This window comes from Solanum lycopersicum, chromosome 9, assembly GCF_036512215.1.
Source record: "Solanum lycopersicum chromosome 9, SLM_r2.1".
Taxonomy (NCBI): Eukaryota; Viridiplantae; Streptophyta; class Magnoliopsida; order Solanales; family Solanaceae; genus Solanum; species Solanum lycopersicum.
Window position 1 is genome coordinate 15,043,126 of NC_090808.1, and position 144,179 is coordinate 15,187,304.

General features: G+C 36.8%; 1 protein-coding gene across 5 annotated transcripts; it reads left to right on the top strand.

Moving 5' to 3' along the window:
* The first annotated feature begins 31,901 nt into the window (after positions 1–31,901).
* LOC101244609 (uncharacterized) lies at positions 31,902–93,987 on the top strand. 5 transcript variants are annotated; one of them, XM_019215658.3, is made up of 44 exons: positions 31,902–32,385; positions 32,458–32,643; positions 33,402–33,491; positions 34,206–34,279; positions 34,376–34,531; positions 35,103–35,223; positions 35,386–35,441; positions 36,068–36,122; positions 36,196–36,252; positions 36,379–36,480; positions 41,174–41,254; positions 42,068–42,120; positions 57,018–57,087; positions 64,597–64,660; positions 67,165–67,313; positions 67,421–67,548; positions 67,630–67,687; positions 68,015–68,112; positions 69,623–69,707; positions 69,844–69,909; positions 69,990–70,049; positions 76,896–76,982; positions 77,071–77,257; positions 78,820–78,863; positions 78,941–79,072; positions 79,156–79,287; positions 79,403–79,455; positions 79,546–79,594; positions 80,540–80,598; positions 80,889–81,028; positions 81,144–81,292; positions 85,926–86,054; positions 86,132–86,217; positions 86,314–86,429; positions 86,524–86,636; positions 86,777–86,903; positions 87,751–87,872; positions 90,231–90,405; positions 90,492–90,705; positions 91,386–91,695; positions 92,901–93,040; positions 93,112–93,230; positions 93,318–93,519; positions 93,697–93,987. In XM_019215658.3, exons 1-44 carry the CDS (start codon positions 32,281–32,283, stop codon positions 93,773–93,775), a joined length of 4,878 nt encoding a protein of 1,625 aa, XP_019071203.1. In that variant the 5' UTR covers positions 31,902–32,280; the 3' UTR covers positions 93,776–93,987. The 5 variants fall into 5 exon arrangements, with proteins under 5 accessions (XP_019071203.1, XP_019071204.1, XP_010325746.1 ...); XM_019215659.3 differs by having other exon boundaries at positions 90,231–90,399; XM_010327444.4 differs by having other exon boundaries at positions 86,780–86,903.
* Positions 93,988–144,179: the final 50,192 nt, after the last annotated feature.

A 144,179-nucleotide genomic window follows, 5' to 3' on the forward strand; every position in this document is an offset into this window, starting at 1 on the left:
AAAGGGGGTCCTCGGGACAAGGTCCGCCTCGTAGACATGTGTGGGGAGGGGAGGGGAGGTCCACGGGCGCCTCGAGGATGGGGGTGGGGTGGTCCTAGAAGAAAGAGGCATCTCGAGGACGGAGGGTGGGGGTAGGGTGGTTCTCAGGGAAAGAGGCAACTCGAGTATCTGGGGTGGCGGTCGGGTGGTCCTCGGGGCATGAGGCGCCTCAAGAATAGGGGGTAGGGGTGGGTGGTCCTCAGGACATGAGGTGACTCAAAGATGGGTGGGTGTGTGTGTGTGTTGGGGGGGTCCTCGGGGCATGGGGCACCTCGAGGATAGGGGTGCGGGTGGTCCTCAAGGTGCCCCAAGGACGGGGGATTGGGGGACGGGTGGTTCTCGAGGCATGATGCGCCTCGAGGATGGGGTGGTTCTCGGGGCACGAGGCACCTCGAGGACGGGGGGAGGGGAGGGGTGGTCCTCGGGGTAGGCGGCGCCTTGAGGTAAGGGGTGGGGGAGAGGTGGGGCGGGGGTCCTCGAGGCCTCGAGGATGGGGAGTTGGGGGATTTCTTGGGGCACATGGCACATTAAGGATGGGGAATGAGGGTATTTCAAGGCACGGGGCGCATCGAGGATGGGTGGTAGGGGGTTTCACGGGGCACAGGGCATATCGAGGATGGGGTGGGGGTGGGGTCATCCTCGGGGCATGAGGCACCTTGAGGACGGGGGTGGGACTGTGGTGGCCCTCGGGGAATGAGGGTGGGATGGTATTACGGGCACTAGTCGCCTTGAGGAAGAGGGGTGGAGGAGGGATGGTCCTCAGAATAGAGGCGCCTCGAGGTAGGGGTTGGGGGGTTCCTTGGGGCATCGTGGATAGGGGGTAGGGTGGGATGGCTCGGGGAACGAGGCTTCTCAAGGACAGGGGGGAGGGGTCCTCCTGGAAAAAAGCACCTCAAGGACACGGGTGGTGGAGGGGGTCCTCGGGGGGAGGGGGGAAGGGGAGGGGGGAGGGGAAGGGGGGTCTTCACGGCATGGTGTGCCTTAAGGACGAGGGATGAGAGTGGGAAGGGTTCCTTGGGGCATGGTGCGCCTCAGGGACAGAAGGTGAGGGTGGGGGTGGGGAAGGGCGGTCCTCGGGGCATGGTGTGCCTCAAGGACAATGGGTGAGGGTGGGGGTGGGTAAGGAGGGTTCTCAGGCCATGACGTGCCTCGAGGAAGGGGGTGAGGGTGAGCGGTGGGTTGGGGGTCCTCGAGATACGACGCGCCTCGAGGATAAAGGTGTTCCCAGGGCACGACGCCTCGAGGACAGGGGGAGAGTCCTTCGGGCACGATGCGCCTCGAGGACGAGGGGTGAAACTGGGCTGGTGGAGTCCTCGGGGCACAATATGCCTCAAGAATTGGGGTTGAGGGGTGTTCTCGTGGCACACGATGCCTCGAGGACGATGCTGTACTCAGGGCATGACACCTCGAGCAAAGGGGGTTGGGTTGGGGATCCACAAGGCACCTCGCAGATGAGGGTAGGGAGGGGGGTCCTCATGGCATCTCGAGGATACGAATGGGGGTGGGCGGGGGTTTCTTAGTGGGTCTCGATGACAGAGTTGCGGGTGGGTGGTTCTCAGGTCGCCTCGAGAATGGGGGTGAGGGTGTGTGTGTTTGTGGAGGGGGGGGTCCTAAGGGAGACTTTGAGGTACGACGTCTCTATGACTAGGAAAATGGGGAGTCCTTGAGGCACGTTGCCACAAGGACGGGAGGGGGAGGGGGGGTCCTAAGGGAGTCCTTTAGGCACGACGCCTCTAGGACTTGGAGAATGGGGGGTCCTTGAGGCACAGTGCCACAAGGACGGGGGAGGGGGGGTCCTCAAGGCACAACGCCTCGAGGATGGAGTAAGGGGGTTCTCAGGGCAGTGCACCTCATGGACGGGGATGACGAGCGGAGGGGGAAGGGGGGAAGAGGGGGGTCCTCGGAGCACGACGACTCGAGGATGGGGAGAGGGGGTTGAGGACGTAGATCCTCGATGCACGGTGTCTCAAGGATGGAGAAGACGAGGGAGTCCTCGGGGCACGACTTCTTGAGGATGGGGAGGATAAGGGTAGAGGGCGGAGGGGAGAGGGGTTCCATGGGGCAAGGTGCCTCGGGGACACTGAGAACGTAAGGGGGGGTCCTCGGGGCATATCACTTTGAGGACGGGAAGTAGGGTGGGTATGGTCCTCGGGGCACAACTCCTCGTGCATGTGGGTGTGTGTGGTCCTCGGGGCACGAAGCCTCAAGGACGTGAGTGGGTGGGGTCCTCAGGGCCAGCGCCTTGAGGACGTGTCTAGGTGGGATCCTTAAGGAATGACATCTAGAGTCCATTGGGCACGACACCTTTAAGATGTGGGTGGGTTTGTCGAGGCACGATGCCTCAATGACCCAGGTGAGTGCGGGGGGTGGGGTACTAAGAAGGGATTCTCAGGACACGCCGCCTCGTGCACGTGGGTGTGTAGGGTCCTCGGGGGCATGTTGCCTCGAGGATGAAGGGTGGGTAATAATCGGTATATGGCGCCTCGAGGACGCGGAGGGTGGGTGGTCCTCTAGACAAGGGGCGCCTCAAAGTCGGGGTGTATGTGTATGTAAGGGGTCCTCGGGGCACGGGGAACCTCAAGGATGAGGGTGGGGATAGAGTGGTCCTCGTGGCACAAGGCACTTCAAGGATCGGGGGGAGGGGTCCTTGGGGATTGAGGCGCCTCAAGAATAGGGGTAGGGGTGGGGTGGTCATCGGGGAACGAGAGGGCCACAGATGGGAGTGAGGGTGCGGTGGGGGTGGCTCGAGGATAGGGGTGTGGGGTGGGGTGGTCATCGGGGCACGAGGCGCCTCGAGGACGAGGGGTGGGAGAGGAGAGGTCCTCGAGGAAGGAGGCACCTCGACGTTGGGGGTGGGGGGTCCTCGGGGCCTTGCAGATGGGAGTGAGGGTGCGGTGGGGGTGCTCGGGGCATGAAACGCCTCAAGGACGGGGGTTAGGGTAAGGTGAGGGGTGCTTGGGGCACAGGAGCCTCGAGGATGGGGGTGGGGGTACTTGGGGCACGACATGCCTTGAGGACAGAGGGTGGGGCGGGGGTCCTCGGGGCATGGCATGCCTCGAGGATGTGCGGTGGGGTAGGGGAGGGTCCTCGGTGCACAACGCCTCGAGGACGAGGTTGAAGGGGAGGGGTCCTCGGGGCACGGCGCTTCGAGTACAGGGTTGGGAGCACGAAAACTCGAGGACGGGGAGGATGGGAGGCGGGAAGGAAGGGGGTCCTCGGGGAACGAGACCTTGTGGATGGGGGGGATGGGGGTGGAAAGAAAAGGGATCCTCGGGGAATGACACCTCGAAGAAGGGGGCTAAGGAGGGTCCTCGATGCACGACACCTCGAGGATGTAGGGCGGGGAGGGGGGTAGAGGATTAGGGAGTCCTCCAGGCTCATGTCACACTCGGATTTTGGAATCCGAACGCAACTGACATTATTAACCTCTATAGGTCGCAGACAAGCCTCTTCTTAGCTTTTCTCACAATCATATAGTTAAATTTACAAAAAAAATAGAACGTTTAAAACATAAAGAAGTATACATAGACTTCATATGATTACTATATAGAATATTATTCTAATGAGCTCAAACTAATGAACCATCTATAATCGATTAAACAATTCAAATGAAAGAATCAATATATCGTAATAGTTTGCCAAACAACCTTAATACAAAGCTTTGAGCAAAACGTCTATAATGAAATGCTAGGGACAACATCCATTAGCTATGTCTAAAGTTCTAAGCTAGAATGATAGATGTAGCATCCTCGAACTCAAGAGGACCTACGAAAGTCTGGAGATCTCTAGGCCAAACCGCTTCGATGTGTCTTCAATCTTCTCTCTGACTTGCGCCTATAAAATAGTAATAGTATAGGGTTAGTACAAACTTGTACTAAGTATGGGCATATGCACCTATACACGTAAGGACTACGCATGATCAAGGAAAGCTCTTCCTATAATGACATGCTATTTCTAGAAAGTTAAGTCACTAAACATTCTTAATTTGTTATTTGTGAATTATGGTATGAATATGACTTATTTTAATTTATTCAAAGCGAACAACTCATTTTCTATATGAACATAATACCTTGGAATCATGAACATAATTTTAGAACGCCTCGAACGAAAAATTATAAATTTGCTCCTCTCAAACCCGAGAGCTCTTCCCCCAGGACTTAGTTTATTTTTCAATCTTTTTCTTCTTGTTGTTGTGTAGTTCAATGATCTCCTTAATCCTATGTCTTACTTACAAGTGCAATGATTCATTATAGTCCCATACTTACAATTAATTGAGCAAGTAATCCAAAAGACTAGGAAATGATTTGGCAACCCTTACTACAAGTTATTCTTTCCATTCTTGTTAAATTGGGAATGAAATCTTAATAAGCCAATATTTATTGTCTAGGCCACTTATTTCATCATTTTCATATTATGAAGATTATGGGGAGTTGATTAGCCATTATGTTTTACTCCCCTTTATTGACATAATATAATAAGTCATTATAAGCCAATTTTTATTTGACTATGCCCATTATTTGATCATTTGCATAATCTGAAGATATTGGAGCATATATCTTGATATGGCACAAGCCAATAACTTGTTAAAACTTCATTCTTATCAACCACATATGATTTGACATACTTAAGCTCTTGTTTTCTTAGCTACCTTTGAACTTACATTTCTTCTTCTTTCTTTCTGACTTTCTTAAAGAAATCTTTAGCATTAAGATCATGTGATCTAACATGAAATCCAGTGTCTGTCCCACACCGAAAAGGGGTGGTTCACCGATCAAAGTGAACCTAGATCATGTGAGATAAACATGAAATTTAGTGTCTGCCCCACACCAAAAAGGGGTGGTTCACCGTCTAAAGTGAAACCAAGTCAGTGTCTTCCCCACATCGAAAAGAGGTGGTTCACGACTAAAATGAACCAATTTAGAATTAACCGACATAGATCATGTGATCTAAACATGAAATCAAGTGTTTGCCTACACCGAAAAGGGGTGGTTTCATCGGCCAAAGTGAAACCGCATCATGCCTAGCTCTTTTAAGTGGAATCCACTGGCTAGTTCTAATGCTGGCAACATAGTTCGAAGACTAGGAGATTTTTGGAGACTCTTATCCACCTTGGTGGTCCTCATCTCATGAGGCTTACAAGTGTTGTCACAAGCTCATTGCTAGTGTATCGGTGCTTTGCTCATCTCCTTTTTCTTTATAACTTTTAGAGTTGACTCAAACATTATGGAAGCTTTCTTCTAGTTATGAGGTTTACTTAACTCTTTGGATAACCAGTCATTCCTTTCTTCACTTGATGAAATGTGAATTTGACCTTACATTATCATATAAGTGTTAATGAGACTTGTCTCACGATTATTAACACCCTCTTATGTGAATATCTTTAACATAATTGTCTAGGTATGAGTGAGACTTGTCTCATTTCTTTTAACACCTCATTCTGGTCACTTTCATAGTTCTTAAACTTTTAATTATGTCATTACTCGCCTTATCTTGTTCAATGACATTTGGTAGCTTTATACCATTCTTTATGAACGTTATAAACTTTGTTCAATGTACTAACTTATATTCATAGTTCATTTGGAAAGGGTATGATGGGACTTGTCTCAATGATTGGCATACCCTTGGTTATGAATTCTAAGTTACATTGGTCATGCTTAATTTAGTTCAACTTAGTCATTAGCCAATTCTATATGACATTTTAGAAATAACATAGTAAGCCAATTCTAATCAACTTTTTGGACAATATATTGCTAGCCAATTTGTTGGCATAATTCAAACTATGATATCATCACTAGCCAAGTCAATTAAATTCATGAATTTACTATAGTGATTTCATCATTCTAAGCAAGTCGACATTTAACAGCGAACTAAACTTCATGAACGATTCATAACAACTTCATCTTCTCGAACACAATTAGGAATTACGACATTCTCTAACTCGTGTAACTAATACCTAATCATATAAATCAAATTCATAGGCCTCAATAGACATTAATAGATCAAGAACCCTACATATAATGATCAATTAGCACCACATACCAACAACATGTTCGAGATTACATCTACATACTATTAGAATCGAAGACAAGGATAACTAGGGAGGTGGACGTTCAACAATGTCATTGGGAACGACCCTAGTTTCAATATTCTTGAACTCATAAGAAGTTTCAAAAGCCTCTTGGAGAAAGTAATCCAAGAGATAAAACCCATACCTTATGTAGAATTGAATCTACAAAGATCACCTTGCACTTTTTCACGAAAACTTTGAAGATTTTCTTGAAATCGCTAAGGAGAACTTTTGTTTTTCTTACGCTTTTGCTTACTGTTTCCAGTCGTGAGTTTTCTAGTGTTTGAACATGAGTCTAAGTCTTAGGAACTGATATTGACTAATTCAACTTAGGATAATTAAGTTAATTAAATAAATAAATTAGTTAATTACTAAAATGTCCCTCCTAAGTTGACTAGACATAGGAGAACATTTGACTTAGCCAAAATCTGAAAATTGGCTAAGGGTCTCGGCCTAGATTGTGGATTTTCATTAATTAATTAAGTTGCTAATTTAATTAATTAAGGGACCTAAGATAATTACTAAAGTACCCCTAAGTCATTGGACTAACCCTTTTGAACCATCCTAGGTTAGGTACTAGGTTGTCTCTTGGTTAGTTACACGGTTTGGTGTCACCTGACTAGGTCTTAGGTTGTCGGGTACCTTAGTTAGTTATTTTTGGTTGATCATAGGTTTGTTAGTTAGTTAGGTCAGTCATTTAGATCTATATTTGGTTAGGGAATTAAGCCCCATATGGAGGGACCCGTCCACACGCGACTGCCCTTATCCACCCCTGACCTAATTTGGTTAGGTTGGTCACATGGTCCCCTTGGTCGGTTACACATGTGCTTGAACATGTGTTACTGCCCCTTTCCCAACTAACTATTTTGATAGGTTCATTTGGAATGTTTACTTATTGTCCAAAGGATCCTCATGATATCTAGGTGACACTTGGATGTCTAGTACCTCATGTGTTGGGTTGAGAATCAATATGTGTATTTTTAGCTTAGGGTTTTCATTGCAGGTATATTTCTTAGACAAGCTTGGACCTTATTATACACCCTTGTGTATATATAGAAATCGGCTAACACCCTTAAGTCAATATTTTCTAATATTTTCAATATTACTCAATTTTGGGCATTAGGATGTCTATGTACCCCCAATGCCTATTCTTAAAACTTAACATGATCTTAACTAGACGAGTACATTTTCTGGAATGTTACAGCTCAACACCTCGAAAAATGGAGAGGAAAAGGGGGTCCTCGGGGCACGACTCCTCAAGACCGCAGAGGAAGGGATTGGAGGAAGGGGAGGTCCATGGAACACGATGCCTCGAGGATGTGTGTGTGTGGGGTCCTCGGGGCACGGCACCTCAAGGACGTGGGTGGGTGGGGTGGCTAGGTGCAGTCCTCAAGGAACAACGCCTCAAGTCCATTGGGCACGGCGCCGCGAGTATGTAGGTGGGGTTGTTGGGGCAGGACGTATCGAGGACGGGGGCGAGTGGGGGTAGGGTCCTCAGGACATGAGGGGGGGTCACCGGGGCTCGGCGCCTCGAACACGTGGGTGTCTGGGGTCCTCAAGGCACGATGCCTCGAGGAAGGGGAGGTGTTCTAGGAACGGTGCCTCGAGGATAGGGGGTGGGGATCTTCAGGGCATGACGCCTCGAAGAAGGGTGGGGGTGGAGTTGTGGGGTGGGGTGATATTCGGGGTACGACGCCTCGAGGACAGGGGGTGGGTTGTGGTGGGGTAGGGGTGAGGGGTCTTCGGGGCACTGTGCCTCGAGGATGGGGGTTGGGTTGGGTGGGGTGGGGGGTCTTCGAGGCAGTTAACGGTCCATAATCAATGTGAACTTTTTAAATTTGTTCTTCATATAAAAATATAAGATTTGATCTTACTACTCAATTTCTCTATGTAAAATAAAATGAATGACAATAAAATTGGTCTATTTCAATTTTTCTTTTAAAAGTTGCAAATCTACCATTTTATAAATTTCTGTAAAATATTAAATAGTTTCTCTTCAATAACGTCACTGCAGTAGAAAATTCGAAATAAAAATCGATAAGCAAAGAACTCTTAGTTTAATTCACATTGCAAGAAATTAATTTCTATTAACTATAAATAAATCTCTCTACGCACCTAATTGTTAATAAGTTATTTTTTTCTTTTTATGATAGATTTTAGCATTTTCAACTCATTAACAACAATAATGTAATGACCATCCAGGTCATTTATTTGCTAATATCTTATGTTCATCATTTAGAGCGTTCCTAAAGAGACCCAAGTCACTAATGACTTATTAGGACTGGTAGTTCAGTCACATCATTGTTCATTTTGTTTTATGCAAATTTCTGTGTTTTGGAAGCTTTTGAACCTTAAACAGTTTATTTCAATCAAAAGTTCAGGTTGAAGACCTCAAAATCCAATTTTGATGGTTTCGTCATCTCCGAAAGGACCACTTAAGATAAGTGACATAGTCGGCTCGACTCTCAAGAATTTTGGTGTGAGTTTGTGCTATTAGGTGTTTTAGTTTTCAAGTTTTGGTCTAAATTTAACCTTGGTCAACTTTCTTAGTAAACGTACTCGCATAAGAATTTTGTTAGCATGGTTAGCTTCGGAATGTCAAGTTTGTTCTAAAAAGTTGTTATATTTAAGGTAGAATTGGACCAAAAAAGTAGATTAGAGGATATTTTTAGTCAATAGGTGAATGATGGATATACTTAAACCTTTTCAATAGTCAAAGATTTTTTACGTTCATTTGGGTAAACTACATAAACCCCACTACTTTAGATCTTAATTACTGGGAATCTTGTTAGTTTTCAATATTACTCCTTATACCATTTTTTGTTCATAAGATACATGGGTAGTAAAGCGTATGATACATGACTTTATCACGGGATACGTGTTTTAAAAGATGAGATGAGTGTTTTAATCAATTTGAATTAATTACATGAGTAAGTTATGGAAAATTAACAACCATGGCGTATTTAATGGATCCATAATAATATCAACTAATATCATCAAAATTATTAATCTGAAAAGTTGAACTTCATTTCTTCATCAAATCATTCTTTTTAATCTTAAAATTTTCGAGATCTCTTTAGCAAATGACGAATATCACAATATTATTGAGACATTTCGGTTCAGGGTCTCTGAAATTGAATATGAAAATTATAGAATTGATATAATACTTTTTGAGAGATAATGCAAACTACAACGATTTAGTGGATGGTATGTCAAAAAAATTAGGAATCGATTGTGCTAAAAAAATAAGAATGAGATACACGATGGGAGTCAATCTAACTCAAATGGAAATTCGAAATGATATGGACATAATCTTTTTTTTATGAAATTGAAAAGACGTCAAACAAATTGTTTGTATCCAATATGCATAACAACAAAAGCTCACAATTTTGAATGTAGCATTCATGGTGGAATTGTGTTTTGAGTCAGATACATGTATTGTATCTCGAACTAATAATATGTATTTCGGAGTAATAATTTGTGCCGCATTATTTAAAGTAACGATCATTTAAAAGTAATGAAGTGTTAATCATGTGTATCTGTATATCTAATATAAGAATATTGACCATATGAATGAAAATAAATGTGCCATAATTTTAATGTATCACGGACTACTAAATGACCTCATGTTTAAGGGTAATGAATTTTGTATATATTTTGTTAAACGGTTATCCCTGAAAATGATGTACTATATATGCATGACAAAAATATATAGAGATTATCTCGAATATTTACTATTCAAAACTAAATATACAATAGAAATAACTAAACAAAATCAAAATTTGTCACTTTAACTAATGCTGATTATGTAAGGATGGAATCTAGTACATGCAAAAGGTGTATTGAAATGGTTAAGGAAGAAAGTGTATTGGAGAGATACGTGGGGGAGTGTGAATGACATACAAAACTTGTTTTGTGAATTAGGAGGAAAACAAGTTAAGAAAGACATGGTAATGGTAAAATACGTGTGGTAGTGGGAATAAGATACAAATCCGTTTCGAGATTGGGGAGGAAACCACTTAATTGAAAAGAGAGAAATTAATTTGAATTATTAATGTCCCACTAATAAAAGGAGATATAATTTTAAGATAATTATTCACTACCATTTTAGAGGAATTATGTATCTGATTTTACTTTTAAAAATATATTGTATATTTATTAAAAATTAGTATATTATATAATATTTTTAAAGTACACGTAAAATATGTAATATATATATATATATATATATGACAGTGAAGTATGTCTAGATAGGCAGGCTTTCCATTAAAATCACATAAACTATAGGGCCCAAAACTATATATGTGTAAGAAATGCAATAAAGAAGTAAAAAGAACAACAACAAAAAAAAGTTTCACCACGCAAAAGAAATGACGGTTACAATAAAATAAAACAAAACAAAACAAAGAATAGATTTGAATTCATCCTTATCGATCCATTCCCATCATGATTCTTGGTAGTATGTGTAAAATTATTTGCAGTTGCATCTTTGTTTATTGTCATGGTAATGTATTATTGATATAGATTTAGAAATAACTTATCACCAATTTGTAATTGCTGCTGATTTGGTTGTACTTACTTCTGAAACTGTATATTGTATGCACTAAAATTCACAAAATCTATATTCGTGGGCCCCAAAAACTGAATGGGCCCTTATGATTGAACCGGGCCAGTTTGATTTCCGGTAAATTGTTGACGCATGTCCCGAAAATTTCCAATGTCTTATTGAATATAGTTGTTGGGGTTGAAAGCTTGTTTTCTACTCATTCTACAGTTACGGACAGAAAGGCCGTGATGATAAGGCAGAGGATTAGTGGAGGAGATAGTTGATATGGCGGACGTGGAATCAAATAGTCTGTCACTGCCACTAAAGGCAGTGGTTGACAGCGGTGGTTAAGGGGTGTTAATGGGCGGATTGAATTTCAATTGGAAATATTACAATGGGTTGAATAGAAATTGAGTTGGGTCTTAACCCGTTCAAGTTTGATTTGGGTTCAAATGAGTTGGAATTAAATGGGCTAAAAAATGAGTTGGGTCTTGACCTGTCCAATTTGACCCCATTTCAATAATTTAACATATTGATATTTAACTTTTATAATCACAATTTGAATTTTCACTCAAGAATTTTTTGTTAAGAAAGTAACAAATTGATAAATAAATCCTAAAAGATGTAAATAAATAATTATTTATATTTTCAATAAAAGAACATATCTTACAAAGTTTTAAAATGAGTTGAAATTGGAGATTGAATTGGGCTTAATTGAGAATTCTCTTCAAATGGGTTAAACTTGAATGTATTGAGATTGAACCCAAAATCAAATTATCTTGAGCGCAACCTTAAATTACAGGTGCGTTACCTATGTTTGGGTTCATTTTGACACCCCCTAGCGATGGTGGTCCGGAGAGGGTGTATACTAAGATTAATGGTATATGATATTTATTAATTGAAAAACATTATTTACGAGAAAAGGCCCATCGCAGCTATGTTATTTCCATTTGAAAAAAAGGCTCATCCACGTTATTATTTATCAACTGAAATGACAAAATTATAATCCATGATGTCTTGCTCACAAAAAAGATTTAGAAAATCCATAATACCTCTTTTATATGATTATAGATTAAAAAAAATGTAATTTTAATACGATCTTAATGATTATCATGATCAGTTAATTAATAAGTTAACCAAAATTTAACAATTAAAAATCAAACCGGTAGTTCAATAACAAAGTTTTCAAAAATATTTAAAAATCGCGAATCCAATAATCCGACATCGAAGAATCAATAGCATTTTTCTATTCGAGATTTATGAAATCGGTTTTTGTACACCCAATAATCGTGATGTTCATTTTTAACATATTTAAAAAAGAAATGATAGTTTTTTATAATTAAAAACAAATTTAATTTAAATTTTAATTAAAACCTTGATAAAATAATTTATAATTATATAAATATTTATAATTTATCCGAAATCATGAGTTTTAATAGTCTTCTTGAGAATTTGTTTACTCGTCGTTAATACTAAATTATTATTTTGTATGTTTTCCTTAATAATACTATTTTTTCTCCAAAAGAAAGCTATCAGGAAGCAACCTTGTTTGGCATGTTTATCTTGAATACATCAATAATAATAATAAGAAATTCAATATAATCTAATATTTAAAAGTTTTACTCCTTTTTTAAGTATACAAAAGGTTATTTCCGATTGACCATCAACAATTCTCTATCTATTCGAACTTGAGATTGACAATGTGAAGAAGCTCACACAAAAGTAAAAAATATTTCAAATTGTTCTCATTTTATTTCAAAACTATTAGTATGCATAAACTATTGTAAAAAATAATATAGATATACTACCACAGAATATTGCACAGTGATTGACATTGTCTGTCCCTTAATTAGAGATCTCATATTCGAGCTCGGAAGACGAGAAACTCCTTGATAGGGAGCAATGCAAATCCAAAATAATCAAGCATCAATAAAAAAATAAAATACTTCAAAGAAATCAGAGAGAAGAGGTAGAAGATTTTAATCAATTGCTTAAATACCCTTTTTTACTGTTTTTTTTAAACAAATGAAATAGAGCACCCTATCGATAATAGAACTAGAAAACTTGTTCTAATATAAATTAGGCAAATAAATTCTGATTAGATATGGGATTAAACAGATGTCAAATACCAAAATCTTAATTTGGCTTCTACTCCTAGTTTTATTTCTACATTATTAAATGTTTCTTTTAAAGGATTATGAAATTTTTTCAAAAGACATATATTATGAATGGAAGGAATAGTTTGATCAACTCTTAATGGTAGAAAATTATGAAATGGAAACATTGATTATAAATTTTTTTATGCTCACATTTTCTTGTCACGACTTAGGTCTAGAATACCTTGGGTTGACCCACGAGGTTCCAGGGGGATCACCTGAACAATTATGGCAAAAAGATATATTATATATATAAGGTAAATTTTTTATATTTATGTAGATATATTAATTTAAAACCCCCTCCTGAACAAGAAGTAGGTCGTAGTGTAGTGGTAGATCTCCTTTTTGCTTCAAAAAATCCAAACGTGAAAGAAAATTCGAACATGCTAAAAGGACTCTTGTAACGAAACTAACTTTTTTTTACCAATAACATACATGTTATTCTTACAATAAGTTGTGTTTATAAAGTTAATAAATAGAAACAGAAACAGAAATAAGATGAAGTAGAAAATAATATAGAATACAAGAATTAATCCGAGTCCACAGAAACTACTGTGTGTCCTTAAGAAATTTAATCCCCTCACTGTACCCAAGGTTATGGATTAATTTCTTCCAAGATAAAACGGATTAAACCTGTTAAAGAAATAGCGGTACCTCAAACTTCTTTAACTTCAATGAACTTAAGAACAGCAACAAGTCACACGCACTCAGTCGATTGACACTTTGATTTTATTTGAGAGAAAAATAAATGCAGAGAAAGAAAAAATTTTCAGTAATTAAAAAATCAAAAATTGACTTCCTTTTATAGGCATTTTCAGCAAGGGACATGTCAGTTAAGTGAAATCTGTTCAGACCCATTTTATCCAGAAAGTTGTGTCTTTTGGAAAAAATAACAACTTTTCAAAAAATTGTGTCTGTTAGGAAAATAACTACTTTTTTGGAAAGTAACGACTTTTCGGAAAAGTAACGACTTTCCAGAATGTTACCGTTACCCGCAAATTTATAAGAGATAATATTAACAGGATTTATTTCATTTAACAAAAATTGATTAAATAAATTTTGTCCAAAAAATTTATCAATCAATCACATCATATGCCAAATCCAAAGAAATGACTTTTCATTTGCACTTTGCAAATGACTTTTCATTTTTCCTCCAAAGTAGTTCCCTCACTTTTGATATTCTCTCTTTTTTTTTCTCATTCACACTTGCTAAAACCCAACAATATATACTTTTACTTCCTTGGAATTGTGTTTTGTTGACTTATTCATGCGCTTATATTTTTATTTTTCGAACCCTGAATGAAAATTCTGAATCCACCACCGTAGAAAATGTCGAAGTATGAAGCCACGTGTATGTAAGCCCTTTGGTGATTTTACAATTCCTCTCTACTATGCTATATAATCAAATTGAATAAAGGGCTCCAATGCATGCATATCTCCCACTACTCTTTTATTATATACTATTCGCACGATACGTGCATTATAAGGGCTTACAACTTTCAAGTAGTAAACAAGATTTGGTTAAACCTTGTCTAACTTAATACCGCTCTTTTCACATAAAAACATATTATGATCGTCTTGCCACAAAAAAATATATATGGAGAAATAGAAGATTATTCTTTCCAATAGTAATTCTTGCATTCCGGCAGTTCCATCCGAGCTCGTCTTTGAAATTCTAAAACGACTTTCTGCTAAGTTTCTGATGCGTTTTAGGTGTGTTGCAAAATCTTTTGGCACAATGGACCCCTTGTTCATTGAATCACATTAAAAAAAGTTGTGTAGGTCAATTCCTTGTGAGTTACATAGCTTTAAGTGACAAAAAGATGTCATATACAATTTATGCCAAGATCACTTAGCTTGTGTTACTAATTGTCCCCTCAAGTACTTGAATGAGCCATGTTTTCAAAATCATGATTATTTTATTTTGATAACTATGGCACGCACCTGGACTAATTCCGAATGTCTGTCACCTCCCACTAGCAACATACACTAACTAACTTTGCCACAAAGGCTAAAATGTCGGGTGACAAACCATGGAAATTCATACGTTTGAATTGAGTAACTGGATTTTCACTATAGGAATAGAAAAATCATGGAGGGAGGTAAATGTTCCCGAATTTTACCCTGCCTCTAAGAGAAACAATTGTGTATGTATCAATGGAGTTATTTATTGTTTAAATGTATCCGAACGAGGTTACTTAGACCCATTAAGTGTTGGAGATGAGAAGTTAATTCGATACATTTTGTTCCCCGATGAGGTAAGAATGTGGAGTTTTAATTTTAGAATACTCACCAAGAATAGTAGAAACAAAGGGACAAGTTGCACGTATGGATAGTTCTAGTTTTTTAGACGATGGCAATATATGTTTACATGTTTTTCAGTTCCAAATGAGAGTTATTATTAAACACAATCTTTTAGCCCTTTATTTACTGTGATACTAAGTGAGCCATTCTATCAGTTTCAACTTAGTGAGATTTTCAGCTATGTTCTTATATGACATTGGATTGAAAGAATGGAGAATAGTAGATATAGATGAAATTCGTGAACGAGAACATACCAATGAGAGTTATTACATTAGTTTTGCGTTAAATCTTGTAGAGAGTATTTAGTCCTTGAGATAACTTTTACTATATTGAGGAGCCTCAACCGGTTTGGATTTTCAATGCCTTGGAAAACTGGTCAAGATAGACGACAACACCTCTGGATTTCCATCTCTTTTCGTATGAAGAGTTTTTTATATGTCATTGTCTCTAAAGTTTTTGTTCTTATCAATTGTTAACGTTCTATGACTTAATACATGAATAATAGTTACACGATCATGTCATTTATGTTGAATCCATCCCATTTTTTGGTCAACTTTAGCTATTCAATTGGTACAAGCAATTGTTAAAAAGGAATAGTAATTGGAGTTGACAATAAAGATTTGGTAGTTGGCAAATTGGTAAGATTTGCAATCATTTTTGACTTTGCTATGTTTACATATGTCATTAGTGACATAGGTATGGTTTTATTCTTCTATAAATAGAGCATTCTTGCTCATTTGTAGAACACACCAAGTTAGAGAGAAAAACCATTTTGAGAGCAAAGTGAGGTATTCCATAGACTATATAAGAAAATAGTCTGTGAAGAAAAATAGAGTGTGAGCGATATTTTAGTAAGACGGAAACCAAAAGAGTGTTGTTCCTTTTGAGTGTGTAGTAGTCACATTGAGTGTTGTATTCGTGACTACACAGTGTAAAATTCCTTACTATAGTAATATCAGTTGCTCCTCTTGGCCCGTGGTTTTTTCCCTTATTCAGAAGGGTTTCCATGTAAAATTCTTGGTGTCGTTATTTTCCCATTTTATTTCCATTACATTTACCATATATACTTTTGTGCTTGTCCGCGTTTTCCCAACAATTTATGAGTGATCAGAGGTAATCATTATGATGAGATTAACAAATAATTTACGAATAATTAGAGGTAATTGCTGAAACCATTGCTCAGATGGAGTTACGTGGGCGAAATGGGAGCTTCCTAATTTTTGAAAACGGCGTTGTGGGAGAGCAGTAAAAGCACCGTGCAGATAGAATGTTGAAAAAAAGAGATAGAGAAAGAGGGACCTTTGGTCTTTTCTTTTGTTTACATTAAAAGGTAATAGAACATTTTTAGATCTGATAGTGACCTCAAATCTTTCTGCTTTGTGACTCTTCTAATACTACTCTCTAGAGCCGTGCGTTACACATGTGTCATGTGTTAATTAGCACACAAGAGGTGGCAGAAACATGCCTAAAGGAACTTGTAAATAGAAATTTAATTTCCATCAACGATTATAGTTTTGATGGAAAAATCGAGAAATGTGGAATGCATGATGTTACCCGTGAGCTCTGCTTGAGGGAAGCTCGAAACAAAAATTTTGTGAATATTCTCAGGGAAAAGAATGATAAAATTTCAAATGTGGAATCTATGCATTTTTCCTCTATGAATCGAGTTCGGATCAGTATCCAATATGTCATGTTCAAGCATATTGTTGAGAAAATATAGGATATGTCCCCTATTAATGAGTTCCTCTCTGTTATATGTTTTCTAGATCACTGGTTCATGCCAAAATTTCCTTTCAAGCTAGTAAGAGTACTCGATCTTACTTTAGTAAGATGAACATTAATACTTTCCCCTGTTTGATACTTGATTTAATTCACTTGAGGTACCTAGCTTTGACTCCATTTCCTATCTTAGTTAGATAAGAAGAGGTCTCCTCATCATTTCGTCTTAGTTATACAGTTGCTTCTTGCTTTCTAGAAAGCATAACACCTTCAGGTTCTCTGGAGGTTTCAGAGAGAAGAGCTACAAGAAGAAGAGGTCTCCTCATCAATAGACATTCCTCCATCAATATCTAACCAATGTTATCTGCTACTTTTATAATTTCGCATGACCGGGCTGTGAAATGTCCTCTCATATTACTATCAGAAATGTTGATAAATGTCGCAATTGAGGCAGCTGCGTTTGGACTGGAATCATGAGCCTACAGAGAAAAGTACTTTGGTTTTGAAAAATTTGGAATGGCTGTCTGGTTGGAATGCATTGTACTAGTTCTGACTTAAGACTATATCCCAAGTTAAAGAAGTTGCAAATATGTGGTGTCCAACAAGACTTTTGTAGTCACAAGGACCTGTATGATTTTCGATACTTATATCAGCTTGAGGAACTGCAATTTCGTCTTAGTTATACACTTGCTTCTTTCTTTCTAGAAAGCATAACATCTTCAGGTCCTCTGAGGTTATAGAGAGAAGCGCCACATTGTGGACATCCTGTTCCACCTTTGCTCCTATCTCCTCCAGATGCTTTTCCACAAAACCTTAAGAAATTAATTTTTAGTGGACATCTCTTCATCCCATGGAAGGATTTCAGCATTGTTGGTAAATTGCCCAAACTCCAGTCCCTTATAATATCATATACTTTCTTCATAGACGTGGAATGGGAAGTATCTGGGGAAGGATTTCCTTACTTGAAGATTGTGCTACTCCAATATTTAAATATTAGGTACTGGAGAGCCAGTAGGATCACTTTCCATGACTATTTCAGTGGTAAGAACTTGTGCAGTTATGGACAGCAGAAGGATTTTTGGAAGGTAGAAGAAGTGGCAGAAAAATGCTTGAAAGATCTTATGGATAGAAGTTTAATTTCCATCTACCATTTGAGTTTTGACGGAAAAATAGAGAGCTGTGGAATGCATGATCTGAACTCTGTTTGATGGAAGCTGCTGCAGATGTTAGTGAACCACACTTGAGAAACCTCCCTCGATTGGTACGAAGCTAACTCCGCATTCTCCCTAGTCACCCGCATGTCGCTAAACACCTTATACACACCATATTCCACCTTTCCTTCTTCCTCCTCCACATTCTTTTCCACAAATCCTTAAGAAACTGGTTTTACAAATTTCCTCTTTGAGATGGAACGACTTGAGTATTGTTGGTAAATTGCCCAAACTCGAGACCTTTGAACTAATAAATGATTCCTGCATAGAAGAGGAGTGGATAGTTGAGGAAGAGTTCCCTCAGTTGAAGTTCTTGCTACTGAAATTCGGCATTGGTCAGCCTGATCAATTTCCGCCCCTTGAACATCTATTTCTTGAAGGTTGCTTGTATATTGATTCAATCCCTCAAGATTTTTCAAATATAATGACACTCATTTGCTAATTGATATAGCCTACTGTTCAGAATCTGCTTGGAATTCCACCAACAATATTCAGCAGGACATGCAAAAACTATTGAGGTCCATATCCTCTGCTGACATGTATGTATTTTAACTTTGAGAGGGCACATCTAGATACCTCAACTTAGTCACAACTGGCAATTGAACACTCGAGCTTGTCTCTATTGTATCTACTGGACACCTGATGCTGATGGGACACATAAATTTTAAAGATGTCTAGATGATTATTTTGTTTGTTTTCACTCCATATACAAAATTGTCCTATATTGTTGTTTTCGCTCCATACACAAAATTGGACGGTTACTGATTCACAATTTAATTTATATAGAAAACTAAAATGATGTAACAATATATTTTATTTTTCTAACAACTTTCCACCATAATTGTGAAAAGTATACTTGTAAAAAAATATTGTCTAATTCATATTGAGTAACCTTTAAATGCCAAGAAAATATATGAATCAAGGGGAGGCTATATCTTGTAAACATTTTAAAAGAAGTGTGACCGAAAATCATATCACCAAAAAAAATGTAAATTATAGGAATCAAACTTTTCATATGAAATTAAAATTATCCATGGTAAATTTCTAATTGTAATAATCCCTTAAAAAAATTAAAAATACTGAAATCAATAATTGGCTCAAATACATTAGTATGCAGCTCGATACAGTAAATATTGTCTCGAATACATTAATATGTAGCTCACATATATTAAAACTAGTTTGAATACATAATATGTAGCTTGTGTACATATTATATGTAGCTCGTATACATTACATACTGGCTCGGATACATTAACATGTAGTTTGGATATATTAAAGACTACTTCGGATGCATAATATATAGCTTAGATATATTAAATACTGACTCGGATACATTAATATGTAGCTTGTATACATTACAGAAATAAGAGATTTTATAGGTTTTTATAAATAGAATGAAACATTAGAAATAAGGGAAACATAAGACCATGTATTTTAATAGTTTTTCCAAATTAATAAAAACTAGTAAACATATCCGTGCTTCGCGCGGACCTCATTAGATTTATGAATAATTTTTTTTGTTTAAATATTTTGAGTCAAATATTATTATCATTGAACTCAATAACTTATATTTTTCAACTTGTTGTTCACTATCTATAAGTATTTTAAATATAGTTGATTTCGTATATGTTATCTTTAGAAAGATGTAAAGAAAGACAATAATTTCATGGAAATTTTCTTTTTGTTTATGCGGCGAAAAATAATTTCATGGCAGTTTTCTTTTTATTTATACGGCTGAGGTAAATTCTAAATTATATTTTAGGAGGGAGTTAAATTATACAGTGTTCATAAAAAAATGTTAATAAAAAAAGTTACTATAAATAAATTGATAACCAATAATTTAATAAATTAGAAAACATATTATATATATATATGTATATATATATATATATATATATATATATATATATATATATATATATATATATATATATATATATATATATATATATACACGTATATATATAGGAAGAAGAGGAGCTTGAGGTTAAGTTTCTCAATTTACAAGAGGGACAAAGTTTTTTTTCATCACAAAGCTAACCTATCTATTTGAGTTTCTTTTTATCACGAAGTTGACCCATCTACTTATAAATGCATTATAAAATGTGTCTCCCTACTTCCCACTTATTATATCTAATAAGATTTTTAAAAAAAATTGATTTTTATCTTAATACTTTTGTTTTTAAATAGTAGTAAAAATAAACTAAAACAGCTTTGTCGGTAAAGCATTTTGGCCTTTGTTATCAAAAGATATAACTTTCATTCTTAAGTGTCATTCGAATCTGAAAAAAACATTCCCTTTGAGCTCTTCTAATTAAACAAACCAATCAATCAAGATGTATTTTTGCATGTACTTAGCTGTTTAATTACTTGACCAAAAGTTTGAATTTTATTATAGCATGTTTTTCAAGTATTTGTATATCAAAAATATTTATTTTTCGAGAGTAATAAAGATTGATTTTCAATATCTAAAAAAAAATTTATCTAGAAGTTTGGTCAATCGGCACTACTAATCCTAAATCTAAAATCCTAATGTTCAAAAATTAGTTGATCTTTTCTCTAATATATTATGTTAATAAGCGACAATTTGAGGAGCTTGGGGTTAAGCAGACTGCGTAATCATACCCCCAAGCTCCTCATATATTTCAATACTATCCAATTATTTTCATCATTTATATTTAGTAGTTTCATTTCTTACTTACATTTTAAATATATTATATATTTAAATTATCAAAATATAATTACTTTATAAATTATAATAATTATCAAATTAAAATATTTTAAGAGCATATTAACAAATTATTACTATGAAAATTTTACATGTGCCACTTAATTGAGATAGATGAAATAATATATTGTTCTAAATTAGATTTAAAAAAAATAGTAATTACAACAATTAACAACTTAATTTATTTAAAAATGAGAAGTTAGTCACATAAATTGAGACAAATAGATTAACATTTATCGTGCTACTTAGGATCGATTTGAAAATTCTCAAATTTGTCCTTCTACTTCAATTTCTTCTATTCATATTTAACACTTTCTTCATTTTAAAGTATTATCTTACTTTCTTTTTAAGTATGTTATGTTTAAAAATGTCGAAAATATAGTATTATAAATCACAATAGTTAACAACTTAAAATATTTAAAATCATACAAAAAACTTAGATATACTTTCAAAATTTCATACGTGTTCACATAAAAATTGGGACAAAAAGAAACATATATAATTCGAATTTACATAAAAGTAAAAAGTATAATAAATTACAATAATTAATAATTTAAAATATTAAATTAAAACAAATAAACTAATATATATTGGGCCGTGCTTGCACGACCTATTGTATCTACTCTTTGTGTGTGCGCGCATATATATATATATATATATATATATATATATTATTTTATGAATATTTAAAAATCATCTTAGAAAAGATTTTGTTTTTACTTAAATATTTAGTTAATTAGTTTAGTTAATTAATGATTTATATAGTTTGAATTTATTAGTTTAATTTATTTAAACTAAGAAGCTCGTTAATCAATTAATATTGTCCTAGTGAAATTAAATATTTAACTCAAGTTGGCTTAGATTTTAACTTAATTTGTCTAAATTTGCAATCCTTTGTGCCCTTTTCTTAATTACGAATCTAGCCATTCCTTACCATATCTTCTGGTCAGTCTACCTTTTTTTGTACCGAGCCTTCCCATCCCATCAGCAACTCAATAAACATAATTAGCTTTCTAAGACCCTTTCCAATTCCAACTTTTGAGAAGCACTCATTTTCAATGTTAACATCTAGCACACGAGGTTAACAGATCCAATGTTTCACTCTATAACAACTAAAGCAACATCTGAATTCATGATGTCAATCTCGTACAAATCAATACAGAGGATAATGCTATTTCAACGCTTCGCTCGTCCATGCTCCTCAAATCACTCGTTCACCTCCTCATTCCCATTCGATTCTTTTGTGAATGAGTATATTCTCGTCCTTGAATAAATGCTTGAATTTACGAAAAATGTCAAAATTTCCACTGAACTATGTGAAATAGATCACTTATACCCTCGATTATATTTTGGAATAAAAAATATCCCCGCTGTTATCCTAGGAGACCACAAGTACCCTCAAGAGTTAACACCCCAATCTTTTTAGTGATGTGGCATTGCCACATGAGACTATTCCCTCCATCTAAGCGTCACTGCAAAAGTACTTGATCTATAGTGGCAAAAAAGTTGCCACAGAATCTCAAAATATTGCCTTTAAGAGTGACTTTTAGTGACGACTAATAGTAAAACCTATTTTTTCAACAAAAAAAATGATAATTAAATTTCTATTGAAACCTAATTTGTAACGACCTGTTTAGTCGTTTTGAGCAGCAGATTTTATTTCTGGAAAAACTGGCTGAGACGACGGAACCCACGACAGACCGTCGAGGGTGTCTCGTTCCAAAATACTTAGAATCCTGAAAATTGGGTACTGAAATCGACACTTTGAACTTCGTAACGGAATGGCAGGACGGACCGTCGTGGGCACGAAGGACCGTCACAGACCCTTTAATGGAATGGAGTCTCTGAACTCTGTGACGGAGCAGCAGGACGGACCGTCGCAGGCACGACGGCCCGTCACAGGCTGCGTAATCCCAAGCGAGGTCGGATTTCTTTAAATGTTTTAAGGGACATTTTGGACTATTCCTGCTATAATAATAAATTTAGTGGGTTAGTGTTAATAATTTAACTACTTGAGGGTTAAAAGAGATAACCTTGAATTAACTAATGGGTTAATTCACCATCTTTTATACTTAATTATATGCTAATTAGAGTAAAAGAAAGAGGGTCTGAATAAGAAAAAGAAAAGAACATAAAGAGAGGGAGAAACGATCGAGAGAGAGAGGAGAAACGAAGAAGAAAGCAAGATTTTGAGGATTAGCTTGCTTGATCACAATTCTTCGGTGGAGGTAGATTATGATTTTTATACTATTCGTAGTTAACTCTTAATAGCGAATGATATGTGTTGGGTTGTATTGTAGAGTCTTCTATATGCCTAATTGTATGCTTGCATGAATGTGATTATATAATTGTGATGAAATAAGCATGATGAAGCTATTCAATTCCAAATCTTGAAAACCCCTTGTTAATGATGATGTCTTGGTATAAAAGAAGGTTTGATGAACTAAAGTAATGAGATTGATGATGTCTTGGTATAAAAGAAGGCTTGATGAACTAAAGTGATGAGATTGATGAGATTGATGATGCCTTGGTATAAAAGAAGGGTTGATGAATTAATAGAATGAGATTAGTGGATCGGGTGTCACGAACCGACACATAGAATTAGGGGATCGGGTGTCACGAACCGACACGTAGAATTAGGGGATCGGGTGTCACGAACCGACACGTAGAATTAGGAGATCGGGTGTCACGAATCGACACGTAGAATTAGGGGATCGGGTGTCACGAACCGAAACGTAGAATTAAGGGATCGGGTGTCACGAACCGACACGTAGAATTAGGGGATCGGGTGTCACGAACCGACACGTAGAGCTAGGGGATCGGAGTGTCACGTTCCGACACATAGTAGTAGGGGAGCGGAGTGTCACGTACCGACACAAGAATAAAGGTGATGAATCTTGAAAGATGTTAATATACTCAATCTAATGAACCTAATTCCCAAATGAGTATGGTATTGAGGCTTGAGTCCTCATGTGTGAACTTGGCGGTACTTAATTAACGATCATAGTACTTGTTGTTGCTACATGTTGAGTAATGTAGTTGATTTTATATTATTACTTGATATATATTGTTTTCTATTTTGAGTTGGCCGATGATATCTACTCAGTACCCGTGTTTTGTACTGACCCCTACTTGTATGTTTCTTTTTGTTAAATTGTGGAGTTCAGCAAACGTGCCGTCGTCTTCAACTCAACCGCAACTCTAGCCAGTCTTCATTACATCGGATTTCAGGGTGAGCTAATGCTTCTAGCTTGGACTGGATCTTCCTCTTCATGTCTTGATGCCTTGAACTTCCGGCATGGACTAGATTTTTACTTATTTTAGCTTCTTCGATACTCTTAGATTAGTAATTTGAGGATAGATGTTCTTGTGATGACGACTTCCAGATTTTGAGGATAATAATAGTTGTCAAGTTTTTAGAAGTTATTTAATTGATTTTCATTAATGAGTTTAAGTATTCCGCATTATATTGTGCTATTATATTCTAAATGTTGGGTTTTGTATTGATTGGTTCGCTCACATAGGAGGGTAAGTGTGGGTGCCAGTCGCGGCTCGATTTGGGTCGTGACAAACTTGGTATCAGAGCATTAGGTTCGTTGGTCTCATCACACAAGAACGAGTCTAGTAGAGTCTTAAGGAACAGTAGGGGGACGCCTTTACTTTTCTTTGAGAGGCTATAAGACTTTAGGAAAATTCCATTCTTTCTTTTTTTCTTTCGTGCTATTACTTGGATCCAATTGGTATCTAGGTGATACAAATTGGTATCTGACCATCTTCACTCTATTTCGCAGATGGTTAGAACTAGAGTAACAACCGCGCCAACATCAACATCGGCAAGACAAGATGCATCTGAACCAGCCACTGAGACTGTAGCTCAAAGAGAAGCAGTGGCAAGAGGCCGCGGTAGAGGTCGCGGGAGGACGTCCTCTAGAGGAAGAGGACGAACGCCTGGACCATCTGGTACTAGGGCGGTGACTCCTCCACCGACCGAGGAAGTAGTAAGAGAAGGGGAGGATGGGGAAAATGAACAAGTACAAAATGAGGAATTACCACCCCAACCTACCCCAGAGATGATCAATCAGGTTCTTGCTTATCTTAGCGGGTTATCTGATCAAGGCCAAGTGTCTCCAGTGTTTTCTACACTAGCACCTCAGGCTCCGGAGGTACAACATGCGTCTACTGTGGCTCCCCGCATGGATGCCTCATTGGAAATAGGCACGTTTCCTCGTCTAACTACAGGGCATATAATGACAAATGATCAGCATGAACTTTTCAGTAAGTTCTTGAAATTGAAACCTCCAGTCTTCAAGTGTGCTGAATCTGAGGATGCTTATGATTTTCTGGTTGACTGTCATGAGCTACTACACAAAATGGGTATAGTAGAACGGTTTGGTGTTGAGTTTGTGACTTATCAGTTTCAAGGGAACGCCAAAATGTGGTGGCGGTCACATGTTGAGTGTCAACCAACATAGGCACCACCTATGACTTAGGCATCATTCTCTAGCTTGTTTATGGAGAAGTATATCCCCCGGACTTTGAGGGATAGGAAAAGAGATGAGTTCTTGAGCCTAGAGCAAGGTAGGATGTCCGTTACTGCATATGAGGCTAAGTTTCGTGCATTATCCAGGTATGCCACCCAACTTTGTTTCAGTCCACAAGAGCGGATTCGCCGTTTCGTGAAGGGGTTGAGGTTAGAATTGCGGATTTCAGCCTTACAGGTAGCGACTACGGCAAAATCTTTTCAAGAAGTGGTAGACTTCGTGATAGAGGTAGAGGGAGTGAAGCCAGATGACTTCACTATGGCAACGACATCAAAGAGGTTTCGAAAGGGAGGTGAGTTTAATGGTTCTTACTCTAGAGGACAGGGTTCAGGAGGTTACTCAGTGCGACCAATTCAGTCTTCACTAAAGACTGTAGTTGGGGGTCCACCTCAGACCGGTCAACACTTCTCTGAGAGACCCATGCTTGACTCCAGAGAGTGTTATGGATGTGGGGAGACTGGACACATTAGGAGGAATTGTCCAAAACAGAGTTATAGACCCCCAATAGCTAGAGGTAGAGGTGGTCATGGTAGAGGCCGTTATTCTGGAGAACGTGGTGGCCGAGGTAATGGTGGTCATAAAAACGGGGGGTGACGGACAAATGGGAACTACTGCAGTGCAACCTGTTAGAGGCAACGGACAGACTGGTGATAGGGCCCATTAATACGCTTTCCCTGGGCGGTCTGAAGCGGAGACATCAGATGTCGTTATCACAGGTAATCTTTTGGTTTGTGATTGTATGGCTTCTGTATTATTTGACCCTGGCTCCACATTTTCATATGTATCTTCTTCATTTGCTACTGGTCTTAATTTACATTGTAAATTGCTTGACATGCCTATTCGTGTTTCTACTCCGGTGGGTGAGTATGTGATAGTTGAAAAGGTGTATAGGTCTTGTCTTGTGACTTTTGTGGGGAGCAATACTTATGTAGACTTGGTTATCTTAGAAATGGTTGATTTTGATGTAATTCTGGGTATGGCTTGGCTTTCTCCGAATTTTACGATCTTGGATTGTAATGCTAAAACTGTGACGTTAGTCAAGCCTGGGACAGATCCGTTAGTGTGGGAGGGTGACTACACTTCCAATCCGGTTCGTATCATCTCCTTTCTTCGTGCTAAGAAAATGGTTAGTAAGGGTTGTTTAGCATTCTTGGCACATCTCAGGGATGATACTACCCAAGTACCTCCAATTGAGTCGGTTTCGATAGTCCGCGAGTTTTTAGATGTGTTTCCTGCAGACCTTCTTGGTATGCCACCGGATAGAGATATTGACTTCTGCATTGACCTTGAACCGGGTACTCGCCCCATTTCTATACCCCCTTATAGAATGGCTCCCGCGGAATTAAGAGAGTTAAAGGCCCAACTTCAAGAGTTGTTGAGCAAAGGCTTCATTAGACCAAGTGCATCTCCTTGGGGTGCTCCAGTGTTATTTGTGAAGAAGAAGGATGGGATTTTTCGGATGTGCATAGACTACCGACAATTGAACAAGGTAACTATTAAGAACAAGTATCCCATTCCTCGCATTGATGACTTGTTCGATCAGTTACAAGGTGCTTGTGTCTTTTCTAAGATTGACTTGAGATCCGGTTATCATCAATTGAAAATACGGGCAACGGATGTGCCAAAGACTGCTTTTCGAACTAGGTATGGGCATTACGAATTTGTAGTAATGTCTTTTGGTCTTATGAATGCCCCTGCTGCTTTCATGAGCTTGATGAATGGGATTTTTAAGCCATATCTGGATCTCTTTGTGATCGTATTTATTGATGATATATTGGTATACTCAAAGAGCAAGAAGGAACATGAGGAGCACTTGAGAATGGTATTGGAAATGTTAAGGGAGAAAAAGCTTTATGCCAAATTCTCCAAGTGTGAGTTTTGGCTAGATGCAGTGTCCTTCTTGGGGCATGTGGTTTCTAAGGATGGGGTGATGGTGGATCCTTCTAAGATTGAGACAGTAAAGAATTGGGTAGGACCTACTAATGTGTCAGAGATAAGGAGCTTCGTTGGTTTAGCTAGCTATTACCGTCGATTTGTCAAGGGATTCTCTTCCATTGCTTCCCAATTGACGAACTTGACTAAGCAGAATGTTCCATTTGTATGGTCGTACGAGTGTGAAGAAAGCTTTCAGAAGCTCAAGACTTTGTTGACTACCGCACCAATCCTTACCTTGCCAGTGGAAGGTAAGAATTTCATTGTCTATTGTGATGCATCCTATTCGGGTTTGGGTGCACTGCTAATGCAAGAGAAGAGAGTAATTGCTTATGCTTCAAGGCAATTAAAGGTGCACGAACGTAATTATCCGACCCATGATTTGGAATTGGCTGCGGTAGTATTTGCCTTAAAGCAATGGAGACACTATCTGTATGGGGTTACGTGTGAAGTATACACGGATCATCGTAGCCTACAGTATGTCTTTACTCAAAAAGATTTGAATTTGAGACAAAGGAGATGGATGTAACTACTGAAGGACTACGATATCACTATCTTGTATCATCCGGGAAAGGCTAATGTTGTGGCAGACGCCTTAAGTAGAAAGGCAGGGAGCATGGGAAGTCTAGCTCACTTGCAAGTTTCTAGACGTCCATTGGCTAGAGAGGTTCACACTCTGGCTAACGACTTTATGAGGTTAGAAGTAAATGAGAAAGGAGGATTGTTGGCTTGTGTGGAGGCGAGATCTTCTTTTCTTGACAATATCAAGGGAAAACAGTTTGATGATGAGAAACTAAGCCGAATTCGGGATATGGTGTTGCGAGGAGAAGCTAAAGAAGCAATAATGGATGAGGAAGGTGTTTTGAGAATTAAGGGAAGGGTACGTGTGCCGTGTTGATGATTTGATCCACACTATTCTTATAGAGGCTCATAGCTCCGGATATTCTATACATCCTGGTGAAACAAAGATATATCGTGACCTAAAGCAACATTTTTGGTGGAGTAGGATGAAGCGTGACGTTGTGGAGTTTGTTGCCAAATGTCCAAATTGTCAGCAAGTAAAATATGAACACCAGAGGCCCGGAGGAACACTTTAGAGAATGCCCATTCCTGAATGGAAGTGGGAAAGGATTGCAATGGACTTCGTGGTTGGTCTTCCAAAGACATTGGGGAAGTTTGACTTTATTTGGGTAATTGTGAACAGATTAACTAAGTCTGCTCATTTCATTCTAGTCAAGGTGACTTACAATGCAGAGAAGTTAGCCAAACTTTACATCTCGGAAGTGGTGCGATTGCACGGAGTTCCACTCTCCATCATATCAGATAGAGGTACGCAGTTTACTTCTAAGTTTTGCAGAACATTGCATGCTGAATTAGGTACTAGGTTGGACCTTAGTACTGCATTTCACCCTCAGACCGATGGTCAGTCTGAGTGAACAATTCAAGTGTTGGAGGATATGCTTCGTGCATGTGTGATAGAATTTGGAGGCCATTGGGATAACTTCTTACCCTTAGCAGAGTTTTCATACAATAATAACTATCACTCAAGTATTGATATGGCTCCATTCGAAGCATTGTATGGGAGGAGATGTAGGTCTCCCATTGGTTGGTTTGAGGCATTTGAGGTTAGACCCTGGGGTACTGACCTTTTGAGGGATTCATTGGAGAAGGTGAAATCTATTCAAGAAAAGCTTTTGGCGGCGCAAAGTAGGCAAAAGGAATATGCAGATCGAAAGGTTAGAGACATGGAGTTTATGGAGGGTGAGCAAGTCTTGCTGAAGGTGTCGCCCATGAAAGGGGTGATGCGGTTTGGTAAGCGAGGTAAGCTAAGCCCAAGGTATATTGGTCCATTTGAAGTTCTGAAGCGCGTTTAACACCCCAATCTTTTTAGTGATGTGGCATTGCCACATGAGACTAATCCCTCCATCTAAGCGTCACTGCAAAAGTACTTGATCTTTAGTGGCAAAAAAGTTGCCACAGAATCTCAAAATATTGCCTTTAAGAGTGACTTTTAGCGACGACTAATAGTAAAACCTATTTTTTCAACAAAAAAATATGATAATTAACTTTCGATTGAAACCTAATTTGTAACGACCTGTTTAGTCGTTTTGAGCAGCAGATTTTATTTCTGGAAAAACTGGCTGAGACAACGGAACCCACGACGGACCGTCATGGGCACGACGGACCGTCGAGGGTGTCTCGTTCCAAAATACTTAGAATCCTGAAAATTGGGTACTGAAATCGACTCTTTGAACTTCGTAACGGAATGGCAGGACGGACCGTCGTGGGCACGACGGACCGTCACAGACCCTTTAATGGAATGGAGTCTCTGAACTCTGTGACGGAGCAGCAGGACGGACCGTCGCAGGAACGACGGCCCGTCACAAGCTGCGTAGTCCCAGGTGGGGTCGGATTTCTTTAAATGTTTTAAGGGACGTTTTGGACTATTCCTGCTATAATTATAAATTTAGTGGGTTAATGTTAATAATTTAACTACTTGAGGGTTAAAAGAGATAACCTTGAATTAATTAATGGGTTAATTCACCATCTTTTATACTTAATTATATGCTAATTAGGGTAAAAGAAAGAGGGTTTGAATAAGAAAAAGAAAAGAACATAAAGAGAGGGAGAAACGATCGAGAGAGAGAGGAGAAACGAAGAAGAAAGCAAGATTTTGAGGATTAGCTTGCTTGATCACAATTCTTCGGTGGAGGTAGATTATGATTTTTATACTATTCGTAGTTAACTCTTAATAGCGAATGATATGTGTTGGGTTGTATTGTAAAGTCTTCTATATGCCTAATTGTATGCTTGCATGAATGTGATTATATAATTGTGATGAAATAAGCATGATGAAGCTATTGAATTCCAAATCTTGAAAACCCCTTGTTAATGATGATGTCTTGGTATAAAAGAAGGTTTGATGAACTAAAGTAATGAGATTGATGATGCCTTGGTATAAAAGAAGGCTTGATGAACTAAAGTGATGAGATTGATGAGATTGATGATGCCTTGGTATAAAAGAAGGGTTGATGAATTAATAGAATGAGATTAGTGGATCGGGTGTCACGAACCGACACATAGAATTAGGGGATCGGGTGTCACGAACCGACACGTAGAATTAGGGGATCGGGTGTCACGAACCGACACGTAGAATTAGGGGATCGGGTGTCACGAATCGACACGTAGAATTAGGGGATCGGGTGTCACGAACCGAAACGTAGAATTAAGGGATCGGGTGTCACGAACCGACACGTAGAATTAGGGGATCGGGTGTCACGAACCGACACGTAGAGCTAGGGGATCGGAGTGTCACATTCCGACACATAGTAGTAGGGGAGCGGAGTGTCACGTACCGACACAAGAATAAAGGTGATGAATCTTGAAAGATGTTAATATACTCAATCTAATGAACCTAATTCCCAAATGAGTATGGTATTGAGGCTTGAGTCCTCATGTGTGAACTTGGCGGTACTTAATTAACGATCATAGTACTTGTTGTTGCTACATGTTGAGTAATGTAGTTGATTTTATATTATTACTTGATATATATTGTTTTCTATTTTGAGTTGGCCGATGATATCTACTCAGTACCCGTGTTTTGTACTGACCCCTACTTGTATGTTTCTTTTTGTTAAATTGTGGAGTTCAGCAAACGTGCCGTCGTCTTCAACTCAACCGCAACTCTAGCCAGTCTTCATTACATCGGATTTCAGGGTGAGCTAATGCTTCTAGCTTGGACTGGATCTTCCTCTTCATGTCTTGATGCCTTGAACTTCCGGCATGGACTAGCTTTTTACTTATTTTAGCTTCTTCGATACTCTTAGATTAGTAATTTGAGGATAGATGTTCTTGTGATGATGACTTCCAGATTTTGGGGATAATAATAGTTGTCGAGTTTTTAGAAGTTATTTAATTGATTTTCATGAATGAGTTTAAGTCTTCCGCATTATATTGTGCTATTATATTCGAAATGTTGGGTTTTGTATTGATTGGTTCGCTCACATAGGAGGGTAAGTGTGGGTGCCAGTCGCGGCTCGATTTGGGTCGTTACATTTATAAAATAAATAACTTGCAATATTAATATTAAAAACACCTAGTATTATTACGAAAAATCATGAAAATTACTTCTCGATTCACATCTCCTACTATATAATGCATCATTGTACATTTTATACATTTACATATAACATACAAAATAAAACATACATTGTCTTCAAACTCCTAATTAATTGATATCATTTTTGTTTTTTTAAATAATGAAGAAAAAACACAAAGTTAAAATTTAATGTTAAAAACTTTTAGTGACGATTTTTTGAATTTTTATGGCGATTATTGTGGCCGCTAAAGGTCTAATTCTTTTGTAATGAATCCTAGTTGACAATACTTAGGTGGAACGATAATACCACGTGACTTGCCAAGTCAATAAAAATATGAAATATTAACTCTTGAGAATAGATATGATCTTTTGAAATAACAACAGAAATATTTCTAATCCCAAGATATAATAAAAAATATAAATAATCTATTTTACATAGTTCAACACATAGTTCAAGGATAATTTTGATTCTTTTCGATTAAATTTATATTCTACCATATACTTTTCCCTTTCACCCCCGTTTAGTTCTCATTTCTTAAAAAATACGAATCTCCTTACCTTTTTTTTTTAAAAATTTTATTTATTCTCATGAGAACCAAGACGGCCCAGAAAATACAAACAAAACAGCAACAACAACAACTGAAACTTCTTGTCTCCAGCCCACACTAAATTCAAGAGATCTAGTAATTTCCACCTCTTTTTCTTACCTTTACCGTCCTTGTTCGAGACATTTTGATTTCGGCAGTCGTCGGAACCACATTTTTCGTCGTCTCCATATGGGTGTGCTTTCAACTTGTACCAAGCTTCATCCTTAGCCATTCCTTACCAGGTCTCCCGGCCTTTTTGTACCGAGCCGACCCATCCCATCAGCAGCTCCAATCAACATAATTAGCCAACCCAGACCCTTTCCCCAATTCCAATTTTCAACCTTAAAAGAGATGGCTTTGATGGCAGTGTTGGAGTCAGATCTTCGAGCTTTATCGGCAGAAGCTCGCAGGCGATATCCTGCCGTCAAAGATGCTGCTGAACACGCTATTTTGAAGGTTCTTCATATGCACTTTTAACTGCAAATTAAAATGATAATTGTTTCAATTTGAGTTTTTGCATATTTGCAGTTAAGATCGTTGTCGAGCCCCAGTGAGATAGCACATAACGAGGATATACTTAACATATTTTTGATGGCCTGTGAAGTTAGGAATGTAAAAATGAGCGTCATCGGACTTTCTTGTCTGCAAAAACTCATTTCTCACGATGTAGTTGCTACTTCAGCTTTGAAGGAGATTCTCGACACCCTCAAAGATGTAAGTTCACATATATTTCTCTACCTTTTCCATGTAACTGGATATAAACAGGTGCCATTGACCAATTGCCATAACTTAAGATTGCTAGAGCAGTCAAGTCTAAGGTAAACATATAAACTAGAGTTCACAGTCAGTTAGATCTTCATAGAAGTGGGGTTTTGTTGATTCAGTTCATCTTCATTGCAATATATCTATAATTGATTTTGGGCCCCCTCTCCCAACTTCTGAACCTTGTCATCCCTAATTTTTCGGAAGGAGCCTTTCGAGCACCTAATGTAACATGAAAGGAAGCCCCTTCTCAAGATAAAAAGAAAAAGAAACTTTCTGGATCAAAAAGGTATAGAAAGCAAATTATGCTGGATTTCAGGTAACCTAAAATAGTATACCTACTAACCCTTCGGGATGGTCCAGTGGTTTGGACTTGGGAAACCCCTTACCAGCAAAAGCAAGGTGTTTGCCTTCTGGGTCAAGTCATAGTAGGCTTGCCTAGTGGCTAGTGTGGTTTACCTCTCCTATGTGGTTTGCAAGCTGTTGCATAGGAACGAAGGTTTTACCTGTGCGCACCCAAAAGGGGTAGTGGCTGCGGGTTTCTCTTGTCACAAGAAAAATAGTATACCTGCTAGTTCTTCCCATACTGTAGAACTTCCGAATTAGAAACAAATGCTGTAAGTGGATTCTGAGTTCAAACATAACAAATTTCTTCTACACTCTATAGTTGCATCATTTAAAAGCTGCCTCTTTTCTAAATCTTTTCACAGCACGGGGAAATGGCTGATGAGAGTCTTCAACTTAAGACCTTGCAGACAATCCTCATTATATTTCAATCTCGTTTACAACCTGATGATGAGGTAATTGTTTATTTCTTGCATATCTTGATTATGATAGTAATTGGTTGGCTTTTCCATGTGTTTCTGAGATTTGGCTGAATTAGTGCTTTAGGACATTGAACAACTAAGTGATTTCCTGATTCTACCGAAGCAGAAAAGTGCAAAACTTCTTGTTCATGTATGCTTGATCTAGTTTTGTATGTTCGTTGAAAAGAAAAACTGGAATTTTGTCAGACTTTTGAGGGCCTGTAATGGACAACAATATCCTTTATGGGCACCTTCCTGTTGCATCTGATTTGTGAATGTTGACTCCATGTCTAATATCTTTAATTTTCTGTCTTATGTGGGTGGCAGTATTATAAATTACATAACTTTGTTCTAAAACCTTTTATGTGAGTATGGAGCGTTGCGCAAAACTTATGTTCATGGTTAATGAATTCAAATCGTTTGTTTGATTGTGAAACTTGATATGTAGAAGTTTGTATAACAGAAATAACATACAGCTGTATACTAAAGAATGATAAAAGCCTAGGTTATAGCTAGTGAGTATGTGATTACATGTAATGGAAGGAAGGTAGGGAGAGAAATGAGGGGAAGCAAGCTAGAGAAAATCCTTCTTCTAATTCCATCCACAGTTCCCATTTTTCTCTTAAGGTGGGAAATGTTATTTTGAGAGAGTTGTGGTTGGTCTTCCTTTTCGAACTGCATATGCATTAACTTTTCTATGACTTTCAGGAATACACTGCTCAAGCTCTTGGTATCATTCTTCACCTTCTTGAACACAATAGATCCTCTGATAGTGTGCGAAAGTGAGTTTAAAGGGTGAAAGTTCAATGCATTAAGTTGGCTGTTACCTTTCTATGTCCTGTTTCATTTGGGTGCTCATGCTTTGAAAATTGTTTCAGTACTGCTGCTGCAACTTTTAGGCAAGCTGTGGCATTGATATTTGACCGCGTGATTTCTGCTGAGTCACTTCCAGCCGGGAAATTTGGTTCGGGAGTGTACATCTCTCGTAGCAGTTCAGTTACTAGTGATGTCAACCGCAATATAAATCATCTAGAGTATGTACACATCCTGATAACTTCTTTTTTCTTTCAATGACAAGTACACGTCCTGATAGTATAATGGATTTAGTTTTTTCCGTGCTCTTCTCTGCATGTCCAGCAACTCATTACTATATTCCACTCACGGTGATTCAGCAACTTAATAGATGTCTCTTGGGTGGTCTTGCCCGTCTTGCCTCTTGAAGTTGAACATACCTAGTATTTCCTACTGCGTTAAGGGTGTGTTATGTTCCCACTGTCCATGCCTGTGTAGTTAGTCATTATTAGTACTGCACCTACACTAATCTATGAGTGATCATAAAGAACTCTATTCGTTTAAATCTTATATTTCAAAAATTTTGCCTCAAGGACATCTTCTCCTCTTGTTGTACTCTTCCTTCTTATTGACTAAATCTTCCTTTTTAATGAAAGATCATTTTTTTCTATGCAAGCTATGCTATTCTACTGGCATTCACGAAGTTATGTTAGTGGTTGATCTAGTTGGGCAGTTCAAAGAATTTGTGTACTTGTCTTATGAAGTCTGATGTTATGATTTACGAATTTCAATTTCTGCGACATACTTGAACAGGTCATTGGAGCAAGAGGTTTGTTCTGGAGGTCCATCACTGATGAGGGATATCCTAACTAATTCTGGAAAGCTCGCACTTCGGTTGCTTGAGGACCTGACAGCTCTTGCTGCAGGTGGATCTGTATGTGCCGTGCCGATATGAGTGGTTCTTCTTCTTGTTTGAAAGATCATTCAAAATCTTTGGACCGTCTCCTTTCTGAAAGTGATCCATTATAATTGTGCTTTCCGTTGCAAATTTAAGTGTTAGATTCCTCCCTAATATTATGTTTGTTTTGTACTTCAGGCTGTTTGGTTACGTGCCAGTTCCATTCAACGGACATTTGCACTTGATATACTTGAGTAATGATCTAGCCTTTTAGATATTATACTTCTGTCCCCTTAGATATGAATTCTACTTGATGCTTGTGGAGTGTATCACATGAATGTGTAGCATTATACTAGTTACCTCTTTAAAAAATTGCTGTACTTGCTAAATTAAGCTTGTAAAAACTGTTACTTTTTCAACTTCTGAGTAATACATTAATTTCCTACATCCCCTAACTAGTGGAGTTCTGAAAGTCTTGCCATTCTTTTCCCAAATACATACAAGATTGAGTTATTGACATAATTTGTTCTGTGTACATGATATATATATCCATATATATCCTGAAATTGTGGGCCAGCTGATGCATGTTTCAATACTCGGTGGATAATGGTTCCGTTCCACATCCTTCTGCACTTAATTGATTGATTTGATTGTCCATGGCTGGAGAGCCTTGATGCTATAAGAGTAGGCCATGCTTTAATCTTTAGAGCATGAGCTAAAGTAGCAGCTGTACTATTTTATCCAGCGTTTGTAGGAGGAAGAGGAGGCAACTAAACATGTTTATGTAGATGGCCTGAATGAGTCTGAAAGAGTTCGCTGTAGAAGTTGACTAACTTATATAATAGTTTGGTTTTTCTTCTGTTGCTTTATTTCTTTTCAGGTTTGTTTTATCCAATTATGTGGTGTTGTTCAGAGCGTTGGTTCCTTATGAAGAGGTACAGGGATATTGTCTTTTGTTCTAGTTGTATTGGTTTTATCCTTTCTCAATTTGGTAACTTCTAATTGCAGGTACTCCGTCGCCAGATATGCTCACTTCTGATGACATCACTTCGTACTGATACTGAGGTGATAATTCTTCCATCTGGAATTTAGTCTCAGTGAAGCAGATTTAAGCATACACTTTGAAATGCTGTCTTCACAAGAATCTGCTTCATTATTTTCTTTGTATCTTATACATTCTCCTGTGAGCAGCTTGAAGGAGAATCTGGAGAACCTTATTTCCGTCGTTTGGTGTTGCGTTCAGTAGCCAACATAATCAGGCATTACAGTTCTTCACTTATAACTGAATCTGAGGTAGAGTTATAACTATTTTATGACCCTTGCTGTCCCCTATAGTGGTCATCATGAATTCTTTCTGAGACGAAATTCCATCTATGTTAACAAACTATTCGCCTTATGTTAATAATATTCTAAAGGTCATTATTTATCATTTTTATTCTAAATAAGAATATTGTAAATGATATTGTGTATCAATTAGGACTAATCATAATTAACCAGACTGAGAGCCTGTTTGGATTGGCTTATTTGAAGTGTTTTTAATCCAAATAGCTTTTAATCCAAAATAGCTTTTAATCCAAAATAGCTTTTGAGCACTTTAGGAGTGTTGGAGTAAGTCAAAATAGTGCTTATAAGCACTTGGTTTTAAAGCTAAAATGATAAAGTAAGCCAAAAACCATAAGTTAGGATTTCTTACTTTGCTTTTGGCCAGATTCATCTCTGAAAAGAGAAACTTCCTAAGAAGATCAAGGGGCATTAGAAAATTCTCTGATTTCATTTAAGACTTGAAGCTGATTGATATACAACTTGAAGACAAGAATTATACTTGGTTTAAAGGAAAATAATCAGGAGATAGCCTCAAGGACTGACAGGATTGGGACGAAAACTTTCACAATTTAAAACAAATGCCACTGTAGAGGCTAAGATCAGACCACTCACCTATTGTATTGCAAGAGGGAGGGTGGAACAAGAACAAAAGCTACTTCAAGTTTTAAATTGGTAGCTTGGCACAGAAGGATTTAATGAGAGTTAAGGAATGGTGGAGCTCTTTCAAGTCCACTTGAAAGCCGAATTTCATTCTTGCATCCAACCTTAAAGCTCTAAAAAATAAGCTTAATGGAATGGAACAAGAGTGAACAAGGAAAACTTGAGAATAAGGAGAAGGAATTTACTTAATAAACTGGCCGAGTTTGACAAAACAATGCAAGAAAGAAGACTTACTGAAGAGGAGACAGTCTGGAGGGCAACAAGTTTGTTGGAGTAAAAATGATGAAATATCGTGGACGCAAAAGTCAAAGTCATTGTGGCTAAAAGAGGCTGATAGAAACACCAATTTTTTTTTCACAAAATGGCATATGCACACAAAAGGTACAACAACATTGAACAACTCATGATTCAGGGAGAAGTATCTCATGATCCTGGAAGAATTGAAGGGGAAATTGGGAATATCACAGAAAGTTATATGTGATGCCACAAGCTGGAGACCAACTTATTTGTTTCCTAATTTTCCCAGAGTAATAAATGAGGAAAAGGAGATGCTACGAGGGTTTTTTGAGGAGAGTGAAGTTCTGAGATGTCTAAAACTATGTGCAACAGCAAAACACTCGGCCCATATGGCTTCACAATGGGTTTCTTCATAAAATGTTGGGAGATATTAAAGCAAGACATCATGCTGACCTTTTAGAATTTTCATGAACACGAAAGGTTTGAAAGAAGTCTTTTATGCCACTTTTTAACTCTCATTCTAAAGAAAGAGCCAAAGAGTTGAGGGATTTTAGACCAATCAGAATAGGCAGCATATAAAATTGTTTGCCTAAGTGCCAAAAGAATGGTTAAAAGTGGTGATAGACAAGTTGATTGATCCATAACAAATGGCCTGCGTCAAAGGTAGACAACTCATGGATGCAGTGCTAATAGCTAATGAAGTTGTTGACTCTAGACTAAAGCAGAAAATGCCTGGAATCTTGTGTAAGCTAGACATGGAGAAGACGTATGACCATGTTAAGTTGGAGTACTTATGGGATTCTATGAGAAGAATGGGGTTTGGCCAAAAGTGGATACAATGGGTCAAATACTACATCTAAACGGTAAGATTCTTAGTGCTTATTAATGGCTCATCAACATGATTTTTCCATGCACAAAGTGATTTAAGACAAGGAAATCCTTTGTCACCCCTTTCTTCTTAATAGCCATGGAGGATCTTAACAACATGATCAAAACAATAAACATGAATGGGTGGCTCAGAGGGTTTGATGTGGCTAGAATTGGAGAAAGGAACCTGTGGTTAACTCACTTGCAATATGCTAATGATAATCTGCTACTATGTGATGCTAAAGAGGATCAACTCTGGACCCTTAGGGTGATTTTGGTACTTTTGAAGGGATTTCTGGGTTGCACATCAATTGGAGGAAAAGTTTTCCTATATCCTATTAATGAGGAGCAAAACATGGAGATTTTGAATCAATCCAAGGTAGGGAATTGGGGAATCTACCCACCATCTATCTAGGGATGCTGTAGGGAGAAAAATCACAATCAACTGAAATATGGAATAGTGTACTTGAAACATGTGAAAAGAAATTGCAAGATGTAAGACTCAATATCTCACCAGGGGAGCCATACTAAATCTCATCAACTCAGTCCTTGATTCACTACCTACCTATACGATCTCCGGTTTCCCCATTTCAGAAAGGGTCATTAATAGATTGGACAAGATCAGGAGCAAACAATGAAAGGATGGGTTATAATCTGGTCAACTGGGAAGCAGTGATAACTGGGGAAAAGACAAGGGGAATTGGGAATCAAGAACTTTAATTTCCAAAGGAATGTCTGTAGAATGAACCGATTATGGAGGTATAGTAATGAGAACTAGACTCTATGGAGGAATGTTATTAATGCTAAGTATGATTAGGAAGACCACTAGTTGACGAAAGAAATAACGACATCCTATGGAGTTAGTTTATGGAGGTCTATCAAAACATTATGGAGGTTAACATTATGATTAAAGTGGTGAAGAAAGCTAAAACTGATTTTTGGAAGATGAATGGCATGAGACGGGAAGATTGGAAAATCTGTTCCCAATATTTATGCATTAGTCTCTCATCAACAAAAGACCATTGGATAATTTTGGACACTATGGATGGAGCTTCAACTTCAGATTGCATTTAAATGACTGGGAGCAACGTTCAGGAAAGCGTGAAGTGGAAAAAAGCAATAAGGCCCCACTTCCCGCTTTAACCGATGAAGCACTCACATACTTATTCTAATTTGTGAAGCGTAGAAGGCTCCCATCGCTTCGCTTCATCTCTCTTAACGATGGAGCGCTCGCTTTCCTGAACACTGTTCGAGAGAACCAAAGAGTTGTAGATTTCATTAGTACCATCGAACACTTCAAGGGAGATAGGAAAGTCAAGATATCTTATGGTGGAAAGGTAATAAGAAGGGCCAATTCAAAGTAAGTAATGCTTATAGGTGGAGGAATCAAACACCTTACTACATAAGATACTATTCATGGAAAGACATCTGGGAAAACAAAATCCCACACAAAGTGGCTTGCTTTATCAAGAAGCTAGTCTCAACCCAAGATAATTTGAAGAGGACAGGGATACCATATTGTCCTACGTGTTCTTTTGTGGGAAAATACTGGCCAATAATCCAATCGAGTATGTTTGTGAAGAAAATACTGTCCAATAATCCAAACGTGTATGAGACATACAATTAATTTTTTCATTGCAAAGGCACTGGACAATTATGGAGGATCTTTTAAATCCCAAAGGCATTTCATGGACCATGCACGAAAAGATTACTGAAGCAATGAAGCAATGCAGAGCTAGGAGAAAGCTGGTGTACATTTAGTGGACAACTTGGCAGAAGAGGAATGCGAGATGTTTTTACAGCAAAAGATTAAGCTAAACTGCCTTTTGTTACTATGTTTTTGGTGTAATCAAATTTATTCAAATGACACTATCTCCATAGGAGTTAGCAGGATTTTGAAGTAAATTTTGTAAATATGGTTTTCAGTACATAGGTTGTACTATTTGTGACGTAGTTGCATGTTCAATTTTTCTTTTATGATAATTAAGGAGTACTGTAAATTACAACTTTCATTGAATAATCATCATATATCATTCACTCAAAAACACATGCTTAATGGAAAAAGGCGTAACTATGTTGCGAATTGCTGTCAAAACAATTATTTTCAATTGTGTGATTAGACCCGTGAAGAGCACGAGATTTCTTTCTTCTAGTACTACTTAAACATAATAGCCTGACAGAATTATCATTTAAGGTTTGTCTTAATATTCTTTCCCATGTTCTTTAAATCTCACACCTTAAAAGAAAGAGAAAAGGATAATGTTGATATTGGGATACTTACAAAAACTTAAATGAGAATACAATATTGATAAAGAAACAGAGAGTATACAAAGTGAAAGGAAGTAGAGGAGGTTAGGAATTAGGATAAAGAAAAGAGGGGATAAGAGAGCATGGAGAACTAATGTAGAAGATGAGTGGCAAGATTTTGATTTTCACCAACTTGCAATATATATTCTTTGATCATTAAGACTGTCCTACAATTGTGATGCATAATGTTAGATAGGAGGGGAAAGATGGAAGTGAATTACAATTAGCCTTAGATTCCTTATTGGAAACAAAAAGAACTTTGAACCGTAACCTAAATCTCGGTAAATCTTTTTGATAAAGGATATTCTTAAAAGATTTGTGACGTGTTAGTACACAAACTATGAGTACTTGTATTTCTTTCTTTAGTTATCTACTCCACGTTACTATTAAGACACTTTTTCTCCTCATTCTCTAGTTTCACAGAGGGCATGCTTACTTTATCTAATGCCAAATTTATTAACAAATCTCTTGATCTTTTAGTCTTGCTTGATTTGATATATTTTCTTATTTATCTGTTATTTCTGATTGGCAACTTTATTTCCTATTTATGAGAATCTTGCACCACTAAACTAGTCAATCCTCTTTTGGGCAGGTATTTCTCAGCATGTTGGTGAGAGTTATATCTCTAGACTTACCATTGTGGCATCGCATTCTTGTTCTTGAAATCTTGAGGGTATTTTCGAAATCTTCTTAATTTTTAGAATTATTCTTCTGTAGTTATTGCTTCCAACCTTTACATCGAATCTACGAAGTAGTCAAGTGAATACTAAGGGGCCGTTTGGTAGAGTGCATTAGCAAAAATAGTACATACATTAATTTTGTGTATTAATTTCTTGTTTGGTATACTTTTTCATGCTATGCATTAGTTATACAATCTATTGTATATTGATGAGTGTATTACTAATACCATGGATTTCTAGGTTAGGTATTAGTAATGCAAAAAAGGATTTAATACATGCATTAAAATGGTTAAAGACACAATTACCCCGCAAAAATACATGCATTAGCATGAATACTAAGGGGCCGTTTGGTAGAGTGCATTAGCAAAATAGTGCATGCATTAATTTTGTGTATTAGTAATCCCTTGTTTGGTACACTTTTTCATGCTATGCATAACTAATAATTAGTTATACACTCTATTGTGTATTGAGGAATGTATTACTAATACCATGAATTTCTAGGTATTAGTAATGCAAAGAAGGGATGTAATACATGCATTAGCATGATTAAAGACACAATTACCCGTCAAAAACACTTTTACATTTTTTCCACCATAATTGTGGAGGATAACTTTGTAAATAAATATTTTTATACAATGCCTACTATTTTTAATACACCAAACCACACAGTGCATAAGAGATAATCTATGTATAACTAATGCAAAAGCATTACTAATACACTTTATTGAGCATTATTTTTATACACTCTGCCAAACGACCCCTAACTTTTTCTAATCTAATTTATAATAACTTTGCTTATTTGACAGGGTTTTTGTGTGGAAGCACGCACTATGCGAATTCTTTTCCTTAATTTTGACATGTAAGCTTCCTTAACTTATGATGATTGGATTTTTCTTTGTCGATAATTTTTTGGATGGAACATAGTTTTTGCAAATAATTTTTTTTGGATGAAACCTACTTTATGCCGATATATGATCTTGTTCTTCACCCCTTAGGTTGTGAAATTATGTGAACTTCTTGTGTTTTTTGGGTACTTGTTAAGTATGCAGGATGTGGGGATGTGTGGGAACACTAGTAGAGATAAGTTAAGGTACAAAGATATATGACACAAAATGTCGGAAGCGAGTCTGAGATGGTTCGGGCATGTAAAGAGGAGCACAAATGAGGAGGTGCGAGAGGTTGAGAGTGATTGGTCTAAGGAGAGGTAAAGGTAGATCGAGGAAGAATTCAAGAGGGTGATTAGATATGACATGATGCATCTTCAAATTTCTTGGACATGACCTTAGATAAGAAAGCATGAGGGTTGAGGATTAGGGTAAAGGGTTAGTAGGTAGTTATGCGATTTCTCTCTTTCCCATGGGAGAACAGGGTTCTAGGTTAAAGCACCTTGTCTGCTCCCTCTTCCACTTATCAACATCATTATTGTTATTGTATTATATATTACTCTAATTCTTCAATTGTATTACTACTGTATTTGACCATTGAAATGTTGAATTTGATCCACCTTATCCATTTGTCTTTATCACCTTCCTCAATTTGGTATTGGATAAGACCAATTCAACTAGTCAAAAGCCTTCTCTTTATCAAGCTTTGCACATAATGCTTGGGTCCTCATATTTTAGTCGCCAATTCAGACCCTCATTAGCCACTCCTCATTGGTTGGCATATCGTCTCTAAGCTCTATTACTTTGGGTATCAAGGCAATGAAAGAAGAATGTTTCATCAAGTGACATTGCTGATAGAAATGATTGAGTGCCCCCATCACCCTAGGCTTGATGTACTCCCCATGTTTTGTTGGAAAAAAATCATAGTGAAATGATGATAATATAGGCCTCGAGTACAAGAATCAACAAAGTTATGGATGATCTCCTGATAGTAGAACAAGCTACTAAGGAAAGGTTATTGGAACAAGGAGGTCTTTGGAAAGCTTAATACAAGAATCAACAAAGCTATGGATGATCTTCTAATAGATATTGTCTCAAATTAAAGAGAACTCATAGCAGAAGCAGGGGAAACTTCCTGTAGCCAAAAATCTAGGTGTTTGTGGTTGAAGGAAGGAGATAGAAACACTAAGTACTTCCAAAGGCTACCAACTCTCATAGGAGGTACGTACAATCACATTGACATGTTATAGGTTGGTGATAACTTGATTGAAAGGAAAGAGCAGGTGAAAAAGTAATCTTGATTTCTATCAAGATTTATATGCGGAAAATGAACCCAGAGTCCCATAACTTCTTTGGAGGGCTTAGGTGGCCTAAGCATAGACGAAAAAATACTCTGGAACAAACTTTCGAAGAAGAAGAGATTTTGAATACTATCAGTTTTGTGCTTCACCCAGGGCCAGATGGTTTCTCAATGGCTTTTTACCAAGTGTCGGAATATTATCAAGCTGGATATTTTGGGTACCCTAAAATTACTTTCACAGTAATTGGCACGTCGTGAAATCCATCCATGCTTCTTCATTGCGCTTGTCCCTTAAAAGAAAGGTGCAATAGAACTTAAAGATTTCAGGCCTATTAGAAATAGAACTTAAAGATTTCAGGCCTATTAGCCTTTTGGTAGTATTTACAAGATTCTGACCAAAGTGCTTATTGAAAGGATTAGAAAGGTGATTAGAGGTCTCGTCTTCAGTTTTCGGTATACCTTTGTACAAGGAAGGCAAATTTTTGATGCAACTCATATTGCCAGTGATGTTTTGGACCGGAAGAAAGAAGTCGTACCTCTGGTCTTCTTTTTAATCTCGACATAGAATAAGCTTTTGATAAGCTAAACTGTTCATTCATTCTCTCAATCCTAAGGCAGATGGGGTTTTGGAGAAAGGTGGATTAGATGGATCAAATATAGCATCTCCACTGTAAAGTATTCTATAGTGGTAAATATTAGTCACGTGGGATTTTTCTCTCTCAAGAGAGGCATTAGGCAAGCTGATCCCTTATCACCTTTCTTATTTATTCTGGCTATGGAGGGGTTAAGTAGGATGTTAGAAAAGGCCAAGCAATTACATTAGCTAGGAGGATTTATGGTGGGAAATGGTTCGGGTCTAACAGTTTCTATATCACATCTCTTGTTTGCTGACAACACACTAATCTTCTATGAAGTTGGGAAATCCCAAGTGCAGTACCTTATCCTCACTTCTATGCTTTTTGAACCCATGTAAGGTCTCCACATTAACATGTCTAAAAGTATTACCTACCCTGCTAATGAGGTCCCTAACTTGGAGAATTTGGCTGACATCATGTGTTGCTCAATTGGATCTTCTCTCACTACCTATTTGGGGATACCATTGGGTTCTAGATACTAATCAGTTGGGGCTTGGATGGTATTGTGGAAAAGTTCGAAAGACGATTAACTTCCTGGCAGCAATAATCTCTCATAAGGGGCAAGGGAAACTCATCAATGGTGTCTTGGATAGTCTTTCCACCTATTTTATGCCCCTCTTCCCATGCCAGCTAATGTGCAAAATATCCTGACAAGATTAGGACTTCCTCTGAGAAGGTAATAGTAAGCATTAGAAATTCCACCTTGTGAAATGGGCCAAATTCACCATGCCAAAGCAGTTTGGAGGCTTAGAGATTAAAGACCTAGTGTTACATAACAGGTGTATGCTAATGAAGTGGCACTGGACGTACAATTAGGAGACAACTGTTCTATGGAAGGGGGTGATCTATGCAAAATTTGGTAGCACGTCACTGTTGCTCTAATGAAGTCACTGTTCCTTATGGTACCGAGGTCTAGAAAGCTATAAGGAACTTGTGGGAGGTCTTCTACAACAATGCTACTCTCAAGGTGGGAAGTGAGGAGAACGTCTAGTTTTGGAAAGACACTTGACTGGGAAACGTCCCTCTTATGAACAGGTATTTACAAGAATATTTCAGATTGCCTCCAATCCAGGCTCAACCATCTCTAAGTGTTGGGAAGATATTGTTTGGGATGTGTATGGGGGAGAAATCTAAATGGCTCAACCATCTCTCGGTGTTGGGAAGATAATGTTTGGAATGTGACTGTGGGAGAAATCTAAATGACTGGGAGTTGGAAGAATTTATGGTCCTCATTGCCTCCATCCAGACCAACTCAGTCCACAGGCAAAGCAGGGATACACTCAGTTGGGGGGAAGTAAAAGGGATGGCTCCTATCAGGTCAAAGAAAGCTACTTACATCCAAGCTCAAGAAAGACAGTTAATGATCTGTGGCCCTGGAAACTTATATGGAGAACTAAGACGCCTCGAAAGTCATATTTCAGCTGGGTCAGTCTTAATAGTTCTTGCTTAACACATGATAATTTTATGAGGAGGAAGTTTCGTTTAGCCAAAAGATGCTACATGTGCTCATGCAACCCAAATCTATCAATCACCTGTTTCTTCATTGCACTGTTGCCACAGGCCTTTGGAACATATTCTTTTCTCTCTTTGGCCTGGCTTGGGCCATGCCTGTCTCTTTGAGAGAGGCTTTTGTGTGTTGAGTTCCTAGGAAGTCCATAAAAAAGATCTGGTCTTTGGTTCTTGCTTGTATTTTGTGTTGCTTATAGATAGAGAGGAACAATGGTATTTTGATGGCATCCCAACTCCCATTTCCTCTCTTAAGGCTAGTTGTTTGATTAATCTTTTTAGTTGGGTCAACCACTCCTCTGTTATTACTGTTGAATCTTTCCTAGAATTTATTAGTTCATAGATCTATGTTGATAGTTGTGATAGCTTTTTTTGCCTTCCTGGGAGCTGATTATCTCTTTGTAATGCTTGCATCTTGTGGATGCTTTTTGCTAATGATATCCTTCTTATTTCATTAGAAAAAATAATAATAAAAAAATCTAGTCTTGGAGTCTTATCTGGAGCACATGATCGTATAGCAGTATCCACTTCCTCTTCCTTGAGGGCTTTCTCTAACATCTCAGACACTTTGGCTACTTCATCAAAGTCGGCATTACGTCTCCACACTTCATTCTCAATTTGCAAATTCTGAGAGTTATTAATAATCTCATCTTAGATGTATACCTTGTCTTCTATTATTTTATTTTCCTCTTTAAGCTTGTCAATGTTGTTGAATCTTCTATGTGAATTGGCTATTGATGGAAGGTACTTTATGTTTCTATTCCTATCTTTCTACCATTGACTTCTTTATTTTTTTTTCCATGACATTTAGCTTTGGCTAGTTCCTTGAACTCCACTTTTGGACTAAAAATCTATTGCTTTTTAGACTGAATTGGAATTCTACTTTCTCTAGCCTCGTCTAGTACTACAAGTTCCTCTATTGGTCCGTTTCTTTTTTTTTTTGACAACGGTAACAATTTGGTGTATTAATCTTCAGCACTAAAGGCTGGGGTCCATATTTACATCATGGAGCTACATACAGTTGCGTGTACTTAAAACAAAGCTAAACTGGATCCTACTGCTCCGTTTCTTCTTACTTCCAACTTGCTTTAGACATCCTTGTTCAAATTGGAGTTGTCTTTTTTCAGGTTCCTTAATTTTTTCTTGAGATAAGGTAAATGTTTTGTTAATCACAAAAGCCCATCATCCAGAGGATTTGTGGGAGAGGATTATAGTCCAAAAGGACACCGGGATGAGCCAAAGCAGAAAACCCAAAAAAAAAACAGTACACTTCTCCTATGAAATCTACCAGATCTTCTATGTCCTCCATTAGTTTCTGTTTACACCAAAAATATAAGAGACTAAGGCAGTTCATCTTGATTTCTTGTATTTGATTGCTTTTATCTTCAAAATGCCTTGAGTTCATCTCCTTCCCCACAATCCACCATATACATGCTGGGATGTATTGTCACCAGTCCTCTTCAGCCCCTCTTTATTTTTGAGAAGGTTAACTAGTATTATAAACAAAGGAGTACACCAATAGTGTGCTCCTACATAAAAAAGTATGAAGGAACAACCCAAAATATGCTGATGACACCCTGATATTTTGTGATGTAGAGAGCTGCCAACCAAAGTATTTAAGAATCATCTTGATATTGTTCGAAGCCATCTCAGGGTTACACATCAACTGGGGAAAAGTTTAATTTACCCCGTTAATAAGGTGCCCAACATAAATGCATTAGCAAATATCCTGGGGGAAAGATAGAACTTTCCAGTGTACCTTAGCATGTCCTTGGTGGATAAGAGCAAGTCAAAAGGCATATGTAACAATGTTAAGCTAGTGAATTGGAAAAGCAAATATTTGTCTCTAGGTTGAAGAGTTACTCTCAACAGTGTGTTGGATGCCATGCCTACATACATGATATTAGTTTTCCCAATAATGTGATTGACAGAATGGATAACAATGGATGCTATCTGGAGAATTTTTTTGTTTCAAGGGAACTGTCATCCTAATGAGCACAAATATCATCTTGTAAAGTGGGATGAAGTCATTCAAAGCAAAAAAGTAGGGGGTCTGGGATTAAGGAACCTAAAATTGCAGAATCAAAACCTTCTGATGAAATGGCTGTGGAGATTTGCATCATAGGAACAAGGAACAAGCACTGTGGAAGGAGACGACCAAGGTTAGGTTTGGAATGAAGAACAAGTGGACCTACATGCCCACACAACCTTATGAGACTGGAGTATGGAGGTCTATCAGAAGTCCGTGGATCAAATTTGCAAAAAACTGTAAAATCAAGGTGGGAAATGGTGGAAAAACACTACTTTGAGAAGATGTGTGGGCTGGGCAAATAACTTTGAAGAACAAGTATCCTGACTTGTTTAACCTGAGCCTTCAAAAGGTATCCACAATTAGAGAAATGAGAGACAATCAAGGGTGGGATCTCAGGTTTAGGTCCTAAACTTAAGGAGACGCTTGAACGGCTAACAAAGTGGTTGAACTACTCAATACTCCGGAGCAATACACAGATTCAACTCCCAATGAGGACAATCTATTTTGGCCACCAGACAAACAAGGCAGATTTTTAGTGGGTTCAACTTACAAGAGATCACAGAGATCGGTCTCTCAGAGTAGTGGCTGGCCCCGGAAGATGATCTGGGGCAAGGTACCCTTCAAGGTTGCATGTTTCACTTGGCTACTAGCCAAACAGACCACACTCACCCAGGACAACCTTATGAAAAGAGGGAATTTTCTCCAGGTTCTCTTTTTGTGAATGTGAGATTGAGACAATAAATTATCTCTTTCTACATCGTAGAGAGATTGTGAAGTTATCGCATATTTTCATCAATTTAAGAGGCATAAGATGGACTATGCCAAGGAGCATCAAAAAGGCTCTAGCTTGCTTGCTGGAATAGCGATGGGAATCAGTCGGTACACAGGGAGATGAAGATTGTCTCAGCCTGCCTTTGGTGGACTATATGGATGGAAAGGAACCAAAGATGTTTTGAAAGCAAGAGTTGCTCTCTGCAGAAACTGAAGATGAACCGTCTAGTCCTTTTTTTTTGGTGTAAACACGACTATCCTCAAGAAGAAGAGGATATTCCTAGTACTTTAGATTATTTACGAAGCTTAGTAGGGACACCTCTCCCTATGTAATTTTGCGGAATACTTTTCTGAGTATTCCTTTTGTTCATAATACAAGTTATCTTCTTCTTCAAGAAAAAAACTATCACCTATATCCCTTATAAATTGGCTAAAAATAGGGTAATGTCCCCTATATCCTTAGGTACAGAGTGGATACACCAAAAGTAAAAGGTGAATGCTCTTGTTCTCAAAACATCTCTGATTTCTCACCTTCCAAATTGTGATTTCTCTCTTTCCAAATTGTAACCAGATGCAAGGGGCAATATCCGATCTCTCCTTATGTCCTGACTGAACTATTCCAGCATGCTAGTACTTCTGCAATATGCATTGGCATGACCCATCCAATACCCCTCAGATTAATGAACCATTGCCATAATTTTTCAGTCACTTTACAATGCACTTAACAATGCAGAAAAAAATGATTTATGGTCTCTATTTCAGCTTCACAAAAAAACATCTCGAGCAGAACTGCCTTCCCCTTTTCATAAGGTTGTCTAGAGTCAGAACTGCTTGATTTGCAACTAGCCAAGTGAAGCAGTCCACCTTATGAGGTATCTTCCCTTTCTGGATCATCTTCCATGGCAACCATTCCTTGGTTTCAGTTGAGATATCCAACAGCTTGTAGGCTGCTTTCACCTTGAATTTGCTATCTTTGTTCAACTTCCGTAGCAATTTGTCTTCCGCAAAATTGGACTTATAGCTTGTTCCAAGGTATTGTAGAACCGAATCATTCTCCAGTTCCAATCATTGAGGAATCTTCTGAAGGACAAATTCCAACCTTGTACATTTTTGACCTCTGAGCTAGTTTTTGTTGATTGAGGTTGTAGATGTCTGGAAACTGTTCTGTTCTAGGTGTTTCTCTACCCATACATCATTCCAGAACATGGTCTTTCTTCGATTACCCACTTTGATCACAGAATTACCCCACACTTTTGGCCACTGATTTCTGATAGTCGTCCATAGTCCCCTTTCATAAGGAGTTTTTACTTACCGAGTAGTTCATGGTCCTTCTATACCATATCTTGCAATGATGATTTCCTTCCATAGGCCCTTCTTATCTGCCTTATCCCCTATCCCCTGCACACCAGAACACATAGTTTTTAATCTCCTATTCTTCAAATCGGGCTTGTAGAGCTGCATTATCATCTTCATCGATCGCGGATTGACGGGTTGAATTGAGGTCTCCAGATTTCTGTCTCAGTGTAAAGTTTTTGGTCGAAAGTAACAACTTCATCACTTGTGTCAGCTGCTTCAGGCACATTGGAACCAGTGATGATCAGTTTATCAATGTTGTTATACCTCTTGTTATCGTTAATAGTTAATAGTTCTAAACATTGAATCTATGTCCCCTTCTTTGAGCCACAGGGCTCTAGATCTTTGCCTCCAAGCCACTTCCTCTCTCATGGCATTTTCTTCCAACTCCATTGTTAATACTGCTCTTAAATAGGACTCATCATTTGATAGGATTCTCTGATCTTGTATCAGGTCCAATTGAGTTAGCTGGTTAAGGATGCTTTGTTTTTGCATACCTAGGTTGCTATGTACTGTTTTACTCAATTCTTTCAACTTGACTTTCACTAACCTCAACTTGTAAGCTAAAATATAATTCGGTCTTCCCACATAAGTTACATATTCCACTATTCTTGAACTCTCTCTTTAATGTCTTGAGTTTGCAGCCACCAATTCTCAAACTTAAAATAAGAGGTTGATCCCTCCCAATTACCACATTCCAACAATAGTGGATTGTGGTCGAAAGTTACTCTAGGTAAGATTGATTGTTTGATCTTTCTAAAGGCTACTTCCCATTCCTCAAATATAAGAAATCTGTCTAATCTTGTCGCACTATCATATCTATCCCCTTTCCTCCATGTGAACCTACCACCTACAAGACAAGAGTGTCTTGCAGTTCCATGTCCGCTATAACTTGTTGAATCTGCTGCAGATTTTCTCCTCAAATGGAGATCTTACTACGTTTAAGTCCCCAGCCACCACCTAAGGTCCATTAATTAGACCCCTCACTGCCCCCAGGCCCCAACTCTCCCTGTACTTCTCTTTCTTCGGCATAGACACTTGAAAAATGCCCTCCCAAATCTTGTGCTTTCCTTGTGAACTTACAAGTGATGTTGTAAGCCCCTACTTCTCATACTTCACCCTCCCATATGCTACTATCCCATAAAGTAATAATACCACCTCTTATTCCCTGTGCCTCTAGTTGTGCATATTTCACCTTCTTATTTGCCCACAAATCTTTTACAATCCCACTTATATCTCCACTGATTTTTGTCTCCGGGAAACAATACACATCTGCCCTGCATGTATTCATCATGTTTTTGATTTGCAGCCTCTTACTTGGGTCATCGAGGCCCCTTACATTCCATGAGACTATGTTAACCTTCATTAAGATCATCTATAAAGCATCCCCCATCCCCCCACTCCTTGTACCATAGCTCACAAAATTGCTCTTTGGTTCCAAATTCTTAACTTTCGGGACCTTTCCTGCAGGAGTTATAGGAGCTATTGCTTCCACTCCCTTCTCAGTAATTTGTCTTTTTACTATCGATTGCCATAAAAAGAGGTTCAAAGCCACCTCTTCGCATCTAATGAAATGTACCCCAAGTTCTTTGCTGAGTCTGATTATGTTTTGTTGGACCATGAAGAAATTTCATTCTCCATTGATGTATCAGTTCCATGCTCATTAGAGTTTAGTGGTAAAATATCTTCAATTGTGCCGTCCATGTCGCTTGCTGTTTGTATCTCTTGATCTGTTCTTTCCTCTATTTGGAGAATGGATATATCGTCGATCATCACTTAGGTTCGGGACAAACTCGAGATTGTTTCCCTCGTCTCCCAATTCAAATGGAGTTAGGGCACCTTCTCTACCTTGTTCCATTAGAATTGCTTCTATTTCATCACCTAAAGGCTCATAAAATCTTTCACCGTCACTAGGCGTCTTTTTTTTATTAGAGCTGCATCTTCAATCATTGCTTTTCGGCTCTCCTGGTCTATGTTGGACTTGTTTGAAACTCTCGTATCTTGATTTCCTAGTTTCTCATATCTGTTATTTGTTGTTATACGGGATAGGTTTGCTTGTATCTCAATGTTAACTATGTCAAGACCTTGGGCTGCATTATTCTTCTGTTGTTGCCTTTTTGGGCCTGAAAAATTTGGGCCCAAATTTTTCTCTCTCTTAAGCTGGCCTGCTACAGCTGATAAAGGCTCTTTTCCTTTTCTGTTTGCCTCACGTGTAGAGTCAAGTGATCTCCAATTCAAATTTTCGCCAGCTGTTGATGTACTCATGTGGTGATCTGACTCATCCACAAATTTTAACACTTGAAGGGGAAAGAAACCCTTCTTGCCCATCGGTCCATGATGTTGTTCCTCTCTCCTCGTCGCCTCCGTTGAAAAGTCACCGACGCTTCACACTAGATCGACACGGTATACACAAAACCCTCAGTGGTGACTTCAATTTCCTTTGGAACCATCATCCTATCACCCTTCACCTTGATGCGTGCCCGACGCATGTGATTTTTGAGGGTTGTTTCCGCCTCTGCTTCGATGAAACCCCCTACTATTCTCCAATAAGCTTGAAGACTTTATGGGACCATTGATTTAGGGGTTAACCAAACACTCTTATCCACACCTAGTCTCTCACTACAACTTCCGGCCAACAACCTGTGATTGAACTCCACCACTCTAGGTTCAGATGCATCTTCTTCTTGGCCCATGTTCCTGTGAAGCCACTTTCGTGTGTAGCTCGAACATGAAGTGCCCGTCGTTCATGGAGAAAACACTAATTCCTATGGCTGACTCCCAAGTGTTGCAAACCCACCTTACGTCATTGAGGATTGGTATCTCTTGAAGTATGCTCTGGAATTTACCAACAATACATCTCTTGAGGAGATCTGTCTCCGATATGGTCTTACATTCACCTCAATTAGGCAGTCACTTTCTACCAGTATGTGCGCCATTTTCGTGGATTCCGTCGTCCATTTGTTGTTCCTTATTGTCTCTTTAAAAGATACTTTTAAAAAGATACTCTAGTGCATTCCCTTTGTTAGATTGTGTTTTCTGCTATGTTGTAGGCTCATAGGTAAATTTCACTATTTTTTGAGCAATGTTTCCTCAACTCGTGTTGTAAGATGATTCTGGTGTAATGATGACCGCCTTATTTTGTCCTTGAATAGCCACAAAATTGATATATCTGCCATTTTCGTTGTACTTAAGGGTGCAAAAGAGATTTGAGTACAAGTCCTTTACTTTCCATCTTTTGACAAAATCCCCTTAGACCTTCGACGCCTCAATAAATACTGAAATCAGCCATCTCAGGATTTCAATGCTAATCTTCACTCTCCTCATTTGCTTCCTGCTACGTTCAGTCCACTCGTACCATGTTTTAACTCCTTTACATATGGTGATTCCATAAGACTTGAAACCTGCATATAAACAACGGTGTTTCCCCCCATTGACATGATTCTGACCAAGGTTGCCAGAAAAGGCTCCCCCGGATGTGATGAAGTACAACTTTATGTTGAAAGTTGGCTAACCTCAATGTTAGCATCCTTTTTGTCTACCAATGGTCTACACATGGAATATTTGAGGAAATTCGGAAGTAGAATTCTTCAGTTATAAGTTATTTATTTTTTATTTTCTGTCCAGCAGTGTTTGTTGTAGATTATTACAACTTTTTAGTTATTTATTTTTCCTATTTCTAGGTAGCAGTTTTTGTGGCAAGGAGGTTATTCCTACACTTCCTCATTCAGCTGTAGTAGGCAATGGACAATTTTTTTTCTTGTTTCAGTCTTGTATTTAATGTATTTGAATTCAGTGAAATGTTAAGCAGAAAATTACTAAGTCTTTTAGTACTTCAAACTCAAGAGATTGCAGGTTCTCTCTGACGAACCAGCACCATAGGTAGAAAAAAGAAAACTTCAGATTTTATATTGCAACATCCCGTAACTAGATCTCTAACAAGGGACCATAACAACTTGGTATCAGAGACGAGAGACGGGAGTTATGTTTGACCAAATTCAACATCAACTAGCAAGATTAGTGACTTTGTTCCAAGAAGAACGTGCAACCAATTTAGCCAGACATGAAGCAACAAATACTCGCTTAGATGCACTCACACAAGATTTAGTAAATTATAAGGTTGGTTCTGATTCAACAGATCACAATCGTGGTTGGAAGGGGAAAAATAAAGTCATTGGAGGGTCAGGATCAGAAGCAAGAGGAAGTTTAATCATTCGTCGACATAGAAAACTCGATTTCCCACGATTTAATGGCCAAGAGGACCCTTTGGGATGGTCGAACAAATGTGAACACTTCTTTCGACACCAACAAACTGTGGAAGAAGAAAAAGTTAGACTTGCTTCTTTTCATTGGAGGGCAATGCAGAACTTTGGTTTCTGCAATTAGAGACAGATCTGCCTCAATTGTCTTGGGACAACTTCAAACGTCATTGTAATCTTCGTTTTGGGCCACCAATCAGAAGTCAAAAATTGGGAGAATTACGCCAGATCGGGTCTGTGGCAGATTACCATGAATCATTTGAGCTGTTAATTTCGCGGGCGGGTACACTTACGCAATCACAAAAAATTGAACTTTATATTAGCTGTCTTACTGATGATGTAACAATTGAGGTTGAGTTGCATAATTCTCTAAATTTGGCTACAACGATGAGTTTATCCCGATTTTGTGAACGCAAGGAACAACCCATTTTTTCAAAGTGTTAGATGCTTGCAAATCAAAGACCGTAGATTTCTCACCTCAACATGTCAGATTTGAAATGGAGGAAAGGCAACTTAAGGGACTCTGTTTTAACTGTGATGAACCATTCGCTAGAGGTCATCAGTGCAAGAAGTTATTTGGATTGACTCTATATACAATAAGGAAGAGTTTGCTGGAAAGGAGGGAAATACTAATTTCCACACTTAGCGCTTGAGGACAAGCGCGATTTGAAGGAGGAGAGTAATGTTATTACTCCTAAGTTGTCCAATAGTTACAACAATAATTTCTTTTTAATAGTAGTTAATTTTCAGTAATAGTGCAATTATTTTCATGTGATGGTGCAATTTTTCGTTTCAGTTAAGTTAGGAAGTCATCCTAGTTTCTAGGGGTAGTTATTTTATAAGTTGTTGTATTTAAACTAATATGTGTTTGAGATTTTGGATTGACTCTATATACGATGAGGAAGAATTTGTTGGAAAACGGGGAAGTAATTATACTTTCCACACTTGGCGCTTGGAGGGCAAACGCGATCTGAAGAGGAGAGTAATGTTAGCACCCTTTTAGTCTACCAATGGTCTACACATGGAATGTTTAAGGAAATTCGGAAGTAGAATTCTTCAGCTTATATTTTTTATTTCTGTCCAGTAGTGTTTGTATTATTACAACTTTTTAGTTATTTATTTTCCTAATTTCTATGTAGCAGTTGTTGCAGTAAGGAGGTTATTCCTCCACTTTCACATTCAGTTTTAGTATGCAGTAGACAATTATTTTCCTTGTTTTAGTGTTGTATTTAATGTATTTGAATTTAGTGTAATGTTAAACAGAAAATTACTAAGTCTTTCAGTATTTCAAACTCAAGAGATTGCAGGTTCTCTCTAATGAACCAACACCATAGGTAGAAAAAAATGAACTTCAAATTTTATCTTGCAACGTCCCGTTCCTCAACAAGGGACCATAACACTCTTGTAGTAAGGAGGTTAAAACAGTAATTCCATTCCACTAGTAGTTTAATTTTCTGTAATAGTACAATTATTTTCATGTAATAGTGTATTTTTTCATTTCAGTTAAGTTAGGAAGTCATGTCCTAGTTTCTAGGGGTAGTTATTTTATAAGTGATGTATTTAAACTATTGTGTGTCTAAGGAATGAAAAAGCAAAAAATTACCAAGTCTTTGAGTACTTCAAACTCAAGAGATTGCAGGTTCTCCCTAATGAACCAGCGCCATAGGTAGAAAACATAGAACTTCAAATTTTATCTTGCAACGCCTGTAACTAGATCCTTAACAAGGGACCATAACACTCAAAAACAACACTTTAAGGCTAAAATATCAATTACTTTGGGCGGAAAGGAGTAGCATATTGCTAACTTCGAAAATACCAATATAAGGCTAAAACATCTCTTTTGCCCACACCTTTCCAATTGTTCAGTATCTCAAGAGTTGATTCAGGTCCCTTAATTTCTTAACAAGTGTGACATCTGTATTACTACCTACCATATAATTTTGCCACCTTCCTTTCACCATGTCAATGAACCCTTCTTGTTGCAGCCACATATTTTCAAACTTGAAGTGAGAATGTGTTGTATCCCAATCTCCACACTCTAGTTGTGATTTGAAATAGGTCTGTCCTTGACCATGTACATTGTGCCTTATGCTGAGGTAATCAATGAGCTTAAGGTCTGTAATTGTTTCTGAGAATTTCTCATAGTTTACTCATAGTTTACATGCACCAGTTGAGGGAGTGTTAGAATCCTTATAAGTATTCTACAACGTATGTATATGCTAAGTAACTTAATTTACTCCTATTGTTATTGGGTTCCTTTCCTTTTCTGAACATGTAAAACATTATTATGTAATCAATCCCCAATAGCTTGAGGGAGTAATCAAGCCAAGCTCTCTCATATTTTCCCTTCAGTTTCACAATATAAATGACATTTTGCCCAACTCCTCAAATCCACTTCACTATGCTTGCTTCTCCTCTCTCTTCTACAGAAAGCCAAATCCAACTCCTCCTATCTAAAGACCCCACAATAATTTGGAAAGTAGGCTGCTCACTGGGGAAAAAAGAGGAATTAGATTGTTTCATACATCTATATTTGTGGAGATTGTGGATATCAAAGTTGCAAGGAAACTGCTAAACATGTCATCTGGGTTTCATCTTCTACGATGGCATGGAGGTGATCACTACGTGTAATACCAAGAAGCTGCTCCTGCCACTTCTGAAGATTCTTAATTGGTCTCAAGGAATGTTGTACCTTAGAGTTAGCAACTGCGTAGTTCACTTTACTTGCTGTGAAATTTATGTTATGAAGGGAAGTTTGACGCTATACATAGTCTAACATACATATGCATAGCTTATCTCTGTGGTGTAAGCAAAAAGCTATATTTGAAGTGAACATTTATTAGGATTCTTATACTATTGCATGCCAAATTTAGATTGTGTACAAGTTCTATAATACTATGCACTTATATGGTGCTAGCCTCCATTATTAATACAATTGATTTTGCCTGTCTATTAAGTTACCATGTTCCTCTATTCTTCAGCTCTTTTTTATATATTGCATGTATTTGATTGTATGCAGGCATCCGAAGAACACAAATGTGGTTGAGAGTATGGTAAAAGCTCTTGCTCGTGTCGTTTCGAGTATCCAGGTCTACAATATGGGCTCTACTCTTCACTTTATTCCTAATCCATTTTTATTTACCTGTTTTATCTTTTCTAATTCCACTATCCTTATAAATAAAAAGAATAATGGTTTGATTCTACAAGTGCAAATTTGTGGTATTTGTTTCTGTAATGTTGTTGTGTCTTCCTCTTAAATTTGGCAATAGGCCTAACAATCTCTTCCCGAGCTTATTTTAATTTTACAAGTAATATGCGAGAGAGAAAATTGATTCTTGAGAGAGACTCCTACTTCTTTCTAGAAGCTAGGAAGCTCAAGATTCATCCTTACAAGGAGATTCTTTTTGCTCCAGCTCTGGCTTTGGATGGGGAGTGTAGAAGACTGAAGGGAGAACATGAACTGAGGTTCACACTATTTATGAGACATATCTTAGACAGGAAAGCTTTCCCTTAGATGTGCTTGGTGGGAAGGTTCGAGAAGAAATTACTTCGCCAGATTCGGTAGCGTCTTGGGCAATGAAGGTCTGGGATGTCAACGCATGGATCAAAGTGTCCTCTGTGGGAGACTCTTTACTCAACGTTCTTATTCAGTTTTCCTAGTGAGAGTTGGCCTGTGCACAAATCGGTTCAACTCAAATTTTTGAGCCGAATCAAAGCAATTCAGAAATACAATTTAGATTATACAATTTGAATTTGATTTACAAATTCAATTATAAATCTATGGTTTTCTTAGTGCGGATATGATTGGATGTATTTACAGTACCAACAGACCCAGAAACTGAATTGTGTAAACGCCGTTTAAAGATACTAGTACCAAAACATGTGGTTAAACATTTCTGGGAACCCCTTGATAGCAAGAAGTGTTTATTAATCATACATAGGATTATCTATTTTGAGAAGGGCAGTAGGGAAGTGTGTAGAAATATATACTGTGTGCCTCAATAAAATATGCTGTTATGCTTGTAAGCTTGGAGTAGCACAAGTTCTCAAACTCTTGTTTTGCCATTTATATGCTATTATGTTTGCAAGTTTGTGATTCTTTTTTTGGTTAATATCTTGGTTACTTGAGGCTGCAATTTTAAAGATTTCATTACCTTTGATAGTGTTTTCTGCAAAATTTTAATGAAAATAGTTGTTTGTTTAGATTTTGAGACCTGCAAAGCAATTTCCCAGAAGTTATATTTACAAAAAAGAAAAGAAATCACAGACTTCTACCAGAAGCTATATTCTGAAAAAAAGAAATCATAGACTTCTACCAGAAGCTATATTCTAAAATTGAGACATGGAGACGCTCTGGTGGCTGTAGGGAAGGGCACATAATCTCTGAAGAAGACAATAGGATGCTACAGGGGGAATTTGAGAACCACGAGATATGGGACTGTGTAAAGCTTTGTGCTGGAGACAAAGCTCCTGGTCCTGATGGTTACACCATGACCTTCCGTGTCCACTGTTGGGAGGCCGTGGGGAGGAAGTCATTGCTGCAGTGAAAAATTTCCGTGAGAGATTTTTCTTTGAGAAATTCTTCAACTCCGCCTATGTGGCTTAAATTCCCAAAAAGATGGGTGCAAAAAACTCACAGATTTTAGACCTATTAGCTTAATTGGTAGTGTGTATAAGATAATCTCCAAGGTGCTAACTGAGAGGCTTAAAAAGGTTATGAACAAGCTAGTGGACACACAACACTTGCTTTCATTAAAGGAAGACAGAACATGGATGCTATTTTAATGACTAATGAATGTTTGGATTCTCGGATTAGAAGCAAGGTGCCAGGCATTTTATGCAAGCTGGACATTCAGAAAGCATATGACCATCTCATTTGGAATTTTTTGCTGGAGACCTTATCCAAAAGAGGTTTTGATGGTAGATGGATGAGATGGATAAAGTTTTGTATCAATACTGCGAATTATTCTATTCTCATCAATGGCTCCCCTACATGTTTCTTCTCCTCATAGAGAGGCTTAAGACAGGGAGACCCCCTGTCTCCGTTCTTATTCATTGTAGCTATGGAGGGACTTAATGATATCTTGAAGATTGCTCAAGAGAAACTATGGTTGAGGGGCTTCAGAGTATCAAATAAGGTGGGTTTTAACATGGAGATCACACACTTACAATATGCTGATGATACTCTGGTTTTCTGTGATGCCAACAGAAACCAACTGGTGACCCTCAGAGTTGTATTTTTGCTATTTGAAGCCATATCAAGACTCCATATTAATTGGGAAAAAAGGTTCCTATACCCAGTGAATGAGGTCACCAGTCTGACCTCTCTGGCTGTTACACTTGGGGGGAGGACTGGTGAATTACCAAGTGTATATTTGGGCATGCCACTAGGAGCAAAAAGCAAGTCCTTAGGTATCTGAAATGAGGTGGTCGAGAAGCGTGAAAGAAGATTGGTCAACTGGAAGAGCCAATATCTCTCCCTTGGCGGGAGACTCACTCTCATCAATAGTGTTCTCAATTCAATGCCTACTACCTACATGAATGCCTATATTTCCTATTCCAGATGGGGTCATTGACAGACTTGATGCAATAAGAAGGAATTTTCTATGGGAAGGAAATAGTGACACTAAGAAATTCCACTTGGTTAAGTGGGATGAATTGATTGGGAGCAAACAAAAAGGAGGTCTTGGGGTAAGAAATTTGAAGATTCAGAACCAAAGCCTTATGATGAAATGGCTATGGAGACTGGCATCTTGTGAACAAGCACTATGGAAAGACCTTATCAAACCGAAGTATGAAATGGAGGATCGCTGGTCTACCAAAATGATCACTAATACTTATGGAACTAGCAAGGGCCATCAGAAACCTTTGGCCAAAACCAAGAGAAAATTGCAGCATTAGAATAGGAAATGACATGAAGGTCTCCTTCCGGGAGGACAGCTGGTTAGAACAAGACTCTTTAAAAACCCTCTTCCGAGATATCTACATTCTGAACCAACAACAAAAAGACACTGGCAAAAAGTTTGGTCAAATCAGGGATGGAATCTGAGTTTTAGAAGGCCCCTAAATGATGGGAGATCCAGAGACTAGTAGATTTCTTTGGAATCCTTGAGAAATTCAAAGGAACCTCTACATCCCAAGATGGATTGTTTTGGGATCATAGCTACAACGAAAATTTAGTGTGAAGGAAGATTATAAATAGTTCAACTCTTTCACCAATCAGGTTACTGGCTGGCCATGGAAACTTATCAGGAAAGTTAAAATACGTCCCAAGTTTCCTGCTTTACTTGGCTACTAGCAAAGCAAGCTGTTTTGACTCAGGAAAACCTCATGAAAAGGGGTATCCAACTGAGTCCTAGGTGTTTCCTGTGTGGAGAAGAGGCTGAAACAATCAATCACCTCTTTCTTCACTGTGGGATCAGTAATATTTTGTGGAGCATTTTCATCAATTCGAAGGGCCTACTATGGGTAATGCCAAGAAATATTGTCCAGGCTGTGAAGATATGAAGTAGCTTCACCTACATTTTTGGTCATAAAGAAAGATGAAAGATCATCCCCACCTGTATTTGGTGGTCTGTGTGGAAAGAGAGGAACCTCAGATGCTTCCAGAACAAAAGTAATAACAGCATCCAGAAGATGAAGATGAATTGCTTGTTTTATTTCAATTTTGGTGTAAACAGGAGTATATGGAAGATCTGGAATCAGTAATGAATGCTTTCGGCACCTTGTAATTTTTGTTATTCAGGATTGAAGATCTTCCTGATATTCTCCTTTTATTTGTAATTAGTAAATCTGTAACAAGTTGTGGCAGGTTTGATTTTTTGGAATATGATACAAGACTGTTACCTTCTAAAAAAAAACAATTTCTGTAACCGAATCGAAATAATAAAAACATGAATCGAATTGGTTTGGAGTGGATTGAGTCAGGATGATAGTTCTAGAAACTCGAAAATTGAAATTTCAAACCAACGATAGCCAAAACCAAGCCGAACGAATTTGTGCACATGCCTAAGTGAAAGTGAGTCTAGCCGTCTTAAAGGTGGGTGAGAGATGGTTCGATGACAATTTTAACTTTATAGATGGTCTGAGGCAGAAACTCTGGAACTCTACAGAAAGAGAGAAGTAACTGGGGTGGTGATTGTCATATGACTACCTTTACATCTTTGGTGTTATGAGCTCTTGAGTGTGGGGCTTTTGAGGTGAATTGCAATCGTACTGATGTTTCTAGAGTTAAGAGCTTGGTGAGTAAGGGTGGGAGAATACCGGTGTCTATAGAGGGGGGGGGGGATTTTTAGGAGGAGGTTGGAAGAAACTCACATAAGGGAGTTAGCAACTCATCCACCAAAAGGTATGGAGGACACACAGATAATGGATAGGGGATAAAGAGTCGATGCACAGTTTGAATTTGATAAAGGTAGGGCACAAAAGAGAGTGGGGAAAATCACTACCCTTAGATTAGTGAACTGGTGTTGAGATGCAATTTAAAACAATTCACTAATAGATCTAGATCGATTAACTCTCTTTAGAAAAACCAAACCGGCTGGTTTGGCTACAACAGAAATCAATGACAACGTGGAGGTTATCAGTGGAGTTTCCAGGATTAACTTCAACTCTAAAAAAAAAAATAAAGGCAAGAAGAAGAGAAGAAATATTGGCTGCTTGAAAGATGATTTTTCACTGAAGTGAAATGGTGTTAAAATACAGAAAAAATGTAACAACTAGAGCCTATGTCTAAGCACCTACTTTGCACATGATTCCATGATAAATGAACTCCTAAAAATAACAACTAACTCCTAAAAACAACAACTAACTTAAACTGTTGAAGATGGCTAAAAAGCTGGAGAAAATCCATTAATTTCTATTGACTAGTTACTGCAGTAATGGAGGCAATTAATCAACACTTCACCTTGCTTCAGTTGCTGCGAATTCCAAGTCTTTCTTTGAGGCGAATCTGCTTCTTAGCAACGCTTTTGTAAAAATATCTGCCAGTTGAAGATCCGTCTTGCAATAATTTAACCCAACAAATCCTTCTTTCTGCGCGTCTCGGAGAAAGAATACTTTGATATTGAAATGCTTGGTTTTTCCATGAAAAACTGGATAATTTGAGATAGCAATAGCTGCTTGATTATCCACAAACACCTCTGTGCAATTTTCTTGCTTTAAATTCATATCAAGTAGCACTTTTCTAAGCCATAGGGCTTGATTTGTAGACACTGTTGCTGCAATGAATTCAACTTCAGCCGTTGATTGTGTAACAGTCTCTTGCTTCTTAGAACACCCAGAAAATGCCCCTCATCCAAGATTAAACAATAACCAAAAGTACTTTTTGTCAGTTTTGCTGAATGCCTATCAAAGTGATAGTCTTTCCATTATATATAGAGAATAAATATTAAAAATTCCTAAAGAGCCGTTATTCCTATCCTAAATATCAGCTATTCTATCTCTACAAATCTGTCATTCAATCCCTCTAAATCTGCTTTGCTATCCCCCAAATCAGCCATTCTATCACAATATTTATTCCTTTGATTCTACAACAAATCTATATAATCATGCTAATTTATATCACTATATAATTATATTAATATATACAATTGTTTAGATGTCCATCATGCTAACACTTTTCATGTCACCGGAAGAGACACCCTAGTCACTATTGGAGTACCCCTGCAACACATGCTTTTGATTTACATAACTTGATTGCAAAATTCAATATTCCTTCAACATATTTTATAACCCTTTTTATCTGCTCTAAAATGAGTGTCAGTTGCACAATTATTGAATCTTGATAGAGGACTTACTACATATAAAATGAGACATTCAACCAAGCTCCTGTAAAGAGCCTCATCCACTTTTTCAGCTTTATCATTTTTGCTCAACTTCTCCTCTGTCACATTGTAGTTGTCTCTTTGCAATTTTCCATTCTGAGCTTTTTCCAAATGTCTTTAGCATATTTCTTTTGACAAAGGCATTTTCTAGAACCAGTTGCACCAAATGCTCATCAGTCCTGCTGTACCAAGCACTGGGGCTTTAGTCCATACAACGTTCTTTTTGAGCTGATACACTTCATCTTCATGCCCTTTGACTGAAAATCCTTCAGGTTTCTCAACATAAATTATCCCCTCAAGAAAGCCATTCAAGACTGCAGATTTAACGTTTAACTGAAACACTTTCCAACCTTTTGCGCAATTATAGACAACAATAATGTAATGGTTTCTAGTCAGCAACAGGAGCAAGGAAATAATTGCTTCAAACCTTTGAGGGACTGTTAAAGGAATTTTTTGAACCGATCTTGAATCAGGAAATTCAGAGCCAAGTATACTTACATTGTTGGCAATGTAGAGTAATTTGTCAGAATACTCTGAATCCTGAATCCTTTATCTTCTGAAGTTCAAATTCTCTTATCAGGTTGAGAATACACATTGCTTTGATCCATTCATCTCCGTCATATTCTTTCTTTAGGAAATTCCAAACCTCAAATGCTGATTTCATTGTCATAATCCTGACAAAGATTTCAAATGAGACTGCAGCAAATAACGTTGCGCTAGCCTTTGATTTTCTTGTTTTCTTCTCCTTGTGCTTCCTTATCTGCGCCATGGTTTGATTTGCAGGCAAAGGAGGAACTCCGTAGTCCTCCTCAACAGCTTCCCACAAATCATTTGCCTCCATATGTGCCATTCTTGCTGCCCAGACATGATAGCATTCACCTTTGAAGACATGTGGTGCAAGTGCAGTGAGAGGAGTTTCTGAATCCATATAAGAAAAAATGGAGAAGGAAAATGAGTTTCACAAAGTTACCATTATCAAAAAAATAAAATAAAAATGAGTTCCACTCAGTTATAGGTCCCTCAAGAAGAGAGCTCTGATACCACTTTTGCCGGAGGTTTTAGGCTTAACATCAACTATTAGAACAGAATTAAAGGAAAGAAGAAGAGAAGACTATTTGCTGCTGGAAAGATAATTTTTCATTGAACTGAAATTTTGTTTAAATACAGGAAAAATGCAACAACTAGAACTTATATCTAAGCAACTACTTTGCACATGATTTCACGGTAATTAAACTCCTAAAAACAGCAACTAACTTAAACTGCTGAAGATGGCTAAAAAGCTGGAGAAAATCCAACAACTTCTAGACTAGTTACTGCAGTAACTGAGGCAATTAATCAACAATAATAATCAACGGCACAATGCTCATCCTAATAAAGAGCTAATGCGCAAGCTAGCAAAAGACGATGATTTCTCCTGTTTTGGGGTTTCAGAAACACAAGCACAACACAGTCCGAAGAGGATTGAAGAGGGGTGGTGGTGGTGAAAGAGGGGTCACGAACTGACTCCTCCATGTCCGGTGGCTTGGGCAGTAAATTTTGATCTAGTTGTAGGGGAAAGAAGAAACTGTTGGCCCTTCTCAACATCAATGTGTATGTAACTTCCTTCTCGATGTAAAGATTAAGGTTTTCTCTGGGTCTTTTTTATCTTAGACTAAACACTCTCATTGTTTGATTTCGGCTTCCTTTTCCTTTCTTTGCTTTATCTCTGATGTCATCATATATAATTATGGCTTCCTTGGGAATAAACTCAAATTAATTCTCTTCTATATCCAGTTTCAAGACACATGTGAGGAGAGCCTTGCTGCTGTAGCTGGAATGTTTAGTAGTAAAGCAAAAGGTAATTGCATCATCTGCTCTCTGATTGAATTTTTGGTGGAGAATGAAACATAATATCTTTTGGACATTAACAAATTTTTGACTCGTTTGGCTTGTTGCTAAGTTCAAATGAGTTATTTAGGATTCCCGAGTATGTCAATTATCTCTAGCAGCGATAGTTGACTCATTGATTTAATGACTGTTGTAAATGATTTACTTAGATATGATGAAGTAAAATGCTGGAGTGTCCTGATGAGTGATCTTTATTTGACAAGGTAATAATCTTATTAATAATGGAAATATCTCTCATATACAAGTCGTAAAAAGTAGAGAAGCAACAACATAAATATGATTCTCCACAAATTTTAACCAACTTATATACCCTGAAGAGTGATTTTTTCCAGTCGATTTTGAACTAAAATAGTTAACGATAGATATAGTAAAGTGGTAGCAACTTTTTAAAACAAAGCTTGAATGATGCAGGTATATTTCGTGGCGGATTTGGTTTTATAGTTGGTATCAATTCTATTCCCGAGAATGCGTTGGCATTTGTTCCAAACTGTCATGCATGGTTATCAATATTTTTGAAATTAAAACATCTGGATTGGGCATGAAAATATATTGATCTTCCCATAAGGATGTATAGTATGGATAGGAAAAAAGAACAGCGGGGTCAGTTATGGTAGGGACAGCTAGAAAAGCTTATCCATGAACCAGGAGAGCATACAAAAATGAGGCATAACATGGTTAGCTGTTGGTAGGGAATGACTAAACAAGACATACCTGAGAATCGAGTAAGGTGAGTAAGAAAGACCTGATGAGAATTATGACTGAGAAAGTGACTTGTGAATAGTTCAAGTAGTTACCCTTCAAGGTCGCGCAGTGGTTTGGGCTTGGGACCTCCATGGTGGAGGTCTCAAGTTCGAAACCCCTTGCCAGCAAAAGCAAGGGGTTTGACTTCTGGGCCGAGCTCGTCACACCGGACTTTCCTAGTGCGGTTACCTCTCCTATGTGGTTTGCAAGTTCTTGCATGGGAGCGGGGGTTTTACCTGTGCGCACCCAAAGGGTAGCGGCTGCGGGTTTCCCTTGTCATAAAAAAAAAATAGTTCAAGTAGTTTGTCAATCAAGCATCTTGTAATTTTCTGCATAAAAAGAATAATTACACCTTAAATTTGGACAGCTAAATCTATTATTCACTGTGACACGACATCCTATGTGCTACATGATGCCTTTTACCTCCAACAATATATTCACTCTCATTATCATTTCTTATTCTTGTGCTTTAATAACTCTTCTTATATTAAACGACACATCAATTGCTAATATCATGTCCCGTACCCTATTTATTGGATAACTGATTCTTGGCAGACTAGTTCAAATGAAAATATGAGCGAAATTGTTCATATTGACACGTTATAGGAACTCATTGATAATTGATTTTCATCTGAAGCATTCTGAACTACTCCTTCAGTTGTTGACTTGTCAAATTGTCCTGATGATCCATTTGTTCCCTGTTTTTTTAGATAGTATGCATTAGATATTTTAGGAGAATATTTAGTCTACATATATTATATTTTTATCAAGTGGTGCACAGTTAAACTAGTATGCACTCTGTACTTTAGTTAATTGTCAGGTTTTCTAATATGATAGGCTCTATGATGAAGCTTCTCTTCGCTAACTTGATAGAATGTTTAGATACATCTGCCTTTTTACTTTACTAACTAGTTCTTCTCTTTTAGAAAGTTTAGGCACAATTTTTTTTTTGATAATATTGTGAGTACCTTAGAGACGAGCTGTAGACAGAAAATAGTGAATCTCAAATTGTAAAATGTGTTCAACAGGCACACTGTCAAACCTCCTTGGCCAAGAAATCAGTGTAGGTTTTTAACTACAACAAAACTCCATTACCTTTGCTCTTGTGTATTTGTTTTCAAATAAGTTACATGATTTTGTCCTTCCTTTCTTTTACTTCTCTTAGTCCCTCCTTGGTGTGCTAGGTGGAACTCATTGAAATGCAGTGCATCAATGAGAATATAGCCACTGATTATGTTCCCATTGGATTAAGAACTGTAATAAAAAACTGAATTTTCAACATATGTTATGTACCTATGCTCACGAAGTAGAAATGCTGAAGCTTTGCTTAAAAGCCTATATCATTCAGACTTTTGTGATTGCAAGCTCTAGGGAGTTCAGATATATACCTAATTCTGTTAGTTGGGAAAAGGATATGAATGTGAATTTGGTTGAGTATCGTGGTGCTTATTTGATGCTAAAATGCGAAGTAATTAAATATCATTTGGTTCCTCTATCGGAACAATAAATTGATGTGTTGGGCTTTACTTGTCTATGTTCTTCCTCCTGATAGGTGGGTAGACTTAGGAGCTCCATTTTGAAGGTGGGGGCAGGGAGTCAATTCCTTCCGTTGTACTTTGCTAGCCTTATCACTGTCTTAGAGTCATATCTTGCAAAACCTTTATCACCTGGATATGTTAATTTTAACTAATCACTGAGCAATTTGTTTTATAGGGATTGAGTGGAGCTTAGATAGTGATGCGTCGAATGCTGCCGTTTTAGTTGCAAGTGAAGCACATGCAATAACTTTAGCAATTGAGGGCCTACTAGGAGTTGTTTTCACTGTGGCTACTTTAACAGATGAGGCGGTTGACATGGGTGAGGTAACTAGTTGAGTTGCTGTCCTTCTCTTTGGCCTTTTTTATATATCTGAAAGGCAGTTAGTCATATGACATACTTGCTACTTCATATTTTGTCTTGGAGTGACCAGCTTGACTCTCCAAGATGTGAGTCTGATCCACCAGCGAAATTGACCGGAAGAACTGCACTTCTTTGTGTATCGATGGTTGACTCAATGTGGTTGACCATTCTTGATGCTTTATCGTTCATCTTAGCGAAGTATGTGTATTTTTCATATCTATGAATGAGCCCATATAAAATGCTGTATGTACTTACTTTCATCTGTGATGTACATTAAAGGTCTCAGGGGGAGGCTATTATTTTGGAAATACTAAAAGGCTATCAAGCATTTACTCAGGTAATATTTGGTCAAATTAGATCTCCACATACTGTATTTGTTCCTGCAATATTGGCCTTCAATTGAATTGTGTGCATCTATTGAGATCAAGAGAATTTGGTGTTATGTTCATGGAAAACTACTTGGCAAAAGATGTATTTAGAGGACACTGAATCCATTATAGATATCCCAGGTTTTTCTTAGGATCCAGATTTAGTTTTCTTACTTTTTTGACAAGCTGTAAATATGGTTTTCAGTGCAATCCATGTGCTGGATCAATGAACACAAATGTTACCTTTGCAAAAAAAATGAAATTCGTGATGATGAATGGAACTTCTTGTTGCTCAGGCCTGTGGAATACTTCATGCTGTAGAGCCTTTGAATTCTTTCCTAGCATCCCTTTGCAAATTCACAATTGGCATACCTGTTGAAGTAGAGAAGAGGAGGTAAATTTAATGCAAACTTTCCTGTTTTGGCCATGACTTTCTTTACTTGTTACAGAATGAATTTTACTGAACCTTCTCTGCCATCATCATGATCGACGGGGCATTGGATCTTGTCGGAGTTGTTTTGTCATGCATCAATCATGCTTTTTAATCTTCTGTATGTTGTCAAGGTTGTTGCTGACACTTGCACTTGCTATATGCTTTGTTCTACGAAGAGTCGTATGTCCATCCTAGTTGTTTGCTTCCTTTCTTCTGTAATTGTTATGCCCAAGCCCAAGGGTTTCAAAGGTGACTTCACTTGGAAATTGCTTTTTTTTTTTTTTAACTTCAAAATGTCTTCCACAATGTCCCTGAAAGATTAATTTCCATCGTAGAGTAGGTGAAAGGAAGAATAAAATCGGGGATGGATGTACAGTTTGGTTATCAATAATGGAGGGATAGCCTTGTGAAATGGCTTTCCACCTTCAACCACGGGGTTTAGAGTGACCACAGCAGCACAATAAAATGCTAACATGTGGCTCTAGGGAAAGAGGTCTGGGGTGTGTTTTATCATATTAAAACAGGGGTGCTTTGTAACTCTTATAACATGTAAATTATCAATTAAGTTTAAGTCCCCGCATAGACCCGCGACCCGCGCCTCATTATTTTAAAAAGATTACTTCGATCCTCCTCACCCCTGTCCCGCACAGCCTTAAACCCGCACCTCCTCGCAGCCTTAAACCCACCCCACCCGGTTTCGTTCCATTATTAAGATCCATATATATCTGGAATCCAATTTTGGAGAAATGTGAGAAGAAGTTGCCAAGGCGGAGATCACTGTACTTGTTGGTGGGAGGCAGACTTTGATGCCCTAGATGCTTTCCAACTTATACGATGTCCCTATTTCATATTCCTCAGATAGTGGTTCAAATGCTGGATAAAATCAGGAGATCTTTTCTGTGGCAGTGCAATAAGGAGAAAAAGGTTGTCTCCTGGTTAAATGGAATAATATTATCAGTAGCAAATGGCAAGGTGGATGCAATATTTTTCATACTCTCCTACCTTAATCTGGATGCAAGTCATCCTTGCTATCTGAGGTAGATATTTTCTTTCTAATTAAATCAAACAATGAAGAATTTTCTTTTATTTTCAGAAGGCCTCGTGTTCGAGGCTGAAAGCATTTATTATATGTCATCCATTGACCCCCTCGGTAGATTGTGTGGGTAGGTGAGCTACTTTAAGATAATGATGGACTATCCTCTCCCTGTCCTATGTTTTTAGAGGAACAGTTGATGTAGTGATTTATTGGAACTACACTTGTGGAGTTTCAGTTTGTAGCCCAAAGACTTCAGCTGCTCGATTAAGTACACAAGTTCGTGCGGAAGTGGTTACTTATCTTATATTTTTAGTTGGCTAATCTACACATCAAGCTGGATGTAATTAGGATGATGTTCGATCATATGTGTTACTTTTCTTTGAAAAAGTTATGTGCAATTTGTTGGATTAACATGCTCATTAACAATCTCTACAGTGTGGTACAATCTCCTGGATCTAAGCGGTCAGAAGCATTTCTTGAGCCAAGGGAAACTGTTGTTCTTACTCCTAAGAATGTGCAGGTTTTTGTTGTTTGTCGTGTTTGTAGTATCTATTGCAAAATTCCTCTCACATTTTACTTCGGAGAGCCAATTTTATTTCATGATATATGGTTTTTGAGCAACTTATAATGTTATTACTAGTGCTTCTGTATCTCAGGCACTTAGAACACTATTCAACATATCTCATCGGCTGCATAATGTTTTAGGTCCTTCATGGAGCTTGGTGAGTTAGTCCACTATCTGCATCTTTCGAAAGGTTAGAACTATATGCTCCTAATATTTGCTTTCTCTAAATATGTATAGGTACTGGAGACACTGGCTTCTCTTGACCGAGCTATTCATTCTCCACATGCAACTACACAGGTAACATTGGGTGTCATCCAAATAAAGGGCTAGTTGCACTTCAATCATAGTTTTGGGAAAACCGTAATATTAAATTGACCTTCTTCAACAATGATAGGCTAGTGGTCTACTTAATTTCCTTTTGGGTTTTGTACTCTTTTGCTTTCATTGGCTATCTAAGGGCTAATAGCCTAATAAGGAGTAAAACATGGAAAGAGATTAAAAAAATGCTATAATGTCAAGTAAGAAGGAGAAAAAGGGAAGATTTCGGTAGCTTTATGGTTTTCTGTCAATATATATATATTTTTTGAAATTGACAGTGTTATCAAAAGCAAAAAGCGTGAAAAGGCTCTATGATCTGTTGGAACTTTAAGGGAAAAACACAAATATAGCATGGGCTTTAATGAAAAGAGGTGCAGAGGGAGAAAAAGAGACAAATACATTAGTCCAAGGCTAATAATTTATAAACATGAGTGACAAATATACGAACAATGAAAATGAAAGACAGTTATAATAAAGTGAAATATCAATTGTTTGGTGTCATCTCTTCAGAAGAGGTTCATTGACAAGCAAAAGTGTATGTCTTGAAACCTTGATGACGACTCTGAAGCGCATGTTAAGTTAGGCTAAGTGCTCAACATGTTTTTAGCCTCACTCAGCGCTTAAATGTACCTTTGATAACACTGGAAAGTGCTACGTTTTCCCTTATATTCCTCTATAGAACTAAGTTACCTAACATTTCTTTTGTAAGTCCTATTGACAGAAAAAAATGATCACTGTTATGTCTCCATCTAATAGTCTCAGGCACATCATTTTTTCCTGTGAAAGCCTCAATCTCTATCTCTTGTCCACTTTTCTACCTCCCAAGTCATTTAAACCATCCTTGAGTAGACCAGCAGTAATTCACTGTTTCATTCTTGTCCTCCAGAACAGAATTGTATTGGCAGTTCCAACTCTATCGCAATAAGACAATGACTTGAGGACCAAAATCACTATTTTCCCTTCATAAAACAAATCCTTTTCTTTTAGCATATTCACCCTGTTACAAAGAAAAGGAAGAAGAACTTCAAGTCTACAAGGTGTAAATAGTAGGAAATCGCAGCTATAAATTGCTATAGAAATCTGAAAGTGAAGAAGGCTGAAGTTTTTTGAGTTCTATTTTAAGTTCTATTGATGTTTCATAACACAAGGTCTATTTATAGATAAAGTGTGAGAGTTACGACCACATTATAAGCAAAATATCTCACACCAAACTATTACATATGTGGCTCACTAACTCATTTTAAATCAAAAGACTTATCTACTGCAAAAAATCTACAATCTAGGAGTTACTAGAGGAATCTTAATTTCCTAACACTCCTCAAGATTTTTCATTGGAACTGCTTGCATCCTTTGAAACTCAAACTTCTTTATGGAAAGAGGCTTGGTCAGAATATCAGCTTGCTGATCTTCACTGATGCAATGCACCAGCTTAATTCACCATTCTTCTCAGCATCTCTTAAAGCATGAACCTTATGTTGATATGCTTTGTTCTTCCATGCTGCACCGGATTTTTAGCCATAAGAATGGCTGATTTATTGTCCACATAGATCACTGTTGGTTCTTTTGGCAACAGATTCAATTCCAACAAGATTTTTTTAACCAAATTGCTTGATTTGTAGCAGATGCAGCAGCCACATACTCGGCTTGCACTGAAGATTGAGCAACAATATCTTGCTTCTTTGTGCTCCAAGAAAAAATGCCTGAACCAAATGAAAAACAGTAACCTGATGTGGTTTTGCAATCATCTAAACATCCACCCCAATCACTATCGGAATAGCCAAAAAGAGCTCCGTTCTCCACACTTCTATACCAGATTCCATAATATACCTCAACACCCTTTTACCGGCTCCAAAATGCTTACTGCTGGAACTTTGCATATATTGAGATAACAAACTGGGAGCAAACATTATGTCAGGCCTAGAGCTGTTAAGTACAATATGCTTCCAATAAGACTTCTATAAACTTTTGGATGTGCCCTCTCTTCGCCATCATCCTTCATTAATTTTTCATTCACAACAAGTGGAGTTGCAACAGCTTTGCACTTTTCAAGCTTGAACCTTTTTAACTGATTCAAGGCATACCTCTTTTGGGAAAAGAAAATTCCTTCACCAGATTGAGATATCTCCATTCCCAGGAAACACTTCATTTCTCCTAGATCAGACATCTCAAAAACTTTTTTAGTTAATCACTTCGTGAACCGCAAGAGGATTTTCACCCGTGATCATTAAAATCATCGACAGAAACTGATATCATTATAAACTTCCCATCAGCTTGCCTCTTGAAGTACAAGGTAGGCTCATTTAGGCTTCTGTTGAAGCCTTGAGAAAGTAAATGAGAATCCAGCCTACTATACCAAGCTCATAGAGTTTGTTTAAAACCATAGAGAGCCCATTTGAGCTTGTACACCCTGGCTACTTCACCTATAACTGTAAAACCTTCAGGTTGTTCAACATTGTTAGAATATGAAAGGGTTTTACCGTCCTATTAGAATAGGAATAGGTTTATACAGTCCTAGTAGAACAACAATAGGTTTATACCATCCTATTTAGAATAGAATAGGAATAGTAAATAGTATCCTACTTGGTAAAGGATTGTATTCTAGTGTCTATAAATGGAGTCTCAATGTAATAATGTAAGACACATCAACAACTCAATAATATTTTTCTCATATATTTTTCACATGGTATCAGAGCCTCTACGATCTTGGTAAACAATCAAAGAGCTTCCACTGCCGGCGGGCGGCTATTATCCATATATGCCTCCGCCCGTTCGGCTAATGATTATGTTAAGAAAAGTTGGGTCACTGTGTATCTCTGTGGTGACTATTGTCTCATATATAATTTGTGTAGTACCGTGCCATCTTTTCGGTGAGTACATTTTTTTGCATATCTGATTTACGTAGCACCGTGCATCTCTCCGGACTACTTTTCAAATTTAATTTGTGTAGTACCGTGAATCTTTCAGAACTATTTTCTCATATTTGAGTTGCATAACATCATGTGTCTTTTCAGTGACTCAGATTTGATTTGCATAGTTTCATTCTTCTTTTCGGTTACTCCTCAAATATGATTTGCGTAGGGTTATGTCATCATTCCAACCCTACCCATATTATTTCTCTTTTTCAATGGCATTGTTTCATCAATTCGAACTATCCTATATAATTTCTATAGTTTGGTCATAACATCATTCTGACCCTACCCATATAATTTTATTTCTTAGATTGTGACCACTTTTAGCCATCAAATCTAATACTCCAGCATATGAGCATGTTGCGGTCAATTTTTTTGATGACTTTCTTATTTAATGTCAACTCATCTATTGGTTCCTACACGATCCATATACTTTATACTAGATTTGAGCACTTTGTTGCTCAGGGAGTTTAGTAGCCTTGTATGTCGATTGTGCAGATCACTCTATGGCGTTTTCAACAATTTTTCTCAAGCTTGGTTTTGGAAGTTCAACACCAACATTATGCATCAAATTCGGTATTTCTGTGAAGATTAAACACATTGAGATTGACTGGCATTATGCATCAAACCCAATATTTAATGAGACAAGCACATTGAGATTGACTGTCAAATTTGTCAAGTCTGCAGATGTCTCACCAATCTCCGGGTTAATTACATTTGTAACAAGCTAGGTACACCAATTGTATGCACTAGCTTGAGGGGGAGTGTTAGAATATGAATAGGTGTGTACAATCATATTAGAATAGGAATAAGTTTATACAATCCTAGTAGAATAGCAATAGGTTTATACAATCCTATTTGGAATATAATAAGAATAGAAATAGAAATGTGAATAGTAAATAGTATCCTACTTGGTAAAGGACTGTATTCTAGTGTCTATAAATAGAGTCTCAATGTAATAACATAGACACAACGACAATTAATATTTTTTTCACAAACATAAATGTCTTCCTCAAGCAATCCATTGAGAAATACAGATTTGACATCCAAATGGAAGGTTTTCCTCTTGTATTGTGCTGCAAGAGCGACTTAAAATCTTATTGTCTCATGCTGCATAACAGGAGCAAAAGTTACTCCAAAGTCCACTCCAGATTGCTGGGAATAACCTTTAATTACAAGTCTAGCTTTATGTTTGAGCCTTGAAGATGGAGCCATCTGGGTTGAACTTTGTTTGATAGACCCGTTTGGCACTGATATCGTTCTTCTCTTTTGGCCTATCAACCAACTCCCAAGTATCATTTTTTTAATCGTGAAGTTCCTCCTCTATTTTTGAAATCCAAACTTTGTGATTTGCTTCTTCAAATGAGGATGGTTCAACAAGAGCAAAATTGCATTGCTTATAAACTTTAGCTAGTAATTTGGTCTTCAAATCAAGAGAATCTATAGTCAATTAAACATTTGAATTGTTTTTTGTTCTAGCAATAGGGCTAGAGGAAGTACATTTTTGCAGATTTGGAGTTGCAACTGAAGTACTCCCACCTTGGTTCTGCACAACAGTATCTTGATCCCAATCATAGTGGCTAGACTTATCCCCTACAAGATCTCTAGTCTCTACTGACAATCATCTTCTTGCTACTAACATTGTACACTTTGTATCCTTTTGCAACTGGACTATAGTCCAATAGAACACAAAGTTCTGCTTCGCTATCTAATTTGCCTCTTTTAGCATTAGGAACATGGCAATAGCGCACCGAACTAAATATGTTTGAGTGTCTTGCAGCCATGCTTCAAATGTGTCATGTCTTGGACTGCTCTAGTTGGTAATCTATTTCGCAAATAGACAATGGTATTGACTGCTTCAGCCCAAAAGAATTTAGGCATCTTATTTTCTACCTACATGCATCTTGCCATCTCCATCACTGTTTAGTTCTTCCTCTCGGAAACCTCATTCTGTTCTTGAGTGTAGCTAATAGTGAATTGTTGTTGGATACCCAAATCTTTACAGTACTTGTTGAACTGATATAAAGTATATTCAGTTTTATTATATACTTCAACCGGAAGCCACTCTCCTTTTCTACCCTAGCCCTGAATTCTTTAAAAACAGAAAATACTTGGGATTTGCTGTTAAGAAAGTAGATCCATTTCATTCGAGTTAGATCATCCACAAAGAGAATTAATTACTTATTTCAACTCAAAGAAACTGTCCTCATTGTTCCACATAAAGATGAAGAACCAACTCTAGCTTTTCCTTAGCCTAGTGTTGTAAAAAGCGCGCTTCGAGGCGAGGTGATGCTCCTGAGGTGAGGCGATTTGGAAAAGGCACACGCTTCTACTGTAGAAGCGAGAAGCGCCAGAAAGGCAAAAGCGCACTTTTTTTTAAAAAAGGCGACAATTAGAGTTTTTTTAAAAAAAAATGGTAGTTTTTTTTTAATTTCTGAAAGATACAACTTCAACTGCGTCTCTTTTTCACGACCAAGAAGTGCGACTGCATCTCTTCTTCACGACTAAGAAGCTGCGAGTGCTTCTCTTCTTCAGTCTCTTCCTTATGTAAGTTCTCTTCTCCTTTTCTTCTTCTCTTCTTCAGACTCTTCTCTTTTTCAACTCTTCTACGATTTTTTCTTCTTCTATTTTGGTTGGTTCCTGCCAAGCTGCTGGAAGTTTTTTCTTCTTCTCTTCTTCTCTTCTTCTCTACTAACCTGTTTTTTTTATTCGTTAATATAACTGACTATGATCAGTGTGTATGCTTGCTACTCTGTTTTTTATTTTTTTGACACTTCTCTTTTTCTTGTAGTATTTGATTATGTTTTTGATTTTTTGCTTTATATGTTATGATTTATGAGTAGTATTAACTATCTATTTTCTTTTAATCTTAAGAATATATTACCTCTATTCAGTTATTTAATATTTTTTTTATTTTTATACTAAGTGCCACTTTTTTAAAAAAAAGCGCGCGCTTCGCTTCACGTTTCTGTTAAGCAAACCCTTGTCGCTTTTTTCGCTTCTCACTTCCCAAAACACTGCAGCTTAGCCCTCTAAAGACTTCCTTTAGGAAAGGATCACCTATATGTTTTACCAAATTGACATGACTCACAAACATCTTTGCACATGTCAATTTTGGGTACTTCAAGCACCATACCCTTTGATTGTATATACACAAGTAAGCAAAGATTATAATGACTGAACCTTTTGTGCCAAAGCCAAGTATCACTCAATTCGACATTGAAATAGCAAGTATCACTCAATTCGACATTGAAATAGCAAGTACAACAAAATAACATGAAATTGGAAATGAATTGTCAATCATGCTAATTTTAGCTTTTTTCACATCATCATAAATGACACATTGTTTGTCCTTAAAAATGATCATAATAAGTTGAAAGGACTCCTTGATTAACTCAATTTCATAATTCACAAACATATTTAGTTCTAAACCTTTCTTCATATAATTAGAAATCATGAAATTTTTCATTATTTTTAGATACTTTAATAAACAAAGCCTTTTACCAAATATTTAGGAGTTGGCCAAATATTTTAGGACAAATTATTTTAGGATTTATATTATAGTCCATATTTAATATCATTAAAAAATTGTATTATAATTTAAGAAAATGGCAAAAAGACGATTTTATCTAAAGCGAAGTCTCTTAATGAAGAACGAAAAGTTCAAACAGCATTTCCAAGGGTCTTCATGCTTTTAATACAGTATAGATTTTATTATGAGCAAATAATTCCAAGTAAGAAGCAAATGAATTCTTGAATTAACGTAGCAACTAATTAGCATATTGTATGAACAAATTTACTACTTGAGCCTGTAGAAACTTTTAGGCTCTCCGTATCATTCGGGCGGAATTTGTATTTGTCACCACCAAAGGTTGAAAAATCAACAATTTATCCACTCTTAAAAACCATGATGCAGGAGGTCTCTACAGCTGTGCCTAAGCTCACCAGAGATTCTTCTGGCCAATATAGTGATTTTCATATTCTTTCTTCCCTGAATTCTCAGGTGCTTGAGCTCCCCTTTTTCTTCTCATTTTTACTGTTAACTTATTATTTATGTGTATATAAATATAAAACTTCACTTCTTTATGAAGCTGTTTGAGAGCTCAGCTCTGATGCATCTATCTGCGGTCAAGTCACTGCTTTCTGCTCTACGTCAGTTGTCACATCAGTGTATGTCTGCAGCTCTGAGTGGCTTTGGATCAATGTCAAGTCAAAAAAGTGGAAGCATCATTTTCTCAGTAGAAAGAATGTTATCAATCCTTGTCAATAATGTGCACAGTATGTCCTGAGAACTATTTTCCCTGTTTGTTGTTTCCTTTTCTGTTGTTACATATTAAGGTGGAAATAACCATGAAAATGCACTTTATGGTCCGAGTCACTACTATCTGTTTCAATTTTGTAGAAGGTAACATCAAATATAATATCACACTTATTTATTACTCTAGTCATTCTTCTGAAATTGTAAAGTAAGAGGATGTATTGCAGATAAATGCTATAAGATCAGATAATTTAGCTATCTGGTAAGCGTTAAATGATTTTGACTTCCCTATCACTCTTCTGGTCGTTGAATATATAATTAAGTAAATGGAAGTGTGCCTTTTGTAATAGTTTAAGCTTTTGGATTATGTGGTCATTCAATTTTAATGTGGTGATTACTTGAATGAAAGGATAACATATATCATTCAATAAGTACCTGCATAATTTCATGGAATATACAGTTGTTTCACACTTCTGCTTCCAAGTTATTACAAGTATAACAAGAACCAAAATAAAGCTTACATGAGCTATGAGACACATCTCTGGAAGAGCCTACTTGGAAAATATTCAGAGTACACCCCTTTTAGCTTTCTAAACTATTTTCTTATTCACAATCATGATTGCCCGATACTTGAGTTGGCTTAATAGTTCAAGACTAGGATATATATTTCAAAGAAATCTAAAGTAAAAAATGGACTCAAGTCATAGATGGCCCCTTAAAATTGTCCACAGAATTCACTCAGAGCCTCAACCTAACCTTGATACTTATTAGATACTCCATCTTAAAAAATATGTACCTATTAAACACGTCATGCAGACTTGGCAAAACCTGTGAAATTCACTTGTTGTTGAGTGCGTGAAACCAGTGTTATAACAACTTTATTCTTTTTTCTTTTCAAATCATTCCTTTCTTCTTTTTTCTTATTTTTAAATAATCTTTTTTACCTTACTACTTCTCTCAAGAAAGACACCTCTGCCTTCACTCCACCACCACAAGTCCACCATTTCTTTCCATCTTAACCTCAGTCCATCCACCAATTTTCGATCCAGTAAACACTACATGAGTAATTTCTTTTCAGAAATTAAAAGTTTAAAAGAGAGAGAGAGAGAGAGAGTAGTTCTGGTGGTCCTCGTCACCGTCTTCCTCTTTCACTTTCTCTTCTGTCTTTTCAATCCCCTTTTTATTACTGATTTTTGAGGCGAGAAAGGTATGCATGAAAAATGAAGGACATGGACGGAATGATAATTTAGTGCAATGTCAGGCAAAAATCCCCAATTACTGATATAATTTGAATTGGTAGAAAACTATTGGTTGCCCATGTCAGTGAGGTGAGGGAAAAGGAAAGTTGGGTGTTTTTCTGTTTGTATGACAATTTGGTTTGATGGGGAAATATAACATGGTTTTTGTTTGTGATAAAAAAGTTGTTTGGCCATGACCTTACACAGCAAAATCGCCGGCAGCAATGAGGTGAGGGAAAAGGGAAGTGGGTGTCAGGAAGAAGGGATGGGTTGTGAAGATTAGTTTTTTTCTTTTCATTTTTGGTGATTATCATGGCTACATTATGATCGTATTCTATAAACAGGGGTGGGGCCATTATGGGATGAAGTTATTGGCCACTTTATTGAGGTAATCTAAGCCCAAGTTTCATAAAATATTATGGTTGTACTTATTATATATTTCCTAATATCTTCATGTTTTTGTAGCTTACCAATAGTTCAAATCAACATGTTAGAATTATTGCACTGAGTGCGATGGATCAATCTATTTCTGCTGTTTTAGGGTCTAATGAGTTCCAGGAACATGCATCATCCAAGCTTAAGTGTGCATTCAATGATGTGAGAATTAACCTTTCCATTGGGAGAACATGGGTTTTTTCATGCAAGGTAGTAATATTCCTTACTTTTGACAAACTTTCTAGGTACAAACTGAGAATACAGAGTTGAGGTCACTGGAGTGTTCTGTCATATCTCCTCTGAAAGTGCTATTTTCATCAGCTGAAAACATAGATGTTCGTGCTGCATCTCTGAAAATTCTTCTTCATGTTTTAGAGGTAATGTGATCCTAGTTACTAATATACTTCATAATATTGATAGAGACATGCAGAAATCTCTTCTTGTAATCCTGTCTCACTACTCTTTCTATCTTTCTGATGATCTATCCCTCAGAGACATGGGGAAAAGCTCCATTATAGCTGGCCAAATATTCTTGAATTGTTGAGGTGCTCATCCAGTATTTCAAGTTGCTTAGATCTTTAGAGCCATAGTTCTCCAGTTAAGAGAACACTAAAATCTTGAAATGATGCTTTCAGGTCTGTGGCAGACGCTGCTGAGAAGGATCTCGTTACTCTTGGATTTCAGGTGATAATCCTAAACATTGATCAATTTGAGGGTGCAAGTGAACTAGGACATCTTATGAGATATGCGAGCTCTGTCGAATTTATCTCAATCTGCTCTATGTTTATTTTGCTTAGTGTTGATTGACTCAAGCCAGCTAAAGTAGCAGGACATTCACGGTCCACCAGACATCTTATTCTTTTTCCCAAAACAAAAAGAGGAGTGTTGATTTAGTCCCTAAGATCCTGACTGTTTGATAAACTGGATTGTGGATATCGATTAGATTTACCAAACAAATGAAATATTAAGGACAACTTGATATTTCCTGTTTTCTAGATTCTTCTCATTCTTTGACTAGTTTTCTTTTAATTGTCCTACATCTTTTAAAGGCATTTTGAGGAATATCGAAATCTCGACCACAAAATGATTACTCTTTTATCTTTGCTAAGGTACAGCTTGAAATAAGATGGTTGGTGTACTAAATTCCCTTGTTATAAATGTTAAGTTTATGTTCAGAACATATAATCTCATTTATATTGCTGTCGCCCCTATCGCTTCACTCTGGTTCCGATAGAATGAGGGGAATAGGGAGATTTTGAAGGAGTTGGGACTACTTCTTACAGATAAAGAAAAATCTCGTGGTTATAATTTCTTTTTGATGCACCCCTGAGGTTTCTATCTGCATAATAGAAAATTTGTTGTATTTTGTAGAGAACAATTGTTTTGAATTAGGTTATTTACCTTTTAGTATACTTCTTGAACTCAAGAATATTGTCTTTTTGTAAATATAAATGGGTCGGACGGAGTGCTTCCACATAATTGATGGTGGCTCACTGATGCAACAATCAGTATTTGCTATGTTCTACCTTCTTAATGTTAATACTATAAATGGTGCAACATCCTTGAACATGAAGCTTTAGTTTACATCTGTTTATTGAATGTGGTTTGACTGATGTAATTCTTGCACAGAATCTTCGTGTCATCATGAATGATGGCCTTTCAACAGTACCTGCTGATTGCCTTCACGTGTAAGCTACTTTATGTTCCTGGACTTTGTCTACTTCTCTTCTCTAAATTGGAGCTTCAATAATAGGTTTGAGCACATATGCTTCATCAAAAACTAGGTTCGAGCACATGAATAATGTCTGGAAATCATGATCAATTTGCAAACTGTGGTTTATATGTTTAAATATATGAGAAAAAAGAGGAACTCGATCAAGAGGCTCTTAGATGGGACTAAGAAACAAAAGAGGAATGAGCTGAAGAAAACCAAATAGAAGCAACATATTATTATATAATAATATTATTTCCTTTGCAGATGCATTGATGTGACTGGGGCTTATAGTGCTCAGAATACCGAACTGAATATCAGTTTGACAGCAATTGGCCTTTTATGGACTTCCACTGATTTTGTCATTAAGGGGTTTCTCTGTAGACAGAATGAAGAAAAAGAATTAGGTAAAACCACAGGTTTTGTATAGGCCGTCTGTTCCTTCTCCTATTAAAAGAATGTCCTTAGTTCTTTCTTCTTTTCTAATTGCTAGATGAAAACTGGATGCTTATCTTCTTCCAGATTGCAATGGAATAAAGGAAGAACGGGCTCTCAGATTCTCTGGGGAAGTTAATGACCAAGCACTCCAAATGAATATTGTTGACTGTGACAAATTGCTTTTTTCAGTTTTTTCATTGTTACAAAATCTTGGCGCTGATGAAAGACCAGAGGTATTTATCTTTTTCCGTGGAGTTAGGCTTTTTATTTTTTGAGCAAATAAGCTTCTATGCGATTCATTTATACTTTTCAAGACTGTTCCGCTTAGTTTAGTTTGCAAATAGTTTCTTCTCAATCATTCATAGGTGATTGACCACAATCTTAGTCCATACTATCATTGTGGAAGATATGAGGGATACAAAAGTCTACTGTGCGGCAGGTTTTAAATCATATGAAATCAGTAAAACAGTCCCAGGGAATGAAGCCTGGTTCGGATAGGTAGTGAGGAGTAGACAACAGATGTGTCGAGTGTCTTGTAGGGCCAAAGTAATGCAGTGGATGGTAGGAATATACGCCATCAAAGGTACAGGGAAAGCAATTAAAAGATGGAGGATGAAAGATTAGTTTGCAGACATATCATGTTCACTGAGGAATAACAAAATATGGGAGGTATATTAGGAATGAGGATATTCGGGATGCGTGTTGCAGAAATGAGGATGTTGAGGTGGATGTGTGGGCATAGAAGGAATATTAGGAATGATGATGTTCATGATAAAGTGGGAATGTCCTTATTGGTGAACACGATGAGGGAAGCAAGATTGAGATAGTTTGGATAGGTAAAGAGGAGATGCGTAGATGATTGTTAGGAGGTATGAGAGGTTGTTATAGTAGGTACGAGGAGAGGTAGAAGTAGGTTGAAGAAGTTTCGTGGTGAGGTGATTAGACATGATATGACTCAACTTTAGGTTAACGAGTAGATGACTTTGGATAGGAAGATGTGGAGGAAGACATATTAGGACAATAATGTTAATAGGTAGTGGAGTGTTGTCTTGCTTTCTGAGAGTTTAGGCTTATTTCTGTTTTGTCGTAGTACTACCGGTGTTATTGTAGTTCTTGATTGTCATATCTGTCATCATCTATTTTTTGTCGACCATTGCAGTATTTTGTTGTTCTTGGTCCTTTCTTATAGGATTTGCACTACCTTCCTTCGTAATTGCTATATTTTTTCCACTATTTTCTTCTTCCTTGTACTTGAATTTTTTTACGCTTGAGCCAAGGGTCTTTTGGAAACAACTTCTCTACCTCTATACAATAGTGGTAATGTTCGCATACTTTCTACTATCCCAGACCCAGTTATGAGATTTCACTTAATATGTTGTTGTTGGAAGTACATTATAGTGGTGATCTAAGGTTAATGTAAAATCAATCCTATAAGTGTCAGAGACAACATTCATTGCAGAGTGGGGGCATACAACATTAATAATCGGAAAACTTATCAATACCAGAAGAAGGGCTACTTCCATTTCTTCCCTGATCATTCCTATCTTATCAAAAGGAGTAAATGGACAATAACAACATACCCACTGTAGTCTCACATAGTGGGGTCCGGGGTGGGTAAAGTTGTCACGACTGAGACTAGTCCCTAGTCGTAATATGGTGCTTGTACAACTTTACCCATCTACAGTCCTGACTTCACAGGCCATCAAAAACATCTTTAGTATATCCTTGTTATGTGCTGTCTCACTCGGGCTCGACAAAGATCTTAACTGCATTATGCATATATGCAACAAACTAAAATTGAAACAATTATCATTTTAATTTGCTGTTGGAAATGACTATGAGGAAGAGCCTTCAAAATAGTGTGTTTGGCAACATCTTTGACGACAGGATATCGCCGGCGAGCTACCAAGAAAGCTCGATGATCTGACTCCAACACTGCCATCAAAGCCATCTCTTTTGAAACCCCCCTTCTCTATCTCTCCTAATAAAACAATGATCTTAAATCATGATTTTTGAACATCAGATAAGCCCGAACAACAATCCAGACACTTGAGAACAAAGATTAGACACATCTATTGTGCTTCAGTGTTTGAAGCAGTGAATCAAAATGAAGAGGAAATAGCCAAGACGTATGATTAAATTTATACCACTTTGACAAAAGTGAGAATGAACCGTAAAGAAATCAAACGACACCACAAATGCATTCACAACTAAAAACAAATGAGGGTTAAAACATTTGAAGCAAAACATATTAAATGCACTTTGGGGATACGAACTAAATCAATCAATCTCCAGAACTACCACACAAAAATCGAAAGAACTCCATATATAGTTCAACTAAGAAGTAACAACTCCATTTAGCATCAAATGAGTTAGTACTTTAATGAACCTACACGGCCAAAAACTTCAACACTGTAACTACCACACATTTAACAAAATCATGATCGATTTAGTGATGTAAACAAGCTAATGCACCTTGCAAGAAACTTGGACCACGGTAATGAGGCAACAATTTTTTTTTTAAAAGGACATATTGCATTGTCTTTTGCTTGAACATTAGTTAGTAGGCGTTTAGTCATGCGATACCGTATCACAATATGGTATCGGTAGATGGAATCAGTGTTTGGACATGCGATTTTACGTTGATTCCATCTCACGATTCCATATCATGAGATGCGATCCATATTCTCCAAAAACCATTATATGGAATTACCCTGTAATTTCATATCATGATTGGAGATATTTTAATACAAAAATTGATCCACGAGTTTATATTTTGTTAAAACAACCCCACATTTATATCTACTAACCATTTAATTCATATGTAAATAAAATTTATAATCACATCATTACTTTTAAGATTTGTTATTTTCACCGACATAGAATTTATTATTCTCACCGACATAAAATTTATTATTCTCACCAACATATAGTCACTTTAACTCACACCAATCGAGTGTTGAAGTGATGAAATATTTATGATCCATGAGCATGAAAATATAGTTGCGGATGATATTGACCAACAAATGACTCAAAATAACAATGTTGGCTCGTCTTCTCGATCACATGATCGAGAAATGCAAGTTCAACTTGAGGAAATTATTCGTACTGTGTGGAAGAATTATATTAAAGACTAGCACACTCCAATTTATGTTAAATTTATTATTATTATTATATTAAAGTTATATGAAACAATTAGTTAAGTGGACAAATAGCTTTGTAATAATTTATTATGTGATTTTATAAATTTCTGTTTATTTGATAAGATTGAGTAAACAATTGGGGCTATTTTATAGTTTTACAACTTATAGGATATTTATGAAAAATTGCGACTTTAATGAAGAGTTGTGCCTTTTATCAAAAGTTGTGATTTTTATGAAAAATTGTGATTTTAATGAAGATTTGCGACTTCTTTCAAAAGTTGCGACTTTTATTAAAAGTTGCAACTTTAATGAAGAGTTGCGACTTTTACGAAAGGTTGTGCACTTTCCGAAGGGTCTCAACTTTTCGAAATAGTTGTAAGATAAGACACAATAAAATTTGTCCACATTAACCTTTATTGTCTATAAATAGAGGAATTTCCTTTCATTTTAAACAACAAAAATTTTGATCTTCTACTTTGGTAAAATTAAATATTCATGTGTTTTGCTCCAGTTGAGTGACTTACTAATACCATTGTTTTTGTATCAATAAGTTGGTGAATAAAATCGTTCCATCATGAGAGAATGTAATTCCCTCTGGTATTGGAGGGGAATAGTTTTCTTAAGGAGACATTATGCATTCAGTGGACTCGATTTTTTCCTTTCTATTTCATTCTATTTTTACATATCCTGATATGTTTTTTATACTCATTAATTAATCTAATGGGAAGCTTTTGGACCTAGCGAAAAGGTCTCTAAGCCTTCACGCAAGCAAGCGCGAGAGAAGCGGAGCACGAAGCTACCGCTTCCCCCGACGGACTAAAATACAACAGTCACGACCTACTTTGATTCAAAAGAAACGCGAAGGGTTTGGCATGTGATAGTAATTGTTGTTTGAGTACATGTTTTAAACTCTGTTGTTTTAGTTTTTTCAAAGTTATTGTCTTCGGTTGTATTGAACATATACACATATAGTAAGTATTTTCATTGCGCATAAAATAATTATTGTACTGAGTTTCAAGAATTCCTGTTTTGATATTCTATATTAAATTCTATAATTTAGATGTACTATATATAAGATTATCTAGTTTTACATAGGTATGAAATTTTTCACTTATTAATTGAAGAAATTCATTATGCAAGTTTAAAAGTTATAATTTCTCTCACGTTCAAGCGTTATTTCTTTTTTGAATATGTTAACAAATTTTTGAATTTTCTCCTCAAACATAAATCACAATTGTATAATCTATGCAACTTAAATGTTTCTTTTTATTTCGAAATGCCTTTGAATGTATATTCTTATTTTCTTCTTTATTTTCCTTTTAGTGTTGATTAAAGAATCAATGATTTATTATTTCGTTAATAATTCATTCATTTGAGGTTTTTGGGTTATGTGATAATAACAAAATAATCAAATTCATGTTGGAATATTGCTAATAGTTTTTTAAGAACCTTTCTTTAATGAATGGATATAAATAAAAAATTATTTGCAAGTTCAATGCAATTATTATTTATGACCGTGCGAAGCGCGGGCAAATTACCTGGTATCATTATAATATATAGCTGTTAACTTCTTAAGTAGATGTGAGCTGAAGCTACTCCTAACCATGATGAAAGCTGTGTGGTCTTTTGATTTATTTACTTATTTATTTATTTTTTATTTTTATTTTTTTTGTGTGTAAATAGAGGACATAATTATGTGTATGACCTTATCTATCTTTTTAAGGTTAGGAACTCTGCTGTTCGGACACTATTTCAAATTCTTGGAAGCCATGGGCAAAAGCTATCAAAGAGTATGTGGGAGGATTGTCTATGGAATTATATTTTCCCTACACTAGATCGCTCTTCTCACATGGTAGGTTGAAATGTCTCCAATTTATTTTTGGGACTTTACTGTAGCTTATCTTAACCAATCAGACATATTTTGCTTAGGCTGCAACATCTTCAAAGACAGAATGGCAAGGAAAAGAACTAGGGACACGTGGAGGGAAAGCAGTTCATATGCTTATACATCATAGGTCTGCCAAATTTGGAATGACCATTCACCATCAATGTATTTTTCTATTTATATTTATTTTGAATCTCTCTATTGAGTGAATTCATTGGTTCTGCAGTCGTAACACAGCTCAGAAACAATGGGATGAGACACTTGTGCTTGTACTTGGGGGCATAGCTCGAATTCTACGCTCTTTTTTCCCTTTTTTGAGGAGCTTAGACAATTTCCAGTCTGGTAATATTCAAAATCCTTTGGATTTATTATTCATGTTGTCTTTACCTGGCGAGGACATTTTCAGTGATCATAGAAGAATTCCGTGTTTATGCAGGATGGGAAACTTTGCTTCTCTTTGTAAGAAACAGCATATTTAATGGTAGTAAAGAAGTTGCTCTTGCAGCTGTGAATTGCTTACAGTCTACCATAGTTTCTCATTCCCCAAAGGTAGTCATGTGCACTGTATTTATGCAAATAACATTTCTTCACTCAAATAAAATGAAGGCTACGGAAGTCATCAGTTTGATGAATATTACTAAATACTTATTGGTTTTAACTTCTTTTTATTGAATAAATCCCATATGAAGCAGGGAAATTTGCCTATGCCTTATCTTACTTCGGTGCTTGATGTCTATGAGCTTGTGCTGCACAAGTCACCAAACTACAACGGGAATATGGCATACAAGTTGAAGCAGGAGATCTTACACGGTCTTGGTAAGTCATTTATGTATTATAATTGGCATTACTCAATAAAGCGCCATTTTGGAGTATTAAGTTCAGATTAGAATTTTATCTGGTCCTTCCATGAAATCTTAATAGAAATTTATCTGGAATAGTTGAATCCAGTTTGCATTTAGTGTTGTGTCTGATCAAATTAGGATTTTATATGATCTCAATTTGGCAAATTTATTACTCTACACTAATTTTTCAAATACTTGGATGTCAATAGTCGTAAATAGCTATAGTTCTATTTTCTTTTGCAAATGTGGGTATTATATGCATATGTATAATAAATCACTAAAATATCAGAACGGACTTTATAGGACCACTCGAGTTTGACTTGGAGTAGACTTGATCTGGATTGGGCTTTTTTATGCTCTAAAATGAACCAAATTGGAATTTCAACTATCCTCAAAACTAGGATTTGGATCAAGATGACACTAAATTCAGATTAGGTTTGTTCTCAGTCACTGCAATGAATTGAGTACTATGAGTTTTAAGATCAAACGAAGTTAGCTGCTGAGGATGAGCACCTTACCTCGCTTAAGCTAAAGAGACCAAAAACAGCAGACAAATAATTTTTGTCGCATGTCCTAATTTTAGTAATTCCATCACAGAGCAATTCCTTTGACTTTGTATCTGTTGGTCCGGAAACCTGGCATACTTATTGTTTGAGTTCATGAGGTTAAAACTTTTATATACTTATTTATATTCATGCAATCTTTGTAGTGGCCGACTGTTGGTATCAGTCTGATCAAGTAGATAGGAGCATCCATATCACAAAACTGTGACACTTTTATAGTCTATCTGTAGTTTTCAATGAGTACCTTTTTATTGGCAGGTGAATTGTATGTTCAAGCACAGGGGATGTTTGATAATGACACGTACCTAAAGCTGCTGTCGGTTGTAGATTCAGGGATTAAACAAGCTGAGGTCGACAATAGTAACTTTGAAGCTGAATATGTGAGTGCTTGCATTTCATGGCGATATAATTGTCATGCCCCAAAATCCCTGGGCATTATGATCAGAACCCGACAACCCCCTCATTGACAAGATAAACAGTAACAGAAACACCCAAAACTGAATATAAGTCCAACATAAAGACAATAACATAGCTAATCCAATAACAATATTTAAATACAACACTGAATATGAAAATACGTCCAGACCCACCCCAACTTATGAAGATCTTAGCTTTTATAAGTACATCACAATGTCTGAAATGGAAATAGACAAAATATTGAAGAAAGCTCCAAGAAACTGCAGAACTATGTGGTTGGTTCATCGCTGAAATCAGCTGCTCCTACGATCAATCAACTTCCGATTCTCACTAGTGCTTTAAATTGTATCTGCAATAAATACAGGGAAATAAATGGAGGAGTGAGTACGAGGAGTTCTCAATAAGTATCGTTAGCTCCCAACAAGTTAGTGGCAAGAATTGTGATACGAAAGTAATCTTTTATCAATAACCTGTACATCAAACATAATAAATCATATGACAATAGGTATATAGTCCAGCATATATAATAAGAAGGATATGGCAATATTCATCATAAAGATCACAACTTTTTACAATAGTCGACATGCTCAATAACCTGCATGCTCACTCTCCTGGGTCCACCTAGACTAGCGACTCATGAGGAACGCGATCCATTTCAACATGTCCAAAACTGAAATAACTCAGTGTTGTCAAAGAATCATTTAAGCCTCACTTAAGCCCTGAAGCTGAAAAAAGCTTAGGTAGGGCACATGACCTTACTCCAGTGTAGGTAAGACACTAAGGAATGTGCCTCATTGCCCATGAGTCCTATCTTTAATCTAGCAGTACTAAACAACAACTATAATCGACAATTAAGTATATTAGTTAAGGAAACAATCATGAATGAATTGTTACTATTTTCTTGAATTACATATATATGTTTTTTTCTGTTAATTGTGCCTTTTTAAACTAAAATTTACACGTAAATTTTCTTTGCACTTGAACCCCAATAGACCTGGACCTGGATTGGTTTTTGCCTTTGACAACTCTCGAATCCACAAACTGGTAGGTGATAACCCCAACATGAATCCAGATGCTCGTTAAAACAGTTCGACATATCCCATGACAAAGAAGTATGTTAATTAAGGAAAATATCATGAATGAATTTGTTATTATTTTCTTGAATTACATATATATGTTTTTTCTTTCAAATGTGCCTTTTTAAACTAAAGTTCACACATAAATTTTCTTTGCACTTGAACCCCAATAGACCTGGGCCTGGAGCGGTTTTTGCCTTTTACAACTCTCGAATCCACAAACTGTTAGCTGATAACCCTAACATGAATTCAGATGCTCGTTAACACAGTTTTTTTTAAAGAAATCCAGTTTAAGAAGAATTCTCAGCTCCGTCTTCCAAGGGATTTATTTTTGTGGTAAGAATTTTCGGAAAAATAAAAAATGAAGCATAATGGAATTTTAAATAAATTATTTATTTGGAGGGTCCATGTTTATATGTCATAACAATAATTTATTTTGTTTAGTCGAATTTATTTTAATGATAAATGTAGTTGATGAATTTTAAAGAATAAAGCCTTAAGTTGAGTGATTTTGTAAGATAGAAGTCCTAAGTTGAGTGATTTTATTGATATAAAACAAAGTTTAATAACTTTGTTAGATAAATTCTTGGTCTATTAAGAAATTAACTCAGAAAAGGGAGGACACTTCATACAATATGAGTTCAACAAGAACGCTATAGACTAGAGGTTCCCTTGTTATTAATTGTATGAAGGGCCATCCATACTTGATTATTGGAAGCAGCACAGTCAGAAAGAACTGCACCTTCGTTGTAGTAAACTCATTTGGCTATTCTATGCACCCATAATCATGGTTTTTATATTATGGAGTTCCACTCCTCACCGAGGTTCAAAATCATTTGTCTGGCAGCTATCCAAGTTTTAGCTAATCATCAAGTTTGCCACAAGATCCAGATATCTAAAACTATGTTGTGTTTTATTTAAATTTGGATCCAATTATGTTCTACATCATTTCTAGAACATTCAGTCAATCAATCAATTATTTCTCAAGCTCCCAATACCAAACTAGTTGGATCAGTTACATGAATTCCCTATAACCATTCTGTTGTATTAGTGTCCATTTCATTGTAATACTAAATAACTTGTCCTAAGCAAGACAAGTTAGGGTTCTCTAACTCTGACATCTTTCTAGAAAATTGAAGACGGAAAAATGTTGAAGTGTTCAGCAGGATAATGCAACAAACCTTGCCGTTTATCTGTTTACTCGTTATTTGAAATTTTTCTGCGATGACATATTTCTGTCTCTAGGGTCATGTTTCACCTGTGCAACGTACTGCACTGGAAATACTTCCGCAATTGCATCCTGCAGAGCACCTTTCTGCCATGTGGTCACCGCTGCTTACCAAATTATTGTTGTATCTTCCCAGCTCTGTTTCCTGTATGAGAAGCATTGAAGACGAGAGCGACCACAAGACCAGTGAGAGTATTTACTTGTTTGGAATCAAGACATTTCTTTGAGCTGTTTTATATTCTCAAATGAAATTTATTTTGTTTGATATTGTGTCCCAGGAACCAAAGATAATGCTAAGATCAGTAATGGAATTGCTTCAGCATCCCAAGGGGAAGAAGAAGCTTCACCTAGGAATCCTGAGTTAACAACAGTGATTGTCTCAAATCATCTTTTCGTGGAAAAACTTGTCCCTGTTTTAGTGGATCTCTTCTTGCAGGCTCCACCTGCAGAGAAGTACAAAATTTTACCTGATATTATACAATCTTTGGGAAGGTGAGAGTTGATCATGTATGAAAGATCCTCCAGTTTCCGCTCCTGCCTATCACCAAAATTTGATCATGAATGACGGATCCTCTTGTATCTTTTCCCACCATCATTGAAAGCTGCTGATTAAAAATAGTTCTTGGAAGTATATTTTTTTGACAGGGGGAACTATCTTTAAGAGTTGGCTGGGAGATGCAAGATATTGCAACCTTATTATGCAGTTGAAAAAATATTAGCTTCTAATCCAATCTTGTTATGATGTTGGGAGAGAAAGGGAGCTTATAATACCATTCTCATGTTCTCTTCAGTTAATTACTTCAAAAGTAGATCATTTCTTATCTTTATCATAATCTAATGACAGTTTTCCTTTGTACTTCTTATTTTTTTCCTTTCTCAAAAATAGTACTAAGGAAGACTGCATTCGATTATGATGAAGATAAGAAATGATCTACTTTTGACGTAATCCTTTCTCGTCTCTTGCAGAATTTGTTGTAGGCTTCTATTGTTTTTGTTTTTTTTTTGTTTTATTTGGTCTCACATGTCAATGATACATAAGTAATTCTTTATGGATCACAATTCGAAGTGCTTACTTATACTCCTTTTATTGATTTTGTTTACCTTTCAAGGAAATTAATATTCTTAATGAATTCGGAGCTTCTTATAAACCAAGTTCTGCATTTCTTTCGTAGATGTATGATAACAAGAAGAGACAATCCTGATGGCTCACTTTGGAGACTAGCTGTTGAAGGTTTCAGTTGCATTCTGCTTGATGATATTAGAAAACTGACTGGGAATGCAGTGCCTGAGTTGACTATTACCAGACCTGCAAGAATGCGTATCTGGAAAGAAGTTGCTGACATTTTTGAGATATTTCTAATAGGCTACTGTGGTCGTGCACTTTCAGTGATGGTGGACAGTGCTGATGAATGTCTCGAGATGAATCTCCTGGATATTCTAGGAGACAAGATTCTCAAATCACAGATTGATGCGCCTCTTGAAGTAACTGTCTAATCCAAATCTTTGTAGATATTGACACTCTAGTTCTTTCACTTTACAGCTGCACATATTTTGTAACTTTTCACAAACCTTTCATCAAGATTTGGTAGGGGAAGATACTAGACTTAGTTGACTTTATAGGAAAAATTAAGAATGCCCTTTTGGGTGTGCCCACCACTCTCTGGGATTTAACTTTCCAATTTATTATTTTTTGGATGATGAATTTTTGGTGTGAATACAAAGTTGCCCTTTTCTCGGAAAAAGAACTTCATTTTGGGCCAATTTGTATCTTCCCATGTTGATGAACCAAGTCCATTTTTGGAACTTCTGTATGCAAGAAGTGTTTGTTTTTTTTCGATGTTCCAAAGGTATCTTTCATATCCACTCTTTTTTGAAAACGAATTAAATGCTATGTGTTAGAGTGGGTAAAATTCCCACATTGGTTGAGGAATGAACTGGTGATCTCTTTATATGGTATTGGGCAATCCTCCCCTGATAAGCTAACTTTTGGGGTTGAGTTAGGCCCAGGTGCCATATCTTTACATGGTACCAATGTAATACCGTTTGAGCTCCCGATCCATGCTCCAGTTTGGCTTGGGTGTGAAGGTGGGTGTTAGAGTGAGTAAAAGTCTCATATTTGTTAGGGAATGGACTGGTACCCTCCTTATATAGACTTGGACAATCCCTTCTCATGAGCTAGCTTTTGGGGTTGAGTTAGGCCTGGATGTCATATCTTTACTCTACCTATCATGGGTTTTTCTCAATCTATTGTCTGCCCAGTAGATATTAACCAATAAAGTTCCTCCAAGTGTCCCCTATTCCTCTTTAATTTTTAAAATATCAAGTCAACGTACCACCAACTTTAGGGCCCTTGTTTGTGTAAGCAATTTAACAAATAATAGTTGCCTTTGCAATACTGAGTTCTCGAAAATAGGCTACGGGAAAAGAGCATATGCATTTCAGGTGACAGTAAGATTTGAGATAATAGGAATTATTTATGGCCTTCTGCATAAATATGGAAATCAGCTATGAATTAATTACCCAGATTGGTCGCTTGAGAAGTTCAGAAAATAAAATATGATGTTTATCCATTTTTATAGCTCAGACTATTTGCTTACTAGCCACTTGAAGTTGTATGTATGTCTGTTATTTTGGTTATGCATTCAAGAAATAAACTTTGAGATCAAGTATAACCATGTTAATTGTAGATTGTGGATCGTCTAATCAGCACTCTGGATCGGTGTGCATCACGAACATGTTCCTTGCCCCTTGAGACTGTCGAACTGATGCCTTCACATTGTAGCAGGTTCTCCTTGACCTGTTTGCAAAAGCTGTTTCTTCTGTGCAGGTATATATTATACTCCGTGATCTTTCGTTTTTTCTTTTGTTTGCGGTGATTGTCATTTCACTTGGTTTCAGTCGAGGAACCGGTGAATGGAATTCAACTAGATGTGAAGTAAGCAACATATCATTAAAGATATTAATAAACAGATGTGAATTTATTCTGGAAAGGTACTTGATGGATGAGAGCAAATTAGGTGGGTGATTAATTCTGTTGAAAGTGATTTCAAATGCTTCTCTTTTTGTTATTCTTGTTTCCTTCTGAAATCATGCAATTATGTCAGGAGAAAATCCATTGCCAGCAGCACGTGTGGAAGAAGTTATCTTTACCCTCCAAGAGCTTGCCCTTCTTGTGGTTCATTCAGACACTGTTTCTGAACTTCCTTTACATCCTTACTTAAAAGAATGCCTCAGAAAAGAGAATCAAGAAAGGCGTTCACATTTACTTGTTCTTTTCCCATCCTTGTGTGAACTTGTTATATCAAGGTAAGCACGCAGGTGAAACGATAAAAGAGAATGTGGTTTAACTTAAGATTCTTCTGTCTAGGCATCTTTTGGTTAAAGAAGCTATTTTGTGGTTATTTCATACCAAACTTTCTGTTGTTTTTTCTCTCTTTAAATTAAGATGTAGATATCTAATATGTGGTAATTTATTATTTGCAGGGAAGCTAGAGTTAGAGAGTTGGTGAAACAATTGCTAAGATACGTCACAACTGAGTTAGGATTACGAAAGTCTAGTTGAACAGTGGGCTCCTAATATTTGTCTATTTTTGTCTTCCTCCAATTTTCGGTATTTTATAATAGATATCTGTGTATTATGCTAAAATAATATATTGTATGCATCTTTTCCTTTACTTGATGAGGTGGTATCTTTATCCTACCAGCCTTTGGCAAACCTGATAATATTATCCGACTCAGTTACTTTTCTTCCATTGATTAAAATATTTTACGCAATCTCATCTCTTTCAACTTGATTTTTTAAACGTCTTGTTCTGTTTTACCCTAATAGTTATGCTCAAATGGGATTGTAGGGTGAGTTTGGTATGAAGGGAAGTGTTCTACTCTAATATTATGTTCAAAGAAAGTTCCATGGTACAAGTTAAATTGACCACTCATTATAGAATCATCCCTATTTCTATGGACAACTATGAAGTCCAAAAATCTAGGGTCACACCTATCATAATCCCTCAGTTTCTTTACATGTAACTCAATCTCGTTAGACAAATGTGCAACTAAATCCAATGGTAGTGTAACTAAATTCAAATCCAAGTTTTTCACAAGATAGGCAAAAAAAGTAAACAACCGTTTCTGGACTTACTGTTACGTGTAAAAAGCTTACAATGAAAGGAATGATGTCTAATATAAGACATCACTGTCCAAAAACTAGATAGACAAATCCAAGAGGCCTCCAGATGCAAGGAGCACAACACAAATTTAATCAATGCTAACTACAAATGTGGAGGACTGCGCTACAAATTGGTATACAAAATCACTAGTACTTAGTAGACATCATAGACAGCCGAGCTTAAATAGTAACTATAATGCTTAATGAATGGTCAATATCCATCTTCCTTTACTGTCGGCGATAACCTGATCGAAGGCCAATATTGGAGAAGTAACCTTTCTCCTAGAAGTTGATCGATCAGGCCAATATTGGAGAAGTAACCTTTCTCCTAGAAGTTGATCAAACAATCATCTATCTCTGGGAGAGGATATTTTTTCTTAAATGTAACCTTGTTCAATTGTCGGTAGTCAATACATATACAAAGTGAACCATCTTCTTTGGACAAACAAAACTAGAGCACCCCATAGAAAATACTCGGACGGATGAAACCCTTATCTAACAAATCTTTCAATTTCTCCTTTAATTCCTCATGTCCTGCAAGGGTCATTCAGTAAGGAGGAACAAAGATAGGTAGCGTATCTCAGAGAAAGTTAATATCGAAGTCTATTTCTCTTTCGGGAGGAACACCGAGTAAGTCATTTAGGTACAATGTCGGGAACTCGTTAACAATGGGGACGGCTCTAGAGTAGGGGTTTCAGGATCCATATTCCCAACCCACACTATGGAATATACAACCCTTAGAAATAATTTTTCTAGCTTTTACACATGAATAAAACCGACTCTTAGGCATATAATTTGTCCCTTCCCATTCTAGGATGGGTTTACTTGGAAACTTAAACCTTGACTACACGGGGTCAACAATCGCTAGAAGTATCACGTGAATGCAGCCAATTCATACCACAAATAACATCAATATCTAGCATATCAAGCTATATAAGAACAACATGAGTGACTTTATGGGACAAGGAGGTGAGACACTTTCTATAGACCCTCTTAGCCACAATAGGATCACCAACGGGAGTAGAGATTAAAAAATGTTCTAACAATGCAAACAAATGGATATCAAACGTCATAGCAACATATGGCGTCACCTAAGACAATGTATCACGGAGTCAAGTAAAGCACAAACATCGAGTCGGAATACTTTTAATATACCGGTAACCACATTGGGAGAACCCTCTTGCTCACGAGTCTAGAGTGCGTAAAATTAGTTTACTTCTGATCATTACTAGAACCTGATGAAGGGTAAGGTGGACACCATCGAAGATTAATTCTTTATTTTTTAGAAACTTAAGGACAATCCCTTATCTTGTGATCTGTCTTGCCATAACCAAAACAGGCATTAGAACCAGCTAGACATTTATCTTCATACTTTCTTCCACACTTGGAGCAAGTAGACAATGAAGGTCCACCACCATTCCCCCTTGAGGATTACGGTTAGACACCATATCTTTGTTGAACTTAAGAGAAGTATTGGAGGATCCTTGACCAGAAAAACTTTGGCAGAATTTAGAACGACCATGTCTCTCAGACATCAAATATGAAAAGTCACCATCATCGGTCTTGGCCCTCTTTTCCTTCCTAGACTTTTCGTTAAATTTCTCCTCTTCAATTAGTTGATCATGAACTATGAGGCAAAAAATGTCAATATCATTGATATGTATATCGGTAAAACATTCCTTAACCACTATTCTGGATACACTCGAAACGAATTTACTCATTCTTGCCCTAGGATCGACATCATAATATAAGTATAATGAGAAAATTGTGTAAACTTCAAATTATATTCCTTCACACTCATATTTCCTTGACAAAGGTTCATAAATTCAAGAACCTTTGCCTCCCTCATTTCAATGGGAAAGAACCTATCAAAGAAAGCAACCTTAAACCTTTTCCTATCAGGAGGACCCACATCTTCCGCCCTCTATTATTTCCATTGATTGAACCATATTTGAGCAACATCCTTAAGTTGATAAGCAACCAATTCTCCCTTTTCCACCGGTGTAAACCCATTATTATCAACACTTTATACGTCTCATATATGAACTCTTGAAGATTTTCCTCAATCTTAGAACCATGAAACTACGGAGGATCCACTCTAGTAAAGTCTCTCACTCTAGTTGCCGCCGTTCCCATATTTGGGTTCACGGGGACCAGAAACTCCCTATTGTATTGAACCTTCATGGTTTGAGATAACAATTGAAAAGTAACTGTAAACTCTGCATTAGTCACTTATTAGCTAAAGGTTCGACCAAAAGTTGAGGAGCTTGAGGAGGAGCCTCTCATTTCACATTCTCTCCCTCATTCCTTCTAGCATATGCCCTTTGAGTGGCCATCTCTAATATAACATCAAATAATGATTAGGAGAGACATTATAGAGTTAAACTATATCTCACGACTTTAGAGTAATAAAATAAGGGAGCTTCTTAAACATCTTATACCATCTCATTCATAAGTGTGACACATTTCACACATATGAACAATAATCTATTCGACATGGCTTATGAGACTTTCTAGAACCTTTCTACACCTCGTCCTATGAATACCAAGTTTTTCATGACCTAAAGCATGCCCTAGGTGTGACATGACGTATAAGACACCATGATGCCCAAAACAAGCCACTTAGCATACATCATTCATGGCAATAGAAAATTTTGAGAGTTCCAACGACAATTTCTAAATATAAGAACTTATAAAATGTTGTGGAAGTTTAGCACAATCTTAACGCCACCTAATACATCAAGAGTGATCGGGATGTAATGAATACATCATATACAATACTTAAAAGTAAAGACAATATGAAATAAAGGCTCGGTCCTGGAAACATGAAGACTAACAAATCTTTAATATCTTCTAAATGTTCCCTAGCCACAGACATGTGAATCTGGAACCTCGGATACTAAATTTGGAATAATGACCTATTTGTGACTTGCAATGACCAAGCTAAATCATGAGAAATTAGGTTTAGAAAAAATAAATAAAAAATCATGGTCAATGCAAGCTAACATCTCTGAAACATGTGTGAGATACTTCTATAAGTAACATTTGTTTATTCTTGTGGGAGAATGACCTTCAACTGACATTAAGACCATGTAAAGTCATACCACGAAATCCGGTGTCTACTCACACAAAAAATGGGCGTCCTACTTGCCAAGGTAAGACCATAAACTTCTAACACATGTAGATCCACTAGCTTTTATTTATCTAGACAACCTATGGTGACACGTAGTTTATGGGACATGGGTAATCTCCATTTGTCCACTCGCTGCTAAACATTAATTCCATAGAATATTGATTAGTCTTAATTTTTCATGACATTCATGAGACATGGGTATTTATTGCTTATATTATCATTGGAGGTCATGTGTAATCACCACTTGCCTTATTATCCATTGAAGGGAACATTGACTACCTAATCAAAGATAAATTTCATTAGAATCGCTCCTTGAGTTTTTATTCCATTTAGGTGAGAAGGCATTTCAACTGTATGGATATTTTATGTGAGAAATCCTTTCACAACAACAACAACATAGTTGCTTCAATCTCAAAGCAAGACTTAAATCATTTTTATCAATGCCATAAGAACATGCATATCTTTGTAAACTCGTGTTTCATACTTTAAAAGCTTCATCATATGAACATTTATAGAAAATATGGATTTCAAATGGGCATATGGTAATTCAACTTATTAAGATAAAATTAATTCAATTCATGCATAAAAAGACACAAGTTAATCAGTAATACCATAATTGAAAAGAACCCATGATATTAATTAAAAACTTTAACTTCCATTGGAGATTCTACCATGTGAAAATAGAAGATCATAGGAACCCTATGGAAAAAAGAAATCCATAGGTTAATACTATCATACCTTAATTCTAAGAGCTTACAATCAGTGGTTAAATTGGAGACTTGACTTGAAACCTTAGTCTTCTTCAATCTTCTAGAGAGAAAAATATTTGGAAGTATAAACTTGTTCTTCTTTTGGGAAATCGAGAGAATGAATTGAATTCGAGGTAGTTTATCCGATCACTCATAGTAATTGGGTATGTTTGGTTCAATGTGTTCTAGAGAAAGGAGGAATAATTGTGTGTGTGTCTGGTTCAATGTAAGCCATGTATTTAGCATCAGAGACGATTAACCTGCCAATGAAAAAAAAATGAAAAAGGTAATTACCAAAGTGGTTATATGCTAGGGTAGTTTATCCGATTGCTAAGAGTAATTAGGTGTTATCGATTTAATGTGTGCCTGAGAAGGGAGGAATCATTGTGTTTCCAAAAGAAAGGAATGATCTTGTCCTAATGAGTCATGTCACTGGTTAGAGGGCCTTCATGGATTACTGCAAATTGAATGCATGGAATGAGAAAGATCACTTCCCAATGAAGTTCATGGACCAAATGTTAGATCATCTTATAGAAAAGGTTGGTATTGTTTTCCATATGGGTATTCAAAATAAAATTTGATCTTTATAGCTTCGAAAGACAAAGGGAATACTACTTTCACTTATCCTTACGGGCGTTTTCTTTCAAGAGGATTCCATTCAGGTTGTATAATGCACTGATGTCTTTTCAAACATTGGATGTTGTCTATATTCTCTAATATGGTGGAAGATACTATTGATATATTCATGGATGATTTTCCTATGGTTGGTGACTCATTTGGTTATTGCTTGACATGTTGGGTGATCTTATTGTGCTAAACTTGGAGAAGTTTCACTTCAGAAAGAGGGCAGAGTTCTCGACCATCGAATTTGTCAAAAAGGTATTGATGTTGATAGAGTAAAGGTCAGTGATATTCAAAATTTTCCACCACCCATATCTGTGAAAGGTCTAATAAGTTTTCTAGTACATGCAGGGTTTTATAGGAGATTTATCAAACATTTATTAAAAAGGGTCCACCCTTTGTGAAAGTTGATCATAAAGGAGATGAAATTTTTGTTTGATAATGCGTGTATGAAAGCATTTGAGGGGCTGAAAAGAAGTTGATTTTTGTACTGATCATTATTCCACAGAATTGGGGACAACCATTTGAAGTTCTGTGTGATGCAAGCGGGGTAGCACTTTGTGTAGTATGGGGGAAAGTCGAGAGAAGATTTTGGGTCTCAGACATTATGCGAGCAAAATCCTAAAAAAATATTTGCGCAAAAGAACTATACAGTCACTGAAGAGGAACTTCTTGATGTAGTCTCCGCATTTGAAATATTTTGATCTTATTTGCCCGACAGTCTAGTCATTGTAAACACTATTCATTCTACATTGAGGTATTTAATGTACAAGAAGGATGCAAAACTGAGAATAATTTGATGGGTTTTATTGTTGCAAGAATTGGATTTTGAGTTAAAAGATACAAAGGAAACTATTAACCAAGTGGATGATGACTTGTGCAAATTAGAGAGACAGGCAATGATGAAGTTAGCTAATGGAGTTGAAATCATGGATATATTTCCATACAAGCACGTTTGGTCTGCTTCTTTTGATCTTATCCTTTTTTTTTAAATTTCACTAATTACTTGGCGAGTGATGTGGTGTCTTCGAATTTGTCATTCCACCAAAGATGGAAATTTATATCTGATGTGAAATAGACTTTTTGGAAAGACAATTATTTGTTTCATATTTATGTTGATGGAATTATTCGTATTTGTATCCTTGAGGTAGATATGATGAATATATTGGAAGCTTGCCATTCATCTCCTTTTGGTGGCTATCATAGTGGTATCTGAAGTACTTATAAGATATTGTAGTTGTGTATTACTGCCTATTATCCACTAGGATGCTCATGAGTTTGCTAACTCTTGTGATCATTTCAAAGCGAAGGCGGTATTTCAAGAATGAAAGAACACCCAATGACTCTTATTCCGGTGATGTTTGGGTTATTGACTTTATGGGTCCGTTTGTGAGTTCGAATGGGATGATGTACATTCTTGTGGAAGTTTACTATGTATCTAAATGGGTGGAAGCTATCACGTTTTCAAATAATGAAGGAAATAGTGTCACCACATTCTTGAAAGGAATATCTTCTCTAGATTTGGTATACCAAGGGTGATTATCACCAATAGAGGTTCTCACTTTTGTAATAAGTATTTCAAGGAGTCTCTTGAGAAATATGATGTTCAACACAACGTAGAAACTCCTTACTATCAGTAGTCGAGTGGGTAAGTTGAAGTTTCAAATAGAGAAATTAAGCAAATCCTTGCTAAGACTATGAATGTGAACAAAACTGATTGGTCGAGAAAGCTTAATGATACTAAATGGGCCTATCACACTACATTCAAGACACTTATATGTATGTCTCCTTACCAACTAGTATTTCGGAAGTGCTGTCACTTACCTGTAGAGTTAGAGAATAAAACGATGTGCAGATTCAAGAAGATGAATCTAGATTGGGATGTCACATCAAGTAAAAGGTTGAATGAATTGAATGATTTATGAGTTATGCCTAAAAGCATATGAATGTTCAACACTGTATAAGGAAAAATGAAGTATTACCATGATCAAAAGATTGAAAAATGTGAATTTGCTCCGGGCTTTTATCGGTTACCATAAGGTTATCTATGATTCGTGGTATGAGCTATGACTTGTCTAGATCTTGAATCACCGTGACTTTTTCTTAGTAGATTTAGCTATTATGTACATGTGACGGACTTCTGCTTTTTTTCCCTAGGTTTTAACTTAAATTTGTGCATGCGTGTACCTTTTTTGGGCTTATAGGGATAAATTATGTTTAGTTAGTTGATAGTACACTCATGTACATTTCTTTTAAATTCTGGTTTGACCTCTACCGTGTCTATATTCTATCATTTCATACCTATTAAGGTTTTATGGTGGTGCCACCATCGGTCTACTATCGTCTTTTCACCGCTGGTAAACTACTTTAGCCCACTAAATATTACTCATTGAACTTATGTTGCTAGAGGGTATCCTAAGTCAAAGTTGAGTTTCCGTCACTTAAGTTTAATTTAAGAGTTTTGATCCCATTCCTTTCACTAGTCTGTTGTATTACATCTGCATTCAATATTTTAATAAATGGATCAATCAAATTTTTATTTGATCTCCCATACATCATAGTTATAATTCTGCTGATAACTAGCTCTATTATATAAGCATGCCTTAAGCTCATATACCCTGAATTTTTACCTTACATTTTTATGAGCTACATACATAGTAGTCTTACAATCGCCGAACATGAAAATGAATGACATAGGTTATGGTCATAGAATTTATATCTAGAAAGATATTTCTCATCCATATTCTACTTCTTTCTGACAACTGCTAATTCAATAAATTCAGATTACCCTGTGAAATAAAAAATACAATTTTTTTTGTGGTGCTAACTAATGGAACCACCTTCTAAAGTAAATATCAAACCTAATGTAGCCTCATTATCATTTATATTATTTGTCCAATCGTATAAGAGTATACTTTTAATGCGATAGGACATTATTTTAACATTTATATTTGAACCACTATAACAGATGCCCAATTTTTTTTAAATATAAAAATATTCTAATTCTAACTTTCCAATCAACCTCACGTGGATTGCTTGTAAGCCTTTAAAATTTACCAACAAAAAAGAAATACTATATCAGGCTTAGTGCAGTGCACTGCATATGTTATGCTACCAATTACATTTGTATGCTCTAACTGAGCCAGTGTGTTTTCATTACTTTTTGTAATCTTTATACTTGGTGTTCATACAAATCATATATAATAGATGTTATTCATGCTACAGAAGCATACGTACCAAACTAATCAATACCTTCTATTTCAGTAAATTCGTTTTTTAACTAGCCTTGCTTCAAAAGTTTGTATAGTAATGCATGTATCAAATTTTCTTTCAAATACCAACTTAAAACTTATAGGTTTAGATCCATTAGGCAATAACCTCCGCTATTTCCGCTTCGGAATTGCTACTAGAAGGGAATATCTCTTTAGAGAAGGAAAGTCCTAATGAAAGGAACTATAAGATGCTGACCGAGTTTATCAATCGTTTAGCTCACGTAGTTAAAAAAGATCCTTCTATTCATACCACATACTTCCACAACTTATCTCGATTTGACGGCTATCTCTTTTTGAAATACCAATAAACTAAAATTCAAGTATTATTGGAAATTAATGAATTCATTACACCATTAATTGCCTATTTTCAAGTGGAAATATCTCTTAGAGACATAAATTCTTGAAATGTTCTAGGATCTTATACTATACTGAAAACATAGGCATTTGATTACAGATTTTAGTTCTATCTGCATTCACTAGAAAAGTTTTTTGTCTCCTAGTTTTTTGACTTCTTCTTAGATGTAGATCAGTATTACCACATATTCTTTTCTTGGAATATGATATCTTTTCCTCATCAAGACTACTTTGATTTATTTTAATCAACTTTTGAGCAATAGTGTCATAAAAAAAATATCATTTAAAAATTCGATAAATATAAATCCCACAACAACATTGGCCTCTAGATCAAGTAAATCTATATGCTTTCTGGTGTTGTGGTATCCTATAATCATACTTTTATGCCTGTACGATCTAAATTTTTCCTTTGACAGTCAAAAACTCTACAAAAAGATATACACTTCCACAATTTAAAATAAGAGATATTTGGTTGTCTACCATTCCATAGTTTATAAGGTAAAATATGCAGAATTTTTTTAAGGTACTCTATTTAATGTACAACAAACAATAAATAAAGCTTCACCCCTTAAATTATCTGGTCAATGAGAATTCCACAATAAAAAATTAACCTTACCTACTATAGAGTTATTTTTGCTTTCAGTCAACTCATTTTTGTTGAGGTGTGTAAGAACACTTGTTTGATGCATAATACTTTGATCTTCAAAAAACATATTAGATTTACTAGAAAGGTATTCTCCTCATCTATCACTTAGAAGAATATTTTTTATTATTTTGATTTTCCGCAATTGACTTATATACCTTAAATGTTATGACCCAAATTATACCTACGCATAACATGATGTATAGAACCCCAAAAGGACCTACACAAGCCACTTAGTGTTAAGCCTCACCGAATCGGATAATTTTAATAATGAAACACTTAATCGACTTGTGACTTGTTGTAGGAAAAGAAGGAAAAAAATGAGCCAAGAATATAACATCTAAAGAAGGTGAAAATATGTCCATCAATTACGACAAAGAAATCAAAAAGGAAAGAAATCAAATCACACTACATTAAGAGGGAAAGCCATGATGTGATGTACGAGAAACAAAAGGAAAACAAATATTGCATTTACTATTGCAAGAAATATATGTCTTCATCTCTAGAATCAATCAGATTCCAGAATCAATCAAGCAAATCATGATCAATCAGAAATTCCATAAATCGATCAAATATATAAAAAATTGTATTTACTATTGCAAGAAACATATGTCTTGATCTCTAGAATCAATCAATCAGATCATGATAAATCATAGATTTAATAAATCAATCAAATATATTAAAGATTGCAGAATATATTCAAGATTGTAGAACAAATCAACTAAGGAAGGAAAAGATAATGTGCATCAATCAAAGGATACTTTCAAGACAACAAGATCAATTAGCATCCAAGACTACAAGGAAGAAATCAAAATCAAGAGATGCATTCAAGTTAATGAGATCAGCCAAAGATTCAAGATCACAAGAAAATCATCATAGAAACAAATTTGATCATGCACATATATGATATGGACATGAATCAACAAATTAATCAGAACAAAATCAAGGACGTAATCAAAGATCCTTGATTCAAACTCGATGGGGGTCCCATAAAAGAGCAAAGTCATCCAAATCTATATAAACCTCTCTTAGCCATAGTTGTGAAGCACATACTTCTTTTATCTTTCATAAAACTTTGTACATCCTTGAGTGAAAAATTGTAAAAAAGAGAAAGAAAGATATGAGTGTAGGTTATATAGGTAAAGGTTATGTCGGTGAATAAGATCTGAGTTGCATATCGAACGGGCTCTTAATCATAACATTTTATAACACTCAAGTTCTCACAAGATATTAAGGAAACCTTTGTAAATTAAGGGGACTGGACTAGGCACCACATCAATAATCTGAACCAGTATAAAAACACTCTGTATTATTTACTTACTGCAAGTTATTTCTACTGGTTATCTGGTTTACTAACGTGCAGGTGAGTCGACTGACCAGAGTAAGAAGTCCACTGGAGGGAATTTAATCATTACTGTTTACCTGTTTTACTAATGTGCAGGTGAATCGACTTACCAGAGTAGGAAGTCGACTGAAGGGAGTTTTAATTCACCCCCCTCTTGACTTTCAATTGGTATAAGAGCAGGTCTCACTACTTCAGTGTTTAACCACACGTGATCAAAGATCTAATGACACAATATCAAATTCCTGGCGCGTTACTTCAAGATGAACATTCCTCACACCGACCATCATACTTTAATGGACAACATTACACTCACCGGAAAGACATAGTTAGAATCTTTGTCTCTTCAAATGATCATCAAGCATAGATAGTAATCAAGAAGGTCCCGAAGCCTACTCAAGGATTGACCGAAAAAGATGGCACTGAAAAGCCATTTGATCACTAATCATTTGATATCACTAAGGAAAAACAAAAGGTAATTAAAACTAATTCTAGAGTTATAAGTTTGTTATATTGTGCAGTGAGTGGAGCAGAATATAATAATATATCAACATGCAAATCTATGAAAGAAATGTGGGACAAACTAGAAGTGACTTATGAAGGGACTACTAAAGTAAAAGAAGCTCGGATCAGTTTACTTGTAAATGAATATGAGTTGTTCAAAATGGTGGAAGATGAAAATGTTAAATCCATGTTCTCGAGATTTAGTAAAATTGTCTTCGAACTCAAATCACTTGAAATGGTGTATTCAAATGCACTATAAGTCAGAAAAATCGTTAGAAGTCTCCCCAAGGCTTGGGAAACTAAAGCTCCCATTCTTGAAGATGGAGGAAACTTAATGGCCTAGTACAAATTCATATTAATAGGTAAAACAAGGATGATAAAAAGAAGACTATGTTTTTTACGACTAAGACATTTGACATTGGAGAGGAAGCCGATGAATATTAAAGCAAAGGAACGACTCTCACAAATAAAGTAGTTGAACAAATGCTTAGACAAAGAAGGCATAAACCTCAATAGGAATTCAATAATAATGAATTCAAAAGAAATGATGATCATTGCTACTATTGTGGAAAGCCAGGACATATCAAACAAAAATGCCCAGAACAAAAAAGGAGAAATAATCGAAGAAATGACGAAGCTTGGAGTCAAGGAGAAATATCTGAAGATGATTATGATGAAATCTCCAAAATATGATTCATGAAACTAGGTGATATAAGTCAGGTAAGATCTTTCAATTGTCCATATTGTAATGACTTGCAAGAATCTATGGATATGGTTACTGACGAATTGCAGAAAGACATTGATGAATACAATAAGATTGCTCAAGAAAATAAAGGTTGGAAAATTCTTCTCGAAGCAAGACAGGTTGAAGTCGACTTACTAGAAGAAAACATGGAGGAAGTAAAATTTCTATTGAACAATATCTGAAAATCTTCTAATTATAGCTCTGAAAGATTAAAAAGATCTACTCTCAAATACAATAGACGATCTCACAAACATAATTCCAACATATCTATATCTAATTCTCCTTATCTTTCTACTGAAACTTTTGTTAGTTTATCTTGTTATACTTGTGGTGACATTGGTCACAAATCTTTTAATTGCAGGAATTTTTTTTTTGAAAATGGATTTGGAGATCAAAAGTTGTTAATCCTAACCTTCAAGGACCCAAAAATACTTGGGTACCAAAAAGAAATTAGTTTACTTGTTTTGCAGGAGCATGCCAAAAGAACCTACGAAAAGGGAATGTGGGGGAATACTCCAGACATATGTGCAGTAAAGAAAGAAAATGTCAAAACTCATAACAAAAACAATGGAGTGTATATCTGGTGAAAGGACTTAAACACAACCTGATTAGCATCAATCAGCTATGCGATATTGAATTCAAAGTCTCATTCAATGCTATAACTTGCACTATTAGACTATAAAATGAATCTTGGCTATGACATAGAAAACATGGTCATGTCAGCTTGCATGCCTTGGAAAAATTGTCAAGATTTTAACTAGTTATTGGTTAAAATGTCTAATGGCATTAGGTTAGACTGAATACCTTGAGAGTCATTCCGACCATGCTACTAGCATAAAAGTACCCTTTTGGAGCTGATGAAATAATCAAAATTTGATTCTTCGGTCATCTTCCCTAATTTTTGATAAAGAATGCCCCTTCAAGGTTAAAAATCTCTCAAAATAGTAAAACTCGCATAAAAACTAAAAAAATTACAAGGTGAAGGAGTTGTCTGTCTCACCAAGTCATAAATGAGTCATTACAGGATAGCACTAAACGACAAATAAGAGGCATAAAAAAGAAATGAATTGAATCTCATTACAACCTTATCCACAATTCAACTTCTTGTGAGACATCCTTTCTTTTTATTTTGGAGGAATCCAATTTTATTTCATTATAGTAGTGAGATTTTGAGATATCACTGGTCTTCTGTCAAAACCAATCTTTCGGTAGTAAAGCCTTTAAAATATAGGTAGAGTTAGAGCATTTTGAGTAATTTTCTCATATGTTATATTAAACAATTACTATTTAGATTATGTATTTTGAGATGTTGTTTTAAATCTCTTTAAATACCTTTGATACTCCTCTATTAAAGCTTTAGCATATTCTATTTAATCATGTTTATAATAGTTAGTCAAGCAAATGATTTTCTTGGGGGATCAACAATATTTCTAGAGTCTCAGTTACCTCCAAGGTTAAGGTTGGGAGTATGACACTAATAAGATGTATTATGAGGATGCTGATGGAAAATGCTATAGTGATGTCGATGGGAAATTGTTCAAGTTATACTGATGGGAAATGGTGTTGTTTAAGGACCCTCCAAATTCTTTGTTTTCTGATCTTTTAATCCTAAAGAATTTTTCTTATAGAGATCACAAGTCATTTATGACATGCAAGGACTAATAGTTTGGTTGTTAGGTCGATAAATTATATTTTGTGCAAGTTTTCGTATTTTGAAGCCTTTGAAACTTGAATGGTTGTCTTAAACTTCAAGAAGAAGGAATCTAAGGCAATTCTTATGGGTTCACTGATTTTGGAAGGGTAGTTTTATGGTAGATTCATGGTTAATTTAGGCCAGAGGATTCTAATGCAAGTTTGTGCCTTTAGATATTTTGACATTGATGCTTAAACCAAGGGTTGACTTCTGTCAACAAGCTTGGTAAACGTGCTTAGATGAGCATTCTATATGCGCAATTGCCTTCAAAATGTCTAATTTGGTCTACAATGACCTCTAGTGTGGTTCATTGGGATTTTGGTCTCATGCTGAGCCATCTTATAGTTTTTAGCTTAAAATTGAAATTGAGTGTGATACTTAAACCCCCACTTTCATCAAAATGACCTTCGAATGAAGTTCCAATGGCTTCATTATCAGAACACTAAATTTACTAAAGTAGCATATCTTGTTTATTTTTATCGGGCCTCGAGCAAGTTCTGAAGGTCCGTTTGGATACTTTGAAAAATAGGCAAATTGGTGTTGATGGTGGAGACCTTTGTGAGCAGCAGTAAGCCTTTTGGCAACTATATATAGTTTTCAACGACTAGAATTGCCGCTTTTTAAAAAGCAAAATATCTACTTGAGATCTCATTTTAGAATGTCGATATCTCGAGTTGGGGAAGTCTGTTTTAAGTGATTTAAGTTGCATTTTGTCTAAAAAAAATAAGTGGTTAGGATTGGGTTTGATTGCATAAGTGTGGTATTCGATGTATTGAGGAAATTTTGTGCCTGGAAAGAGCCATCTAGCCATTTAATAGTGTTTGTCTAGTGTTTTGTTGCATGGACTATTTTCGCTTATTTTCAAGATCAAAATGTTCTCATATTTTTGAAGATCAAAATGTTCTCATATTTTTGACACATTCTCATTGGGATATTCAAAACCTTTTAATGGAGTAAAATCCAATATTCTTAATACAGGTCCCACATCCTCATTTTGACTCCAATTTGGGTCCATTCCCTATTGTTGGAATTTTATCATCAAAATATCTACAATGACCTTATTATTTGTAATTTGAAAGTTTGGAAGTATTTGGAGCCATTTCAGATGTAGATATCTCGTGTGCAGTGGATATGGAGAGCTCGTGTTTAGCTTTGAGGTAAGCTTTGGTCTACTTTTTTTTATTGAGTTTCTTTGAGTAAGGCCTAGTATAGATTTCATGTAATTTTGGATGGTATTTTCTAGGTATTCTTGGACTACATGGATTTTTGGTACAGTTTTCTGTCCATACAAATTGTTTCTTTATGATGAGATACAATTTTCACAGGTTTTTATTCTTATCTAGGTTTATAGAGAGTCGTACCACCTGGATTCGTTGACTTTGTAATTTTTGAGATAATGACTTTCAGGGACATGCTCCTATTTATACTTAAGAATTAAAGGTATTTGGAGGTGTTTAATTTATACTTGACTAATGCGAGTTAACTTACAGGGTAGACTTTATTTTTAATTCACGGATCGAGGCCGATGCTCATGGTTTGAGGCCATTAATTTTCAGTCTGGGCAGATGTTAATAGTTTAATAACAATATTCCCAATTTTGAGGTTGATGCTTTGTTGTTTAAGACCATTACCGCTTTTTAGAAGATTGAATGGTTAGTGATGGTTATGTTGCTCACCCTGCATTCATATGCATTTCCTATCACAAATGTATTTGCTTAGTGTTTGTACCTTCTAGTTTATAAGACACGTGGGGTTATGTTTTCTGTTTGTACCTTCTAGGCATTTGATTGTCCGATTAGGTTACTATTTTGACTATATTCTATTTCTACTAATGTTTTGTTTATAAATTGAAGGTTTTGACTCTGGAATTGTGGTTGTGGGTCCTCCTAACATTGGGTAGTTCATTTGAAATCTTAGTTTCTTGCAATGAGGTCGTTGGCTTGCGATCCGAGTGCATTCTTGACTCGACTTCTAATCCCTTATTTACTATTTATATTCTTCATTTATTGGTTTGTTTAGTATCGAATGTTTAGTTACTTGTTCTATGCCTTTCCTATTACTTGTTTGTTTTGTGCTATCTTTGAGCTTAGCCGACCATTGCCTACTGAGTACCATTCATTCTACTCATTCTACACTTTTCCCACTTAGAAATTGTAGTTTTTTATCGTCATTTTTTGGGAGTCTTGTGGAGAAACTTGGTATTTAAGATATTAGAGTGAACTTCTAGAATCTAGAGCTACCGATTTCCATTTGTTTTAGCGAGGATTAGTCTTTATGTTCTATTCAGTGACAACCTAAACATAACTTGTATTTGTGAAAGCTATGTACTCCTATATAGGATTAGGTGCTCAACTACTAACTAATGCCAATCTTTTGGCTTTATATTGTTCCTATAGTGATCCAATATTGTTTTCTTTTGATTATACTTTATTTGCTTGATAAAAGCTTTTTTAATTATTTTTCATTGTTGCCTTCCACTTGAAAGCTCATTGCTTATGACTCGAGCTATGAGTTAGTCTTACCTATTTGTGGAATGTAGTTGGTTCCATGATGATCTGAAAGATTAGATCGTGGAAAATTGGTATTAGAGATCTAGGGTGAATGGCATCATTGGTGTGAGAGCAAATTCCTAGTAAGGTCATGCAGGTTAATCTTGAGACGTTTGTTTTCTATCTTTTGGAGGCTATAGGGCACTCACAGGGAATTATTTTTTTAACTCTTATTGTGTTTTTTCTCTGGGTAACCTCTAAAACTTGTTTTTTGGAATATACTCTCTCTTGGGTGGTTAGCACAAATGATGTTTTTTTTAATTATAACCTATTGCTAGATTATTTTGAGATTTTATTTTGAGGATTGTGTATGTGTTTTACCTTTGTAATTTATTTCTTTTAGTAGTGGATTGACTAGGTTGTGTTTCTTCGATTTGGGAATAGTGGTTGAGTAACTCCTTGTGACTTTTCTTGATCGTGGTTTTGTGGTTGTGGCCTTAGGATTGCTGGTATCCTCTTCTCAACCCTTCTTGTGTGCTTTTTTGTGATGTTGATCCACTTATGATAGTTGACTATACTTGATATCCGTGACATGTATTTTTAAGTATTTTAGGGCCAAGATTGCTTACGAGGTTTGCTTACTTGTTATATAACTCTTTTGAGTAGTAGTTGGGAGATCGCTAGTTCTCATAGTTATGTGTCTGTAGTATCCTGCTTTAGTTGCGGTATCCTTTTGGTTGGTTTCTCCCTTTTAATTAGTATTTTCTTGAATGTGAAGTTGGTTTTTTGCTTGTTCAGTCTTTTGGATTTGTCTACTTTTCGTAGTCTAGAAGGTTTATTGTTTCCAACTCGAAGGTGGAGGTGTGATACCTTGTTGTTCATGGACTAAATGTTGTGTTGGATATTAGTCATTGGGGTGATATCCCTCAAGGCAGGTGTACGATTTAGAGTTAAAAGGGGTTTTAATTGGTGAATTCATTCCTTAGCATAATTGGGAAATGGAAACTTGCTTAGAAGATTGATTATCAGAATGTGGTAATGGTAATTTGTGGAATTTATGAGTTGCCTCTAGTTTAGGATGTGTGGTTTCCTTTTGTCGTGTTTCGTAGCTTGCCTGATTCATGATGTGGTTTGTACTCTTGTGCCACTACCGGCTAGTTGACTATATTTATATGCCATATGCCTGCTAGGTTTCCGTTAGTATATGGTGTTTGACTCAGATTTATCATAGTGGAGCAGTTTTTGGGCTCGTGGTGTCGGTATTTTAGAAACTCTTTTTGTTGGAGTAGGTCATACAAAAAAGCTCAATGCTACCTTTTTGTTCACAAGATAGGCATCATTATGATTGGCATGTTTAGATTAAAAGTCTTATGTTTCAGATGGGTTTGTTTGTTTGAGGGTTAGAAATAGATTTTAGGCTTTGCATTAGGCTAAGTCCCTTGTATTGGAAGTTGTCGTTCCTTGATATTTAGGAGAAGCCAGTTGTTTTTTGGTGATTGAAGTTGCGTGGCCTTGTAGGGAGGTATCCATTGGTAATTGAAATATCCAGGATAGCTAAGGACAAGTAGAACACTTTTTGTGGTTCAAAAATAGTAGATGTAGAGCATAAGGATAGTTTTCGTTTTAAGGAGTTGGGTTGTATTTACCATGGTCTTGCATTTTCTCATTTCTATTGTTTTTTGTGTGGTAGTTTTCCTTTAAGATAAATTGGGTGCTTTCAAGAAAGTTCAGTTCATTTGGGTGAGAGTTGGAGACAAATGGATTTTGAGGAGTCTTTTTTTTGAGTTTTAAAGTGAATTTGACAATTTTCCTCTTAACCTAAGTTTTATTTTAACATTGTACAATTTGAGAGGTTGTATAAGGGTTTTGCAGAGCATGGAAACTCGGTATCCTCTTATTTGTGCCTTTAGGATATATATATCTTTTTACTTACAGAGATGAATGTCCTTTTAGAAGTGGATGTTGTAATAACCCTTGAAGTCATTTTCTTGGTCTTTTGATTTTTTCACCGTCTAGAGCTTAACTGTAGACACCAAAAGTAAGGACTTATAGTTTAGTCACTGGGCCGTTCTTTTAGATTTTGTGCTTGTTTTTTATTTTGGATCTTTTGAAACATGAAGGGTTGACTTCCGTTAATAGTTCAGGAAGACAACCTCAAATTGCAATTTTGATGATTTCAACAACTCTGGAAAGGCCATTTTAAGCTAGGGGAATTGTTAGTTTGGTCCCCCGGACATATGGTGTGAGTTGTGGTGCTAGGCATTTTAACATTGAAGCTTAATCCAAGGGTTGATTTTAGACAACATTCTTGGTAAACATGCTCATATGAGAATTCCATTAGCGCGATTAGCTTTGGAATGTCGAGTTCTGTCTAAAATGACATTTAATGTGGTTTTTGGTCTTATCTCAAAATAGAACTTGAGTGTGGAAACCACTTTATATTGACATGACCCTATATGGAAGTTTCGATGGTTCCATTGAGTTGGGAATATTAAATTTAGTGGGGTATTATATCTATTTTATTGTACTTGAGCCCTAATTGAGTCCCAAAGGCCCTCTTGGAGACTTTGAAAAATGGAAAAATCTTGTATTGGTTATGCAGACCATTAGCGACCAGAGCTCAGTCTTTTGGCGACTATATCTAGGTTTTTTCAATCAGAATCACTATATTTAAATAGCGAAATATCAATTAGTCCCTCATATTAAAACCTCAATATCTCTAGTTAGAAAGATTCGTTTCGGGTGATTCAACTTTTGTTTCATTGAAAATTTATGGGACTACATGCGGGATTTATCGGGGAAGTTTGCAATTTGGTGTATTGAGGTAATTTGTGCCCGGAAGGGGTGTACAAGTCCTTTAAATGGTGTGTTTCTTGTGTTTTGTTGCATGGGTTGTTTTAGCCTTTTTTCAGCTAAGATTGTGCCCATTTTCATGGCATAACCTTCTTGCGATAATTTGAAACTATTGACCGTCTCACGACCGAGGGGTACACCCTACATGTAACATGACTCACATTACCTTGAAGCGGTCTCATACAGTCCCTTGGCATATTATAACATAAGATAATAGAAAAGTACGAAAATTTTAAAAAAGTTTATCCATACAATTGAAGTCTTTATAAAACGCAAGTGAAAGTATTTACTATAGTTTTGTCGCAAGCCTTCTAAACTAGACTTGAATTAAGAACATTTGGGACACAACCCATTCAATAGTCTCAACATGAAAATAAAAAACATGAAAAAAAATAGTGGGTTTTTTCTTGGAAGCTATGAGGAGTCACAAAAATCTTTAACTCCTTTTTTTCTTAGACACCTATCCCCAAGAATTGAACTCAAGTATCCAAACCCTACATTTGATGAGAATGTAGGAAAGTATGCAATAGTACAAAATTTACTAAATATTTAGCTAGAAGAACATCATAAGAGCATAAGATAAGTGTTAGTCAAGATAAGATATAATCCATAATCATATGAAATACTTCATGAAACATCAATTATAAACATAAAAGACAGTATCATAATAATAAGAAAAGTCTCAAACATAAGCATCATATAATTATTATTCAACTCATAGTGATTTATACCATAATAAGAATGCTCTCAATTAACCCCAAAGCATATTTGGGCAATGCATGAATAACATCCCATAATACCATCCAAGCTAAGTATCCCTTTTTGGTCATCTTAATCATAGTCTATATGCATAGTCAATACATAGGCTTTCATATTAGTTAGAGAACTATACTTAAGTAAACTCAAAACATACCGGTGCTATACATGAACGACATCCCATAATAAAAATCACACTAACCATTACCTTGTAGTCATCATATGCATAACTACCATTCATTTTATCTCATTCTTAGCTTACTTCATATGGACAAAGGAAATATCACCTCTAGTCAATCATGTCATGAAAGGTACATATGGAAATAACCTAACCTAAACGCACATCATATAAGAGAACACTTCGTAGGTAGCTTCAAGTCATACTTGGGCTATGTGAATATTATCCCATAATACCATTCATACTAAGTACCACTTTAGGTTATCATGAATGATCACTATAGTTGGGGACTAGTCTCTCCTTTTTATTTTCCATTAGTTATGTAAGGTACTTCGCTAATTAGTACAAGTCTAGTCACAACACATCAATGATTCCAATTTTTCAATTAACGACGACTAATGAATAGCAATTTAATAAGCTAGACCAGACTAGCCATCTTTCTAATATAACTATATTAACCTAATCTAACTACCTTGGAAGGCTTACTATCATGCAAGTCAAAGTTATTCGAAGAAGGATACAAGTGTACCATTCTAGCTACCATGAAGTAGTCTTAAACCAAGTTATGCAACCCTTGCACATACATTATAATAATAATGCAAGCTACCGTTAAGAGATTATGATTCCTCAATCCTAAGATACCCTTTGGAGAGTATGTGTCCTCAATCCTAATTTATCTAAAATGTTCTTGTCCATACCAAGTCATTCTATCATGAACAAATCCTAACATTGTAGTTAAAGCTATACATAGGAGAGTATAGATCATCACTCCTAGGCTACCATGACTACCACTAATTCAAGCTTCCATGAATTTCATCTTACAATGCAAAGTAAAACTACCCTTAAGAGAATATTGATTCTAAATCGTAAACTATCAATCTTGGTATTGTCTTAGTAGGTAAAGTTATACTTAAAGCGATGATATGTCACAACTTCAAGCTATCCTAATCAAACATGTTTTCATTCTTTTTAGGTGATAAGCTTATCAACTAGAATCTTTTTAAGTAAGAGAACCTTTCATCTCCTAGAATATTTATGACTAAGTGTGTAAATGAGAATATGATTTCAACAATACTCAACAATATCACATCATATAAGATTTACTCTGAAGACCTTACATTGATGACTACACACCTTATTCTGAAAGCTTCACTTCTTACTATTACCATCATACCTAAGGTTCAAGGCCTTCTAATCACATTCTTTATTAGTAGGCGATTCGATACATAATTCATCATAAAGTTTTGATTTCAACTTTACTAGTCATAGTCCATCTTATACAATAAAGTCTAGTTCAATGCATGGTTATATATTCCTAAACTTGAACAACTAGTACAAATGATATTAATTTTTGAAGATCACCCTTGAATCCTAAATTTCATCTCTTATGGAATAAACACACATAATATAAATTCCATCAACTATACTAGTGTCAACCATGAGAATTACATAAATTTTTTACATAGCTAACTTGTCTTAATTTTTTATTCTTCTTTTTCTTCTTCTTCTTCTTATTCATGCTAAAGAGAGAATTTGGGGTCTTTTAGGAATGCTTTAGTTGAATTAGTCTAGGGGTATATTAGTCTTATATAGGTGTTCTAGCCTAACTAATTATGAACTAAACCCTTAGTCCCAACTTAAAACAATTTTACTACAAATCTGCCCCCACCCAAAAAACCACACACATAGACCGATTGGTGGGTGTACGGATTATACTGGTCACTCGTGGGTTAATGTCTGGGACTCAACATATAAGGGCGGAAAATTCTTGACCCACGATCCCTACCCATGGAGCGTGAGTCCATTCACGGCTCATGGATGCCCTTGGTTGGAAGAGTGATATTTGACAACTTTTAGGCTATTTTTAAGTTCCTCCACAAAGACCATTTGGTTGGTCCTTGAGGGATAGTACCTTGACGCCCTAACCTTAAAACCCTCATTCGAAGTATGTAAAGTCATTTTAGGATTTTAACCCTCATACCAAACTCTAGAACCCTAACACAAAGTTCTAGATTTCTCTAGTAAGCTTACTAGCTAGTTTTCGGGTATAACAATATCTCCTTCTTGGGATCATTTGTCCTTGAATGAATATTCAAAACACATATTAAGATAAAAACTCTACACTAGCATCCCATCATGCATGTAATACATATAAATGCATGGAACCAAGGAAGAAAACTTTACTTCTAAGTTGAACATATTCAATCCAACACAAAGGAGTAGAAACTACATCTACCAACAAAAAATGCATGAAATTCTATATCTACTCATATTGAAGGAAAACTAACATGTGCTAACTGAATCATGTTCAACACATACTAATGAATCCTAAATGCAATTTAATCTTAGAAATAATTTATTAAAGGAGGAATCTTTCAACTCTAATTTAAGACATGCTCATTAATTAATCTTATTAAGACTATATGCATTTCTACTCAAATGCACCACAACATGAGGCAAAACAATGCATATAAGTCATTTATATCAAGACCTAAACATTTTCATGAATATGCATATTAGGAAATCATGGGAACACATAAGTACACAATTACCTTGCTACATAGGCACACCATGTCCCCCTTGGGAGTAATCCTATACAAACTCTTCTAAACATCATTCTTTATAAATACAAGTTTAAAGTACAAGTACTTAACAAGTCATAAAAGACAATAAATCTTGAATTTTGGAAAGCATGATCTGAAAGACATACCAATAGAGACATATGGAGATCCCTCTTGATCCTCTCTAGATTGGAGCGTATAAAACCTATTCTTCTTTTTTGTTTCCAAATCTATGCCACTAGTGTAAAATTGTCTTTACTCTCTTTTTGTAGACTTTTCCTTGGAAAAATATTTCATTTTGTGGCCACTCTCACCAAAACTAAAGCAACCCTCTCTACCGACCAAACACCTACCCTCATGTCTCTTACGACACCCAGACCAAGGTGGTCATAGGGACTCAATCCTAATCCCTCATGTCCTAGTGGTAGACACCCTCACATATTTATTCTTAGGATCATTAGAAAATCCTTGTTCAAAAAACTTTTGTCGATTCCTAGAAAGACCATGTCTATTAGAACCATCATGAAAGAACTTGTCATTATACATCATGGAACTCTTTTTATCCCTATATTTTCATCTTGGAGTTTATCTTCCTTATTTTGTTGAGCCTAACGGTAAGATGTGAGATATACATATCATCATGGATTATTATCGTACATCTTTTTGTTACTATGTGGGACACCCCTACTTATCATATCGCTTTGACTTTCTACTATATATGGAGCATAATTGAACAATAGTAAAATTTTTTAGGGATACTCTTTAAAACTAATGCTACCTTGCTTGAATTCTTCTACCTTACATTCTGTCTACTCTTGGGGAAATAACCTATCTAGAAATGCGTTCTTAAACACTTCTCACTCTATAGGACCCACTTCTACTGGACTAGCATCTTTTCGTTGATCACACCATATTGAAGTAGCATCCTTCAATTGGTAAGCGGCTAGTTCAATTTTTCTACCCAAGTCACCCCATGATAGCTGCCACCTTATAAACCTTCTCTATAAACATATTAGGATCCTCGTCTACTTTGGAGCCGCAAAACTTTGGGGGTTTCATCCTTAAAAACTCTCTCACCCTAGAATAAGAGATTCCCCTTATTAGGTTTGCCGGATCTACCACCTCCTTATTCACTTGCTCCTTCATGGCTTGGGACAACATTACAAAAGCTGATCGAATCTCCGTATTTGACATATGCATATAATCAATTCGGGCTTCAGGAGGACCTTGGTGTAGAACTTGGAGAGGAACCTCTTGTTTCTTATTGACTTCCTCTCCTCATAGCATTTGCCCTTGTATTAGCCATATCCTGAAAAATCAAAGGGCACATATTAGAAGAAGAGCCTACTAGAGCCAAACTCTAGGAATGACTTAGAGAATTAAATGTGATATTTTCTAAACATACAATAGCCTCCTATTCATAACTGTGGCACACTTAACATTTATGAACAAGGCTCTACTTGATGAGGTTTGAGACAATCCTAGAACCATTATTATACCTTATTCTCTATTTACCATGTTTCTCAAGACCGAGGGATACACCCTAGATATATCATGGGGTAATTGACCCCTAAGGGGTCTCATACAATCCCTTAGATCCTAACATAAGATAACAGAAAAGTACAAAATGTTTTAAGAACATTTATCCATACAATGGAAGTATTTATAAAATGCAAAAAGAAGTTTTCACTACACTTTTGTCTGACACCATCTAAACTCAACTTGAGTTAAAAACTTTGGGACACATCCCATACAATATTATCAACATAAAAATAAAATACATAAAGGAACTAGTGGGTTTTTTCCTCGAAGCTACCAGGACTCACCAAAATCTTCAACTTATTTTCTCCTTAGAAACCATCTCTGACAATAGAACTCAAATATCTGAACCCTACATTTTATGATGATATAGGCAAAGTATGTGTTAGTACAAAATATACTAAACTGTTAGCTGGAATAACATTATAAGAACATAAGATAAGGGTTAATCAACATGAGACATAATCCATAATCCATAATTATAGGAAATACTTCACGAAACAATGATTATAAGCATAAGAGACAGTATCATAATAATAAGCAAATTCTCGAAGATAAGCATCATATAAGAATTATTTGACTATTAGTTATTTGAACCATAATAGGACCATTCTCAAGTAACCTCAAACCATATTTGTGCAATGCATAAATAGCATCCCATAATATAATCCAATCTAAGTATCCATTTTTGGTCATCTTAATCATAGTCTATATTCATAGTCTAGACCTAGGCTTTCATATAAGTAAGAGAATTATACTTCTAAGTAACCTCAAAACATACTCGTGCAATGAATGAATACCACCCAATAATACACTCATAATCATCATAACCTTGAAGACACCGTATCGTACCTACCATTCATTTGGTCTCATTCTTAACTTACTTCACATAGACAAGGGAAATATCACCTCTAGTTAATTATGTCATAGAAGGCAACTATAGTAACAACCTAAGATAAATAGACATAGTATAAGAGAATACTTCATAAGTAGCTTCATGTCATACTTGTGCTATGTGTGAATAGCATCCCATAATATCATTCATACTATGTACCACCTCAGGCTATCAAGAATGTTCAACAGTTAGTGAATAGTCCCTCTTTTCTATTTTCCATTGATCATTTAAGGTACTTCTCTATTTAGTACAAGGCAAGTTACAACACATGAATGATTCATATTTTTTAATTCAAGGCTATGAAGGTAAAACCCTAATAGGCTAGAAAAAATTAGTCATCTTGCTAACATAAATACATTATGATAATCTAATTACCTTGGAAGGCGTACTATCATGAAACTCCAAGATATTCTAGGAAGAGTACAAGTGTTCAATCCTTACTACTATGAAGTAGTCTCAAACTAACTAAGTTATGATACCATTCAAGCAAACTATAATGTTTATGCAATACACCCTTAGTAGAGTATGATTCCTCAATCTTAAGCTACCCTCAGGAGAGTATGTGTCCTCAATCCTAAGCTACCGTGAAATGGTCTTGGATAAACCAAGTCATGATAACTTGAAGGCATCCTAAAATTATAGTTCAATCTACCCTTAAGATAGTATAGATCCTCAATTATAGGCTTCAATGACTACCACTAATTTAAGCTAGCACGAAATGCATGTTACAGCGCTAAGTCAAGATACCATTAGGATAGTATGGATCCTACATACTGAGCTACCAATCTTGGTGTTGTCTTACCAAGTCAGGATAAACATGAATGGATCATATGTCACAACTTCAAGTTATCCTAATCTAACATGCTTTGATTCGTCTAAGGTGATTAGCTTTTCGACCTTGAATCATTCTATTTGAAAGAATCTTTCATCTCCTAGCATATTTATGCCTAAGTTTGTAAACGAGGATATGTTTTCAACAATATTAACAAGATCAAATCACATTATATTTACTCTCAATACCTAACATTGATGACTACAAGACTTATTCTCAAAGATTCACTCCTTACTATCACCATTATACTTAAGGTTCAGGGTATTAAAATCACAATTTTCATTAGTAGATGATTCTAGGCATAATTCGCCATAGAGGTTCAATTTCAATTTTACTATTCATGATCCATATTATGCACTAAAATCTAGTTCAATTCATTTCTATATGTTCCTAATCTTGAAAATTATGAAAGTTGATATCAAATTTAGAAGATCACCCTTGAATCCTCAATTTTACCTCTCATGGCATAAACCCAATTAATATCAATTCTATCAACTAGACTAGGGTTAATCATGAAAATCACATAAATTCATCATAATATCATAATTCAATTCTAAATCAATAATAAGTAAGTATTATCGACTAAATTTGAATCACACTTAAATACTACACAAAATGTAGGAAGAAACCCTAGCTAGAATTGTGTTTTGTCTTTACGATTTAGGGAAATATAGGGGGATCTACAGGTTGAATAACCATAGATGAATAATATATAAAATCTTGATTCAAATGCCTCGCAATTCTTGAAACAATGAAGGAATTCCTCCCTAATTTCCTTCTCTTATTCTTCTTCAATTGTAGAGAGATAATTTCATGAAAGAATTTAGGGTCTTTGAAGAATGATTTAATTGACTTTGTTTAGGGGTATCTTAGTATTATATAGGTGGTATAATAACAAACTAACCGACCTTAAGTCCTAAACTAAAACAACTTAAGTATGAATCCGCCCCACATACGAGACAACACCTACAGACCTGGGTGGGTCTAAGGAGTGTACTGGTCACTCGTGGGTGAGGGTATGGAACTCAACATGCAGGGGAAACAAATCCTTGACCAAAGGGTGTAAGTACATCCAAGCTTGTGGATTCCCTTCGTGGGAATGCTGCTTTTTAACAACTTTTGGGTTGTTTTTGGGGTCCTCCTCAATGACCCTTTGGTTGGTCCTTAGAGGGTTGTACCATTACCTTCTAAACCTAAAAACATTATTCTAAGTATGCAAAATAATTTTACAATTTTAACCCTCATACCAAACTCTAGAACCCCAACACAACGATCTAGAACTTCTAGATAGGTTACTAGTTTATTTTTAGCATAACAAATCGAGTCAATTTTTGAATTCTTGAAGCAAGTCCCACATTTTGTTTTGACTCCTTTTTTAGGAAATTAAAACATGTTATAATTGTAATGTCAAATGTCGTAATGATGTTGTGATTGATAATTTGATTTTTGGTAGTTTTTAGAGGCGTTCCAGACCGGATAACTCGTGTGTTGTGGATTGATATACCGTGGTTTCACGGTATTTTTAATGCTTTTTACTTAAGTTTAGTGTGTGTCCAAAAGCCTTTTTGTATTAATTTTCATGTATATTTCTCTTTATTTGCAGGAAATCTGTATAAAGATGAACGCGGAAGTTTTGAGCAAGAAATGCAGAAAAATACCACCTACGGAGCTTGTGATGGTCAGTCGTGCCTGTGATGGTCCATAGGTGGCATCGTAGTGAAGCTGCTGAAGGAAGATGGGGAAGTCTAACCAAGTGTAGGTCTACGAAGTGCATGACGGACTGTCCTAGCCATGACGGTCCGTCCTGCTGGTTCATCATGAAGATCAGAGAAGTAGTCCCAGTACCCAAATTCCTAGAGTTTAAGTGTTATGGAACGGAGACCCTCGATGGACCGTTGTGCCCGTGATGATCCATCATACCTGCCATCGAGGGTAATGAAAGAGCAGCCGAAGAATTTGCAAAGTATGGGACGACAGAGTCTATGATGGCCCGTCATGACCACGATGACCCATCGCGAGGTCTGTTGACCCAGCCGCGTTTTGATAGATTTTCAGTAAATAGAGTCCTTTGATTAGCTTTTTGTTTTTTTTTTATAAATAGTTCGAAAAACCTTGTTTGTGTGGTTAGACTCTTGGTTATTAGAAACTTTTATGGTAGATTCTTTTTTGAGGAGATTTTTTTTATTAATACACTTTGGTTTATTACACTTTTCTCTGGAGTTGATTTTTTGTGATTTTTTTGATTAATCAAGTAAATTTTTGGTTTTTATTCTTTCTCATTGAAGTCAATGCTTGAATTCTTATATTACATATTTGAATATTATGATTATGCCTATGGGTAACTAAACTCCATAACTAGGGTTGTGGGAACCATAGGTGAATAATGAGGTAAAACCAAACTAAAATAACAATTCTAGAATAATGTCTTGCATGTATTGATAATTCTTTCACTTAGAAGTCTTTTTAACGGATATCCAACAGTAGAACTCTCCTTAATACTACTTGTCGGACTAAGGACATAGATAATAGGAAAAGAATTATCAACATAGATTTAGTGTATACTATCTAATAGGCTAGTATTGATTGGTACGAGGTAATAACTTAGTCAAATATCGAATACAATGCTTAATATGAGGTAAAGGTAAGGGTTAGTATAGCAACACACATAGCCGGACCAAGGTGCGGAGTGAAATTTTCTAGATGCAGGACCAAGGATTTAGAAATACATAACTTATCACTTTGCATGCAAGATACTAGGAAATAATTGTTATAGTTAGAATTATCAAGTTAGGAACTTGTGGGGAACACGTAAACCCTAGTTACTTTTATTAACTGATTAAACTCCAACATTTGAATCTGTTAGTTTTCTACTTTGATTTAGCTAATTATTTTCATTCATTTAGAAATAAAAACCCCTCTTTTATTGTCTTTGTTTTCCAAGGAAATAATTGACTAAATAATAGTAATAATAGATTGAAGTTAAGTCTAAACTATTTTCCTTGTGGGAACAATCCCAACCTCATTAGTTGGAATCTTTACTTGATACGACCGCTTTACTTCTTATTTGAGAAGTAAGTTTGAGTGTATCAAATTTTAGCGCCGCTGCTGAGGAAAGTAGCTTTTAGATTAACTTAAATTTATTACTACAATTTAGTCAATATTTTCTTAATTTTACTTTGTTTATTGTTTTTGATTCTTGCATAACTATCTTCCTTGTATGCCAAATACACGGAGAGGAAGAGAACCCTTGTTTCCCTTTGATCACGAATAAAAGTGTACACTACGCAGCATGAATCAAAACTTGGGTATTAATTATGATGATCCAAACCAGAATATCCCAACTCCGATTGATGTTCATGGTCAGTTTTTACCCGATGCTCCGGGTGAGAACCAACAAAGGGGACAAAATCCCGCTCAACGGCCCCAAGAATACTAGAGAGGCTATGACAATGTAGCAGACTCTGACGGGCCACTTTTCTTGCCCGCTCTACCACCAGGCCACACCTTTGTGGTAACTAGTAGCTTGATGCAAATGCTCACTGCCAGAGGTTTGTTTTCAGGTCTACCTTTTAAGGATCCACATGCCCATATAGCTAAGGTAATTGCAGTGTGTAAAAGCTGTGTAAAGAGGCATGACTTGGACTTGGATGTAATAGGGCTAAGAGTGTTTCCTCTCTCATTGACGGGAGAGGCTGCTATTTGGTTCACTGAGCTCCCTTATAACTCAATTTTCACTTGGATCCAACTAAGGGACGTTTTCTTAGCACGCTACTACCCGGTCTCCAAGAAACTAAACCACAAAGATAGAGTGAACAACTTTGTGGCGCTACCAGGAGAGTCAGTTAGTAGTTCTTGGGATAGATTCACCTCATTTTTTAGAAGCGTCCCCAATCACCGCATAGATAATGAGTCACTAAAGGAATACTGCTATCGGGGACAAGATTATAACAATAAAGCGGTGTTGGATACTATAGAGGGTTGTTCGTATGGGGAGTGTCCTTATGCTGAGATTGCTGAAAAAGTTAGAGAAAATCTTCTAGAACAATAAAGCTTGGAGTACTAGGAAGTGAGATACTGGGAGAAATAACTTCGCAGTGAAATCCAATCGCAACCCAGCCAGAGATGAGATTCGTGAAGAGATGGTTCAGATGAGAACTGAGCTTGGGTTGGTATTAAAATATATCACTGGGGGTAAAGAAAAAATAAATGCAGTTAATTACTTGTCTAAACCACCACCACAAAATGATGAATGCTATAATGATGAGGATTCCTATGCGGTAAACGAGCAGACGGGGGGTTTCCGATCGAGGGCCCAACGCTCAAATCAAGATAATTGGCGCCAAGGTCAAGGGAACCAAGGTCGTACCTATGGTAACTATAACAGTGAGGGTCATTATGCCCGAGATGGAAACTACAACCGCGACAACAACTTCAACAAGGGTAACTATGGTAACAGAAATGATAGGAATGCGCCCTATGTCCTTTCTCAAAATCTTGAAGTTACTCCTGGGATGGTGGATATAGTATGGCGAGTGTTGAATATATGTTGCACAAAATGATGATGAGGTTCGATGCTAATGATGAGCACATTAAAAAGTTAAGGAGTGATTTAGCGGGTATTGGGAGAAAGTCGATACACATGCAATATCGATTAAGAAGATTGATTTGCAAATGGCCCAATTATCTGCGACTATGAACACATGGCAACCGGGCACTCTTCCTAGCAACACAGTCCAAAATCCCAAAAATGATGCACATTATATGGCAATCACTACTCGGGGTGGTAAGCAAAACATTGACCCACCTATGCCGTCTAATGACTAAAAGTTGAGAAAGGATAATGATAAGGTGGTAGACGCTAGTGGTGAAGCACAAGATGGCACTGGAAAAGATGCGGAAGTTCATATAAAGGTAATTTCTATGCCTAGACCACCATCCCCCTTTCCTCAAAGATTAGTGAAAAAGACTGAGGATGGTAAATATCGGTGTTTTATAACAATGTTGAAGCAGCTTTCTATCAATGTCCCTTTGGTAGAAGCTCTAGAAAAAATGACCGGTTATTCCAAGTTTATGAAAGATCTGGCTAGAAAGAAAAGATAGTCACTTTCGAGGATGATGATAGAATGCAAAATTGTAGTGCTATTGCTACAAGATCTCTGGTATAAAAGAAAGAAGATCTGGGTGCATTCACTATTCCTTGAACTTTCGGTCTATTACATTTTGCGAAAGCATTATGTGATTTGGGGCAAGCATAAATCTTATTCCCCTCTCGATTTACAAGAAGTTGGGTATGGGTGACCCAAAGCCCATTGTGATGCGGCTACTAATGGCTGATCGAACATTGAAAAGACCTATAGGGATACTCCACGATGTGCTAGTAAAAGTGGAGTCGTTCATATTTTAGGCTGATTTTGTTATTATTGATTGTGAAGTCGATTTTGAAGTGCCTAGAATTCATGGGAGGCCATTCCTTGCTACGGGTAGAGCCTTAGTTGATATGGAAAAGGGGAAGATGAAATTTCAGTTGAACAATGAAGAAACAACCTTCAACATTTGTAGGTCCATGAGGCAGAGTGGTGAGTTCCAATCGGTATCTGTTATATCCTACAAAGAAAAGATGAAAAAGCACTATGACCTACAAAGTGAAAAATGGGAGTTTATGGTTGGGTATTGGGTGCTTTTATATAATTCTAGGTTGCGTTGGTTTTCGGGAAAGCTCAAGTGTAAATGGACTGGTCCTTACTTGGTTACCCAACTATTCCCTCATGGAGCAGTTGAGTTGGAAGCTATGTAGGGTGTGCTGTACAAGGTGAATGGACAACGCATAAAAATCTATTTCGGGCATGCTTATTCAGCGAATAAAGTGATCGAGGCATCCCATCCTGATGAAGTCTGAGTAATAAAGAGTCCTCAGTCGTGTTGCGAGGTTAAATCAGACGCTTGTTGGGAGACAACCCAATGCTTATAGTTTTTCTTTCTAGTAATTGTAGCATTGTCTACTAATGGGTTTTTAAATATGCCGGCATACTACTAGGAAATTCTGCAAATCACTCTACAGCAGTCACTGACGGACCCATGACATCCCATCACGAACGCGATGGACACTCGCATGAATCCGTCATGCCAGGTACGTCTTTTGGTTTTTTTCAAAACTAGGGCACAAGCAAGGAACAACTGACGGACCGTAACAACTGCGGTGGACCGTCGTCGGGGACTTTTCGCGTCATTAGTGAGGTGTACCCGACCTGACCCAGCTGGGGTTTTTTAAAAATTCATAACATTTAAAAACCCCACCCCTTTATTTCACTCATTTCCTTCCCTCTTCCTCCCATTTTCCTCCCTTTTCAACTTCTAATTTCCTACTCTCTTTCAACCGATCATTTTCCCAAATTCCTAAAATCCAATCTCTACTAGTCGGAGTCTACTGTTATGGTTCTCTACTTGATCAACAAGATCCTTCCTCGCTTGTTTTTTTTCAAATTCTCAGGTATGTATCTCTAATTTCTACCCATTTACATTGCATTTTTGTTTATCAATTAGTATTAGCCTATTTCTTATTGATTGGTTCATTATTCAATACATATTATGTCTGACCTAGGTTGAGAATCCTCAAAATTACTTGTTAAAACTCTAGAAATAGGTGCTTTAGTATTGCTAGTTCACTAGGTATTTGGGTTAGACACATGTGGGTTAAAACACTAAAAATTCCATTTGGGTCATACGGGATAATTGTGGCATCCCCATTCTATCACTGAATGACAGAATGAGACCCCGATGACGGACCATCATACCCATAACGGGCCGTCATAGGATCTGTCCCAACATCCCCAACACCCCATTGTCTAATTTTCTCCAAGTGTCCACCAACGGACACATGTGACGGACCGTCGTTCTCATGACGGTCCATCCTTCACAACCGTTCTGGTTTTCAAAGTCCCTATTCCTAAGGGTCATCCTCTTTTTCTAAATGTCCTCCAACGACACATGCGACGGACCATTATGGGAACGGCGGTCCGTCCTGCACAACCGTTCTGGTTTTTAGAGACCCTATTCCTAAGGGTCTCTCACTTTTTCTAAGTGTCCTCTTACAGACATCTACGACGGACCTTCATACCCTCGACGGTCCGTCCTGCATAACCGTCATGACGGTCAGAGACCCCTTTCCTAAGGGTCTCTAACTTTTTCCAAGTGTCCTCTTACGGACATATACGATGGACCATTTCACACTCGACGGTTTGTCCTACATAAGTGTCATGACAGTCAGAGACCCCTCTCCTAAGGGTCTCTATACTTTTTCCAAGTGTCCAACGACGAACATCGATGACGGACCGTCATCATCACAACGGTCCGTCTTGATTATCCGTCATAACTGTCAGAGACTTTCCTTTAGGGGTCTCCATATAAACATAGTTTAAGTAAGACATGAGGAACCCCATGACGGTCCATCGTACTCACGATGAGCCGTCACCTGGTCCATCGTGTTTCACTATTACTATAAAAATATCATTAAATCTCGACTCTTTTATTTATTTTGTGTCATTTTGCTTGTCTTATTTGCTCCTTCTCGTACTAATATTGATTCTTTACAATTACCACCTATTATAGCGCCAAAACAAGATCAAGTCTACGCACGTGGTCGATTGAAGTCTTTCGCCCCGTCTGCCCGCCTGGTCATTGGCTTTGATGATGAGCGTGACCCCGAATACGTGCCCCCAGGCACTTCCACCCCATCCCGAGCTGCACGTGCTGCCAGAGCCACATCCAAAAAGGTGGCATCCGGCGTAGTCACTCCCTCCAGTCTGATGAGGAGCGCACACTGACCGGCACACCTTTTGGGTCAGCTACTCATGAAGAAGGGGCGTCTGGATCCTTAGGAGTTTCGTGGTCGAAGGAAGCCTCCGGACTTGCTGAGGTCCCTGCACCCACCACAGCTGCAAAGTCTGCCTTTTTTTTATGAGGCTGATAGTTCTAAATCAACACCCGGCTCACTGACTCGTGCTCTAACCCCGCTTGCCGACCAGCCCAACCAATGGTGTGTCGACGGGAAGTATCAAGTTTATTCAGACGCAATGTATCTGAATGATAAAGGATTCATGACACAGACCCTTACATTTGAGAGGAGGGTCCTTAAGGGAAGTCTCCCGACTGTGCCAAAGATCCACAATCTCTTCACCAGACACCGACTGGAGTGGATAGAGCGTTCGTTGGGCCGTTTTAGTGAAGAGTTGGTCCGAGAATTCAACATCTCCTACATGAATAATCTCAGATCACAGATTGATAGATGGGCTGCCCCCGCCAAACAGGCCCCACTTGAGCATGTTCGAGTACTTGGCATTCAGGTTGATATATCCCTGCCTGCGATCCAATGTTATCTATACAGAGAGGATATTGATGCCAACCGGAACTCTCTCACCGTCGCATTTGACTACCGGTGGAAAATTTTCCAAGATGGCCAATTATTGCGTGAGTCATCGCTGAGAGAGACCACCAAGAGGTGGATGGACCTGCACTTGTATGTTGACGGAGAGGGTGCTAACTGGGTAACCGAGCCGAAGGGAGCCATCAAGAAGGCTAACCTGACCTTCACGGCTAAGTTCTTGTTGTTGATTGTCCGCCACTGCCTTTCCCCCCACAACAGCTGATAATATAGTCACATGGGATCGCGCAGTTCTGGTGGAGGCAATGATAGGCGGATTTGAGTTGGACTTTGCATGGATTCTACAAACGGTCATGCACGAGAGGGATTTTAAGGTCATAACTACTTTCCCTTTCCCGTGCATGATATTTTCATTATGCAGGTCCACAGGTGTGATCATCTGGCACATTGATCAGCTCAAGACCTCGGTGGGCACTATTGATATCGGCCTCATCAGGGATGAGGTCAATGAGTTGGCTCCACGCAGAGGGTCCAGTCCAGAGTTGCCTCCACTTGGTGACTATCTGGCTGATACGGTAGCACACGCTCGCACGGCTATGCAAGCTACTTCCACTGACACTACCTCGGTCGAGTCTATCCCGGGTAGTAGCACTGCCCCGAGCTCCTCTCGCTCAGCCCCTTTCTCCGCTCTGGTCCTGCTTGCTAGGGTCCAGAAACTAGAGGTACAGATGGCTACACATCTGCATCACATCCAGCCTTGGATGCAGAGGTCTATTTCTGAGGCAGAAGAGCGCTTGGAGCGGAGAGTGGTCCAGCACACAGAGTGGAAGATCGTTGAGGTTCATCAGCGTTTAGATGCTTTTGAGTTGTGGGTGCTAGCCCGGACAGCCCGTCAGGTAGATGTGTCAACCCTTCGATATGATCCTAGATACTAGGGTGTCTGAGTCCGAGGCCCCCTCTACCGATCCTGCTGAGGACATTGTGATGGCGGCCTTATTCGCCATTTTTGAGATTCCACCACCTCCCTATCGAGAGCATGCCAGGAGGCGTAGGGGTCGCGAGGAGGATGAGGCTAGATCACGGAAGAAGAGCGCTGTGAGATGGAGGCTGCGAGGAGAGCCTCGCTTGCTGATGAGAAGGCGCGTCGAATGAGTACTGTAGAGTTAGCTGCTGGGGCATCTAGATCCAAAATTTGGAGATAGCGGGAGGTACAGCTGATAGTGTTGTTGCTGATGAGGACACTACTGAGTGTGTCAAGATTATAGAGGTAGTGGGTTCTGTGGAACCGAACCCACCAACTTGCTGATCATCGGTGCTTTGCGCCCCAGGTTTGCTTTACCTACCACTCTCGTATTTCAATTTTTTATGCATTGGGGACACTTGCATGTCTTTTTGTGGGGGTGGGGTAAATGAAAAGTGACTACTAGGATGAAGTCTGAGTAGCCAATTCACTATCCTCTTTTGGGTTTTTCTTGCCTGTGTTCTTTTTCCCAAAGAGACTAATTATTTTTACTGTTGAACTGGCATGTCTATATTTTGTGTACATAGTTTAACTCTGAATCATGATGGTAAAATGATATCCTGATGAAATGAAAATGATGCATGACTAGGCATAGTAATTGATAAATGTGTGGCGCTAAGCCTGACATTGAGATACACCATTGCATGACCCTAAGTCTAAAATTCAAACTAGGTGTTTGATAGTCTGGTAGAGTAACGAGATGTCAAGTGAGTGTGAGGAAGATTTGAATAGTCTACTTTTTGTACTGAGCTAGAACTTGTCTGGTTAGTCCTACTAAAAGTAAGCTGGAATAGACAATTAGGAAAAGATCATATGCCCTTGTTCAATATAGCCATTTTTAGCCTAGATAAAAAAAACAAATGAAATTAATCCTTCTTTGATCCAAATGATTTGAGATTAAACTAGACCCTTATTTTTCACCCCAACTGATCTTTTCTGGGAATAATGTGTTGGCCCTGGTCCCTCCTTGGACATGTACACCTCACCTTATGCCATAAGCATAAGTTGAGGGTGGCTGATGCAGTAAACAATCTTTTTCTGGCGCTGACCCAACTTTGGGTATTGTGTACTTTGACTCATGGAAAAGGCATGAGTTGAGGGTGTCTATTATGAGGAATGCTCTGGAATTGGGGTCGAAAGAACAAAGAGAGAGAAAGAACAAAAGTAAAGTGACTCAAGAACTAGTGAAAGAAAAGTGAAATAAAAAAACAATAAATACAAGCAAGAAAAGAAGAGTCACTTACAAAAATCAAGAAAGAAGGGAAAATATCAAGGTGAAAGAATATGAGAAATTGTGCGAAATAAAATGATAAAAAGTGGTATGTTTAGCCGATATGTAAAGGAGGGAAAAAAGTCACTAAAGTATACCTAAATATACCCTACCTGACCTTGAGCCTATGTTACAAGCTAAGAAAGTCCTATCATGATCCTAAAAGTTTTATAGCAAACTTAAAGCAGTGAAAATAAGGGCAAGCTTATGGCAATATGTATGAATGAGTTGTGAATCTATTATGCCAGTGAGTGTTGAAAAGTAATCTTATACACAAACTAAAATTATTTTGTGAAAAATGAGGATATTGTTTTGAAGTGAGGACACTAGTTGCAATACCAGAAATATTAACACCTCGGTGAGAACTTGAAGAGGATAGCTGTTAGTGCATGGTGAGTCTGTGTCATTGTGTGATTCCACATAATTCAAGCATAATAGTAATAGCATTCATAAATATGATGAGACTGATCGGGATTGATAGCCAAATGATTGCGAAAGATAAAAAATGGATACTATTGTACAAAGATTTTGTAGTGAGTCACAGTGCGTCGCTTCTGAACAAACAACGAATTTAAGTTGAGGGTATTGATAAAACGTGGTTTCACGGTATTTTAATGCTTTTTCCTTAAGTTTAGTGTGTGTCCAAAAGCCTTTTTGTATTAATTTTTATGTAAGTTTCTCGTTATTTGCAGGAAATCTGTGTAAAGATGAACGTGGAAGTTTTTGACCAAGAAATGCAGAAAAGTACCACCTACGGAGCTTGTGAGGGTCCGTCGTGCTTGTGACGGTCCGGAGGTGGCATCGTAGTGAAGCTGCTGAAGGAAGATGGGGAAGTCTGACCAAGTGTGGGGCTACGACGGACCCAGTACCCAAATTCCAAGAGTTTAAGTGTTATGGCATGGAGACCCTCGACGGACCGTTGTGCCTGTGACGATCCGTCATAGCTTCCGTCGAGGGTAATGAAGAGAGTATCATAAGAATTTACAAAGTATGGGACGACGAAGCCCATGACGGACCATCGTGACCACGATGACCCGTCGCGAGGTCCGTCGAACCAAGCGTGTTTTGACAGATTTTCAGCAAATAGAGTCCTTCCTTGATGAGGTTTTGTTTTTTTACAAATAGTTCGAAAAAACCTCGTTTTGGGGGTTAGACTCTTTGCTATTAGACACTTTTATGTTAGATTCTTTGTTGAGGGGATTTTTTTTATTTACACTTTGCTTTATCACACTTTTCTCTGGAGTTAATTGTTGGTGATGTTGTCGATTAATCAAGTAAAATTCTGGATTTTAATCTTTCTCATTGAAGTAAGTGCATGAATTATTATATTACATATTTGAATATTGTGATTATGACTATGGGTAACTGAACTCTATAACTAGGGTTGTGGGAACCATAGGCGAATAATGAGGTAAAACCTAACCAAAATAACAATTCTAGAATAGTGTCTTGCATGTATGGATAATTCTTTCGCTTAGAAGTCTTTTTAACGGATGGCCAATGTTAGAACTCTCCTTAATGCTACTTGCCGGACCAAGGAGGTAAATAATAGGAAAAAATTATCAACATGGATTTAGTGTATACTATCTAATAGGCTAGTATTGATTGCTATGAGGTAATAACTTAGTCAAATATCGAACACAATACTTAATATGAGGTAAAGGTACGGGTAAGTATAGCAAAAAACATAGCCGGACCAAGGTGCGTAGTGAAATTTTCTAGATGCCGGACCAAGGATTTAGAAATACATAACATATCACTTTGCACGCAAGATACTAGGAAAGAATTGTTATAGCTAGAATTATCAAGTTAGGAACCTGTGGGGGGCACGTAAACTAGAATTAAACTCCAATATTTGAATCTGTTAGTTGTCTACTTTGATTTAGCTAATTATTTTTATTTATTTAGGAATAAATCCCCCCCCCCCCCTTTTATTGTCTTTTTTTTCCAAGGAAATAGTTGACTAAATAATAGTAATAATAGATTAAAGTTAAGTCTGAACTATTTTCCTCGTGGGAACGATCCCAACCTCATTAGTTGGGTTCTTTACTTGATACGACCGCTTTACTTCTTATTTGAGAAGTAAGTTTGAGTGTATCATGGATTGAAGCACTTGTGTTCAGCATTGAGGTAGGCTTCAATATACTTTCTTGATAGATATTCTATTATATGGCCTACTATAGGTTTCATGTAATTATTGATGGTATATCTTTCCTCTTGTTATTCCATTAATTATTGATTCCATAAGATCCCTGGGCTTATTGGAGGTGTTAAGATCATTAGCTTAGAGTGTGGCTTCACTTGTGGTTTACATGATGATCTTGCTTATCATCATTTGGAAGTATTCGTAGTTTGGTTAGACTAGAATAGACATTAGATATTTTTAATTGTGTTATATCGCCTCGTAGTTATAGTTTTCTCCATTCAGGGATTATTTTGAATCATTTTCCGTGCGATGATTCTTGTCACCTTAATGGCTTTTCAAGGTTGTGGCTTGGTCCTAGATGTGCTCAATTTTGGTCTGAAGTTGTGTGATTGGGGTAGGGCTTATTACCTTGCGTTAGCTCCATTTTTATTAATTTGAATTTTTTTCCATCTCATTGCATGCTTTTAACGATGGGCATGTTGTATCCTTATTGAGCTTATGATTGATTGTTGGGATCGAGTCATGGTGAGAACCGTTAGGATTCTACATTAGAACATTCTACCTTTGTACTGTAGTTGAATCAGTTGTATAATTATTTTATTTTGAGTACCTTATTTAATTGAAGGTGATGACATTCATTCCCTTGTTTGAGCATTTTCATGGATATATTTGTAAGATCTAAGCCCATGCTTTGGCATACATATCATTTATGATGATATACTATTTTTCTCTATTTTTATTCTAAACTAGTTTTAATGAGAGTTATACCACCCGAATCACTTTACTCATTGATATTTGAGATCACAAGTGTAAGGGATGTGTTCCTTTTTATATTTGAGATATTAAAAAATTTAGGATGTGCTTAGTTTTTACTTGACTAATCGGTGTATAGGCACCCTTTCATGAATTCTTTTGGTCTTGCTAGTGGCCTTGGAGTTTACTAACTGGGTAAGCAACCCTATTATTTGTTATTCATGGTTCGAGGTCGTTGTTTCGATTTGAGGTTGATGCTCTTGGTTCAAGGTTCTTACCTTTTGTAAGAGGTTTACATTTTTAGTGATGGTTTTGCTTCTCACTGTGCATTCATATGCATTGCCTATCACATATATACTTTTTTGTTGTTTGTATACTCTGGTTATGAGGTATAGTTGGGTTCTGTTTGTTTTTTGTACCATTTAGGCTTGTAATTTTATGGTTAGGTTTTTGTTTTACTATGTTTTGTTCTTTGCTATTGTTTTTTTGTTACTTAGGAGGTTTTGACTTTAGATTTGTGGTTCTGGGTCCTCCTAACACAGGATAGTTGACTTGGTATCTTAGTTTCTTGCAATTAGGTTTTTTGCTTGTGATCCGGGTGCGTTCTTGACTGGCATTCTTGCACCTTGTTTCCTATTTCTATTCTTTATTTCCTTTATTCTTTTGCATGTATTGTTCATTTACTTGTGCAATTATTTTATTTATTACTTGTTCTTTATGCTTGTGCTATATTTTAGCTCACTCGATCGTTGCCTATCGATTACCCTTTTTAGTTCTCATACTACACCTCTTACCCTTACAAATTGCACTTGAGTTATCGCCATTGTTTTAGAGTGTGCAGAAAAGCTTGGTATTTCTAAGATTACGGAGAGCTTTGGGCGTCTAAGCTACTAATTTTTTTTTGGCTAGGCTTAGTTTTTATAGTGTATTCATAAACAATATGTACTTCCCTTGTATTTCTGAAATCCTTGTACTTCTATTTTAGAGTAGATTCTTAACTACTAACTGATATTAAGTCTTAGGATGGTTCCTATATTTTTTGTTTTTATTATCCTTTATTCGGTTGGTAGAAGCTTTTTTGCTTTCTATTATTTGATTCCACTTGGTAGCTCACTGCTTATGTACCCTAGCTAAGGGTTAGGCTTACCCATTAATAGGATGTAGTAGGTGTCATCATGACCTAAACAATAGGTTCATAACACGGAGAGTGATGATTATGACGATGGAATATAGCTATGGTATGTACATACACCTTGTGGGAGATATGTAAGTTTATGAATGATGAACTTAATATGGGTGTTTTATATATATATATATATATATATATATATATATATATATATGGTGAAATATTGATATGCATACTATTATAACTCGAGCCTACAAACGTTTCGACACTCGAGAACCATTTCAGGCCCCAAGCGAAACCTTATCCTGGCTGACTGCAAGCGGAAGACTAACTCAAGCATAAATAAGCATCAAAGTGAAAGAAACATTTTAAAAAAAGTTTATTGAATTTCAAAACTATGCCAAATGTACTATGGATGAAAAATTAGTTTAAAATAAAATATCTTAAGCTCAAGACTCTCCAAACTATCTATTTATGAAGGCTTGATTATAAAAACATGAGTCTTCGAAGAAGACCCTAAACCCAATAAAATTACTGTAATAACTCAAAAATTGGAGCCCTTTAGAAACAAGGAGGTCTTACTTAAAAGTTGACGAGCAGATGAATTGATCTGAACAAACACTTATTGAGGATCCTAAGAACAGGTATTTGAATCATAAAAAGGTGTATGTTGAATGACATTAGTACATTAAATGTATGAGTATTTAGTATAGTCGAATAAAAAATATTGAACTGATAAAACTACAATAGATAAAACATAAACTTACTGGATACAAAGGATTAAAGAAATTAAATCATTTAAAATTTTATAAAAACATTTACTCACCTCTGAAATTCGAGGTATTAAGTGATATAATAAATATACACTTTTAACTCTATTTGAGAGATTCTGTAACAGAAAGACCTATGGATGGGGCATCAATTGATTGACGGTCCATCAATGGTGGCCGTCAACGGTCACCTATAAACTGTCAAGTTTCGGTCAAAGCCAAGGGTAGTTTGATATATTCCACCCTTGACTAAATGAATGGGGGGAAGGTTATTTAAGGTTATTTATGGTATTTTAAGTTTAATTAAACTATCAAACCTAGACTTAGACTTCATTCTTCGAAACTCAAAACCCTTCTCTCCCAAAAGTTCTCTCAAAACTCCATGGAAGCTTAGAGTCATTTGGAGCTTTGATTGAAGGTTTAAATTGATTTCTTCTTCAATTTCATGGGATGATCAATACTAAGGCATGGTGACTCTTAATCAAGAGTTATATTCTCTCTAAATCCAATTCTCAAATAGTTTTCAAGTTTCCAAAAGATGATAAAAAAAAACCTAATTCTTGCTCAAACTCATGGAATCTTGCATCATATGGCTTCAAACGAACTGTTATGATTATATTATGGTTTAATTGATTATTTTAAGTGATAAAACCCTATGAATCCACTATCTCTCTAATTCCTTAATTTTGGCTTATAATGTAGTTATGATAATTGTGATTATTATAGATTGTTTTATAGAATTGATCATTGTTGTTAAATATCTATATTATGATGAATTATAGATGTAACGATGCTTGGTGATCTTGACCTTATGGGAATGAGAATGGGTAAGTTATCTTGTTATGATTCATAGTTGATTATTGGTGAATTGTGATATTGAAGGATGGTGAGTTGATTTAATTTCTTAGTATAGTAGGATTGCTTTGTATGGTTTAATCCACTTCTAGTGGAGGTTCTTACTTCTTATTCTTATTATGTTTGTACTCTAGATGGATCTAATGGTGTGAATTGAAGGTTGGTTAATGATTATGTGGAATATAGGCATATTGTGAATTTACTATATGATGTTAAGATGAACTTGTATTAAGTTATGTGATAATGTGAATGAATGAATGTTTTCTCTAAATATTGCCACGTGATGATGATAGACTATGAAGAGTCCCTATATGTTGATATGGTGTATTTTTTAGGTAGACTTAGTTGTCCCTACTTTATACCTGAATGATAAATGAGGTTTCTACAGTATGTATTGAACCGGTAGACCTAAGAATGGTGCCTCTTCTTGATGAGTCTATAACCCCGAGTGAATGTGCAAACCTTGAATATGAAATGAAGCTTAATAATGAAGTGAATCGGATAGATCTAGCATGTACCCACTTCAGGAATAAGGTATCCTAATGAACCTTGATCGGTAGACCATTGTAGATCCCTTCTTGGTAGCGGTATTATAACGACAAGGGAGCACCCCCCTCCCCCAGTAGTAACATGGCATACTTGACCTCTCGGAGGCCTTATACAAGCCTCTTATATTCATTACATAACATCATGTAAAAATGGAGAGAATTACAAACTTTTCTTTAAAGATAATATCAAAATCTTTTCATAGTAATGGAAGTTTTTCTAATATATGCTTCAAAACTATCTGCGCAATACATGAGTAATAATGTCTTGGTACTTAACCCAAAAAGTCTAAAACATAGAAAATGACATAAACGGAACATAAGGGTATCGTCGTCGAATTCTATGATGACTCATCAAATCTTCACTCCTTGAAAGCCTTGGAAACTCTACCCTTCAAAGCAACTCAATATCCTCAACACCCTACATTGGATTAGAATGTAGGCAAATATGCTTTAGTACAAAAATGTACCATAGCATGAAAGCTAACATATGAAACATAAGATATCTCAAAGTGTTAGTCAATAATAGGCATAATCATAAGAGATAATATCATAAACATAACATGAATATCATAAGCATAGTAGTTAATCACAAGGCATATATAAGTCCATACTTCAACAATTTTTCCTTCTTACTTAAGTGAACTACATCACAAGCCACCTCCAAGTATACTTTGTGCAAGGCCAAGGTAGCATCCCATTCTACTACATAAGCTAAGTACCTCTCTTTGGTCATTCTTGATCATAATTCAATCTCATAATTATGACCTAAGTACTTCATGACATACGATCACTATACCCCTAGATCACCTCAAGGCACACTTGTGCAATGTATGTGAGGCATCCAATTCTACTTCACACACTAACCATATCTTTAAGTCATCTTAGTCATACTCACACTCCTTTGGCCTCATTATTAACTTAACTCTCTTATCTAGGAATTTCTCTCCTCAAGTCAACTATAACTATACAAGGCAAATCTAGTCAAATACCTCAAGCCTTCTCTTTAGTGATCGTAAGTCATACTATGTGCAATGCACTCATAGCACCACATAATACTAATCATGCTAAGTATTACTTTTAAGTCCTCTTACTATTACTTATTAGTTTGGAACCTAGTTCCTCTCTTTATCTTTAGAACCCTAGAAGTACTCTATCTCAAGCACATTTTAGTTCATTATTAGTTTTAACCATAAGAGATACATTTTTCAGTATGTCTTAGTTCCTTATTCTCATGGACCTTGTGAGATACTTCTTATAGTATGTCTGAATCCATGTATAATCACGAACACTATGAGATACCACCTTGGGTATGTCTAAGTTCATACACTCATGAACACTATGAGATACCACTTTTGGTATGTCTAAGTTCATCAACACTTATGAACAATATGAGTTATTTCATTAAGTAAGTCTTAGTTCATTACGCTTTGAACACTATGAGATTTTTCTCAAGCATGTCTTAGATCATAGGATATAAAGACCTCTACTAGGAAACCTTAACTCAACTACGTGAAGGACCTCATCTGATGAGACCTAACTTTGGGAAAACACACACTCTATTACGTAAGAGTTGCCCCTTAAACTTGGATAGTCATCACATCTACTAGGTGTGGCTCTTCTTTCTTATTGGAGTCTGGACTCTCTATTGTGTGATACTTCTTTTCTTTGGAATATCCACTTGGAGTAAAACATATACTCCAAGATTTACTTGATAAGCCTTGATTAACACTTTTCTCTCATGGAGGGATATCCTTGACAACCTATCAATGGTCAAGTGATTCTATCACTTTCATTCATTCAATTTACTATATCTACAGCCAACACAACAACCTAAGATCACAGTGTTTACACATTATGTCCTCATTCATATGTGGATTACATGACTTTCAAGTAATAGGCTTCTGCTCAAGTTCTTCTCATCACATTATTCATTACTAGGTGAATCTAGCCATAATTCATCTTTAAGGTTCAATTGAAACATAAAAAGTCAAGATCAATTCTAATAAATAAGGTCTAGTTCGACTCACAACTAAATGATCCTAATTATGATCAATTAGTAGTCAAGACAATTGAATTAAGAAGATCAACTTAGAACCTCCAATCTTGCCTCTAATGGCCTAAACCCCACCATAATCACCTTCACCATCAAATAATATAACTCATCAATGAAACCACATGAAAACATCAAACAATCATCATATAAAAATAATTTAATGTTACCCACTAGACTGAGATCACAAACAAGCCTTACCCACAATGTAATCACAAACCTATCTAAATTGGGGTATCTTGGATTTACAATTGAGGGATATATATGGGGATCCATAGGTAAAAAATCTTGACATACCTTTTATTAAAGCTTTAATCTAATCTTGACACCTTGGTGAAATTTTTCCTAGAAGCTGCCTCCTTTTTCTCTTCTTCTTCAATGGTGATCTTGAGAGAGTTTTAGGGAGGGAAAGGTTTTGTTTTTTTACTATGAAGTCTAAAGCTATTTAATTTATTGAACAAACTTAAACACCTAAAAACACTAAAAATAACCACCCATGACTTAATTGGAATGTGGGGTGAATTTCCCAATTCTCCCCTCACTTGGCTAATATCACTACAGAAAGTTGCAGGTTCAATCGATGGACCCATTGCGGGGAGTCACCTGACCTACGGACCGTTCTGCTGGTCCGTGTCTTTGGAAGTAGACCCCTCATTTGGGTTCTAAGATCCCACAAATAAATGTGGATCCATTCCCCCTTTGTATGGGGCGTCAATACATCTACTGGGTGTAAATGGGGGCATCGGTTGGAGTGTTTTTGACAGCTTGATGCCAAATGTTTGGGTCCTCATCAAGAACCCTTATAGTGGTACTTGGGTATTCTTTCCCGGAACTTTAGACCCTAAAAATAATAATATAAATTTTAGGATACTCTTGTATATTTAGACACCAAACAACACATAAAACATGCAAAGGCACACTAACACACGCACAAGCCTAGTTTCGGCACGTCTTGGATGTTCTTCGACGTTTAACTTCAAAACTTTTCAAAATGCCTCCTAAATCTATTATTCATCATTTAAAACCATATTAACTCATAAAACACATTAAAGTCTCTAGATCAACCTAGTTCATTTTGAGGGTCATGGCAGGTATTGTGAGTTGGTAGGGCTTAGGGATAGTACCTTCTCAAATACTCTTATGTGAATGAACTTACTCTATAAGAACCAAGTCAAAGCTCCAAGTGGATATGCTTAAGGTAGTAGATATACTTCAAGTATGAGACTAGAGTACAAAGAAGCCTTTTGATATCCTTTAAACCATGTGCCTACATGGGATATGTCTTAGTTATACCTTTGGCATGTAAAACACCATCTGCGGTATGGTGTCTTATGACACCGGATGACATACCTATATAGTTTATTTTATGTCGGTTAAATGACTATTCTCATCATGTGGGATGTACACTTTATCTATTGAGGAGATTCTACAAAGTGTAGATAGTAGAATGGGATGTTATCTACACATGGTATGAGTAGGCTTTTAAGGTACTAGAGTGGGTTCCTTAGGTCTTCCAACACCATCATGTGAAGTAACTTAAATGTATGAATGTTTTCTTTAGTATCTCTAGAATCGGAAAGGAAATATCCTTACTTAAGGTAGTCTTAAGGATCATCTAGGTGTTTATAAAGGGGTTGTATGGGCGGCTGCTTCATGTCTTACTATGGTGGGTCTTTTGATAACCTCATGTATATTTTCTAAATGTTTAAATGGTATACTTAATGAATATGGTCCTATATTTCGAATTATTGGTGTATTATCTTGTATTTTAATGATTGACTTGTATTTGTCTTTTATACTTTGTTATGAGACTTTATCAAAATAGCATGAAAAGTGTATTTCAACAAAAGTATCCGTTTTTACATGATTTATTGCATGGTCATCATACTTAGTGCTTAATTGTACTAATTCCATATTGGCCCCTATTTCTACAAGTGTAGGTGTGGCAAGTGAGGTGATCACTAGAAGTTGAAACTTGGGATTTAGATATTCTCTCAAGATTTGAGTATGTCCTCATATGCTGAGGACAATGCTTCTTATTCTAGTTTCTTTTCAATTTAGACATTATTATAAGACATTTTACTTTTCTTTCAATGTAAGGGTCGTGCCCCTAATTTTAGATTCTTAAAGTTTTTGCTCTATGTTGGCCAATATGAGGCTAGTGGTTCTGTTGATATACTTCTTTTGAAAAGTGTTGGCTCCTAAGACTTATGATTTATTTAAAAGTTTTTTAATTTCTGTACTATTTTATGACAATGCGATGAATGATTGATAAACGCTTGTACAATACCTCAAAGATGATGAGTACGCCATGTTACGCCTGGGAGTACTCCTGGGTCGTAATATTAACCCAAAACTAAAAACTGATGGTAACTTGTATTATCCTCTCTTTAGTTCTTTTCAAAAACCAAGGTTGATCTTGTGTAGGTTGTAGTTAGGGAGGTTCGGTTGAGGCATCATAAGAGTAGACATTTTTTCTTTGCTTTTGTGGTTTGCTTGATGGAAACCATTTATGTTATTAATTACCTCTTGTGCCTAGACTTGTGTAGGTTATGAGACCAAATCATCGTAATACTCTTCCCTGTTTCTTCTTCTCTAAGCCACATCTTTTATCGTCTGAGGCTTTATGTGGAGATTTCTAAAGTATTTCTTTATTATCTCAGCAAACCCCCTTATTCCTTTTTATGATCTAGTTGTACTCTAAAAAATAAGTCATTTAGGACTTGTATTTTCATTCAAATATATTCTAACACTAGATAGTTGTACACGTTACAACAAGGTTTTGTGAGTATTAGGAATTTGATTAAGTTATCCACACATTTATTAAATTGATTTTTCAATTCCATTTTTTTCATATTTATTTATTTAATAAAGTATGACGCTGACTTATCTTTGGGATAAGTAAAGTATCATCACGTCCATTTTTGGGTCTTGTGAAAGCTTGAACTATGAACTTACAATCACCATAATTGAAATCTTTAATACAAGTTGCTCAAAAAAGCCTATAACTTTAACAAACAAACAACTATTTTTGTACGTATGACAATAACATACATCTGCCGAATTCATGTCACTAAAAAAATCAATTCGGTCAAAAAAATGACAAGAATAACTATTTGTCTATGCATGAATATTATTTACATATCTTGAATATATACCTATTACGAAAATATGTACATCAGATAGGGCACACACAAACAATTGATGTACTCCAGAAAGTGATGTAACACCTCTCTTCGATCAAGACATATAATTATTTTTACTCCCTTTGGGGGGATTTTCTTTATTTTTCCTTATTTATATTATATTTAAAAATCTAAAAGAATCATTCCTTTAAATTTCTTAATTGTCACGACCCAAATAAGGTCGCGACTGGCACCCACACTTACCCTCCTATGTGAGCGAACCAACCAATCTAAACCTTAACATTTCAATATAATATCAACAGAAAGTAATGCGGAAGACTTAAACTCATTAATAAAATCAATAACTATTATTATCCCCAAAATCTGGAAGTCATCACCACAAGAACATCTATTATCAAATTACTAAACTAAGAGTATTCTAAAAAGCTAAAATAAGTAAAAGCTAGTCTATGCCGGAACTTCAAGGCATCAAGACATGAAGAGGAAGACCCAGTCCAAGCTAGAAGCATTAGCTCACCCTGAAATCCGGTGTAATTGAAGACTGGCTAGAATTACGGTTGAGTTGAAGACGACGACACGTTTGCTGCACTCCAGAAATAACAAAGAAGAAAATATAAAAGTAGGGGGTCAGTACAAACACAAGTACTAAGTAGATATCATCGGCCAACTCCAAGTAGAAAACAATATATATCAAGTAATATCATAAATAACCTACAATACTCAACATGTAGCAACAACAAGCACTATAATCATTACCAAGTACCGCCAAGTTCACACATGAGGACTCAAGCATCAATACCATACTCATTTGGGAATTAAGTTCATTAGATTGAGTACATTAACATCTTTCAAGATTCATTATCTTTATTCCTCTTGTGTCGGTACGTGACACTCCGATCCCCTACTACTATGTGTCGGAACGTGACACTCCGATCCCCTAATTCTACGTGTCGTTTCGTGACACCCGATCCCCTAATTCTACGTGTCGGTTCGTGACACCCGATCCCCTAATTCTACGTGTCGGTTCGTGACACCCGATCCCCTAATTCTACGTGTCGGTTCGTGACACCCGCTCCACTAATCTCATTCTATTAATTCATCAAGCCTTCTTTTATACCAAGGCATCATCAATCCCAATACTTTAGTTCATCAAGCCTTCTTTTATACCAAGGCATCATCATTAACAAGGGGTTTTCAAGATTTGGAATTCAATAGCTTCATCATGCTTACTTCATCACAATTATATAATCACATTCATGCAAGCATACAATTTAGCATGTATAAGACTTTACAATACAACCCATAACATATCATTCGCTATTAATAGTTAACTACGAATAGTATAAAAACCATAACCTACCTCCACGACGATTAGTGATCAAGCAAGAAATTTCCCCAAGCTTTGTTCTTTGTTTTCTCTCTTCCTTGTTCGACCCTCTCTCTCTCTCTTTGTTCTTTCTACTTTTCTTATTCAAACCCTCTTTCTTTTACCCTAATTAGCATATAATTAAGAACAAAAGATGGCAATAATAACCCACTAATTAACTTAAGGTTACCTCTTTTAACCGCCAAGTAATTAGACATATTAAAATTAACCCACTAACTTTATAATTAAAGCAGGAATAGTCTAAAACGCCCCTTAAAATAATTACGGAAATCCGACCCAGTCTGGGATTACGCAGCCTGTGACGGCCCGTCGCGCCTGCGACGGTCTGTCCTGCTGCTCCGTCACAGAGTTCAGAGACTCAATTTCTCTGAAGAGTCTGTGACGGTCCGTCACACCTGTGACAGTCCATCCTGCCATTCCGCTACGAAGTTCAGAGAGTCGATTTCAGTACCCAATTTTCAGAATTCTAAGTATTTTGGAACGAGATTCCCTCGACGGTCCGTCGTGCCTACGATGGTCCGTCGTGGGGCCCGTTGTCTTTGCCTGTTTTTCCAAAATCAAAGTCTGCTTCTCAAAATGACTAAACAGGTCGTTACAATAGATACCAATTTACCCATCATTCGTCGTCGAACGATCATAAGAAGAAAAACAAGGGCGAAAAGAAGTACCTTAGTCTGTAAACAGGTGTGGATATCTTTCTTGCATATCAGACTCTTTCTCCCAATTCCACAAGCAATGTTTTTCAAAACTTAGAAGTAAGTTGCGTACCTCTATCTGATATGATGGAGAGTGGAACCCCATGCAACTGAATAATTTCTGAGATATAGATTTTGGCTAACTTCTCTACATTGTAAGTCACCTTGACCGGAATGAAATGAGCAGACTTAGTTAACCTATCAACAATCACCCAAATAGAGTCATACTCACCCATTGTCTTGGGAAGACCAACCACGAAGTCCATTGCAATCCTTTCCCACTTCCATTCAGGAATGTGCATTCTCTGAAGTGTTCCTCCGGGCCTCTGTTGTTCATACTTTACTTATTGACAGTTTGGACATTTGGCATTGAAATCAACAATGTCACGCTTCATTCTACTCCACCAGAAGTGTTGCTTTAGGTCACGATACATCTTGGTTGCACCAGGATGTATAGAATACCTTGAACTATGAGCCTCTGTCAGAATAGTGTTG

Bases quoted from the DNA above. Each gene is read 5' to 3' on its own strand.
- LOC101244609 (XM_019215658.3), top strand. From the start codon at position 32,281: ATGGCTTTGATGGCAGTGTTGGAGTCAGATCTTCGAGCTTTATCGGCA. The intron at 34,280-34,375 runs GTGAGTTTAAAG...AAATTGTTTCAG, and splicing joins TCCTCTGATAGTGTGCGAAA to TACTGCTGCTGCAACTTTTA. The intron at 64,661-67,164 runs GTAATTGCATCA...TTTGTTTTATAG, and splicing joins GTTTAGTAGTAAAGCAAAAG to GGATTGAGTGGAGCTTAGAT.